At 39.5% G+C, this 144179-nt stretch overlaps 1 protein-coding gene across 4 annotated transcripts; it reads left to right on the forward strand.

Annotated features, from left to right (window-relative positions):
* Positions 1 to 47767: 47767 nt before the first annotated feature.
* Positions 47768 to 103605, forward strand: LOC140508905 (uncharacterized). Of its 4 annotated transcripts, none has more exons than XR_011968526.1 (4): positions 48806 to 48877; positions 59877 to 59982; positions 100115 to 100200; positions 101378 to 101474. XR_011968526.1 is itself a non-coding variant. In XM_072616805.1 (3 exons), the coding sequence occupies exons 1-3, from the start codon at positions 47956 to 47958 to the stop codon at positions 103379 to 103381; spliced, it is 696 nt and encodes a 231-aa protein (XP_072472906.1). In that variant the 5' UTR covers positions 47768 to 47955; the 3' UTR covers positions 103382 to 103605. The 4 variants fall into 4 exon arrangements, 1 of the variants encoding a protein (XP_072472906.1); XR_011968525.1 differs by lacking the exon at positions 101378 to 101474 and adding an exon at positions 102808 to 103605 and having other exon boundaries at positions 48838 to 48877; XM_072616805.1 differs by lacking the exons at positions 48806 to 48877; positions 100115 to 100200; positions 101378 to 101474 and adding exons at positions 47768 to 47971; positions 102808 to 103605.
* The last annotated feature ends 40574 nt before the right edge of the window (positions 103606 to 144179 follow it).

Consider the following 144179-nt stretch of genomic DNA (forward strand, 5'->3'; position numbering starts at 1 on the left):
AGGTTAATAGAGTCTTAAAATTGCCACCCTGAGAGTAGTATACTTGAGACCAATCCATGTCATGCACCTGCATCTTTCCTGAGAGATGCAGGCTTGTTGTTTTTTATTCTGGTAAGAAATTATAACCCTTGCAGGTGAAGAGGAGGAGCCCCCAGGTGGTCCTTTGGTCACATATTGATCTGACCAGCACAATGCCTCCGGAAGTGGACTTTCCAAATGCAGATCTTTTGTACAATTTACATCTATTTTTCCATCTTTGTCCTCTTCCTTTCTCACCTGATATCCCTCCCTCCTCTCCTCCTTTTCATACATAAATCTTCCCCTTTTCTAAGGCTCATTTTAATTCTTATCACTTCATTTCCTTAGCTGATCACACCAAGACACAGAGATCCCTGTTCTATAAACTTACGACACTAACTACATATACTACTATTGCTACTAATTACTATCGTTATAGTTATCATAAAAATAACAGCTAGCATTTATGGAGCACTTCAAGGTTTGTAAAGCCTTATATAAATTATCTGTTGATCTTGACAACAAAACTGAAAGATAGGTGCTAGTGTTATCCCCATTTGGCAGATGGGAAAACTGAAACTGCAAGGTGAAAAATGACCTTCCCAGAATCAAACAGCTAGTTAGTGTCTAAGAAGGAATTCAAAACCAATTTTTTCTGACTCCAAGTCTACTATACCAAGATACTATGCCACCAAGCTACCACTCAGTGGGCATTTAATCATATATTGTTTTATTCAATCTCTTATTTTATTACTTAAATTTTCATGTGCCAGTATCTTGTGGTTCTAGCTATAGTTTAAGGGGTCATGTTTTATTTGTTTTTTGATAACCTACAACGGTGAGTAGGTGTTCAGCAAATATTTATTGAATGAACAAAAGAATGAATGAATCTATAATGGGAGGTTATTGAAAAACTGGTGGTTGTTCTTCCATCTCCTGGATAATGGAGATTGGTTCTCTGGATAAATGGTCCTCAATTCTGTCACAGCAAGGTTGAAGAGATATGTACCAGTCCACAGTTTAGCAAAAAGTATACTCACTAGGGGGAAAATGATTGGGAGAAACTGTGTGATGTGGTGAAAAGAACACCGAAACTTGAGTCCACAGTCTTGGGTTCAAATTCTGACTCTCATATTTAGTGACTTTGTGTCCATGAACAAGTTACGCAAACTCTCTGAGGTTTAGCTTCTATCTGTAAAATGAAAGTGATTCTCCTAGCACACATCACAAGGTTGTTTTAAGGACAATGCTTCATAAAACTCAAATGGTTACATAAATGTAAGTTATTGGAATTAGCAATTAAAGTACTTGAAAATTCATAAGTAACAATAATAAAAAGGAGAAAGAGGCAGAAACAATATTACCAACAATAATAACAACTAACATTTCTGTGGGCAGCTAGGTGGTACAGTGCATTGATTGCCTTGCCTGGAGTCAGAAAGACCATAATTCAGATCTGGTCTTAGACACTTACTGGTTGTGTGATCCTGGGCAAATCACTAAACCCTGGTTGCCTCAGTTTCCTCATCTGTTAAATGACCTAGAGAAGGAAATAGCAAACCACTCCAGTATCTCTGCCAAGAAAACCTCCAAAGAGGTCACACACAGTCAGACATGATGAAATAATTGAACAAAAACAACATTTACATAGCATTTACTTTCTGCACACACTATGCTAAACACTTAAAATTACTATCCCATTTTATCCTCACAACCATGATAAGCATTTGCTCAATTATTCTAATATACAGAGTATGAGTAATAAAATGAGCTAGAGCTTTTTAGTTAAATAGAACCTTGTAGGAAGAGCTGAGTCTTCCTGGGATGCAACTTTTAACTCAAATAAAGATAAGAAAGATATGCTTTGTTTAAGAGGAACAGCTTAAGTAGGATGGGTGACAAGGTAGCATTTTACCTTAAAAATTATTTCCCTGGTTGGGAAATTGTGAAGGGAACAGGAAACCTAGTAGAGAGTATTTAGGTTAGGATAAAAAGGATGATACGGTGACGGAAGGATGCTAAGGTCATGAGGCAAACTGGTAGGATGGAATGGTGAGTTCTTGAGTGAAATCGCAAAGCTAGCATGGAAATAGGATATAATTGCAATAAAAGATTTCAACTCTTTACCAATATTCTGGAGGTCTTTTTCTGCTAAAAGCAGAGCAGCTGATAAATTCTTGACTTGTCTTCATTATAATTTCACTGTTCAGAATGTTGAAGAAGCAATGAGGGAAATTGCTATTCTGTACCTTATGCCGATAAAAAAGGAAGAACTTGGTGGTAGAGAAGAAATGATGGAGACTTTGGAAGGCAGTTTTTGATAGAGAAATGCCAGACCCAGTATGACTGGAATTCACAGAGTTTAATACAGTAGATTTCAAAGATTTTGGTGACATGACAAGTAAGGACCCCATCATCTAGGACTCTGAAAGGGAAGTCAACGCAAGACAAATAAGAGACTGAAAAATTTAATTCTGATGATATATTCACAATCAGTTCCAATGAGTAAGAAAAGAGGGAGGTGTCTAATAAGACTGATGTAGACAAACGGAGAACTGATCAACCAATTCAGATTTTTAAAGGACATTTATAAGAATAAACGATAGCAAGGTCAGGAAACCAAGAATAAACACAAAGGAGTGGAAAGGAACTGTAATAATGCTGTCAGAAATAAAGCCCAGCATGAGCTTGAGATAAATGCAAAAGGCAAGAAAAGAATTCTTTAAAAAAAACTGTGTTGGGGGCAAGAAAACTATCGAGGAAGGGACAAGACCACTGCTGGGAGTGTATGGGGAAGAGATAAAAGATAATAGACAGAAGGTGAAACTACTCAACTTCTATTTTTTTCTACTAAAAAAAAAAGTAGTCTTCAGACTGGGGATGATAGAAGAGAAATGGTTAAAAGGGAATTAAAAACTGAGATAAGTGTGGAGGTGGTAAAAGAATACCCGGTTGTCTTCAATAAGTTCAAGCCACCTGGCCTACATGAACTCCATCCAAAGGTCCTGTAAGAGTCTGTGTATGTGATTGTTGAGCCACTGCTGGTGATCTTTGAGGAATTATGGGGAATGGGATTAGAGGTGAGCAAATGTCCTAGTTTTTTTTTTTTTTTTTTTAAGTCAAGTAAGTAGATACTCCAAACTATTGGCCAACATGTTTGCTTGATACTATTTCTGGAAGGGATTATTTAAAGGATGGCTTGGGAGCACATATAAACTTCATTTTCTTATTGGTTACTAGACAAGGATGCACAAATTTGGAGTATCCACCTCAAATATTCACACAGACTATCTGTGCCCAACTTACCGTAGAGCATTCTCAGCTCGTATTGGTCTGATCAACCACAATCAGACACACTGAAACTTCACTTTATCATGGTGATGTCATTTTGGTCCTCTTTGAAAATAAAGGACAACAACCAACCAACCCACCAAGCAACCAATTAGATGAGTGGATTAGAAATGGTGGACACAGTGAATCTGGATTTCATCATGGCATCCGATAATATCTCTTATGTTATCCTTGGGATAGAGATATATGGGCTAGATCAGCACTTCTTAAACTATAGATCAAAACCCCATATGGGGTTGTGAAAAATTTGGCAACAGTTAAAAGTTTCTGAATGTGTGATGACCAAAAATTAATTAAAAATCAAATGCATGATGAATTCGAGGTGTTTCTGGCAGCACTTGCCCATTTTGCACTGCATAATTTTACCACAGCCTTGGCTCTCAACATAAAGCATGTGCACTTTGCACTGTTCATGACCCACACAATGCCAGTGAATGCTGCTGAAAAGGGGTCATGAGTGGAAAAAGTTTAAGAAGTCCTGGGCTAGATGATGGTATGTTACTTGGATTCAGAACTGGCTGACTGACAAATAATGCTGACTGATGGGTTGCTACTAACTTGGATCTATAGCAAAGTGTCCCAGGGCTTTGCCCTTGATCCTTTTATTGTCAGTCTTTGAATTGTTGGCTTATGTGAATGCCTGGTAACATGCTTATCAAGTTGCCATATGGCATGAGGTTGGGATGAAAGTGACTAAGGGTAAGAAGAAAAAGGTTCAGTAGCATTGAATATCAAGTTTAAGTTAACCAAATCAATTGTACAAGTGTAGGATAAGGGAGACATGGCTATTTAGGAGTTTATTTGAGGGAAAAAATAGGAGTTCCTGTAGACCACAAGTTCAGTAAGAGTCACTCATATGATGTAGGCAGCACAGTGTAGAGGATATAGTGTTAGGTTTGGTGTCAGGAAGACCTGCATTCAATTTCCTTCTATGACACTACCTACATGATCATATACCTCAGGTACCAGTTTATATCATTCTGCATAGGTAGAGGGAGTCTCCACACTGGGAATTCCTACACATTTGGACCCTTTCCTCTCTCCTCCCCCCAAAATACATATCTACTTTAAAGCTCATGTGGGATGACATACATAAAGAGTTAAACAAATTTTAGTGTTATAAAAATGTCAGTAATTATCTGATAGTCAAAATATTTTAATTAAAAAAAAAAAAAAACCTAATGTGATCTTTGGCTCCACTGCTAGAAATGTGGTCCAGAAAGAGAGATGATAGAACTCTGGACAAACTATATGTCAGTTTGCTCTCCAAGATTAGCTATATTGGCAGAAAATCATCATCAAGTTTGTCCTCAGGGGTTGATTTTCCTTTTTTTTCTCTTTTCTCTTTCTTTCTTTCCTTTTTTTCTTTCTTCCTTCCTTCCTTCCTTCTTTCCTTCCTTCCTTTCTTTTTTACCACAACCCCTTTATCTATTAAATCATAGAGCAGTTGCATCAATAGAAGTAGAAAGAATATATGAACTGCAGAAATCATGTGTTATTGAAGTTTTGAATTCAAAGTATCTATTTAACTCCATTGATCAGTGTATAGTGCTAATATGGTCAAAGCTATATAGGTTCATGTGCCAGCTAACTTTGTTCCTTCCCATGGTCACAGATTGCTCTCTGGTGCTAGCCAGCTGTTGTGAAGTTACCTTTTTATGGTCTCTTTCATCTCCAATTGATTGTCTACACACATGTCAAATTAAGATGCTTAAAATGTAGATTTAGTCGTGTCACTCCCCTGTTCAAAATATTATATAACTTCCAATTGCTTTTAGATAAAATACAGAATTGTCAGCCTGGAATGTAAAGGCCCTCTAAAATCTGGTTATGGCCTATCTAGACTTATACTATGACATTTCCCATTCACACACTCCATTCTAGTCAATGGAACTTAACATTCCATGTCCAGACTCTGCACCTTTGTATAGGTAGTATCAATGTCTGAAAAACACTCTTGCTTCAATATGTAGTTCACAGGCACCAACTCCTACAGGAAACTTTTCCTGATTTCCTGATTCCATTATTAGCATTCTCTCCCTTTTGAATATTTAAAAAAAAAAATTTTCAGAGGCAGAGCCAAGATGACTAAGTAGAAAGATGAATCTACTCTAGTTCTCCCCACCATAACCCATAAAATACCTGTAAAAATGACTCTAAACAAATTCTAAAGCAACAGAAGCCACAAAATGGCCGGGTGAAACAGATTTCCAGTTCAATACGCCTAGAAGACTAACAGGAAAGGTCTATTGTACTGGCTTGGAGCAGAGCACAGCCCAGTCTGGGCCATGCAGCAGGGACAGAAGGAGGCTTTAGAGAGCAGAATCATGGGTAGCAGCTGCATTTCCCATATTTCTCAACTCACAAATGCCAAAGACAACTTCAAAGGTCAGTAAGAAAATTCTTTCACATTGGTGAGAGGGGAGCGTGGTCTGGCCCCAGCGCCAGCCCCAGGGTGGTGGCAGCCGCTGCAACTGCAGCAGCAGCACCCACTTTTGGAGTCCTCAGTCTAAGGACCCTGGTGGAACTGAGTGACTGATGTGGATCTCAGCCCTGAGTGGCAGTCCTGGGATGAGGAATACCACTGGTGCTAGAGTGGTGGAGCTGGTGGTGGCTGTGGAGAGGGATCCCTACTCACAGTTCCAGGGCAGAAAAGAGTGCTTGTGGTTGCTCACGGACCAGAGTGCAGGCCAGGAGAGGAGTAAACTCCCCTACCTTGATTGTGTCACCATGGAGGAAATGAGAGAACAGCTGCACAATACCTCTGAAGCCTAAGGTAGTATATTCTCCACTTGACAAAGGACTCAAAAGTCAATGACTGGCTAGGAAAATGCCCCCAAAAGAGGAAAAAAATAAGACTATAGAAGATTACTTTCTTGGTGAAAAAGTATTTTCTTCCTTCCTTTTGGATGAGAAAGAACAAAGCATACCATCAGAGGAAGACTTCAAAGTCAAGGCTTCTACATCCAAAATCTCAAAAAAATATATGCAATTGTCTCAGGCCATGGAAGAGCTCAGAAAGGATTTTGAAAATAAAGTAAGGGTGGGGGTGGAGCCAAGATGGTGGAGTAACAGCACACATTTTCTAGAGCGCTGCCCCCAAGCCCAGTCAAATACCTGTAAAAATGGCTCTAAACAAATTCTGGAGTTACAAAATGCACAGAATGATGGAGTGAAGCAAATATCCAGCTCAAGACATCCTGGAAGGTAGCCAGGAAGTGTCTATCATACCACAAAGGGGGCAGGGCACAGTCCAGTGTGGGCCATGCTTGCACAGACATGATCTGAACAGACCTTGGGGAGACTGAATCTCTCATACCTGTGGTGATTTCCAGACTTCATGACCCCAAAACTCCAAGGACAAATTGAAAGATCAGTGGAAAAAGCCTGTGGGACTGTGTGGGAGAGTGAAGTGGTCTGGCCTCAGCCCCAGGGAAGTAGAGGGAGAACCCACAGCAGCCACAGCAGCAGCAGGGGGAGAGACAGCAACTGTTTCTGGAGCTCTAGGCCCACAGATTGTGGGGGAATCCAGCAGCTGGCATTACACCCCCCATCCCCACTGGAAGCAGAGATCTACCTTGACAAAGAGCTCAGAAGTCAAGTAAATGACTGGGCAAATAAGCAAAAACCAAAAAATGAATCAGACTATAGAATCTTACTTTGGTGACAAGGAAGACTAAAACATGCAAACAGAAGACAACAAAGTGAAAGCTCCTCCATCCAAAGCCTCCAAGAAAAACATGAATTGCTCTCAGTCCATGGAAGAGCTCAAAAAGGATTTTGAAAATCAAGTAAGAGAAGTAGAGCAAAAATTGGGAAGAGAAATGAGAGTGATGCAAGAAAATCATGAAAAACGAGTCAACTGCTTACTAAAAGAGACTCAAAAAATGCTGAAGAAAATAACGCTGTAAAAATAGATTAACCAAAATGACAAAAGAGATCCAAAAAGCCAATGAAGAGAAGAATGCCCTAAAAATCAGAATTGGCCAGATGGAAAAGGAGGTCCAAAATCTCACTGAAGAAAATAATTCATTAAAGATTATAATGGAGCAGATGGAAGCTAACGATTTTATGAAAAATCAAGAAATTATAAAACAAAACCAAAGGCATGAAAAAATAGCAGACAATATGAAATATCTCATTGAAAAAACAACTTACCTGGAAAATAGATCCAGGAGATACAACTTAAAAATTATAGGACTACCTGAAAATCAAGTAAGAGAAGTGGAGGAGAAATTGCAAAGAGAAATGAGAGTGATGCAAGAAAATCATGAAAAGCGAGTCAACAGCATGCTAAAAGGAGACCCAAAGAAATGCTGAAGAAAATAACACTTTTAAAAATAGACTAACCCAAATGTCAAAAGAGGTCCAAAAAGCCAATGAGGAGAAGAATGCTCTAAAAATCAGAATTGGCCAAATGGAAAAGGAAGTTCGAAAGCTCACTGAAGAAAATAGTTCTTTAAAAATTAGAATAGAGCAGATGGAAGCTAATGACTTTATGAGTAACCAAGAAATTATAAAACAAAACCAAAAGAATGAAAAAACAGAAGACAATATGAAATATCTCATTGGAAAGACAACTGACCCAGAAAATGGATCCAGGAGAGATAATTTAAAAATTATTGGTCTACTTGAAAACTATGATTTAAAAAAAGAGCCTAGATATCATCTTTCAAGAAATTATCAAGGAAAACTGCCCTGATATTCTAGAACCAGAGGGTAAAATAGAAATGGAAAGAGTTCTCTGATCACCTCCTGAAAGAGATCCTGAAAACTAGGAATATTGTAGCCAGATTCCAGAGTTCTCAGGTCAAGGAGAAAATATTACAAACAGCCAGAAAGAAACAATTCAAGAATTGTGGAAATACAATCAGGATAACACAGGATGTAGTAGCTTCTACACTAAGGGATCAAAGGGCCTGGAATATGATATTCCAGAGGTCAAAGGAGATAGGATTAAAACCCAGAATCACCTCATCAGCAAAACTGAGTATAATACTTCATGGGAAAAAATGGAATTTTAGTGAAATAGAGGACTTTCAAGAATACTTGATGAAAAAACCAGAGCTGAATAGAAAATTTGACTTTCAAATACAAGAATCAAGAGAAACATGAAAAGGTAAACAGGAAAGAGAAGCCTTAAGGAACTCACTAAAGTTGAAGGGTTTACATTCAAAGAAATTTTTTTTCTTTGTATCTGCAGACATGTATATTTTCCTCCTACTTGAATGTAAACACTCTGACTGCAGACACTGTTTCATTTTTGGTTTTGCATGCTCAGTACCCAGCATGATGTATTGCACATTGTGATGCATGTTTACTAAACTGACCTGTTGGTTTGAACCAAACAGACAGGATAAAGAAGTATGAATAAACTAGTGTAAATCTATCCCTGATGTTTGTTAAAAAAAAATAAATTCAAAATCAAGTCCTTTTGAGGTTGGGTCAGTACTACTGAAACACTTATTTTTGTGTAATCACTATCAACAATCAATTAGCAAACATTTATTAAACACCTATAATGTCCCAGCAGTGCCAGGCACTAAGGATACAGAGACTCAAACAAAAAAAAAGGATATACTGCCTACCTTCAAAAAGCTTAGATTTTTAAAGGCATAGAAACCATACACATATATAGGTATATGTAATATTTGAGCAGGGTAGTTTATGGAGGGATAACTCTGGACAAAGGAAAGTAAATCTGTTTGGATTTGAGAAATATTTCTCAAATATTTCCAATTCTGATCCTCCAGAACAAGACCCTAAAGAACTGTTTGCCAATCAGAAACCTTTAGGGGCAAAGGGATGTCTTCACATTGTCATTGTGTTGGAAGGCACTGTCCACAGACATGGCAAGTTTCTACTAGTATAGAGTTGGACATAGGGCTATCCAGGCATTGAACTTCCTTGCCCTTCTACCTGTATCAGATCTTCTCTATATTACCTACTATGCCTCTTATTAGTAGCTCTGTGCCAATTCTTTGCTGTGAACCCCCTCAGCCCTATCCTCAGATTGTTTTTATTATCTTAATTTTCCTAGAAATGTCTAGGCAAAATGCGGCTTTTGATTTTTGTCCTATCTGCTGTCATGTGGCCACAGGAGCCCTGGGTCTACTGGGATCTACCTGTCAGAGCTTGGTGGGCACTATTAGAACAGAGAGTAAGGCACTGGAGACCAGGAACCATCCAGTTGGAGCTTTGACCTAGCAGGTGGTATGAGCTGGGTACTGGGCAAGAGAAAAGAGGAAGAAACAGCCTAGTGTGCCCTAGCCACAGGACAAGGGGAAGGGGATTGTGACCCTCAGTTGATGTAATTTCTTGCAGTTCTTTTATGCTAACCTTGCTTGGCATTGATAGATTGTTGGCAGCCCTTACAGTGAGATAAATGCAGTGTGAAAGGGTAATTAGGATGAGTGATTTCTAAGTCAAGGGAAATCTCTCAGGCTCCAATTTCCCTGTGGCCTTTGCATCCAAATTGATTTGGGAATGGAAGTGATAGGAAACCTGGAGGCAGGGGAAGGGAAAAATATGCCAGTTTGGGTATTATCCAAGGGAAAGTTTGTCTTGGGTAACAGAAATGACTCTTTTGGATATATTTTGAACCTCAGTAGCCCAATTCGACACAGAACTATTATGGCTACTCTTCTCAATACTCTCCTGTAAGAGGATATTCCAGGACCAACTTGATTCTATGACTTCTCCAAAGAAATGGGCCATGCTTTCACCCATAGCAAGGGGGTAGAGAAAGCTGGCCCTGGCTATGCTCACTTTACTCTGCTATTGAGAATCTTTGCCCATCCCCAAATGCTTGGATATTATTGGATGCTTCTCACTTCTATGTCTTGTCTGCCTTCATCCACTCCAAGACATTTTATGTTTTAAACAGAGATGTTTACTTACATGGAAAAGAAACTGAAAATTGGCATAAGAAGTAGAAGAAGGCAAAAGTAATAGCCCAAACATCTGCCCAGTGCATAACTGGATGGCTTTAAAGCTTCACAGATTAAGCTATTAGAGGTAATTTTCTCATATCTAACATGTATCCTAGCCTGGTCCATCATGGACTTAAGTATAACATAATCTATAAGAAAAATAACATCTAACATACTGATTTAAGGTTTGCAAAACACTTTGCATACATTATTTAATTTGATCCTCACAACAGTTCTGTGAGGTAGGTGCTAATTGTTATCTTCATTTTATAGCTGAGGAAGAAGGAGTTGACTTTCCCAGAATTGTCCAGCAAAGTATCTCAAGTGAGTTTTGATTCCGGGTCTTTCTGACTCCAGGCTAAACATTCCAACCACTATACCAAGCTAGCTCTCTGTACCCGTGGTGATGCTCGGAAAAAAATGTCACTTCCTTGTGGCTTGACTCAACATATTCATTTCCCTTCCTAGAACCCCATGAGCTAGCTTTGGTTTTGTTTAGCTATGAATCTCCTGGATTTAGTTTATTGATAATTCAATTCAATAATTCAAGAAGTATTTGTTAACTACTTACTACATGCACATATATTTGACTTATATAAAACTCCTTCCCCTGTCTCCTCCTTGGCTCCTTTTTGCCTAGGAGGGAGAAGTGTTTGCTATATATATCTTGATCTCTTCAAGGTTTAGGGGGATATTCTTGGTCCTTCTGTAGGGAAACAGCTGGGAGTTTTCCACCAGTACAGTAGCTAAGTAGATTTTCTACTGGCTCTCTCCATGGTGAAATGGTCAGGGATGACAGTCTTTTTTTTATTGCCATGATTTAGAGGAGGAGTAGACATAGGGAGAGGAGAGAGAGATATATCACCCACTTACTATATCTATATCTATATCTATATATAGGAGAGAGAGATATCACCCACAGGAGCCAGCATGGCCAACAGCTATATAAAGAGAGACAGGTTGCCTACTGGCATAGAAATGCTCCAACACACACACACACACACACACATACACGCACACACGCACACATGCACACATACACACATGCACGCACGCACGCACGCACACACACAGCTTACGAGTAAGTCTTTGCCCTCTGCACCATTTTACAATACCCTCCAGATATAGAGAACGACCAGGTCCTAGCTTTCACTAGCAATATCTTGAATTTGGAAGAACTCATGTCCCAGATCATTCTGAGAAAGCTATGGAAAGATCCTATTCACTTTGGAATTTGGCTAACTGCTTTTTAAAAAATTAATTTATTTCTCATTTAAACGCCTACTGTTTCAATGCTCTTCCTTTTGAGGGTTTGTTAGCATGGTAATCTACTGAAAATCTGGGCTTGAGTTAATTTCAGAACTCTATAGTTTTTGTACAGGTTGAGGGACCTGTACAAAAAGGAGTCATAATTACCACTAGGAGTATCCATAATTTATATGCCAACCAAGGGCTCGCAGAATGACACTCAAGGGTCAGACAAAGTCACACAAATTTGAAAACTCTGTGGCCTGTCCTTTGCCAATGGGGGTTATCAAATGATAAAAAAGTAAGTAAAATACTTTGCAACCTTTAGACCACTAGATAAACACTAACGATTGTTGTTGTTTTGGGTTGTTACTATTGATATTAATGGTAAAGCCACCTTAAACTTTTGCTGGTCCTAGAATCAAGACCCAAGTTCAAGTCTGACTTCAAACACTTTCTAGCTGTGTGACCCTGAGCAAGTCCATTAACCTCTCTCTGACTCAGTTTCACCAACAGTAAAAATGAAGATAATAATAGTACCTGTCCCCCACCCCCAAGGTTGTTGTGAGAATCAAATGAGATGATATAATAGTAACTGCATGTCTCTCTGGGTCTCAGTTTTCTATCAAAAGATGAGCCTAGACTAATGGTTCCCAATATCTCTGAATATAAAGATCCTTTTTTTTTTGAAAATACCCTATTTTTATTATTATTAGCTAATTCTACATTATAGAAGCTGTACTACTAGGTTGAGAAAATACATGATAAGAAAAACCTACTGCAAATTCAATAATGGTTTGTATTTTGTTAGTCATACCACATCTGAATACCTTCAAAAATAATGGAGCATATATGTGTGAGACATTTATTTAGTCTACAGAGGGTACATTTGCTTATTTATTAGACTTATGGCCGGTGTGCCAATGCAAGATTGACCCTTCCAATTACTCTATCCCTCTACCTGCCCACTCCCAACTTTTACCTCAGGGTCTGAGGTTCCCAGACTAGGAACATTTAGACTATACCAATCAATCAATAAAAATTATTAAGCATCTACCATCTATATGATCTTGAAAGTTCCTTTAGGCTTTGAAAATCTGTGATTCTGAAAAGCAGCATGGTAAAGGGGAAAACTCGCTGACCCTATTGTTAGAGAGTCTGGGTTCAAGTCCTTCTGCTGAAATTTCATTGGTCATCTGATCTTGAGTAAGTTACAAAATGTCTGGGACTTAGTTTCCCTCACATATAAAACTAAAATTGAGGTCTCTTCTAGTTCCAAATCTATGATCCTATCAAGTGACCTAAAGGGTCATCATTGATCTAGGAAGGCAATTACTTAGCCTGTCTTTGACAATTATTATCCAAGCCCATGCCTTCCCCAATACCTTGACCCTCAAGTTCACAAAATCATTCCATTCTTTCCAAAGCTTTCATTAGGCACTCATCTTTATGTGACGTGGGTGGAAATGACCCTACTCTCCTCTCCACCCATCTCTCCCACCCCACACAGAAGGGTGCTTTGGTCTATGTCATTGAGCAATGTCTATAGGTTAAACAGAGAGCCAAAATGGTTCTAAATCTCAGAAAACATAAAAGAGGAACTGATTCAAAGAGTTGGGGAAAAAATGAACAACAGAAGAACCCTGTTTGGTATCAGACAGAAAAATTCAACCATGATATCATCCTAAAACATAAGCAAAAGCAAATTAGAATTGAACAGAACAGCCAGACTTAGAACATTGGATATAATAGCTGGAAGGAAAAGATGGCAAAAATCACTTAGTCCAGGCTCCTCAATTGACAGAAGAGGAAACCAAGGGCCAGAGAGATTAAATGATTTTTTTAAGGCCACAGAGAGATAATGGTTGTGCTCTATGGCATAGTGCCTCCTTGGGGACCCTGTAGAAGAACAAATTAGACTTAGGTAATAGGACAAAAATGTCCAGAATCAAACAATTTCATAAACTGGATCTCCTAAGCTGAGCAAAGTGGACTCCAGTCTTTGAACCTGTATTTGCTACCTGTCTCTATGTCTGTACCCTTCTATTAGGGCTAGGGTACATGAGATGGGAAGCTGGTAGCTCCTCAACCTTCAACTAATTTCACTACCATTTATGTGTATTTATCTTTCTCTCCATTCAGCAATTATGTGAAAATGACCAGGGGATTTTCTTGGATTGAAAGCTTATTATGAGTCAACAATGTGTTGTGGTAGGGAAAGAAAAGACAAAAAGAAACATGACAAAACAAAACCCTAACATGGTCTTGAGCTCTGTAAACAGAAGCACAAGGTACAGAACCCAACCAATTGTGCTTTCCCGATTCAGACATCACCATATGAAGATATGTTGAAGGGAGGCATTGTTATCAGAGAAAGAGAGCTTAATCTGGAATCAGAGGAACTGAGTTCAAAAGCCACCTCTGGTATGTAGTCTCTATGAGACCTGGGAGCATTGCTCCTTCCTTTGTAAAAGGAAAGGTTTGAACTGGATGGTCTCTAAGCTCCATTTGAACTCTATATTTATGATCTGACAAACTGGGTATGATTAACCTGGAGAAGAGAGGGCTTAGAGGGAACATGGACTCTTTCTTCACATTCTTAAATCTCAGCATTTACAGTTGGAAGGGACTTTTGTAGTCATCTTATCCAACCCTTTCCTTTTACAGATGAGGAAACAAAGGACCAGGGAAGTCAAATGACTTGACTAAAGTCACATAGGGAGTAAACATCAAAGGCAACATTTGAACCCAGGTCCTTGGATACTAGAGTTAGTTTTCTTTTCATTGCAAAAAGTTTGTCATTAGAAGAGGGAGGGAGAAGTAGAATGTGGAACTCAAAACTTAAAAAAAGCACAAATGCTAAAAAATTGTTTTAACATATAATTAGGGAAAAACAAAATATATAAAAAGTTTAAAAAAGAAGAGGGAACAGACTTGTCCTTTCTCTACTAAGAAGAACTAGAAGCAGGCCTTCCAGAAGAAGCTAGATTATCTCTTATGTAGAATGCAGTAGGAGAGCCATGCTTCAGGGAAGAGTTAGACTTCTCTCCTTGTTGTCAATGTTTAATTGTTTCAATTGTATCTGATTCTTTATGACTCCATTTTGGGGTTTTCTTGGCAGAGATACTCAAATGGTCTGCCATTTGCTTTTCCAGCATTTACTTTACAAATGAGGAAACTGGGGCAAATAGGGCTCACACAGCTTAGTAAGTGTCTGAGGACAGGCTTGAACTCAGAAATATGAGTTTTCCTGATTCCAAGCCCAATGACCTATTCACTGAACCACTTAGCTGTTCAGATTTACCCCTTAGGTCCCTTGCAACTTGCAGATCCTGTTTCAGAGGCTGTTAGGGAATATATTTTCTTTGTTTTCCTTTAAGTTCTGTATAGGTATGTCCACATCGGATTATCTGTTTTTGTAATTCTATGGAAGGCAAGGGCTTAGTTATAACTCTGTCTGCAGGTCTTTGCACATCACTGGGCACATTCAATAACAATAATGTTAGCAATAATGAGAATAATGACACGATGATGGTGATGATGATGATGATGATGACAATAAGCTCCTCAGGAAAAATAGAAAGGTTAGGAACACTAATTCTAACAAGGCAGCTAGTCTTTTCCTCTGACATCTAGATTAGAGGTCTTTCTTCCTCACACAGTAGCCCACTCCACTCACCTTCCATGCATGCACACTTTTTACTTTAGCTGTGAAGCAGCACAGAGGAGAATTCACAGTTTTAAATCGACTTGTTAGCATTTGCCTTCAGCGATTTTCATGCTTCCCAAGTCCAGGGAGTCTGGGCCCCAGAGCTGCTGCAGCTGTTGGGTGGTTGACAAATCTATTAAGAAGGTGAGATACAAAAGTATACATAGACTGGGATCTCAGAGGGAGTCGATGTTGATCATCTGTTTGGGAGAGAAGGGACTGGTAGATAAAGGGCATAAATTCTACCTGCCTCAAGAAAGGATATATTTGATCAGAACCCTTTAGTGGGAGTTTTTAAGCATTGAAGTTCTCAGCCTACACACAAGGGAACATTTCTAAACTGATAGGATTAATTAATTATTTTTTAGAATTCATTCAACATAAAAAAGACCACTGAAATTAGAATCAGAAGTTCAAGGTTCAAATCCTATCTTAGATATTCACTAGCTGTATGACATGGGCAAGTCATTTTTCCTTAGCTATAAAATGGAGATAATGATATTAGCATAGTGTATCTCACAAGATTGTTGTGAGAAAAGTGTTTTTCAAGTCTTAAAGCTAATTCAACCAATCAACCAGTTAATAAATTAACACTTATTAAGTACCTTTCTAAGAGCTAGGTGCTGGGAAACATGTGCAATAAAACCAAAATAGCTGGCATTTTCATTCTATTGAGGTAAACGACACATACCTAAATATATACAAGTCTGTGTGTATCTGTGTGTGTGTATGTGTTTAGTATAAAAAGAAGTATAAAATAATTGAGGCAACATTAGGCACTGGTGGGGTCATATAGAAAGTGGTTGTTGAGCTGATGAGTCTTGGGGAAAACAAAGGATTTTAAGAAATGAAGGTGAAGGATAAAGGGTATTTCAAATATGGGGAGAGTCAGTGTCAAAGTGTGGAGATAGGAGATGGACTATCGTATGTGAGGAACAGGTCTGTAAAATGCAGAAAGGGGAATGCTATATAACAAAGTTATTGCTTTTGAAAGACTTTAATGCCAAACAGAGTAGTTTATGCTTGATCCTAGAGGCTATAAGAACTGGGGGACTGACACGGCCCAACCCACATTTTAGGAATTAATATGGAACGTTTTGGTCAAGGAGAGACTTGCAGCAGGGAGACCAATGGATGCTTTTGCTAGTGCAAGTGAGAGGTGATAAGGGCTGGAGTTAGGGTTGTGGCTATATGAGTGGAGAAAAGGTGACAATACGAAAGATGTGAAGGTAAGAACAATGAGATTTGGAAACTTAATGGATTTATGGGAGGAAGGAGGGCTTAGTTGAAGAGTCGGGGAGGACACTGAGTTTGTGAATCTGTGTAGGTTTGTGCTACTCAAGACAGAAATGAGGAAGTTTAAAAGAGGAGGATATATAATAAATGTAAATTCTTACTATAATTTATATTGTTCTCATTTGTCTGATGTAGTTTAGATAGAAATGACCCCAGGAAAAGCCACTATGCTATTATTTTATATTTAATGTGTTTTCAGACTACTGGAGGATAAAATAACAGCTTTTTGTAATTGAATGAAAGTATTGGAATGGAAGCCCATCTTCCGAGGGCTCTCTGAAAACAACTCCCAGGAACTTCAGTAGCAGAAGAATGAAGGGGTTACTCTGCCTCTAGGTCTCTGTATTTTGAAAACTTTTCATTCCATTTAGCTTGAAGATTATGTGCACTTGGTATGGTGACATCTGTTAAAAAGTTGTTCTTAAATTTCTATGGTTCAATATTATGTCTGGAAAATTGTAGACATCCAGTTTGTCTATAATGATGATCCAGTTAGAGTAGAGTTTATTTGTTGAATTCTTAAGGATATTTTAAAGTCTGTATTTGTAGTAAAGGAATTTATCTTTAATTTATGAAAGAGGTAAACTTCTGAAAAATAATTATAGCCACCAGATTGTGTCTTGTTAGGTATTCGTTAGGCATAGATTTTTATAGCCTATATTGAGTAATGTGTTGCATAGTTTCTACCATTTCCTTACATAATCTTGATTATGCTTCAATTATAATTAACGCAATTACAAATGTAATCATTGATCGCTAAATCTCAGATCTTTAATCTATAACTTCTGGTGGTGATGAAATGATCATGAATGATCATTTTCTCTTCCCTGAAACAAATCTGCATAATTTAGCCATTTCTTTGATACTTCTTTGCCATCGCATTGTTGACTGAGTTCTTGTGAATATCCTGCAAGAAAGTCCCTTTAGGCTCTTGCCTGGTCTACAGAATCCATCCAGAAGTAGGCTACATTGAGTTACAATTGACAAATTCGGTTGTGTATCCATTGGCAGCCTATTTACTCTTTCTTAAGGGTATTTTTCTAGTTTTTAACCTGTTAATAATGTGTTCAGAAAACATCTATCAAATCTCTTCTTCCTTTTTTGATAAGGAACACATTCTGTATGTCTTGGATGATGTGTTCTGACTTTTGTTAATATTAAACAGGTTTTTCTCAACATACTTTCTAAATCTGTACTGTCCATTTTATAATTCCATACGTGTTTATTAAGACTGATATTACATAGTCATTAATTACTTTAAACCCATTCTTCCCATCAAATTTTGATTTCTGTAAGTCTTCTAGGTTCATAGAGTATAACTGAAAGAGACCTCAGAAGTCATCTGGACCATCTTCACTTGACAAATGAGAAAACAAATAGGCCGAATACCTTGCCTGAAGTTACACAGTTAGTAAGCGCCAGAGCCAGAATTTGAACTCAGATCCTTGGACTCCAAATTTGATTGTTTTGTCCCTCTCTTAACATACTGAGTCACATATTTCTTTCAGTAATTCAGTTCTCAATGTATCTTTCCTGGAATAATTTGAAGTATTTATAGGCATTGCCTTTGCCAGTTGGCTCAATTTGACCTCTGGATTGAAGCTTTCCTTAACCTACATTAAGAATTTTACATTGATTGAGCTCAAATGGCATTTGATATAATTGATGATGCTGATGATTAAGTATCACATACAATTACAAATATTACTGTAATCTCTGATCAATAAATGCACTATCTTTAAGAATAACCCATCTGTCATTTCTAGTTGTGATGATATGATCATGAATTATCACAAAGAGGAATCAAAAAACCTTTCTTGGGGGGGCATTTATATGAACTCAGCATTGCATCTTCTGTGCTCAGTTTTGTGGAGTATACAGAGACTAAGATATGGCCTCTGTTTGTGAGAAACAACTTAATTGGAGAGATAAGGCATGTGCATGCATACTAACAATACAGGATGTACCAGATATGTTAAGTGCCTTGAGAGAGATACAAACCAAATGCTGCTGTTGTGAGGGAGTGAGAGGGAGAACTCACACATCACTGGGAGATCAGGGAAATCTTCCAAGAGGTGGAAACATTTGAGATGGGCCTTGAAGGATGAGTAGGATTTTAAGATAGTACTTAGGAGGATATTCTAGGCAGACAGAGCAGTTTGAGTAAAGATAGAGAAGGAAGAAAAATACAGGTTATGTTCAGAAAGTGCATAGTCCAGTATGGATATTATGAAACAAGACCTAAAAATATCAGTTAGGGCCAAAGTCCCATGCTAAAGAGTATTTGACTATGACATTGTGTAATGACCAACTTTGATAGACTTAACCCTTCTAGCAATGCAATGATCTAAGACAATTCCAAAAGACTCATGATGAAAAATATTGTCCATATCCAGAGAAAGAACTATGGAATCTGAATGCAAAGCGAAGTGTGCTATTTTTCTCTTTCTTTTTTTTCTTCCTCATGATTTTTCCGTTTGGTTCTTATTCTTCTTTACAACATGACTAATGTGGAAATATGTTTAATATGATTGCACATGTATAGTTTATATCAGATTTCATGTCACCTTGGGGAGGGAGAGGGGAAATCTAGAACTCAAAATCTTATAAAATTGAATGTAGAAAACAAAAAATAAATATATTTTTTAAAAAGAGTATTGACTTTGACAGTTAATGCGGAACCATAGAGTTCTTTTTTAATTAGGAAAATGACATGATCAGTGCTATGTATATGTCCTACCTACGGCAGTACTTGAGGTACATAGAGGTTGAGTTTCCTAGAGTCATACAGCTTGTAAGTGTTGGAGACAGTATTTGCATCTAGATCTTCAAGATGACAACCCAGCCCTCCATCCACTGGGCCGAATACTTCTTTACTTTCTGGATACTGCTCTTTTATTAGTTGCTTAATTCCTTAATGTTTCTTAAATGAACCATTTTCTAGATAGGCTTCCCCCTTCCCCCTGTTATGGTTTTGTTCAGTTAACATTCTAAATGACCTTCTGGTCCAGAAATTTTAAGCCTGGGTGACTGAGAAAACAGCTATGCTATTAATAGGGATAGGGAAGTGAGAAAGGGGGGCTGGTTTTAGGCGGAGAACAATGAACCAAACAATGAACCAATCAACAAAAAGTTCAGAGAGATGATAAATTGTATCCTATGATCTCAAATTCTGCAGAGGAAGCTGACCCTAGTGAGAAAAAAAAAAATGGTGTGTCAGTTCATACTCAGCTTTCAACAACTGATTGTTAAATCTGAACATTTATGCCTCAGAAATCAGTAAATGCTACAAATTAGGGATTGATTTATTGCTTTGCTGATTTTTCTAGATTTAAGGTGGTGATTAAAATGTTAATAAGGAAGATTAACTTAAAAGTATGTTGTGCATCCTTTTTTTTTTTTTTTTTGAAAGCTGGTTGTTAAACATTTATTAGCACACTCCTGGATTGGAGGCTCTTAAGAAATAAATTCTGAAGAAAAAAAACACAAAGAATCCCATGAGGGAGAAAAATAGAGGCATTATCCAAAGTGTTTGATAAAAAAGCATAGCAAACTCAGGAACCAAATAAGAATTTTCCAAAAACATGTATAGAGGATAGAATCAAGAATAAATAACTGAGCATGTCATCATTCTCTAAGAATAATGCAAAAAGCAGAACTGAGAATAAGCTGAGCCTCATAATAAATGTTAAGAATAACAGAAAAGATATTTTTGGAGAAAGATAGAGATCAAAGAAACTATACAACTGCTGGGAGGAGGCGGTGTAAGTGGTATGATGATAATATATGAAAAAGAGAAAGTAGAATTACTGGGCTCTTATTTTTCTTTATTGATTCTCTTCCACAGAGAACAACTTTTGGATTGAAAAGAGAGCAAAAATGTAAACCATGAATTAAAGCTGAAGATAACTGAGGTGATGGACAGAAAGCATATCACTACCCTCAAGGTATTCAAATCACCAGGCATAGTTGACCTATAATCCCAGTGGAGTCAAAGAGTTGAATAATGTGATTGCTAAACCGCCATCAGCAATCACTGAAAAAATTGGGGCAATGGAAGAGATCCTATAAACGTGGAGAGGCATATATTGATCCTAAAATGAAGAGGGGAGACTTCAGATTATAACTCAATGAGTTTGACTTTAATTTTTGGCAAAGTTCTGGAATGAGTTTTTAAAATCAAATTAATTTTTTTATGTTTTAAGTCCAGACCTGTCTCCCTCCCTACCTACCTGACACTAGAAAGGGCCACAATTTGCCATAGATGTGTGTGTGTGTGTGTGTGTGTGTGTGTGTGTGTGTGTGTGCGTGTGTGTGTATGGAAAACCTTATTAAACGTATTTCTATTTATAAGTTCTTTCTCTGAAAATGGATAGCATCTTCTTTCATAGGTCCTTTGTAATTGATTTGAATATTTGTAATACTCATAATAGCTTAGCTGTTATCAGTTATTCTTTGAATAATATTTCTGCTTCTATATGCAACATTCTCTTGGTTCTGCTTATTTCGCTCTTTATTATTTCATGCAAGTTTTTCTATATTGGAATGTGTTGTTAAAGGGATGGCTTGTGAAAAGAAAAGCATTCCTTACGAAGAAGGGTTTCACAAAGAATGGCTAAGTAGACTACTTGGATTTTCTTTTTTTGACAGGATTAGTGACTGGTAGATAGATCAAGGGAATATTGTAGATAAGTATATCTGGATTTCAGCCAGACATTTGACAAAGTTTCTTATGATATCCTTGTTGGACAAGTCGGAGAGATGTGGGCTAGGTGATAGTACAGTTAGGTGGATTTGGCACTGGTTGAATGATTGGACTCAAGGAGTAGAAATTAATGGGTGTATGTCAACCTGGAGGTGGGTTTCTATTAGAATGCCTGAGGCATATGTCCTTGGCCCTGTGCAGTTCTACATTTTTTATCAATGATTTGGATGAAGGTATGGATGGCATGCTTATCAAATTTGCTGATGACAAGAGGCTGGGAGGGAGAGTTAACATGTGAGATGACAGAATCAGGATCCAAAAGTTCTCAAATAGCTAGAGTAAGGTGCCACCTCTAATGAGATGAAATTTGATAGAAATAAATTTAAATCCCTGCATATAGGTTCAAAAAATTAACTGCAGAATACAGGATGGGTTAGGTGTGGGCAGAAAATAGAATATGAGAGAAAAATCTAAGAGTTTCAGTAAACTGTATGCTCAATATGTGTTGATATATATGACAAGGCAGTCAAAAAAATCTAGTGCCATTTGAGGTTAAATTAATAGAGGTATGATGTCCAGACAAGAGGAGTCATGGTTTCACCACTCTGCCCTTGTCAGACTACCTCTGCAGTGTTGTGCTCAGTAGTAGGAGGAACATTGGCAAATTGGAACATTTCCAGATAGTAAGATGACTAGAAACTGTGCCATATAATGATGAGTTGAAGGGACTGAGAATATTTAGCCTAGAGAAGACAAGACTTATGGGGCAACGAAGGCATATAGTTGCCTGCAAGTGTTTGAAGGATTGTCACGTAGAAGAATTAGATTTGCTCAATATGGCCTCCGAGAGAAGAACTAGGAACAACTGGTGAAAATTGCTAAGTGGCAGGTTTTGGCTCAATGGAAAACTTTTTAACAATTAGGGCTGTCCAAAAGTGGAATGTCCTATCTTGTAAGATAATGCATTTTCTATCCCTGAAGGACTTTTAAGCAGTGCCTGAACAATTACTTATTGGGGATGTTGTAGAAGGTGTTTCTTTTTTTGGTGAAGTTTGGACCATATCACTTCTAAGGTCCCTTCCAACTCTGAAATTCCATGATTCATCTACATACTTAAAGCTTTGAAGCTGAAAAGGGAAAGCTAACATATTGGATGAGAGTCAAGATTAAAAAAAAAAAAGCCCTAACCCCTTGGCAGGTGAGAATGATGGGCCAAATCTAATAAAATGAAATTTAATAGAGATGAATGTAAAATCTTGCACTTTGGTTCAAAAAAATCAACTTAACAAGGACAAGATGTAGGAGGCATGGTTAGAGAATAGATTATGTGAAAAAGATTTTGGTTTTTTAAGTGACTTAAAATACAATATGAATCAGCAGTGCAATATGACAGCTAATGTGAAGATCAGTTGTATTATGAGAGACATACACTGGCATGGAGGGGGAGATGGAAGAGTCTTCCTGCTCAGAACACATCTGGAATATTATGTTCAGTTCTGGGAACCAGTTTTTAGGAAGAACGTTGGCAAATTGGAAAGCATTCAGACAATGATAATGGGAAGAGGATTGGAGACCATGCTATGGGAGGACTGGTTGAATAAACAGGGGATGTTGAGCTTGCAGAAAAGAAGGTGAAGTGGAAACTTAATAATTCTCTTCAAGATTTGAAGGACTGTCATACAGAAGATAAATTAGGTTGGTTTTCCTTTGTAACAGAAAGCTGAACTAGCAGTCACAGGAGGGGGTGAGCTGGGGAAGTTAGATGTCTCTCTTTTCTAAAGCTATTATCCTAAGTGGCAAAGAGGCAGATTTGACCTTGATGTAAGGAAACATTCTCTAGTAATTAGAAAGGGCCAAAAATAGAGCCTTGGAAGTTAGAGAGACCCCAATCGCTTGAGATTTTCTAATGGAGGCCAGATAACTGCTTGTTATAGATATGGTGGAGGGTAGTTGTGATCAGTAACAGGTTGAATTCCAAAGCACCTTCCATTTCTGAGATGCTGTCCTTGTCAAAGGACAGAATGCAGAGTATAGAAAAGAATGAAGGGCTGAGCCCTACAGAGCTTTATAGACTTTAAGATTGGAGATATTAGATCTTCAAGAAATACTTGAATGAATTTCTTCTCTTCTATAGCTATATTTCCTGCATTAGTAATCTCATATAGTCCCACAGGCTTAATTCTCATCTCTATATAGATGACTCTGGAATCTGTATAACTAGTCATAATTCCTGCCTTCCCCAATCCCAGCCTAATTCCACATCTTCAGCCACATGCCAGTCCCTTAATCTTAACATGGCACAAACTGACCTCATGTTCCCACAGATATAAATTGAATAAAGGTATGTACGGTTTGCTTATCAAATTTGCAGAGGACAAGAAGGTGAGAGGGATACTTAACAGGGTTAACAAGTTAAATGACAGAATCAGGATCTGAAAAGTTCCCAAAAAGATAGATAGAGGAAGATACTGCATTTAATGAGATGAAACTTAATGGGAATAAATTTAAATACGTACACGTGGGTTCAAAAAATCAAATAAGCTTCTCTATATTCTTTATTCTATACAGGATGGTGTTTGTGTGTGTATGTGTTTTTTTTTTCTTCTGCGTGTATGTGAGTGTGTGTGACATGAGACAATAGTTTGTATAAGAAAATCTGGAGGTTTCAGAAGACTTCATGTTCAATGTGTCAATAATGTAACACGGTCACTTCCTAATTTCTGTTGTTGGCACCATCCTCCCAGTCTCTATACTTCACTCATCTTTAATTCTTTCCTCTTTGATTCTCTAGTGTCTCTTACCTTACCAACCTATTGCCAAGTCCTGTTGATCCTGCTTCCAAAACATCTGTCTAATCTGTCCCATCCACTCTATTCAATGCCAGCAGCCTAGTTTGGGTGCTCATTATCCCTCACCTGGTCTACTGTAATAGGTTTTTAACTAGCCTCATTGCTTCCAGTATGCCCTATTTCTAATTCATAAATCCTAGATTTTAGGGCCTTAATGAGTCCTAAACTTAGATTTGTAAAACTTATGCACAGAAGATGGAAAGAAAGGAAAGTAATAGAGGATAAATGCAAAAGTGTGGCAAAGATAATTAAAGATTCACCTTAGGAGCACTAAAGCTAAGAACGAGCAGGGGTTGGTGAGGACAGCTCAGGATTACAGAAAAAAAGTTTTGTTTTCAAGTTATAGTTGAGAAAAGAGGAAAATAAAAGAAAGAACAAGCCCACTGTTCAGAGTGGATGAGGTGAGGATAGCTGACAACAGACAGAAGACAGAGATGGTTAATGTCTATTTTCCTCCTGTTTTCTCTGCCAAGCTGAATGACCTTTGGACTGGGAAGGACATATCGACAATAGATAGTAGAGAATACCTAAAACAAGTAAGAAAATAAGCAAGTCCTTAGCTTTTTGATGAATTCAAGCCCTATAGCCCAGCTGTAATACGTCATTGGGCACTTAGAGAATGGACAAATGGGAAAGATCTATAAAATTCTGACAGATCATGGAGATTAGAAGTGCCACAGGACTGAATTAGGACTGAATAAAAGAAAAAGGGAATCACACTTGTGAACTTGGGAGCTTGACTTGGATTTCTGAGAAGTTTGGTTAACAAGATGATTAGTGAACATCTAGAAACGGAAAGAGTGGGTAGAAGATGTTTTCATCAACATGAGGTGACTCCAGTCTAACAGAAGGGTATAGCAGGAGTGCTGACTTGAGACCCACATAACCTGGTTCAAATCTCCTCTCTGAGGTTTACTAACTCTGTGGCCTTGAGCAAATCACTTCACATACCTGAGTCTCTGTTTCTCCTCTGTGAAATGAAGGAATTGGTCCAGAGGGTCTCTGAGGACCCTTCCTTTATGATAATTTTGCTGACCAAGTAGAATATGGGAACAGATATTACTTATATTTTAGCAGACTCTTTCAAAAAGTATCTCTTTCTATTCTGTGGAAAAGATGTGGGCTGGATGACAGTAAAATGAGATGGATTGTAGCTTTGGAGCTGGAAGGGGTTTTAGAGCCTATTTAGTTCACTCCATCATTTTATAAATGAGGAAATTGAGGAAGCCCACAGAGATTAAGTGATTTGCCAATGTCTCCCAGCTAGTAGTACGCAACAGAAGCAGCATTGAGATGGAGACTCTGAATCTGACATACTTTGCATTGTACCACATTGCCTCTCCAGATCTGGGGGCATCATGGCACAATGGAAAAAATGTCAAATTTTCCCACCGACCTTAGAATCATGTGACCAGTTCTAATCCCCTTTCTGCCATTAACTCCATGTGCAAGCTTCTTTTCTGGGCCTCAGACTTTTCATCTGTAAATAAAAATAAATGGAGAGATGTGTATTAGATAACCTTGAAAGTGTCTTCTAGATTGAGATCTGTGGTTCTATGATTTGAAATTATTTGAATGGTATATTTGAAGGGTGGTCATTAATGGTTTGATGTCATTTTGGAAAGAAGTCTTCAGTGTGGTGTCCTAGGGATCTATGGTGAGACTTCTGATGTTTAACACTCAATGAATGACTTTTATAAAGGAATAGGCAGCCTCTTTATCAGCTTTGCAGATGATTAATAACTGAGAGGGATAGCTGATACACCAGATGACAAAGTAAGCCTCCAACAAGGTCTTGACAGGCTGAATCTAATAAGATGAAATTTAATAGGATATATGTAGTCATATGCAGTTTCAAGAAATTTGCTTAAGTATCAGAAGAAGAGTAATTAGCCAGGAGTTTGAAAAGGATGGTTTGTTTTTATTTTTAAATAGAATTGCAAACTTAATGTAAGTCAAGAGTATGATATGGCAAGCAAAAAAAAAAATCAAAAACAAAACTCTAATGTCATCTTGGCTTGCATTAAGAAAATGGTAGCTTCCAGGAACAAAGACGTGATGATCCCACTATATTCTGCCAGAGTCAAACCATACCTGGAATAATGTTCAATTCTGAGTATAACAGTTTAGGAATGACACTGAGAAACTGGAGAATGTCTTAAAGGGGAAAGTTAGTACTCTGAAGAGCCTTGAGCTCATGCCATTAGTGGAAATAACTGGAGATATTTAGCTGGAAGAAGAATGAAGATTTGGGGAAATAGGAAAAGTGTCTGAACGGTTATCTCATAGAAGAATGATTGGTCTTTTTCTATTTGACTCTAAAAGACAAAGCTAAATATAATGAGTAGACATTGCAAAGAGGCAAATTTTAGTTTTATGTTAAGGAAAAACTCCTAAAATTTAAAACATTCTAAAAGTGGGAAGGACCTCTTCTGGTGATAGTTGACACCTCTCTCTGGGGGTCTTCAAGTAAAGACTGGATGATCATTTTTCTGATGCGTTGGAAGGCAGATGCACTGTTCACATGACTCCACAAATAATCTTCCTAAGGAATAGGTCCAACCACATCTTCTCCCTCAGCGGCTTCCTATTGCCTTTAGGATAAAATGCAAACTCTTCAGAGTGATATTCAAGGCCTCCCATCATCTGGTTCTAATGTATTATTCTATTCCTATTTCAAACAATTAGCTTTCATGAATCATGCTCCAGCCAAATTGGACTTCTAGCAAAGCCACCTCACACTTTAATATGTTTATCCAACCTGCCCCATGCCTGAAATTCACACCTTTCTTACCTCTGCCTTTAAGAATCTCCATCTTCCTTCAAAGTTCATTTCAGCTATCAGCACTTTCATCAACCTTTTCCTGATGCCCCTCCCATTAAATGTATTCTCTCTTTTTTCAAAATTTCCCAATACATTTTGAAACTTATATTGCCTTTATCACACCCAACTTGAATCATACTCTTCTACATACATGCAACAGCCCTTCTTCATATCTTCCTGTAGAGTGTTCCTTGAGAGCTAGGTGGTGCAATGGATTGAGCATTGGCCCCACACTCAGAGAGAATTCAAGTCCATCCTCAGATACTTACTAGTGTTCTACAAAAAGTGGTGCTAAATCAGGTTGAGGGTAACTGACAGGCCTTAAACCCCTCTGTGAATGAGGGGGATGTCTACCCCAAACATGTGAAGACTTTCCCCTGGTGGAATGGATAAATGAAAACAATTTGTTCCAACTGCCATGAAGGTGACTGAAGCAGGGTCTGTGGAGTGCTTAAAGCTTGGTCAGACATGGAAGATGCTGAAATTATACAGTGCATCCCAGGCCATTGCCAGTTAACTTAAGTCTTGCCACTGATGGGCAAGACTTGCACTGATGACTCTGGAAGGCTGATGACTTTATGTAACTCTGCCTCACTTAAATCCACTTTAGGCACAGGTCAAGACATCACCCTCATGATGTCATTGGTCCTCTTTGAAAATGAAAGAAAAACAGCAGCAGTGCGACCCTGGGCAAGTCACTTAATTTGTGCCTGGCTTAGTTTCTCATTTGAACAACAGGGGAAATAATAAATAAGTAATTCCCAGGGTTGTTATAAGGATAAAAATAAGATACTATTTACAACAGTGTTTTGAAATATGCAAATGCTAGCTATTATTATTTGTCTTTTCATTGACTAAGTTCCTTGGATATAGCCAGTTATTTAATAAATATTTGTTCTTTTCTTTTATCCTCCACTTTCTTGTCTATAGTCTGTCCCTTCCTTTACTCCGCCAGCTCCTCCGGGGCTCTCAAAGCTTCCCTCATCCAGACGGGCCCTGGGCAGAGCACTGGGAGTTACTATTCTTAAATCTGAGTCCCTGTTCCATGCTTGATTTGCTGTAAGGCTTTGCTGAGGCCACTCGCTATTTCAGTGACTTAATATTTCCTTTCTGTGAAATAGAAGGAAAAATGCCCCATGTCCTCCTTTCCTTTCCATGCTCCTCTCCTCTCCTCTCCAGTCTAGCTTTCTCCTGGTGGTTATAAGAATGAGTTAACATCTGAAGGGCAATTCTTGGGCTCCTGGGAGAAAGCAGTGTTCTAAAGGATTGGTTTGTTCATTTGATTACTGTCATTTGTCCTTCCTTCTCGAAGAGGACCATGGCATGAGGAAGGTGATGCCATGACAGGCAAGTGAATTGGATTTAAGTGAGGGAGAACTGGCAAAGGAAAACCTGAGGCTCGGCATGAGAAGTGGAAAGTGACCGTCTAAGAGGAATGGGGCATGGGGGAGAGCGGGGAAAGAGACATTGGCTGGGATGGCCAGTCCCTTGGCGTTTTCTTTCCACTGGCCATCCCACTAAACTTATGCTGCTGCTTCCTCCTAGGGCTGCCCTGGCTCCAGGAGCTCTGCCAACGCCAGGTGGTCTCCCGCTCCTTCAGCCCGCCCCCTATTCTACCTTCCGCCCTAGTCTCCCCAAGGAATTGTTCAGGACTCCACGTCCCTCATCTCCAGAGCAGCCCAGTCCTGCCTGGCTGGCGAACAATCACGAATTCAGTTCCCGCGTACCTCATTCCGCTGCACCTTTAATCTAAAGTGTTATCCTAGGCTTCTGCTCAGGCCTCATTTAGATTTCTTGTTTGTAGCAATAATACCCTTTTAATATGCTAAATGAGCAAGCAAATGAGCCTTCCTCAACTAGCGAGGTTTTTAAAAACATCCCTTCTTTAGCGGATGAAGGTCATTCTTTTGGCAGATTAATACTTAACTAGGAGGCCTTGTTTATTGTCCAGGGTCAGCTCCGCGGCGGTCCCAGCATATTAAAGAGCATCCGCTAGCCTGCGCCAGAACAATGCTGCTGGGTGGGAGAGGCAGGGAGCGCGCCCCCGGGCACCGATTCACTTGCCCGGCTCTCATTGAAACTCCGCTGCCGTTATTAATACTTTAATTTGTAGTGCAGTAATGAATTCTAATCCCCATTATGCGCTGAGCAAATGGGGCTTCTGTAGGCTCGGGCCCACCATCCAGGCTGAGAATTAAGGCGCATCAGCTAATGTTATTAGCTGGAGTCTTGGGGGTTGGAGCAAACCCTCCTAAGGGGCCCCTGCTGCCTTGGAGCGGGGTGCTGGTGGCGGAAGGAAACATCATGCCCCTTATAGGAAGGCGTGCCAGAGCTTGGAACCAGAACTACTGATGAAGATGTGAGTGGGAGCCTAGAGAGGCCCTGCAAAATCTGGAGTGTGTGTGTGTGGGGGGGGCGGGGAGCCTCCACTTTCTTTCCAGTCTTCCCCCTCCCCTAGACTGTAGGTTAAGTGAGAGTTTTTTCCCTCCAGCTGAGCTGAGATGCTGTCTCACTGTATTCCAAACTCCTAACCTGCCCTCACCCCCTATCCCAACTCTCCAACCCTCCTGTTTGCCAAGGTTCTCAAGCCTGGTCTAAATCCTTCCCATCCCTCAAGGCCCAGATCAAATCACCCTTTCCTGTTCTGTGGAGCCTTCTCTGGCTCCAGCTCACAGGGGTCTCTCTGTCATTGGAAATTCTCTAGTATTTAGCGTCTTGTACCATCCGGTTCATCCTTGCCATGTTTTTCATCATATTATGTTGTCATGGATGCTTTTCTTTTATCTCCCCAGCTAGGGTAAAAAAAAAACTGTAAGGGAAGGGACCATGGAGTACTCTTCTTTGTATTCACTGGGGGTCTGTCACAGGGCCTGGCCAGACTGGACACTCAAGAAATACTTGCTGGTTTCATCCATGGAAACCATGACTGCATCCAGAGCCCTCTCCACAGTCTAGATCAGAGGCTCCAGGGAGGTAAGAACTGTGTTATGTATTTCTTTCGTATCTCTAAATAGTCTATGAGTTTTGTAGAATTTAGAAGTTCTTTTTACTTATATGGATATAAGGCAATCTCTCATGCTCTGTTCTGGGTGCTGTGGTTTAGGAAGGATATTGATTTGCTAGAGAATATCCATTGAAAGAAACTCAAAGAAACCAATCTATATAATGATCAGTTGAAGGTATTGAAATGTTCTGGAAAAGAAAAAGGCTTGGGGAAGGTACACATGGTAACTATTCACTAATGGGGGGAAAACAATGTGGTGCAGTAGAAAAAAATAATTGAATTTAGAGTCACAAGACCTGAGCTCAAAGTCCTACTCTGTCGTTGCCCATGTGACCAAGACCAAGTCACTTAACCACCTAGTAGGCCTCAGTTTGCTCATCTGTAAAATGAGGAAGTTGGGCTAGATAACCTGAAAGGTCCTTCTAGTTCTAAATTTATGATTACGCTGTCCTCTTTGAAGTGTTGTCATATGGAAGAGGGATTAGATTTGATTGAGCTGATTGGTTCTGAAGGGCAGAACCAAGCAGATGTTTCAAGGAGGTAAATTTACGTTTGATATAAGGAAAATTCCCTTAGTAAATAGAGCTATCCCCAAATCAAATGGCTTCACTGGGTTTCTCTTGACTGGAAGTCTTCAAACACAAGTGGATGTGTTGAGTGTCGCTATGAGTTTGACCAGTTAAGGTTCCGGTAAATTTGGAAATTCCATGGTTCTGATAGTACAAACTTTCTCATTTGATAGATGAGGAAGTGCCCCAGGTCACAGGCAGTGCCAGAGTTCCACACACCCATGTGCCAACAATCCAGGGGCCAGGGTAGGTATTTCAATTTTAAAAAAATGTTCAAATGAATTAGATTTTTGAGAAAAGAGAATCCTAATTCTAAGGGTATCTGTGAAGGAGAGTTACCTCCTGCAGGATTCCAGTATCCCACCTTGCAACTTCTCCTCTTTGGCTACCATGAGGAGCTTCCTGAAAGTGTTGGGGTGTGCAGTTGTCAAGAAAAGAAGAATTATTTGTTACCTTGGTGTTGTCATGGTTCCAGAGTCTTTCCATTGGGCTAAATGGATCTTGAATTTGATCTTGACATTAATCAGTATATACTAGACAGACTCTACCCATCCTGCTGCCATGGTTTAGCAAGAGATACAAGAGAACAAGCATCTCTTGCTAAACCATCTTATTTATTAAGTACCTACTATGTATTAAATGCACAAATAATAATCCTGGGAAATAAGCACTATTATTATTTCTGTTTTACAACTGAGGTAGCTAAGACAGAGAGATGTTCAACAACTTGCCCAGGTCACACAGCTAAAAATATGTCTGAGGCTGGATTTGATCTCTGATGTTCTTGACTCCAGGGCTAATGCCCCATCCACTGCACCACCCAGCTGCATATAGACTCAGTGCTATGAACTGCCTGGCCATGTGGCATGGATAACTTGTCTGTGGGACCCCGACGTCCTCAATTCAATTCAACAAGCATTTTGTAGATTGCAGTGATCAGAGCTGAAAGGACTCTTATAAATCCCCTAATCCAATCACTTTTTTTTACAGAAGGGGAAACAAACCAAGAGATAGGAAGTAATTTAGCCAAGTTACTTTCAGCACTAACATTTGAACCCTGCTCGTCTAACTCCAGATTCAATGTAATGTTCCCAACGTATACTGCTAGGTGCTGTGTTTGTGCCTAGCACAGTATCACTTGTCTCTGGTTGAGGCCATCTGGGTCAGCTTCGTCTCAGTGACCCAATGGCAAGGGCATTGGGACAATCCTCTGCTTCTTCCTAAAGGCAGTATCTCCCTCCCCCAACTTCTTTGCCTCTCTGCAGGAACCCCTACATGAATGTGCACTCCTTTCTTTCCCTTCGTGTCTCCTCAGGAGTCAGTCGGTGTCCTGGTGATCTATGAGTTATTTGGAAAAGGAGCAAACACTGCTTATGCATTATATACATGTCTTGTCTGTTCCACTTGATAATGCCATTCTTTAATATGCTCAGGGCTGGCTTTTTAGTTGCTGACTTCTCCCCCCTCCGTGCATGCCCAGTGAACAAGCAGGGCTCTTTATTTCCCATAATTGAGGGGATTTCATTATAGTCTGATTTTTTTTCCTCTTAGTGGCACCAGAAAAACAGCTCCCTCAATACTATCTCCCACCCAACCCCGTAGCCCAGAGTTTCTTATCTCCTCTCTATTGACAGAGATTTAACCCATCTAAGTTCACTGAATCAAAAATCAAAAGAGAAAAGACGAGACAATGATAGATTAGAACTCTAGAGAGGAAATGGGTTCCCAAGCCAAGCAGCTGTCACTGCCTTTGCCCAATGCATCAGTCCAAGGATCAGCCAGCCTCAGCCTGAAGCTTTGGATAATCACTAAGCCTGTGGACAGTTTTCTTTTTAAGGGTGAGGGTGTGACTTGCATGGTGTGTGTGTGTGTCTGCGTGTGTGTGATGCAGACAGAGACACTTGGGGGTAGGGAGACTGACAAAAAGGTATGACAGAAGTAGGTAGGTGGTGTGTACCCAAGTGGTTTCATGAATGCATTAATGGATCAATGTAAACAGAAGGTCAGTGACATTGTCTCCTTGTGTTATAATTGTGTAAGTATATGTCTAAGTGGGCAGCTAGGTGGTGTAGTAGTTAGATCACCAGGTCTATAGTCAGGAAGATCTGAGTTCAAATCTGGTCTCAGATACTTTCCTCAGTTCCTCATCTATAAATGGGGACACACTGGAGAAGGAAATGTCAAACCACTCCAGTATCTTTGCCAAGAAAATCCCATGGACAAAGTCCATGGGGACATGTGAAGCCAGACATGACTGAACAACAACCAATTTGTCTTAAGTAGATAAGGTAGCAAGGAGTAGTGAAAAGAAGGCTGAATTTGGAGGTGAGAGTTTTGGGTTTGAATTCCAAAATTATCCCTTAGATTCCTTGGACTTCAGTTTCCCCAGTTATAAAATGAAAGAGTTCATCTAGAGCAAGGCTTCTTAAACTTTTTCCAGCTGTGACCCCTTTTCCTGTTTAGGCACTGTTCACTGGTGTTGTGTGGCATGATGGCATGAACAGAGCAAAGTGCACATGCTTTGTTTTCAGAACCAAGTTTATAGTAAAGTTGCATGATACAACATGGACAAGCACTGCCAGAAACACCTGAGGTTCATTACATGTTTGATTTTTAATTAATTTTTGGTTGTTGAGCATTCAGAAAACTTTTACCGTTGCCAAATTTTTCACAACCCCATATGGGGTCACTACTGACAGTTTAAGAAGCACAGATCTAGAGGACCTCTAAGATCTCTTTCAGCTATAAATCTGTGGTTCTAGGAATGGAGGGTAGGTTTCTATGGACAAATAGATGCAACTCTACATGGGGTAAATGACATGTGTGTGAGTACTTGTGTATGGGTTATGAGTGGTTTCATGTGCCTAGGGGGTGTGGTGTGAACATGAGTGAGCATGGTAATAAGCAAGTTTATGAATGAAGTGAGTCTCTGTGTATGAGGTATAAATATGGGTCACAGATATTGAGTTGGAAGGGCCTTGGCAATTATCAAATCCCCTCCCTTCATTTTATAGATGAAGAAAGTATGGGTACAGAGAAATTAAATAACTTGCTCACAGTTTCATGGTTAGGAAGAAGCAGAGTCACCAAAGAGAGAACCCAAGACTTTTCATTTCAATTTCAGCCTTCTTTCTATTGTACCATGCTATCTTTTTTATGGAGTTGTGGAAGAATATATGAATTATGGGATTCTGTGCATGATGGGGCATGTGAAGAGTAGGCATGGGCATATGAGTAGTTATTTGCAAGGGGGAAGGACATTCATCTATACATAAATTAAAGATGTCTTGTATAAGGGTCTTAGTACAAATGATATTCTATTACAAGTGATATTCTTTATACAAATGATATATCTTTTACAGATGATATTCAGCATTGGACCACATCTTTACTATTTGATAATTGCTGGAAAAATATGGAAAATATAAGATGTTGGGCTTATTTTTGTTAATGATAAAGAAAAGCCAATTGACATTGTAGAACAAAATGCCATCTTACAGGTGTCTTACCACAGGATGTTTCACATCCATATATCAAAAAATCATTCAAGTTTTCTTAGAATATATAATGACAGAAATAACCCTGTTCAATGATTCTTTGATCAAAAACATCAGATCGGTCATAAAACAGGAAGATAAATGCTTGCCAAAGATGTTGTGAGTGTGATGGAGAAGGGTAGAGTCCAGGTCAAAGAGGATTTTCTGAGGATGGATAAGGCCCTCCAGATGCTCTTGTTTGCTGATAACATTGTGCTTATTATATCAAGTACACATACAGAAAAGGTATAGAATTTCATAATCACTCAAAGGAGTTTGGTCTTTTCATTTATAAAGTTAAGACCAAGTAGATGAAAACCATCTATTACCTAGATTTCAACATGCATTTGTGTGGATATGCCATAGACCTTGTCCATCAGTATGTACTTATGAGACAGACATACAGATGGATGATGGGTTTAATCCAGGGGTGGGAAACCTGTGTCCTTGAGGCCACATGTAGTCCTTTAGGTCCTCAAGTCTTTAGGTCCCTTTGACTGAATCTAAACTTCACAGAACAAATCCCCTTAATAAAAGGATTTTGTTCTGTAAGACTTGGACTCAGTCAAAAGGTCACACCCAATGACCTAAAGGCCACATGTGGCTTGGAGGCTACAGGTTTCTCACCCTTGATTTAGTCCAAAGTTAAATAAGAGTGTTGTCTTTGGGCAATTTTGAAGTTCCTCCACTGACTCCCATGCTTCCCATATGAGCAAATTCCCATCTTTGTAATACTTTCTACTCATGTAAGGTATATTGCAGTGGGATATGATATATAACATTTGCCAGAAAATTAAAATCGAGTATCGTAAAGAGGGCAATGGGGAGGCATATGATGGAGTCTGAGCAGGTTGCAACATATGACTAATGGGGACCTCCAAAGAAGAACAGAAGTCAGACCCCATCAAACAATTTTATGAGAGTCAAGATGGGCTGGTCATGTGGCAAGAATGAGGAATAAAAGATGGACAGTCCCAGTGTTCCACTGGTATCCCTGCAATGTCTGAAAGTGAGGGTGGTCCCCATCGCACTGGGTAGACCACTTGTGGTGAACATATGGGCAGATGTGGACAAGAGTGGAATAAGATGGGCAGACATGAAAGGGTGATGATCTGTATTATTACAGAGAAATTCTAAATCTATGGAGATCACAAATCATTAGAGGCAGTTAAATGGCACAGTGGATAGCATGCTAGGTTTGGAATTAGGAAGAAATGTTCAAAACCAACCTCAGACATTTATTAACTGTGTGACATTGGGCAAGTCATTAAAAAAAACCTCTCTCTGCCTCAGGTTCTTCTGTAAAATGGGGTAAATAATAGTAGCTACTTTCCAGGGTTGCTGTGAGGATCAAATGAGATAATATTTTTAAAGCATTTAGCACTGTGTGGACATAGGAGGCCCTTAATAAATGCTTATTTCCTTCCTTCCTTCCTTCCTTCCTTCCTTCCTTCCTTCCTTCCTTCCTTCCTTCCTTCCCTCTTTCCTTCCTTCCTTCCTTCCCTCTTTCCTTCCTTCCTTCCTTCCTTCCTTCCTTCCTTCCTTCCTTCCTTCCTTCCTTCCTTCCTTCCTTCCTTCCTTCCTTCCTTTCTTCCGTTCTTTCTTTCCTTCTTTTTATCCTTTCTTTCCTTCCTTTTTTTCCTTCTGCCCTTTCTTCTTTTTTTCAAGCCTCCCATTCTTTTTCTTGCTTCCTTCTATCCTTTCCTTTCTTCCTTCTTTCTTTGTATGTGAGAGAAAAGGAGTGGTAGGTGGGCTCATTTGGTGATTGTGAGTTATGGGACTGTGTGTGGTAGGTTGGCAATGTGTTTAGGATCAGGATAAGAACCTCCGTTAAGAGCAACAAAAACACAGTGGCCAAAGGAGCATGCCAGGCTCAGCTTGAGAGAATAGATTTAGGCTAGATCTTAAATCTTTCTGAGATGGACTCACTCACAAAGTTCCTTTTTTATTCTTATTTAAAGAAAAGAAATTTACTTTCTAAATCTGGGCTGCCAAACTGAGCGAAGATAGAATGACATTTCTCCCTGATTCATGAAAATCACCACTAGCCCCTGCATTGGTGGCTTCAGTTCTCTGTATCCACAGGAACCTTGGCCTCATCACTGACCTCCATTATTCTCTCCAGATACGCTAAAAACCACTCCTATGTACTGTACTTAACACTCTTCAGCTTAGCTAAATACACCTCTGCTATCCTGGCCTCTGGGTTCCATGTCTGCACCAGACCTTCCGCATTACGTCACCTCTGCTCATTGGCAACCCTACCCACCCCAACCTCCAACTTCAACTTCTCAGATGGAATGTGAGTGAACTTGGCTCAGTCTGAGGGTCTTGCCTCTGTGCTGGCTTTTCTGGCAAGAGGTAGAGAGTAGATGGGTTTGTAGGTCTTCTCCTGAGCTATCTTGTAGTTCAGTGGATCCAGCCAACGCTATTTCTATCATAGCTAGGGCTCTTTGCTGTCCTTGGGGAGAACAAATGAGATGAGTAGGCCTTACCTGCTACCTCCTTCCTTATATTAAACAGAAGGTGTCTATTTGATTAAGTTTTTTGCCCTGGTATTTAGCTGTTACTCTTAGTAACAGAGATGGCAAGTTCTTTCTTTTCTGTCCCTGGAGATGATCCTCTAGAAGGGGCTTCTAGGGGTCATTGAGTTCATCCTCTCCTTCTAGGCAGGACTTGTCCTCAAGAGACCTTTCCATCTCATTTGCTTTCTCTTTAAGTCTAGAGGAAAGATATCCTTAATTCTCCCTGGCAGCATGTTCTGAGATAAAATTTTTCCTTCTAGACATTAAGCCAATTATCTTTTGACCTTTTCTAGAAGAAAACAGAAATACTAAAGGACCAGGCTGGGCAGCAGCCATTATCTCTTGAATAGTGTGAACTCTATCCTCGTTGGGAGTTGTAGGATTGTCTAAGATGGTCTTTGGAAAACTTGAGAGTCTGAAGTTCTGAGAAATGTGAAGGAAACAACCCTCTGATTACCTGCTGGGAAGAAGCTGTTTATTGAATAATAAACAGTTCACACTTTTATAGCACATTATACCTGGCACTCTAGGTCCCACTGTGGGCACCTGAATGATGAGAGTTCTCCATATCCAGGTCAACCCAGATTGCTGTCTTCTGTTAACTTCATGCCATGTCATAGCCTCCTACTCATCCTCTTACTGCCCCTTTCTACCTTTTGATCTTAGAACATTAATCACCACCATCCCCGAAAATTACTTGACTTTTGTCTGCATTCATCATGTCTGTGTTTCTCAAATCAAAATAACTTCCCTGACCAGCACTTTATACTCTCTTATTATTAATTAATTAATAATGATAATGATAGCTAGCATTCCCACAGTGCTTTAAAGTTTGCAAAACACTTTAAAAATATCATCTCATTATCACCCCCATTTTACAGATGAGGAAACTGAGGCAGGCCAAGGTTAAATTACTTGCCCAGGGTCACTCAGCTTATAAGTATCTAAGGTCAAATTTGAGCTCAGGTCTCTCTGATTTTATGTCCAGAGTTCTATCCACTATACCACCTTACTTCCTTATAAGCTCCTTGATAGCAGAAACTGTCTTACTTTTTGCAGTTGCATCTCCTGTGCTTAGCTTAGTGACTAGCACATGGTTAAAAGCTTAATACATTTTTTAAAGTGCCTTTCTTACAATAATCCTGATAAGAGGTCTACTTCAGGAAGTGAAGAGGGTTGTGGCCTGCTCAGGTTCACGTGGGTAATTAGAATTGGAACTTGCACCCTGGTCTCCTAGGTCAGATTTCTTTCTATTCTATCATAATGGTTTTTTCCCCTAAATAATAACATATAGCTCATAGTCCCCTGAAACAATACCACCTTTGCCTATATATTCTCCTTGCTCATCTCTGTTTGAGACACAACTCTCCAGAGCCTTGGATGAAGGATTCCCATCGGAAATCCTGCTGAGAAGCACAGATATCTCTACGTAAACTATGTCTGAAAAAGGGCTAGGGAGGGGGATGGGAGGAACAAAACCGACTCCTCCATCTTTGCTTAATGCAAGATCCAAGTTTACCCTTTAGAGAAGATGGGAAATCCGGTTCTTTCTGTAATTTCAGTAGCAAGTGTGGGTGAGTGCTGGTGTGTCCGTGGCCAGCTCATCCTTCCTCTTTTTACTTCACCTCTGCCCTTTTGTGAGGATCAAGAGAGGGAAGCAGAAGGACTCACCTGTGGATATGTTCCCTTTTCCTTAGTGGTGAAGATTCAGGGCACATTCCCAAAAAGCATTGAGAGGAATTGCTGGGAGGACAAGCCATGAGGATAAGAGGCCCTTTCAGAAGAGAGTAACATTGAGAAAAGGCAGTCAAAGGTGGAAACAGTTGTGGCTATCCTGCTTTCCCTTTCATTTAATTTTTTCAATAAATATAAATTATTTTGTTTTTCTCCCACTTCCTTCCACTTACACTGAATAAAAAAGGGAAAACATTGTGATAAATATATGTAGTCAAGTAAAACAAATTCCCTCTTTGGTCCTGTCCAACACACACATGACTACATATATGTATATATGCATATATGACTACATATAAATGTGATCAGGTAAAACAAACAAAAACAAATTTTCTCATTGGCCCTGTCCTATATAAATACATATATGTAGGTATGTACATATACATATGTATATGTGTACATAGCTGAGTATGTATATATGTGTATGTGTATGTATGTATTGAACAAGGCCAATGCAGAAGTTTGTTTTACTTGACTACACACATGTGTGTGTATATACATGTATATGTAATATACATATCCCTGTGTATACATATGTATGTATATGTATATGTAATATAAGAATACACATTCATTCATTCATTCTGCACCTTAAGTCTGTCACCTCTCTGTCAAGATGACCGGTAACATGTTCATCAATGGTCCTCTGTAATTATGAGCGGTCACTATGTCAGTCAGAGTATTTGAGACTTTCAAAGTCGCCTTCTCAGTGTTGTTGTTACAATGTATATTGTTCTCCAGGTTCTGCTCACTTTTCTCTGTATCAGTTCATATGAATATTCTCATATTTCTCTGAAACTATGTCCATTATAGTAAAATAGTGTGCTATTATGTACATAAATCATAGTTTTTCAACTATTCTCCATTTGATGGGCTCCCCCAGTTTCCAGTTCTTTGCCATTACAGAAAGAGTTGCTAAAATATCTTTTGTACACATGGGGCCTAATAATGTCATTTCGGGTTCAAAGAGTATACACAATTTAGTAATGTTTTGGGCATAGCTCCAAATTGCTTTTTCAGAATGACTGCATTCTGAAATTCTCAATTCACAGCTCCACCAACAAGTACGTTAGTGTGCCTGATTTCCTGCAGTCCCTCCAAAATTTCTTATTTTCCTTTAAAAAAAAAATCAACTTGGCTAATCTGCTGGGTGTGAGATAGAACTTCTGATTCGCTCTAATTTGCATTTCTCTAATTGTTAGTGTCTGACACACAGTAGGCAGTTAATAAATGCTTTTGTTTTCTTTTTTTTGACATTGCAGAAAGGAGGCAAGTTGAGCGTTGCCTAATAGATGGCGACAGTGTGAGGAGCCAGGACTAAGGAAGCACACTTAATCTGGTCCTGGGATGCACAGTAGCAAGGCTTTCGGGCTAGCGGCCCCTCCCCTTTGGGTGTTTTTTGAGAGGCCTTGATCTGGACTAAGCGAAGGAGCTGGGGACTGGGAGATGGAGTTAAGCATATGGATACTACCTAAGATCATCTCTTTTCCTACCCCTTATTTCCACAGTGATAAGCAAGGTGTTTTAAACTCAAAATACTTTCTTATTCTTAAATGTATTATGGGAGAAAAGTAAACACCCCAGGGGAAATTTAAATTGATGCATTTCTACATGGGGGTGGGGGTGGGGTCAAAGGCCAAGGGATGTGATTATTGAGAAACCTTCAAGATATGAACTTCAGTCCATGTGAGTCTGCAGTTACTTTGCATCATAGGCTGAGTACTAATGAGATCTGCATTTGGGTGTCTGGAAGTAGCCCCATCACGGTTGGGAGTCTAGACTGGGCTGACTGGAAATCTAAAGAAATGGTAGCCCTGTCATAAGGGCACTAGTCATCCAGTGGAGTCCTTCTTCCTGAGTGAGGGGTCTGGTTTGCTCTTGGGGGTGGAATCATATTTTCTGTCTGTTCTCCTGACTCGTGAGTGAAAGTCAGACTTTGCCCCAAGGATGTTTGATTCCCCATATCCTCAATATACCCCTAACCTTCCCAGAATCACAGAATCTTAACAAGCCTGCTTAAGGCTAGATTCTAACCCTGTTGTTATGCATTCATCTAACCCAGAGCTGTGTGAGACCAGGGCTTAGTTGTAGGTAGACCCCACTTACAATATTCCTTTCTCTAAACCCTAATCCCCCTGATCTGGACCAGGATCCAATCAGCATCAGCAAAAAGAGGTACCCATGGAGAATGCATGGACAGAGAAGAGGCTGCCTTAGGTAACTGGGCAAAGGGTACGGTTTAATTACTTCTCATCACTCTCTCCTCCCTTTTTTCATTTAAAATGGAAACTTCTCTCTTTCCAGAATCTTAGTTTCTTAGATTTAATTTCCAGTCCATTACTTATCTTTGCTGTTCTCTTCTAGTATTCCTCTGTCATTTCCAAATACTTCTTCCCTTTTATGGGACAATGTAGAGTCACAAGGGGATAGGATAGTTGAGCATAATATTATAAGGATTACCATGACCAAGGTTATGGTTCAGGTTTAGAGAAAGAAGGCCTCACTCTGATGCTACTTTGTGCTCTATTATAAGACTGTATGAATGTGTGTGTATATGTGTGTGTGTATGTGTGTGTGTGTGTTTGTGTGTATGTTTGTGAGACAGAGACAGAGATAGAGACATGAGACGAGAAAAGAGAGGAAAAAGAAACAGGGAGAGAGACAAAGAAAGGGAGAGAGGAAAGAAAGGGGAAGGGGGGAGAGCGAGAAAGGGAGAGGAAGCAGGAGGGAGAAGAGACAGGAAGGAGAGGAGGGAAGAAAAAGAGGAAGGAGAGGGGAGAGAGAGACAGAGAGACAGAGAGAGAGCTATATGTTTTTGTTTTGCCTCTCACATTAGAACCTTGACTGTTTTTTAGTGCAGTGCATAGAGCCCCTAGAGTCAGAAAGACCTGAGTTCAAATCCATCCTCAGACATTGACTAGCTGTGTGACCCTGGGTGAATCAGTTAACCAGTATTTGCCTCAGTTTCCTCATCTGTAAAATGCTGATGATAACAATTACCTCCCCAGGTTGTTGTGAAGACCAAACAAGATAACATTTGAAAAAATAAAAGCACTTTGCTCATGTCTGGCATATAGCATGCACAATATAAATTCATTTTATCTTCCCTTTTCCCTCTCTGTCCTTTCCACACTGCAGAAAGGACAGAAAGCCCTGGCTCGCAAATATTCATTTCCCTTTCTGATTATTTGCTAGTGTGTGTGTGTGTGTGTGTGTGTGTGTGTGTGTGTGTGTGTGGCCTGCCATGTTGTGGAATAGACTTTTTCCATTTCTGCTACTCCTAAGGTAGAGTGGGTGGGGACGACTCAGGGACCTGTCCGGTCATCCTTAATGTTTGCTCCTGCCACTTGCTAAGCAACTTGACCTTGTGTGGAAAGAGATGTCAAACAAATCTTCTCTTGGTCACACATGATTTGATAGGGAATAAAAACCCTATGAATCAATCTTGCTCATTGGCCTAGCTGGCAACTCCCTTGTGCCACAAGAAAGCATGCCCTAATGGGAGTGAAGGTCTGAGGCTCCTTCCCCCACCCCCAGCTTCTCTACAAGTTGGGTATCTGAAGAAATATGCTATGGGAGTGAACAAGGAAGGAGACTCTGAGTATGACATTTTTCAACCATTAACAGAAATGAGATCTTAAAGGTTAAAAAAGGAAACAAAAAATTACCACAAATACAAGTCTTTGTTCCCAGTTTTGATACTACTTAAACAAGGGGGACCACCTGAAGCTTTGAGGAGACTAAATTTAAGAGGAAATTAGGAGAACTCCTATACAGAGTTGGCAGTTTTCTGGAACTCATTTGTATGGCCAACCTAACTGGCCACTGAGGGTCTCTCAGAATTCTCAAATTATGTGATTATATGACTTAGTCAAAGAGTTGGTACTAGTGGAAAATATAAACAAAATTCAAAGAACTTATGTAAATGTTTGACTGATAATAAGTTATTAAGGATACCTAAGGATATCTGGTAACAGTCCTTACAATTTTGGGGTTAACATCACAGAGAGGAGGCATGGCCTTCCATAAAATATGTCTTGAGAACACTGTCAGAGAAGATTACTGTCACAGAATTTGAGGCTAGATAGTCTGGGCTAAGGAGCAACTAGATGGTACAGTGAGTGGATAGAGCATTGGGCCTGAAGTCAGGAGGATCTGAATTCAAATTCAGCCTCAGACATACTTACTAGCTGTGTGACCCTGGGCAAGTCATTTAACCCTGTTTGCCCCAGTTCCTCATCTATAAAATGAGCTGGAGAAGGAAATAGCAAACCACTAGTATTTTTGCAAAGAAAACACCAAATGGGGTCACAAAAAGTCAGACATGACTGAACAACAGTTTCACTGTTATTATGTGCCTAGAGGTAGCCAATGAACCATTCATCAGGACTTGTAAGCTCTCAATTGAAGTCAAGAAAGCCCTGGATGGAGGAAGGGAAAGGAAAGGACACACATCTACTGTGTGCCAGACATTATGTTAAATATTTTATCTCATTTGATAATGATGATTGATGCAGCAGCATAATGGTCCACTTAGTAGCAGCACCACTAAATGACCCAGCACATATTAGCTTGTGTTTGATAACCTTGACATTTTGACAGTAGTGCCAATTGAACCCCTACTCCATGTTCTATGAAGTTGATTTTTTTTCTCTCATCACTCCCTCTTTAATAAAAAAATACTTGATCTCCTGGGACATTCTTGGGTTATGGATTATTACAGAGAGGAGAATCCATAGTCCCTCCTACAGGATTCTCTTTGGTTATATAGATTGGCTCTTTGATCTAATAGTCTGAGATATCTAGTTCATTTTTGAATTTTCCAGAAGTCTTTTCCCCTCACTCCTAAGGTAAATTCAAGACTCTTATGGGACCTGGAACTGGAAATGTAATTAGAATTTTTTGTGGCTAGGGTAAAATTCACAAAGATAAGTAGCATGAGATGCATCCTACAGCCTACTTTTAAAGACAAATTTAGTTGAGGGTCAAGGAAGCAAAGGTGGGAGCATATTGGCCCCCAAGGTTAGAAGCTTCAGTTTACCTAACATTCACTTTGCTGGGTAAGAGGTGTTTACTTGAGATGTGGCAGTCTGGGTAAGGAAACATGGTAGTTTCCTATTTGAATTAATTATTTTTCATAAGTAGATCTAAGCACAGCTGTTCCTAGGCTTATAAAGGAAATAAAGCATTGCTAATACTCTCCATACTTGTTGTTGTTATTCAGTTGTTTGCAGTTGTGTCCAACTCTTTGTGACCTATTTGGGATTTTCTTGGCAAAGATATTGGAATGGTTTGCCATTTCCTTCTCCTGCTCATTTTACAGACAAGAAAACTGAGGCAAACAGAGTGAAGTCTCTCAGAACTGGTAAATGTCTGAGGACAGATTTGAAGTCAGAGTAAAGAGTCCTCCTGACTTCAGACTTGGCATTGTATGAACTGTGCCACTTGGCTGCCCCATATTTAACACCCTGGTTAAAATACTGATGTCCTCATCCAGATTATATCTGTGCTAGAACCCAGACTCTACCTTTGCATCTCTCTCACCCTCTGGGTCTGAAGAGAGCCTTTTTAGTAGTTATGGGTCAAAATTTGACTCTGACTTTTCCTCATTTCTAGCGTCTACCTTAAGAAAACTCTGGAAATCCTAGCCTCCATCCCCAGGTCTCAAGGATAGAAGTGGAATAATGTTTAACAATGGTTCTTATAATCATAGGATCATAGATTTAGAGCTGGGAAGGACCTTGGGGTCCATTGAGTACAATCCCTTCATTTCACAAATGAGGAAACTGAGGCACACAGTGATTAGGTGACTTATATAGAGTCACACAGCTAGTATGGGAAATTCAGATATTCCTGACTGCTTCCAGTGCTTTCTTTACTACACCACCTACAGTTGGGACAAAACTGTACAATTGCCCAAGGACCTCTTTAATTTCTACATGAGCTTGGTCAAGGTACTGGATGTCCACATGAGCACTGTCTGTAGAACGCTTTAACTTCTATGAGGACAGGAGCCATAGTTCTTCTTTTTGTCCCAGAATAGACCTGACAGAGTCAAGTGTTTCTTACTCTTTCCTGGGGCTTAGAGAAAATATTGCAAACAGAATAAATGTAGATCTAAGCCAACTAGCACATAGTTTATTGCACTTTTGTATCAGAAATAACAAAGCATGTGATAAGCTCTACATAAAGGGTTATTATGACTTACTGATCCCAGAAAACTAACAAGACCTTCTCCAGGGGAAGATTATCATAGTTCAATTCTCAGTGTTAGTTTGCGTATCAAACTCAGGCATTAAGCCCTTTGTAAAACCTTGCACAGGGGGTACACAGGTGGGGGATTGTCTCTTTACAGAAGGTGCTAAGGTTCTCAGCAACACCATATGGAAAAATCTCTGTTTCTTTTTCAGGGTGCATTGACAGTAAACAGTGGCCAGAGTTACCAAGCAGCTCTAAGGAGTGAGCATCAACTGTGGACACTTTGTACATTCACAATATTAGAAATGCATAGGGAGGGGAGAGAAAGGAGTGTGTGTGCTATGTGAGAAAATGTGATCGCGTAAATGAAGGGTTTCACAGTAAATATTTTAGGGGTGATGATCATGAAGACACTACTTATGGGTGAATGAGAAAAAAAGTGTAAAAGACAGAGACCGTCTAATTCAGGTGGTAGATGTGGATGGTTTTCCCTGCACCCTTTTGGTAGGGAGAGCATGTAATGTGAGCAACCAGGGTCACCTCATCTTACCAGCATCTCCTTGTTCTATGTAATTCAACAAACTCCATGGCAACGCTGGGCCTTCTCTGCTTACCCGACCTTCTTGACCTTACTGTTAACATCTCTCTCACTTAGCTGAAGCTTTGCATGAGCATTTTTTTTTTTTTTTTGGCTTCCAGCAGGTGCCTTTGATTTCTGCATTGAAGTGCAAGGAAGGAAGTCTTCTAACTGGATGAGCAGAAGTTGGCAGGAGGAGGAAGGCAGGGCAAATAGGGGACCCTGAGGGGCCACCACTCTTCTCTCAGCCCCAGAAAAGAGGGGTATTATTTGCAGTATAACTATTTTTTTTGCAGTATAACTATTTTTTTTTAAGAAAATGACTAGCCTGTTGACTTCCCAGTTTAATAATCTTCATGAACAGTGGCATCCCTTTATAATGCTAGGGTTGAAGTCAGGAGTCTATTTATAGGAGGTATTCATGGATGGATGGGGATTAGCCCCCACATTTTGCTACATTCTCCTAGTCCAGTGGTGTCTAAGTGACATTTCCAAGGCATTGGAAATGCCCACTGTTTCTGGGAAGTGCTGATATGCTGACGTCAGTGACTTTCTGTACTTCCTGATAGGAAGGTAAGTGAGGACCACCCCTCATCAAATGCTATAATCTGTTAAGGGAAAGAGAGCTTAGATATCATCTAGCACCACCCCTGCATTTGGCTGATAAAGAAACTAAGGACAATGTTCTAAAGCCAGAATTTTAGATTTTGGAAGGAATCTTCGTATACGTTTTAGTTCAACTTATATCAGAAAGAATTTTCCACTCCACCATCCTCAACAAGTGGTCATCTGGCTTGCACTGTAAGACCTTGAAGAATTGAGAACTCACTTCTCAATGCAGGCCATACCACTGTCAATAGCTCTAATTGTTAAGAAGGGTTTGTATGTTTTCTTCCATTGCTGTTTTCCTAACATCAAAACCCGGCTTCCACTCATCACTCCTGGTTCTGTCCTCTGGGGTCAGCAGAATAAATCCAGTCCTTCCACATGATGGCTCTTCAGATAATTGAAGATAGCTATTATGTACCCCTTTGATCTTTTTCTGACTAAAAAAAACACATTTTTTTCATTCATACTATCTACATATAATATAAACTCAAGGCTCTTCACCTTCCTGGTGGCCTACTCTGGACATTCTCCAGTTTTTTAATCTGCTTCTTTACCTTTGGCACCCAGAATTAAAAGTCATGCTCTAGATGTGATGTGATAAGGGGTGGAGGGGGGAGTGGATAGTGAGGAACTGGGAAAGGCTTCTTTCAGAAAGTGAGATTTCAGATGAAATTTGAAGCAGCATAGGGATTCCAGGACAGAGATAAGAAGGGAGAGAATTCTAGGCATGGGAGACAGCCAGTGGAAATGCATGAGGTCAAAAGATGGAATATCTTGTTTAAGAAAAATGTAAGAGGAGAGTGTCATGGAATCCTAGAGTTCATGGAGGAGAGGAAGGTAGAAGAAGACTGGAAAGGTAGGAAGGGTTCAAGTTATGCAGGGTTTTAAAAACTGGAGTACTTTTTATTTGATAGAAGGCAACGAGGAGCCACTGGAGATTTGGGGATAAGGTAATTACAGCATGCCAGCCATCCATCTTGGCTCTGTGTCATCTGAAAACTTGATGAGGCCATATATGCTTTTATCTAAGACATGGAAAAAATGTTAAACAGTAGAAGACCAAGACAGTTCCATGGGGCCCACCACTGGAGCACTCCTGTCAAGCTGACATTAAACTATTAATGCCTGCTCTTTGAATCAGGCCATTCAACTGGCTCCAAATCTATTTAATTGTATTATTCTCTAGTTCACATCTCTTCCTCTTTTCTCCATGAATAGCATGACATTATAAAATGCTTGGCTAAAATCTCAGTAAACTTTATCTGTAGCATTCCCTTGATATGCCAGTTTAGTAACTGTGCAACAAGGAAATAAGGTCACTCCACTTTGCATCTACAGCCCTGTTTGGTCTCAGTGCATGGAACAAGACGACTTAGGATAGTGTGATCAACAGAAATATCTTCATCTTGCTATTTAACTCCACCCAAAGCCTTCCTTTTTAAAAGTGCAGAATCTGGACTCTGCTGCTTATTATGTTTTGCATGTGCAACTCTGTGTGGTCTCAATTTCACAGAAAAAGAGGCTCTTTGGCATCCCCCTCCCTTTTTCAGCTTCCTCTTCTGTATTGTTTTCCTCTGTTAGATTAGAAGCCCCTCGAGGGTAGGTACTATTCCCCCCCCTCCTTTTTTTTGTATCCCTAGTGATTAGCACAGTTCCTGATCCATAAGTGGTAGGTGCTTAATAAATTTGCATTGAATTGAATTTGGCAGGACTCATCCATGACTAAGCCATGCTGATTCTTTGTAATTACCCCTTTATTTTCTAGACTTTCATGAGGGATTTTTTTGATGATTCATTCTAGAATTTCTCATGGAATCTAAGTTCAGCTTGCTGGCCTGTAGTTTTCACTATTCAATTCATTCTTTAGAGAAATGGAATATTTGCTTTTCTGTAGTCCCACAGTTCCACTCCCATTCTCCAAGTTCTTTTAAACATCATCAACAATGATTCAGTGTTAATGTCCAGTGGTTCTTTTGGTACCTGAGGATGTAGTTCATTTGAGCCAGGTGACTTGAATTCATCAAGGGAAGTTAAGGTCTCTCTTTCTCTTTCCCCCACTCACCTTGAGTATCAACTGAGCCATAATCAATGATGTTTGAAAGACCATGGAGATCATTACAGACATTCCTCATGACTTCTAGAAAAGAAAGGGATAATTATAAAGAATCAATATGGCTTAGCCATGGATAGGTTGTGCCAGAGAAGGCAGAGCTGAACAATTTTTATTTTGGTTCTCTTTTCTCTGCCAAGGAGGATGACCTGTGCACTGGAATGTCCTTACCACAAGGTAAGGTATTATCATCCCATCTACCAAAGCAAATGTCCCATCCCTTCTTTGATCCTTCTCTTTCCCCCAATATAGCTCAACCCCCTAAAACCCCCAATCACTCCAAATTCTTTTTTCTTCATTAGGTTCTTTCTGAGTTTTAGCACTCCTGACACTATTTTTAAAGGGTAGTGTCACTCTTTTGTATTTATCCTCAGTTATATGCCCTTGCTTTCATCTCCTGTAAATATATATTTTTTAAAAACCTAAGTTGGTTGGTGAGTTCTTCACATGGGAGTACATCCTCATTCAGAGAAATCTCATTTTTCCTTCTTGTTAGAATGGTTTCCCTCTGTCTTCATTCTTTAGAGTTTCACATACTTCATGGGTTAACCTCCCCTGCAGATTTTTAATTCATAGGACCCCTCCTATCCTTTTTATGAGCCCTTTGAAGAAATCTACTTGTCCAAAATCTTAGACGAATGTCAAAGTATACCTGGTTTTCTCTCTTGATGTCTCATGAATTTTAGGAATGAGTGATGTCTCCTCTTCATCCTTCCACCTCCAATGTTCCCATCATTTCTACCCTAAAAATCTGCTCCTTCCATGCTGGTGAAAATCATAGCTAATATAAAATTTCCCCTTGCTGTTTCTTCTGCCTTCATGAAAGATAGAATTATCATTAAAACAAGTCAGTAAGTTATTAACTGTTTTGTGTTTTTAAGAGAATTCCAACAAGAGCTGGAATAGCGGGTATCCCCCTGTAATGGGAGTTAAAATCTTCCCCATCCATTGATAAGCCTCAGGTGGGGCTATTGAGGGAGGCTTGATTAGGGGAGGCTTCTTTCCTGTGAAGATCCACACCTTTTGTTGATTGCTAATGACTGTTGTACCCTCTGACTCTGAAATGAATGTATATACTCTGAGGTGAGATTTTGCTTTGGGGCTTAGTTTTGGAAGAAGGTTTGTGTGCCAGATGAGACTCTGGGAAACTGCTAAGCAGCCCCCTGGCTTTAGAAAGCCCAGATGTTGATGCTTCCCTCTCTGGTAGCTATGTATATGTGTGTATGTAATGGTCAGACAATTGGAAGCCTATCTGTTGGTTCCCATATGTTGAATATAATTAAAGTGATTGTTGACTTCTCAGAAGTTACCTTTCCTTTTATAAATGCAAATCTGAGAATCTGTGATAGCAGGCCCCTGCTGTGAATGTCGGGAGGGGGGTGGTGCTTACTGATATAACCACATCTCTACTATATGATGTCTCTTTGCCATACTTATGGTCTGTTTATTCACTACTGATCTATTTCTTTTGTCCATCCAGTTTTTACTAGTAAACTACTACTGTATAATAATATAAACTGGTATACACTAGCTCACTGGTAGCAGAGCTCAGACTGTAACCTAGATCTGACTCATGGTCCAATTCTATACCATGTCACTCCCCTATCTTACCCTTTTTTTTTGAACTGACTTTTTGATTTGGGTCTTTAAGTCTCTGGATCCAGTTTTAGGTTGCCAAGGATGTGAATCTTAATGAGGAGTTCTGGTGCCTAGATGTAGAATTGGGAGAATAAGATATGAAAATACAGAGGAAAGTCTTCTCAGATCTTTTAGGCACTTGTAACAAGTAGATGGGGAAAGGCAGAAGCAAAGAAGAGAGTTTGCTCCATGAGTATGCAGTTTACCCCATGTCACCCCCATGGTTAAAGTGATAATAGTTCAGTAAGTCAATAAACATTTATTAAGTGTACCCGATATTGTATGTAGGAGGAAAGTATGCCCCTTTTAGGAGGATAATGCACTGGGACAAAGCCTTTCTTGCCCCGCATTAGTTAGGGCTCTACACTTGTTGTTTTAAACTCAGAATGTCCAAAACTGTGCTTCTCTTCCCCAAATCTGCTCTTCCTCCTAGATTCCCCAATTTGTAACCGATAATGTCATCATCTTCCCAATCAACCAGACTTGAAATCTCAGATTCATCTTTGATTCTTTATTTCCCATTATTCCATTGCTTCTCCTGCTATATTATCACTTGTACCTCTTCTCTCCTCTCCACTCATACTATCACTTCTCTAGCTTATCCCCTCATTGCTTGCGGCCTGGATCACTGTTCTGGTCCCTACCTTATTTCCCTACTTAAAATGTAAGTCCTCCTCTCCAATGCATTCTTCACACCACTGCCAGGATCTTTAAAAAAATAATTCCCAAGTTTATTTTTTATATTAACATGAACACAAACAATATATCATTTCAAGGATAGAAGTGAAAGTACCTCCTTTCTCTCCCCATCCTAGATTCTGCCCTAGAGTCAGTCCACTTGACAGCCAAAAGCAAAGCATCATTTTCCTCTTCAAGTATTTTTTCCAATTCTGAAATTTATTTATACTTTTTTATTATTAATTGCTTTATTTTTAGTTTTCAACATTCACTTCTGCAAGATTTTGAGTTCCAATTTTCTCCACATCTCACCCCATCCCAAGTCAGCATGCATTCTGATTACCTCTTTCCCCACACTGCCCTCTCTTCCATCACCCCCTCCCTTCTCTTATCACCTTTTCTTCTATTTTCCTGTAGGGTAAGACAGATTTCTATGAGCCATTGCCTGTATGACTTATTACCCAGCAACATGCAAAAACAATTTTTAACATTTGCTTTTAAAACTTTGAGTTCCACATTCTCTCCCTCCCTTTCCACCTACTCTCATTGAGAAGGTAAGCAAATATATATATGTATGTGTGTGTATGTATGTATGTACATATGTATTCCCTCCAACTACCCTAATATTGAGAAAGATCTCATGAATTACAAATATCTTCTTTCCATGTAGGAATGTAAATGGTACAACTTCAATAAATCCCTTATACTTTTTTTCCTGTTGTTTATCTTTTCAGCTTCTCTTGAGTCTTGTATTTGAAAGTCAAATTTTCTATTCAACTCTGATCTTTTCATCAAGAATGCTTGAAATTCCTGTATTTCATTGAATGTCCATTTTCCCTGCTGAAGGATTATACTCAGTTTTGCTGGGTAGGTGATTCTTGCTTTCAATCCTACCTCCTATGACCTCCAGAATATATATATATATGTATGTATATATATATATATATATATGTATATATATATGTATATATGTATATGTATATATATGTATATGTATATATATATATGTATGTATGTATGTATATGTGTGTATATATATATATATATATATATATATATATGTATATATATATATAATTCCAAGCCCTCCAGACCCTTAATGTGGAAGCTGATAAATCTAGTGTTATCCTGATTGTGTCTCCATGATATTGAATTGTTTCTTTCTAGCTGCTTGCTATATAATATATTCTCCTTGACCTGGGTACTCTGGAATTTGGCTACAATATTCCTAGGAGTTTTCCTTTTGTGATCTCTTTCAGGAGGTGATTGGTGGATTCTTTCCATTTCTATTTTACCCTCTGGTTCTAGAATATCAGGGCAGTTTTCATTGATAATTCCTTGAAAGATGATGTCTAGGTTCTTTTTTTGAATATGGCTTTCAGGTAGTCCAATAATTTTAAAAGTATTTCTCCTGGATCTGTTTTCCAGGTCAGTTATTTCTCCAGCGAGATATTTCACATTGTCTTTTATGTTTTTCATTCTTTTGGTTTTGTTTTATAGTTTCTTGATTTCTCATAGAGTCCTTAGCTTCCATTTGTTCCATTCCAATTTTTAAGGAATTATTTTCTTCAGTGAGCTTTTCTACCTTCTTTTCCATTTGACCAATTCTGCTATTTAAGGCAGTCTTCTCCTCATTGGCTTTTTGCGTTAGTCTGTTTTTTAAGGTGTTATTTTTTTTTTTTTTTTAGCATTTTGAGGCATTTTTTTTTTTTTAGCAAACTGTTGATTAATTTTTCATGATTTTCTTGTATCACTCTCATTTCTCTTCTCAATTTTTCCTCCACTCTTACTTGATTTGCAAAATACTTTTTGAGCTCTTCCATGGCCTAAGACTAATTCATATTTTTTCTTGGCAGCTTTGGATGGAGGAGCTTTGACTTTGTCATCTTCCTCTAATAGCGTGTTTTGATCTTCTTTCTCAGCAAAGTAAGATCCTATAGTCTGAGGCTTCTTTTTTTTTTGCTCTTTGCTATTTAAGACCCCATGTTATCTGAATCCAATCTCCCTTTAAACTTTATTTCATTTTCCCTTCCATCATGTAATTTTTTTTACAACAAAACTGGCCTACTAGGTATTCCTTAATTTCTTCTTGTACTCCCCTGCTTTTGTGTATTCATGCATGTTGTCCCTCATTCCTGGAAGGGTTTCCATCCACTTTTCCATCAGTTTAAATTGACTCAGGTGCCACTTCCTCTATGAAGCTGTCCCTGATAATACCCAGCTGAAATTAATTTCTCCCTATGCTTTTATTGCTTTTGTCACTTTCAGTTTTATTGCTGTGTTTTGTTTTTACATCATGTGCATTTACAGGATATTCCCACTTTGTTAGAGATTTCTTATAACAAAATATAACAGTTAGATAAAACTAATTATATAGTAACCTCATCTGAAACTGCATGAAACATTTCATATCTATAACATTCCCCATCTCTCTATTTAAAAAAATCAACAAAATTCTCTTTACTTTTCATCCCACCACCAACTTATTTTTTTTTAAAAAGCAAAAAAAGCCACAAATTTATTTTAGCAGATATGCAATCACGCAAAACAAATTCCCCAATATATACACATACATATATGTGTATATATGGATGTATATATATGTGTGTATAACATATGTGTATACATATAAATAGACATATAATATGTAATTGCATATAACTCTGCATATATTATATAATCTAATATTATATACATTAATATTATATAGAGTATATATAAAATTCTCCCTCCCAAAGACATCACCTCTTCGTAATGGATAACATTTTTCATCATTGGTTCTCTAAAGTCATGAACAGTCACTGTATCAATTATAATTCTTAGAGTTTTCAAAGTTATTTGTTTTTATAGTGTTGTCATTGTATAAAGGTTGAGAGAAATGATCATTTTTCTCTTATGTTAATAGCCAATTATTAATTGAGATGAAGGTTTTCCCTTTCTATTTCCTCATTCAGAAATAAACCTCTATATGGTACAAGCCAATCTCTGAAGGATATTGCTGAAAGATGAGACCACCCAAATCCTCAGGGTATATGCTTTTGGATTTTGGGTGGAAATCCACTCAACTGAAAAACCTTACAAATAGAATCCTGTCTAAGTGAGATCTTGCCCTTAAGAAATAAGCCCTTTTCTGTCCTTGGAACCTTTCATTAGCATTTAGGCTAACCCATTTTATAATGGGGAAAACCAACCAATGAAGTCTGGAGAGAGATGGATTCCTTTGCTCAGAGTGCTGGAGGAGCTGAGTCTCATGATTAGGTCACCCTCTCTGCAGGAGGAAATGAAGAGATTTTGCCAGCCTCCTCATTGATTATTAACCAATCAGAGTTGATTTCCATCTTTAGGGACATGCCCTTTTCCAAAGACTTTTTAAACATTCAGTATTTTCCAGAAAGGGTCTTTGATGTACCAGAGAAAGTCAAAGCCCTTTTATTAATTATTCACTAGTCATAATTAATAAATTGATTGTTAATTACTCAGAAATTGTCTCTCAGACTTTTCGGATATGACACAAGGTGCCATGTACAGCTGAGAAAAAGTACTGTATATAGCTTTCAATTCCCATTCCAGAGCTCTATCACATCTATTTTTTCTAAAGTTCTATTTAAGGCATTATTTTATTTCTCGGTTAGATTATTTAGTAGATTTATCTAGGGTTGAAAGGGGAAAATTAGGGTCCCCAATCTTAGTTTTGTCCCCAATCTTTGGTATTCCTTATAATACCAAAGAATTGATTTCAGTACTTAACTTATATGTCTCCAATGACATAGCTTCTAATTATTTCCAGTAGCTGTTCTTTTTATATATCATTTTGGTATTTCAAAAGGAGTTTATCTGGATCTGTCTAATAATAGGATCATAGGAATAGAGCTACAATGGAGCTAGTTCAACCCCATCATTTCACAGATGAGGAAACTGAGGTCGAGAGAAGTTAAAGGACTCACCCAGGGTCATCTAATTGCTAAAAGTGTCAGAGACCAGATTTGAAGCTGGCTGTCTCCTGTCTCCATGCCACAGGGTTATCAAATTAAACATGCGGATGTTCTCCAACTCTTGTAGCTTTCCCAGGACTACTCCTCAGCTGCTGCTAGGTGAAATTGAATTGGATTAGATTGGAAAAATGATTGCTTGGGCTTGTTCTGGGAGAACTCAGCTTTGAAAGGAGCCCTGTGCCACCAGGTTCCTATAAAGCTTTCTAGTAGCTTCTGTAAATCCCTCCTGTGAATCAGGAGGTATAATCATCAAGTATGTCGTGAGCAGATATGGAAAGAAGTCTGGGCCATCCTGGACACCCCTCCTCCTGCTGAAAAGAATGCCAGTCATTGCCTCAAATCTCTATTGAGCTTCTACTAAAATGACTAACCTGCAGTTAGGAAGTGAGAAAATGTCAGAGACAGCCTTGGAACCCAGGTCTTCCTGACTCCAAATACAGCACTTCAGCAGCTACACCATGTTGCCTCTCTGATGCTGGAAATACAAAGATAAGAAGATGACCAAATCCCTGCCCTTAATGAACTTATTAACAGCTCACACTTCTCTCAGGTTTTACACTTTACAATGTACTATGTCCACTTTACAGATGAGGTCAGACTGAGGCATTCAGCCTTTACCCTGCAGGCTTTAGTGAACAACAAGAAACTTTTGAGAAGGAATTTTTGAGCTTGTATGTTTGTCTCGTTTGTCCTGAATTTATCTGAGAGGGTTTCTCAGTATTTCCTTACAAGGGTAGGGAACCTATAGCCTCAAGGCTACATGTGACCCTCTAGGTCCTCAAGTGAGGCTTTGGAGCCACATGTGACCCTCTAGGTCTTCATGTGTGCCTTTAGTGCCACAGGTGACTTGAGTCCACAGGTTCCACACCCATTCTGTCATTTTCAGGTACTACAGAGATGGTTATAATTATAGAAGGGTGGTAGTCACAAGCAGGTACATTCGAATGACAACTGGGGCCTGAGAGGGACTTTGGCTGTGAGGTATCAGCTCTGCAGTTTGCCTGGGCCTACCAGAGAGGTCAATGTTATTGCATTATTTGGTAGCAAGCTGCTCCTGGGAAGGCCAGGGAGATGGCAGACAACTTTCTTGGCCCCAGGAGAATCATACCTTCCCCTCCCCTCCACAACATCCCTGCTGGAGAACTAAGCCAGGCCGGGGAGTTGGTGTTTTTTTTTTTTTTTAGTTTTCCATTTTCCCTTGTCCTTAGCCCAGGTTGGTTGTGGGTTGGGGTGGGGGTGGTGGGGAGGTTTGCAGCTGTTGCTGCGGCACTAAGGTCTCAGGGCTTTTTGTTGCTGAAATCCCCACCCCTTTGACCACCTGGCTAGGGGCTTTTGAGAGCTGCTTTCTTCTCCCTACACATCTCCTTTTGCAGAAGTGAAAAGTAAATCAGCATTGGAAAGTAGATGAAGTTTGTCTAGGTGGACACCTCCCCTTCATACCTCAGAGTCAGTCAGATGTTTCGCTCTGGCTGCTGGCATTTGAAGACACATCGCTAATTTATACATGCCTACCCTTCAAAGCCCCTAGGTGGAACAATGGATATAATGCTGGACCTGGAATCAGGAGGACCTGAGTTCAAATTCAGCGTCAGACAATTACTAGCTGTGTGACACTGGGCAAGTCACTTAACCCTGTTTGCCTCAGTTTCCTCATCTGAAAAATGAGCTGGAGAAGGAAATGGCAAACCAGTATCTTTGCCAAGAAAACCCCAAATGGAGTCACAAATGAACAACAACCCTTCAAAACATCAACCAACCTTTCTTGCTCTATCAAAATTTATCTCCAAACTGTCCCTTCCTTTTGGGTCCTTGGGTGGTACTTAGCTAACTGAATAATCTAATCTCTCTAAAAATTGAAGAAGGCTGGTATCCTTCATTTCTCACCCACAGCCTCATGCATATGTCTTGTCCTCAGGTAACAGGAATAGTTTAGCAAAATCCTTTAGCGATCAGGATTCTGAAGAACTGAGTGGCCAACAGTGAGTGAGAATAGTCATTCATTCATTCTGTAGGCATTTATTAAGTTCCTACTCTGTTCTGGATAAGGTTCTACTAAAATTAGGACTCGAGTTCCCCTTCTCCCCCAGCCACCATTTCCCTATTCCAAACCAATCCAGAGGGGAAGTGACTCTTCACATGATATTGGAAAAAGACAATGTCTCCTTCTTCCCCCACCCCATATGTGGGAGGCCAGGTTTCATGGAATCGGTGACTCAGTCTTTCAGAAAGGTTTAGGAAAGTTAACCTGCAGATATTCTTGCTATCACCCAAAATGTCTCTTACTTAGGCTCTCCTACCCTCCCTGACGCTGTGAAGAGGATGGTCGGTTTGAATTGAAATTTTTCCTCATACCAAGGCTAAAAGATGCCTTTTAGGGACTGAGTTAATGAGACTAGCCTAACCAGAATGGTCTTCCAACTATTAGAGTGAGTCATTATAAAGAAAGACAATTGTAATAACAGGGGCACGACCTGTGATTTCATCCAATATAGGGCATTTCCCAATTAGGAAACTCCCTCTACTGATGCAAATTGCAACCTTTTCTGAAACTCTGGGTCTCAAAGAGTTGCCCAAGTTAAAGGGATCTCTTGGACTTGTCTCTTTGAGTTGCCATAGTTTACAGAAATGCTGGATTCAGAGTCAGCTAGAGGCCTAAACATGTTAAGGACAAAACCTCTCCCCCCATCCCACCATGAATTGACATAATGTGTTGTTTGCATCCCGAACTGAACTCCCTGTGTGTCCTTGAGAGTCAAGACAGGTGCCAGTCAGTCTGCACTAGACTGAGAAACTGCTTGTGCACCTGGGACTCTTGTAGATAAGCAGACCCTCCTATCTTCATGGTCCAGTAGTTCCCAAGGGAAAAGAGTGTGGCTTTTGCCAGCTTAATTATTCATGATTTCTCCTCTCCTGCCACTCCCATTTAGGAGGAGATTTCTGTTTTTTCTCTTCTCCTTTTCACAGTTCCATAAATATGCAGGCTTCTGTTTAGATTGTCTGGCTTAGAGGTCCACATGCATGTTCATTTCTCTTGTAGTAACCACGCACAATGTCTCACGGACTTGTATTAATACCCAAAGCAATGAGGGTTCCAGTGACATGGGTAGGGTCCCATAGACAGAGACTTGAGCTTTGTGTTTTGTTTTCCCTCCGAGGCCAGCTCTCTCTTCTCTATGCTGTGCTAATGATAACAATAATAACAATTTTCATATATGTTTGAAAAGTACTTTACATCTATTATCTCATTTAACCCTTATAATAACTCTGATAGATGCTATTATTATCCCTATTCTATAGAGATTGTATTTTATATCATATATCATATCATATCATATCATATCATATCATATCATATCATCTATATTATAGACTGGGCCACCTCGGTTAATGAGATCAAGACCCATAAAGTACTTTGACTAATCATGCCAGCACCTCGTGGTGCTGCTGTCTCTTTTTTAGATCCTGGTCATTCTCTCCAACTCAATGAACCCCTCGCCTTGCTAATTTGGAAAGTCCACTTTAGGATTGCTTACCTGTGCTCAGGAAATGTCACAGAGCAGCACAGAAAGCAACAGAGCAGCAACCTTGTCATCAGAAAATTAAATGGAGTGCAGTTGGCATCAAAATCTTCAATTCTAGAAGGGCCTCTGAGCTCCAGGAGAGAATTAAGCATTGGTTCTTTTAAGAGGTTTCCCAAATTGTTTGGACCAAAGAAGTCACAATAAAGTCCACATGACATAATTCTGTTGGGCATCTCAAAAGCCAAATTAAAAAACAAACCAAACTCACACAGTACATTTAGCACAAGTTGTTAAAAAAATCTAACATTTGAAAGATCTACCTTGGTTTCTGTTCTTTCACTGTTAGAGTCCCTAATGTCTATCCTTAACTGCCTGGTTTTATTCATAAACAGTTACAGATCTGAGTATCGTTTGCTCAGTTATATTGTCATTTCTAAGGAACCATTCAATACCCAGTAGTGCTTTTTCTGTCTTTTCTCCACATGCATAAAATTGAATGGCCAGAGGATGCCCAGTCAACTTGGGGTTTACTGGCTAGATCTTTCCTTCTCTCCCCTCCCCTCTCCCTCTTCCCTCACCTTTCCCTCTCTCTCTCTCCCCTCTCCTTTCCTCTCTTCCCTTCCCTTCTGAATAGGTCTTGGCCTAAAAGGGCCATCTCTAGTCATCCTGATGAATATCTGGTCAATGGATCCAGATGGCTCTGGAGGAGAAGTGAGGCCTGTGACCTTGCACAGTCCTCCCTTACTCAAAACAAAATCAAGTGCAAGTCATGTCATCATTTCTCTGATGGCATGGTCTTCTTCGGCAAGGAAGGATGAATTAAGTGACTTATCCAGAGTCATCCTAATAATAAGTATCTGCAGTCAGATTAAACTCCATCCATTGAGACACCTGGCTGCATAATAAAAGCTGACCTATCACAGTCTCAGAATTTCCAAGTTGGAAGGGGCTTAAAAAGTCATCTAGTCCAACCTTAGTCTAACCTTGAAGATTAATCATCTAGCCTAAGCTTGATGACTCTCTTGTGAGTGGGAGGCCAGCCCCTTTCCAGGCAGCCTGATCTAGCTTAGGCAGCTCTATTAGCAATCTTTTTTCCTCTCTTATATTAAGTTGATCTCTGCCTTTCCACAATTTCCACCAATTGTTTTGATATTGCCCTTTTGAAAAAAAATCCTCCCAGAGGTCATAACAGGACAACCTCTAGTATCTTGTTTTCTGGTACCCCTGTACCTCTTCTCTCTTTCTTTGGTGTCTGAGGGAAATGGTAAGGAGGAAAAACAACAGGTACCTGAGGCCTCATTAGGAGACTACAGCAAGTGCTGTACCAGGACAGGTGATGATTCTGACAAGCTGCGTGCTAATCACATCCATTGGCTATGCTGGCAAATCCCTTTTCTCCTGTTGTTAGTATAATCACACGGTGTCATTAACTGCTTGTAACTTGATCACCCCTCTTCTCATTTCTTTTGGGAGGTTGCCCCTTCAATCATCTCCCCTACTCCTTTCTTCTGCCCTCTCCCCAATCTCTCCTGATCCATTGGCTGCTTCTTTGCTGCATTCAAACATACTCAGTTCCTTTCCTCCAAAAAAGTTAAGTTATTGCCTTATGGTCATATAAGTTTTAGTAACTTTAAAACTGGATTAAGACTTCTCAGATGTGCTCTTTTTCACTTCTAAATTCCTAGAAAAAAAGCAGTCTATATCTATTTCTTCCAAATTCTTCCCCTTCTACTAATTTCTCAACTGCTTAAGTTCTGGTTTCCTACCTCAGAGCTTTTCTCTCTGCAATTACCAGTGTCTGTTCATTGTTTAATCCCACAATCTTTTTCAAGCTAAATTCTTCTTGACCCCTTTGCTGCTTTTGACACAGTTGATGACCTCCTCCTCCTCCTCGATATCTTTTCCTCCTTTGGATTTTTTTTTTGAGGGGAGGTAATTGGGTTTAAATGAATTGCCAAAGGTCACACATCTAATAAGTGTCTGAGGCAAATTTTGAACTCAGGTCCTCCTAACTCTAGGGTCTATGCCCTATCCACTGTACCACCTACCTGGCTGCTACTCTCTTTCAGATTTCATAATATCCTCTCCTCTGGTTCTCCTATGTGTCTCATCACTCTTTAGTCTCATGTGCTAGATCATCATCTGTGTTTCCATCTCCTACACATGGGGCTTATCCCATGGACTCTGTCCTAGGTCTTCTTCTCTTCTCTCTTTAAATCTTGTCAGCTTCATAGTCCAATTACTATTCTCTAGGTGCTGATGACTCCCAAATTGACATGTCCAGTCCACGTCTTTCTTCTGAGCTGCAATTCTGCATCAACAATTTCATGTTGCCCATCTGCATCTGGATGTCTCAAAGGTATTTCAAACTCAAGCTGTCTAAAACAGAACTCATTATCTACTTCTTAAATGTATTTTTTAATTGGACCTATGATTTCATTCATTTGGAGAAGGAAATGGCAAACCACTCCAGTATCTTTGCCAAGAAAACCACAAATGGTGTCATAAAGAGTCCGGTTTGACTGGAAAATGATCCAACAGCAGCAACAACTGATTTCATTGGTGTAGGGAACTCTCAGTGGGAAACTCATCCCTTTGTCAATGCAGTTTCAACATCTACTCTGTAACTTAGAGCATTGCCTGGGAAACTGAGGGGTTAGGTAACTTACACAGGGTCACATACACTCATTTCCTGATCACAGCAACAGGCTTCTAATTGGCCTCACTGCTTCCAGTCTTTCCCTTATGTAATCTGTCCTGCACACAACTGAAAAAATAATCTTCCCAGAACAGAGTTTTAGACCATGTCACATTCATGTTTAAAAAACTTCATCAGATTCTTGCTGCCTGTTGGATAAAACACAGATTCTCAGCTTGCTATTTAGGATCCTTCACAATTCGGCTCCAGTCTATTTTTCCAGACTCATTTCATATAACCCTCTCCACCCTTGAGCATTCTCTATCTTAGCAGCTGGACTACTTGCCACTTACTGAACTTCATATTCCAGTTATTGTGGCTATGTCTTTGTATAAACTACTTTGATTCCAGAAAGTATTTTCTCAACTTTTGCCTCTTAGGGTGTCTGATTACTTCAATGTTTGAATCAAGTGTCACCTCCTACTTGAGGCGTTGCATGTATCCTCCAAATTCTTGGTGGGGGTGGAACAGGGGCAGACTTCTGAAATTACCACATATTTGCTTTGTACAGACTCTTTTTACTCATGTGTGTATATATTACTCTCCCTACTTACCCTAGGAGAATGTAAGCGTCTTGGAGGCAAGTGTTATTTAATTCTTTTTTTTTACTTTGTATCCTTAGCACAGGATACAAAGTATCTTATACATTATAAGATACATTGTGTCTTATACAATATAGTGGATGCTTAATACATGCTTGTTGAATTAATTTTAATAAGCTTATTCCTGCCAGAGTCCCAAAACAAATAGTGCCTGTCCAAAGCTGCTATCTGTGGGAGAGTCTCAGGAGGAAAATAATTATTAGTCACTCCTTAACTCTTTATACCTTCTTTATTTTCCTGCTTTTCCCACCTTGTGAGGGCAGCTAGGTGGTGCAGTGGATAGAGCACCAGTGCAGGACTCAGGAGGACCTGAATTCAAATCTCACCTCAGATACTTGGCACTCACTAGCTGTGTGACCTTGGGCAAGTCACTTAACCCCAATTGCCTCATCCTGGGTCATCTCCAGTTATCGTGATGAATATCTGGTCACTGGATCCAGATGGTTCTGGAGGAGAAGTGAGGCTGGTGACCTGCACAGCCCTCCCTCACTCAAAACAAAGTCAAGTGCAAGTCATGTCATCATTTCTCTGATGGCATGGTCTTCTTTGGCAACGAAGGACGAGCACACATTCCCACCTTGTGGCTTTTCTTTAAAAAAAAAAATATTTTAAAGTTTACAAAATGTTTGCTTTACAACAGCCCTACAAGGTAGCTACTATAAGCACCAACCCTTAGAGATAAGGAAAATGAGGGGCAGAGAGGTTATATATAAGTCTTGCTTGTGGTCTTACAGTTGTAAAAGAATTGCCTTGCTGTAGCGAGTGTCCAGTAGAGATTATGCAATACAAACTTGCAGTTGACCCAGTGGGCAATTTTTCATGATTTTCTGCATCTTTGTTCAGTAGTGTGTGAACTACATTGGTAAATGTCAGAGCTTAGATTTGAACTAAAGTCATTTGACACAAAGTCCACCATGCTTCCTATATAACATACTATGCCTGTGTTGATGGAAAACAATACTACAGGACCAGATCTTTGAAGAAACATGACTAGATCTTTAAAGTCCATGACCTTTAGGAGGTCATAAATATATATAAATATATAAATAAATAAAGAATATTAAGAATTAATATTCTTTCAGTTTTATTGGGATCAGAAGGAATACAGGGTTATCTATTAAGCATATGAAATAATGGATCCCCAGAGTACAAAAAATGCTACACCTACCTGCAGGGATCTCAGGAAACATTCTTAGTCTAGCAACAACAAAAATCTCAAAACAAAATATACATAAAATAAAAATTTATGTTCTTTGAATTCATAATTCTATATTTGTCTACGTTATATGGCATTTTGGGAGTGCAGTATTGTTGAAACCTAATAACAAGGCTGAATCCCTTTCCCCCACAATTGGCAATCTTACCCGGAGTGGAAAAGGCAATCTCTCTGGAGTTGTAGGACCTTGATTTAAATCTTATCTCTAACACTTACTACTTTGTGATGCTGGGCAAATACTGCAACTTAAAGGAAGGAGATTGGGGAGATGGCATCTGAGGTCCCTTCCAGGTGTAGACCTGTGATCCTCTGAGCCTACTACCAAGTGGAAGCTTACTCACCAGCAGGATCTGGAAAGAGCCCACAAGTTCTGGCTTTTTGCTATCTTCTCAAATTGCTACACAGGGGAGCTTTCTAATAGAGTTTAAAAGGGAGGGGAGCTTTTGAAAAAGTCTGATTTGGTTGTGAGGAATACTGTATATTTGTGTAAAAAAAAAAGTACTCTGTTGTATTTTAAAATGTGGGGAAGAAAAAAAAAATAGCCAAACCCCATTATGAAGTTTGGAAACTGTTGGCAGTGACTAGGGTGGTTTAATGAGCATTTCTTGCATTGCAAAGAAACTTTTACAACAGCCCTGAGCTCCAGAGTTAGACTTGAGAGATGCAGACACCTAGTTTTCAGAGAAGGCTGATTGGAAAGAGACCAACCCAGGGGAATCCTTTACGTCTCCCTTCCAGGCAGATGAGAAACAAGACTAAAGAGTGAGAAGCTTGGTGGAAGGAAGATTTCCCAGTAGGGAAGAAGCTGGGATTTAGGGGTCTGAGGGAGTAGCAATCCAGAAACAGAGATAAAGTCCACAATTCAGAGACTCATTAACTGGAGTCATGAAGGTGAGCACAAATTAAAGGCTTTTGACACAGAAACAACCTCCTAGAGAAACTGTGTTAAAAAAAAAAAAAGATGGTGGACTCTGAAAGGGTGTTAGATTTTGTATTCATCAAGATAGTTAGGAAGATGGCTAGAATGTTGGTCCTAGAGTCAGGAAAATCTCAGTTCAAATCCTGCCTTAGATATTGATTAGCTGTGTGATCGTCCCAAATTACTTAACCTCTCTCAGCCTCATTTTTTTTTCTTATCTATGAAGTGGGTATAGTAATAGAACCTATTTCACAGCATCGTTGAAAAGATCAGATGAGGTAATATATGTATAGCACTATGTCTGCCTTAAAGTTCTACAGAACTACTAGCTATTATCATTATAGTATACAAGATAGAACCTTAACATTGAAGTCAAGAAAGATCTCGGTTCAATTCTCATTAGCTGTAACCTTGGTTAAGTCCCTTACCCTCTCTGAGCCTCTGTTTCCTCATCTGGAAAATGAGGTGGTGGGACCACATTGCCTTTTATGTCCTAAGTGGATTTAAATATAGGATCCTATAATTCTAATGGGGTAAAACTCCAGCTGAGACCTAGACTTCTTAGAGTCCTTAGTTTCTTTAAAGGCCTAATTCAGTTGTCATTTTCTGTGGAATCAGTCAGGCAACAAGCACTTGTTAAGGGCTTAATAATTGCCCAGCACTGTGCTAGGTACCAGGGATACAAAGAAAGGCAAAAACACAGTCCTTGCCCTCAAGGAACTCACAGTCCAATGGGGAGATGCACATGCAAACCATACAAACAATTGCTGTGTACAAACAATACATATATATATGTATGTGTGTGTGCATATGTACACATACATACGTACACATATAATATATATATGTATACAATAACTGATTGTACAAAATATACAGTAAATGAAGAACGGTGTCAGAGGGGAGGCACTGGTATTAAGGAGGACTGGGAAAGACTTCTTGCAGAAGCAGCAAAAGGCATTTTAGCTGAGACTTGAAGGAAACCATTGAAGCTGAGAGGCAGAGATGAGGGGAGAGAGAGAATTCTAGGCATGGTAAAAACAAACAAAAAACAAAACCCCAAACCATTAAAAATGCCTGCAGCTGAGTGAGAAAGTATTGTGTGTGAGAAACAGCAAGGAGGACAGTGTCATTGAATCACAGAGTGTGTTGTAGAGAGTAAGACGTAAGAAGACGGGAAAGATGAGGGAAGGAAAGGTTATAAAAGGCTTTGAAAAGCCAAACAAAAGATTTTGTATTTGTTCCTGGAGGTAATAAGAAGCCAATTTAGTTTATTGAACAGAGGGAGTGGAGAAGGGGTGTGGAGGGGAGGGATGAGATGGTCAGACTTGTGTTTTAGATCAATTTAAGAGCTGAGTGTAGAATGGACAAGAGTGGGGAGAGACTAAATGCAGGAAGGCTGGTCAGCAATCTATTGCAATAATCCAGGTTTGAAGTGATGAGAACCTGTGCCAGAATGATTACAGTGTCAGAGGAAAGAAAGTGGGCATAGAAGAGAGATCTAAAGAAAGTGGAAACAACAGGGCTTGATTGGATATGGGCAGCGAGAGAAAGTAAAGAGTTAAGGAAGACTCCTGATTGACAAGCCTGGGTGACTGGGAGGATGGTGATACCCTTAACAGTAATAGGGAAGTAAGGAAGAGGGGAAGATTTTAGGAAGAAGACAATGAGTTCAATTTTGGACACATTGAACTTAAGATATCTATAGGAAATTCAGTCTGATATTCCTGAAAGGCAATTGGAGATATGAAACTGGAGATTAGAATAGAGGTTTGTGTAGAGAAGTAGATCTGAGAGTATCTACATGGAGAAGATAATTTAAAAATGTAGGAGCAGATTTCATAAACTGAAATGGTATGGAGGGAAAAGATAAGAGGGTCTAGGGGACCCCCATTTTGACAGGTGTGATGTGAATGAAGATCCAGTAAAGGAGACAGAGGAGCAGTCAGAGAGGTAGGAGGAGAACCAGGAGAGAGCGGTGTTGTGAAAACCTAGAGAGGACATAATCAGGAAGAAGAGGTTAATCAGCAGTGTCTACTGGCTACAGTGGCTACAAAGAGGTCAAGAAGGATGAGGATTGAGGAAAGACTGTTGGATTTGGCAATTAAGGGATCATTAGTGACTTTGGAGAGATTAGTTTTAGTTAAGTGGTGAGGTCAGAAACTAAACTGCATAGAGTTAAGAAGAGAGTGAGAAGAAAACAAGAGTTTAACCACAGAAGAGAAGACAGGAATGGGATAATAGTGGGGACATACAAATCAAATGAGGGGTTTTTGATGATGTGGGAGAGACAGGTATGTTTGTAAACAGGAAGCAGCCAGTAGACAGTGAGTGACTGAAGATTAATGAGAGAGTAGGGAATGGGGATTCACTTGTACTAGATGCGTTTACCTTGATAAGGCCACCTTTTCATGTGAAAAAGGGGTGAAGGAAAATATGGTAGCAGAAGGCATGTGAGTTGCATGAGAAGAGGATCAGGTGAGAAGCAGAAGCTGTCAGTGAATGACCTCTGTTTTTTTAGTGAAATATGAGACATGAGTCTAAGTTGAGAATATGAGGAAAATGTTGTAAGATTTGAGGAGAGAATAAAAAAGGTTTTGGAGAAGCTATTATTGTAAATGAGGCAGTGAATCTTTTACGGATGTGTAAAAAGATTGCCCTGTTGCAGTGAGGGTCCAGTTGAGATTATGTAATATAGACTTGTGGTAGATCCATTGGACAATTTTTTTTTATTTAACTTTTAACATTTATTTTCACAAAATTTTGGGTTACAAATTTTCTCCCCTTTTATCCCCTCTCCCCGCCCAAACCCAGGCATTCTAATTGCCCCTGTGACCAATCTGCTCTCCCCTCTATCCTCCCTCCCTGCCCTTGTCTCCGTCTTCTCTTTTGTCCTGTAGGGCCAGATAGCTTTCTTGACCCCTTAACCGGTATTTCTTATTTCCCAGTGGTAAGAACATTACATTTGATCCTAACACTTTGAGTTCCAACATCTTTAGCTCCCTCCCTCTCCACCCCTTCCCCTTGGAAGACAAGCAATTCAATATGGGCCAAATCTGTGTAGTTTTGCAAATGATTTCCATACTAGTTGTGTTGTATAGGACTAACTATATTTCCCTCCATCCTATCCTGTCCCCCATTACTTCTATTCTCTTATGATCCTTTCCCTCCCCATGAGTGTCGACCTCGGTTTGCATTCTCCTCCCCATGCCCTCCCCTCCATCCTCCCCCCACCCTACTTGTGTCCCTGTCCCCCACTCTCCTGTATTATGAGATAGGTTTTCCTATCAAAATGAGTGTGCATTTTATTCTTTCCTTTGGTGAAATGTGATGAGAGTAGACCTCATGTTTTTCTCTTGCCTCCCCTCTTTATCCCTCCACTAATAAGTCTTTTGCTTGTCTCTTTTATGAGAGATAATTTGCCCCATTCAGCTTCTCCCTTTCTCCTCCCAATATTTCTCTCTCACTGCTTGATTTCATTTTTTTTTTTGAGATATGATCCCATCCTCTTCAGTTCCATCTGTGCACTCTGTCTCTATGTATGTGTGCGTGTGTGCATGTGTATGTGTGTGTACTCCCACCCAGTACCCAGATACTGAAATGTTTCAAGAGTTACAAATATTGTCTTTCCATGTAGGAATGTAAACAGTTCAACTTTAGTAAGTCCCTTATGACTTCTCTTTGCTGTTTACCTTTTCATGGTTCTCTTCATTCTTGTGTTAGAAAGTCAAATTTTCTTTTCAGCTCTGGTCTTTTCATCAAGAAAATTTGAAAATCCTCTATTTCATTGAAAGACCATTTTTTCTCCTGAAGTATTATACTCAGTTTTGCTGGGTAGGTGATTCTTGGTTTTAGTCCTAGTTCCTTTGACTTCTGGAATATCCTATTCCATTCCCTTCGATCCCTTAATGTAGAGGGTGCTAGATCTTGTGTTATCCTGATTGTATTTTCACAATACTTGAATTGTTTCTTTCTAGCTGCTTGCAATATTTTCTCTTTCACCTGGGAATTCTGGAATTTGGCCACAATACTCCTAGGAGTTTCTCTTTTTGGATCTCTTTCATGCGGTGTTCTGTGGATTCCTTGAATATTTATTTTGCCCTCTGGTTCTAGAATCTCAGGGCAGTTTTCCTTGATAATTTCATGGAAGATGATATCTAGGCTCTTCTTTTGATCATGGTTTTCAGGTAGTCCCAGAATTTTTACATTGTCTCTCCTGATTCTATTTTCCAGGTCAGTTGTTTTTCCAATAAGATATTTCACATTATCTTCCATTTTTCGAATCTTCACGCTATGTTCTGTGATATCTGTCTTTCTCATAAAGTCCTTAGCGTCCATCTGTGCCATTCCAGTTTTGAAAGATCTATTTTCTTCAGTGAGCTTTTGAATCTCCTTTTCCATTTGGCTAATTCTGCTTTTGAAAGCATTCTTCTCCTCATTGGCCTTTTGAACCTCTTTTGCCAGTTGAGTTAGGCTAGTTTTCAAGGTGTTAATTTCTTCAAGATTTTTTTGGTTCTCCTTTAGCAGGGAGCTGATCTGCTTTTCATGCTTCTCTTTCATCCCTCTCATTTCTCTTCCTAGTTTTTCCTCCACCTCTCTAACTTGATTTTCAAAATTCTTTTTGAGCTCTTCCATGGCCTGAGCCCATTGGGTGGGCTGGGACACAGAATCCTTGATTTCTGTGTCTTTGCCTGATGGTAAGCATTGTTCTTCCTCATCAGAAAGGAAGGGAGGAAGTGTCTTTTCTCCGAGAAAGTACCCTTCAATAGTTTTATTTCTTTTCACTTTTCTGGGCATTCTCCCCAGCCAGTGGTTTGACCTCTGAATATTCTCCTCATACCCACCTCGCTTCCTGGTCCTCCCAGCCAGCGTTTGGGGACTGAGATTCAAATGCTGCTTCCCGCCTTAGGGCTTTTGGCGGGGGCAGGGCTGCTATTCAGTGTGAGAATTAAGTTCAGATGGCAGGGCCGCCTCTCAGGCTCTGTTCCCTCAGGGAGTTTATGCACAGACCTTCCACAATGGATCCAGGCTCCCGCCCGCTTGGGGAGCCCCTGTCTGCAGCCACCTCTCAGCTTCTATCTCCCGGGAGGGGGGCCCGAGCCATGGGGGCACCCCACTCCTCTCTCGACCCACCAAAGAGACTCTCTCACCAACCCTCGTCACCTGTGGGTGGAGGGACCCGCGTGGCTGCTGGACATCCCGTCCCCGAAGCCTGCTGGGATCTTTTCCTCACAGTGTCGCGGCCGCTGCAGGGCTGCACTCAGCTCCCAGTCCCGGTGCCCAGTCCGCAGCACGAAGGACCCCCTGCGAGAGGTTTGCAGGTCTCTCCGGAACAGAAATCTCCCTCGCTCCAATGTTCCGTGGCTTCTGGGTGCAGAATTCACCGTGAGTTGGTCCCCTCTAGCCGCTCTGTGAGTTGTGAGTTCGGAGCTATGTGTATGTGCGTCTTTCTACTCCGCCATCTTGGCTCCCCCATTCGACAATTTTTCATGATTTTCTCCAATTTTGTTCAGCATCGTATGAGTAATTCAAGACTGGGGTTTAGAAGGACAAGATCTTTAGTAAAGTAATGGGGCAAGAAACTCATTAGGAAAAGACAATGTAGAGGTAAACCCATTCACTGTGGAGCAAGATGACAGAAAAAGCAAAAAATAGCCATAAATGTCTCTCAGGGCTCTGTCCTGGGCCATCTTCTCTTCTCCCTACAAACTACTTCACTTGGTCATCTCATCAGCTCCCATGGATTTAATTGCTATCTCAAATGTACTGTCTTATCCCAAACCTCTCTTCTGACCTCCAGTCTTACATCTCCAACTGCCTTTCAGACATCTCAAACTGGATGTCCAACAAATATCTTAAACTCAATATGTCCAAAGTAAGACTTGTTATCTTTCCCCTTAACCCTTCCCCTCCCTCCTAGCTTCCCTATTACTGTAGATGATAATACCATCCTCCTAGTCTCTCAGGCTTGCCACCCAGGAGTCATTCTCAACTCTTCACTATCCCTCAGCTCCCTATCCAAGTTGTTGCCAAGCCCTGTCAATTCCACCTTTGCAACATCCTTCATATAGACTCCCTTCTCTCCTCTGATACTGCTGCCATTCTGGTGCAGGCCTTCATCATTTTATGCTTGGATTGTTGCAGTAGTCTGCTGGTGGGTCTGCCTGCCTTAAACTGTCTTCCCACTTCAATCCATCCTCCATTCAGCTACTAAAATAATTTACCTAAAGTGCAGGTCACCCCCTCCAACCCCACTCAGTAAACTCCATTGGTTCCCTATTGCCTCCAGGATGAAATATAAAATGTTTTGTTTGGCATTCCAAGCCCTTCATTACCAAGCCCCCTTCTGTTTTCCAGTCTTCTTATACCTTACTACCCAACATGTATTCTTTGATCCAGTGACACTGACTTTCTGACTGTTTTGCAAACAAGATATTCCATCTCTTGGTTCTGGGCACTCTCCCTGTCCTTCTGGGAACCCTCAGCTGTCCCCTATACTTGAAACACTCTCCCTCCTTAACTCTGCCTATTGATCTCTCCTACTTCCTTTAAGTGTCAGCTAAAATCTTGTTTGTTTGTTTGTTTGTTTGTTTTTTACTGAAAGCCTTCCCCAACTCCTCTAAATTCCAGTGTTTTCCCTCTGTTAATTATTTCCTAATCAGCTTGCTTTGTATATATTTATCTGCATGTTGTCTTCTCATTTGATTCTAAGTTCCTTGATGACAGGGACTTTTTTTGCCTCTTTTTATATTCCTAGTATTTAACACAGTGCCTGGCACATAGTATACACTCAATAAATGTTTATTGATTGATTGACAGCCAGATAAGAAGGAAGAGTATGTTATAGAAAATTAGTAAGCTGAGGAATTATGAGTTGAGGGTATTTGAAGGAGTATCAGTAAGAGTGTAGAATGAAGACTGGAGTTAGGGAGGAGATCATAAGTGAAGCACTGAACTCATTGAAGAAGGAAGGAGAGTGTCCAGGAAGTCTATAAACTATTAATTATAAACTATAAACTACCAGAGTCTTGATTGGGTTATAAATATGGTTTGGATAAACTTCTAAAGAGACATGATTTAGTGATGGTGGTGGAGGGAAAGCCTAGATATGACAACAGAGGTCAAAGAGTAATCCAACTATCTCACTATAATCACTGAGTTTAAGGATTTTGGGCTACCAGTATCAGAAAGGGTAGCCAGAGAATCTATGCCATCATGAGAGCCAAGTCTCTGTGAGAGCAAGAAGATGGAGGGAATAAGAAAAGAAAAAAGGTTTAAGATTAAATTCACTTTGTTACCCAAGGAGCAGAAATTCTAGAGAGAAGAATGGAAGGGTTAGACAGATTTAGAATAAAACACTGGGGTAGGGTTAAGTTGAAGAGGATGGGGATAAGGGAGAGGTCTGTGGAGGATGGAGAATGGGTTTGATTTTTTTTGACCACCACCTCCCACAGTCTTCCCTTTCTTCTTTCAGCTCCCCTCCCTTTAACTCCCCTTTACCCTTACTACTTATTCTCTCCCTTTTAGCTTTCCCTCCCCTTTCTTTTCCCCTTCCTCTCCTACTTCCTATAGAGCTAGTTAGGTTTATATACTTAATTAAGTTTGTTGTTCCCTCCTTGAACCAAATCAGATGAGAGTACCTCTCAAACAATGCTCATCTCCCTCTCCTCTTTCCTCTACTATAATATAGTTCTATGCCACTTCCTGCAATGTAATTTACCATTTTCTGCCTCCTCCTTTTCTCATCTCCTGTTACAATCCCTTTGCACCCTTAAATCACATTTTTATCATCACATCATTTACTTTATATCCACTCCCTCTATCTATGTATATCCCTTTTATATTTCACAATAAATATGCAATTCTCAAGACTAACAAGTATCATCTTCCCTTATAGGGATGTAAACAGTTTGTCCATTGAGTAACAAGTTTTTTTTTTCTCCCATTTACCTTTCTATGCCTCTCTTGAGACCTGTGTTTGAAGATCAGATTTTTTACTGAGTTCTGACCTTTTTATCAGGAAGGTCTGGAAATCCCTAATTTCATTGAATGTCCATCTCCTTGCCTGAAATGTTATGCTCAACTTTGCTGGGTAATTAATCCTTGGTTGTAGTCCCAGCTCCTTTGCCTTATGGAATATCGTATTCCAGTTCCTCTGATCTTTTAATGTAGAAGTTGCAAGGTCCTGACTATGTGATCCTAACTGTAGTTTCTCAATATTTGAATGGTTTCTTTCTGGCTGCCTGCAGTATTTGTTTCTTCACTTGATTGTTCTGGAATTTGGCAATGATATTCCTTGTTTTTTTTTTTTAGTTTGGGATCCCTTTCAGGAGGTGAACAGTGAATTCTTTCTATAACTATTTTGCCCTCTGGATCTAGGACTTCTGGGCAGTTTTCCTTGATGATTTCTTGGAAGATATTGTCCAGACTCTTTTTTCATCATGGCTTTCTGGTAGGCCAATAATTCTTAGATTTTCTCTCCTGAATCTATTTTCCAGGTCAGTTATTTTTCCAGTTAGATATTTTACATTTTCTTCTTTCCTTTCATTCTTTAGATTTTATTTGACTCATTCTTGATGTTTCATAGATTCATTAGCTTCTACTTGCCCAATTCTAATTTTCATCAAATTGTTTTCTTCAGTTAACTTTTGCATCTCCTTTCCCATCTGTCCAATTTTTCCTTTTAAGGAATTATTTTCTCCAGTTAGTTTTTGTACTTCCTTTTCCATTTGTCCAATTTTCTCAGTTAGGTTTTGTGCTTCCTTTTCTATTTGCCCAATTTTCCTTTTCAAGGAGCTGTTCTCTTCAGTGAATTCTTTTTTCATACTTTTAAAATCATTGGCCAGTTTTTCTTCTATTTCTCTAATTTGGCTTTTAATATCCTTTTTCAGCTCTTCTAAGAGTGCTCTTTGTGCTTGTGATCAATTCATAGTCCCTTCTGAAGTTTCAGATGGGAGTACAGTCTCAATGCTGACCTCTTTGGTATCCATATTGGGGTCCTTGTCCCTATACAAAGATTCTATGCTCTTTTCTTTCCTGTTTTGCTTCTTACTCATGATGATGAGGTATTGTGTGTTGTGACCTCTGTTTTTTTCAGCTAGAAGCTAAAGAACCTGGTGCTGAGCTGGCTGGTGTGAGAAAGCAGAGGCCAGGTGAAGTATTTTTGTGTTTCCCTGGATTAGCCCTGGAGCTAGCTTGTTAAGTGTCGGGGAGGGGTGGTCTGGCCATGGTAGGTCTCCTCAGCTGAGCTAGAGCAAAGGTAAGCTCAGTGGTTGGTGATCCCGGCTGCCCTAGTGTCTTCCCATTTCCCTTGGGGTACTGAGGTATGCCTGGAATCCTGTTGCTGGTGGTTGCAAGGCTCCATCCCCCTAGGGCTCTGGATCTCTTCCTGGTTCACTGAGGTGGGGCTGTCTGGGACAGCTCCAGTCCTGCACTGCTCCTCTTCTGCCACAGCAAGAGAGATCCTCCTTACCAGTTTTCCTAGCCTCACATGCTATGAGACTGTTTGCCCCTTCTGCTGATCCCATTGATCCAGGATTTTTCTGGGGAAATATTTTTTGGTTCTTTCAAGGTCAACACACAGAGGGGAAGAGAGCATTTACTGATCACTCCACCATTTTGGCTCCTGGAAGTTCTGAGAATGGGTTTCAACAATGGCACCTAGGGGTTCAGAATCACTGGGATGGTGTGGATGTATTAGGATGAAGTACGTTAATCATTGAGGAATGAGTTCGGGAAGGTTGTCAATGTCCATAGTGGTTTGTCTTTGGGTGAGAGTTAGCCCAGATCATCAGCCCAATTCTAATTTTCATCAAATTGTGTAGTGTGTATTTGGAAAGTGGAAGACATAAGAATGCCTTGGAGGGGTCTTGGGTAGGGACAAGACAAGCCTTGTGGAACTGTAGATGTCCACAGAAGTTGCCTTTCTTTATCCCTGACCTGGCTCAAATTATATTGTTGTTGAATTGTATGCTTATTTTGTCCCTCAATAGAATCTTTGAGGTTGGTTTTTGTTGTTGCCGATGCTGCTATTGTTGTCAGTGTTCCCAGCTCCTAGGATAGTGTCTTACCTATAATATATACTTAATACATGTTCAGTTGAATCTGGTAATTGTTAACAATGGACTATATGACCTTCAAGGACATTTCCAATTCAGAGATTCTCTAAGTCAATGCTAAGCACTTGGCACAGTGCCTGGCACGTAGTAGGTAGGCACTTGTAAATGCTTATTCCCTTCCTTTTCCTTACCTTCCCAGTTCTTTCTCTCTCTGTCTCTGTCTCTGTCTCTGTCTCTGTCTCTCTCTCTCTCTCTCCACCTCTGTCTTTCCATTTCTCTGTCTCTCTGTCTCTGTCTCTCTGTCTCTGTGTCTCTGTCTTTTTCTCTCTCTCTCTTCCCCCTGCTCCTTGTTCTATCTATATTGTCCTATTCCCATCCTAACCTTTGTAGCAAAACACATTACTTTAACCTTAACTTTTCACCACTTATTCCAGTAGAAGAGGTAGGAAGAATTCCTACTGATTTTGAGAGTCCAAGCCAGAGCTGCTGGCAGCATTTTTATGGGTATCTTTGTCCAGTAAGGTCGTGGGGTTTGGGATCCTTAATTGGTTTAAAAAATACTCTTGAATAGAGCTGGTCTGGGAAATCAGTTGATAGTGCTATTTTTCTTGTTGCCAATACTTTTTTTATTGGATATGAGACAGCTTTTTATTTCCTCCACCACAGAAAATGCACAAGACACCAAGAACTTATGGATGTTCCTGAACAAATATAGGAAACATAAAACACTTAAATAGCCTATTAGACTCATTAGACATCCACCTTTGAAAGTAAAGACCCTTTATGAGTCTGTTGAACAAATAATTCCCAATCACTTTGGACTTGTTCCATTTGAACAACTTAAATCATGTAGGGTTGGCAAAACCCAGCTCTTCTGGCTCCTTATTGCGTGGCTTTAGTACTCCAGCTGCAGTTTCTTTCTATTGATGTACCTAGTCACCTCCCCAAAGCATGCTGTTTAGGAAATCATCTTCTCCTGAAAGGTCCCAACCCTTGAACTTAGGAACTTCTGAACTCAGAAATACTCATTAGTTAGCTCCTATGGTGGAAGCATCCACTCTTAGGAATGATAATCTCTGACTTGTGCCCAGAAAAGAAAACATAAAGGGAAGAGAAAGAAGTCAGGTAATGGAAGTTCAGAAATTCTAGTCTCAGGCAGTCTGCCTTCCATGCGCTTATGCACCACTTTTATCTGTCTATCTATCTGTCTATCTGTCTATCTATCTATCTGTCTATCTATCTACCTATCTATCTATCTATCATCTACCTATCTATCTATTTGTCTATCTGTCTGTCTGTCTATATGGCTATAGTTTTGTTTAAACATGAGAGTCATTTCCATAACTCTCCCCAACAAAAAACCCCAAAACGAAAACAAAAAAACCAAAAGCTTTGCAAAAGAATATCCTCTCAAAAAACAGCTAATTTATTGATTATGAGCAGAAAGGAAGAAGTTATTCCTTAACTTGAACAATAGTGTACTACCATTGATGGTTATATTAAGTGACAATTTTGCTTCTTCTCCACATTGGTTCTAATTTACATAATTGTAGCTGTGTGTTTTTTCCTCTTAGTTTTTGCTTTCTTCCTTTTGTGTTACTTTATATAAATCTTCCTATGTTCCTATGAATTCTTCATAAGAATCATTACTCAGGGCATAGTGATATCCCATTGAATTCACATATGATAATTTGTCCAACTATTTCCCAATTGTTGGGTGTGTAGTTTGTCTCTATTTTTTTTGTTATTACAAATAATATTGCTATAACTATTTTTGTACACACAAGTCTTTTCTTCTTGTCAGTAACAATATTGGAATATAGCCCCGGTAGTGAAATTTCTGAGCCAGAGTATGAACAATTTAGTAACTTTCTCAAATAATTTCAAATTGTTTTCCAGAGTGATTGAATTTGCATGCCTGTCTTCCCATATACTGTCCATCAGCAAATTCCTTCCACCTTTTGACATTTATGATAGCTTGATGGGTATGAGGTGAAACAGCTCAAGGTGGTTTTAGTTTACATTCTTCTGATTATTAGTGATTTTGAATATTTTGGATGATTATTGGTGGTTTTTGTGTTTCTTTTGCAAAATGTTTGTGATAGGAACATAAATTTGGAGATAGAGGATGAATGGAATCAGCCTGGGAGATTGTCTAATATATAACCTTTATTCTACAAATGAGGAAAACTGAGGCCCAGTGAGGTTAAGTGATAGACCAAGGTCACACTGGGAGTATTAGATTCAGTATTTGTACACAGATCCTCTGATGCAAAACTGGTGTTCTTTCTACCATCCTTAACACTTGACCATTTATCTATGGGGAATCAGCTTTTAATTTGAGTGTTTGTTTAAATTCCCAATGGATATCAGACTTGTTTGAAGATACTTAATGCAAAGATTTTTCTTTAATTTTTATTCTTCTGATTCTAGCTTTTAAAAATGTAATTTGTATTTAAGTTTTAAATTTTGTATAATTGAGGCTATCTATTTTGCTTTTATATCTTCTGTCCTCTGTTTAATTACAATTTTCCCCCAATATCCATAATTGTTAAAGATAGGCCATCCTATTCTCCTTTATTTTTATGGAAGTGATTTCTTATTTTTATATTGTTTATCCATTAGGAATTCATTTTGTTGTAAAATGAAAGTTGATCTGAAACTATTCTTCACCCATCTGTTTTCCCATTTTTGCAGTAATTTCAAGAAAAAAATTGGAATTTATTCTATGTATGTCTCTGCTTGGAAGCTACAAAGAGTAATTTTTCAGGAGCAAGAGTAGAAACATCAGCTTTAGAGTAGGAAAGGCTTTACAGATAATCTTGTCCAACCTGCTTATTTTATTTTTTAATTTTCTTTTTTTATGTTCTTGATGATCACCAACAAATATAAATATTTTGGTATACAAAGAACAAGACTGAAAAATGGAACTTTTATTATTTTACGCACATATGTAATATACATATATATGTATATATAATTTAGCAAGGTAATAACAAAATTACTCAATTTATTGGTGTTCCCTTATGCCCTTAAAATATTTCTTCTGTATGTTTAAAAATGATTTTAGTGTACTTTTCACGTTTATCAACAGCTGTTCAGTTGTGTTCAACTCTTTGGGATTCCATTTTGGGATTTTCTTGGCAAGGATATTGGAGTGATTTGTCATTTTTTCTCCAGCTCATTTTACAGATGAGGAAACTGAGGCAAACAGGGTTAAGGGGTTTGCCTAGGATTATACAACCAGTAAGTGTCTGAAGGCAGATTTTAACTCAGTTAGATGAGCCTCTGATTCCAAGGTCAGTGCTCTATCCATAGTGCTATCAGTACTCATTAACTAAGCTCTCTGCTTCCCAAGTAGTTTTCCTTATAACAAAAATAGATGGTCAAATGAAAGAAATCAACACATTGACCATGTCTGAGAATGAATGCCTCCTTCAGTACCTCTTGTCAACTATTTTTCTGCCAAGAGTGAGGAGGCATGCCTCATCATCAGTCATTGAGGCCATGATTGGTAAATTTACTTCTTTGGTAGAAGTTCTGAGGCTTTTCAAAAAAATTTTCCCCTTCATAGTCTAAAGTATTCTGTAGGTTCTGCTCATTATACTTTGCATCAGTTCATAAACGTCTCCCATATCTCTCTAAATCTGACATATTCATCCTTTCTCATGGAGCAAAGATATACTTTTACTCGTGCCTTGCCCCTGTAACACATTGAATTAGTGACAAAACTAGAATTGGTACTAAATTTCTCTAACTCAAATTAGGTTGGGAATAGCTGGGAAATACTTTGCTTATCTTACTTTGCTAAAATGAGTTTATTCCTGTTTAAATGTGCATTATTTCTTAATGCTAATTTGCTATTAGCTTTGATTTGTAAATGGAAAGGAATACTGCCCTTTGGTAAGAAGGTGATCTATGTTAGAAATATAGTGTAAAAAGAACCGCTTGTTTGGAGTCAATTAGTAAAGTGGTTGAGGAAAAAAAGAGATTATAGAATTTCACTTAGACAGTAGTTTTGGGCTAATGTTGGGCTGTTTTTCTCACTCTTTTGGTTTCTACTATGAATGCTCAAAACAAGACTAGAGAAAGTTCTGTCTTTCTCTTTCTCTTCTCCCACTCCCAGCAGTTTTCCTTTCAGGCTGCCTGTTAGATCGCTAGTATACTGTATGCCACTCACTCTGAAATCCCATGGCTAGCTAAGGACATGTTTCCTGGGAGCAATAAAGCTGTTGACATCAGACAAAAGACTACAGGGACTTTGACACCTGGCAAAGCTCCTGAAGTATCAGGATCATGATAAGCTCCAGGAAAGAATTCTGACCTGAAGAAATTCAGGAAGAGATGAAAGAACAGTTCTATTCAAGTTCTGGGATGAAAACAGGGTTAGATTTTTGTTTTTTTGTTCTGTAATTTGTTGCGTCTAACTCCTCCTGATCCCATTTGAGGTTTTCTTGACAAAGATACTGGAGTGGTTTGCTACTTCCTTTTCCAGTCTCAGGAAACTGAGGCAAACAGGGTTAAGTGACTTGCCCAGGAGCACACATTTAGTAAGTGTCTGAGATCAGATTTGAACTCAGGACGATGAGTCTTTCTGACTTCAGGCATGGCACTCTATCCACTGTGTCACCTAGTGGCCAAAGGATTAGATTAAGTGGTGATTAATAACAGTTTAGGATTAATGACAGAGGTACCAAAAATTGTACCTAGGTGTTTTTTTTGAAAAACATATTATTTTGAAAGATCTACTTTGTTCTTTAATCTATAGGCTGAACTGTTATTTTAATGAAGAGTTATATTTTTATTTTTAAAATATACAGGTAGAAAGTGTGTGCAAAAAGTGATATAACTTATGTAGTCAACCTTGTGTAAGAGCATGGTCATGTGGTAGGGAGAGAGAGGGATGAGAGATGGATAAATCACATGCTTAACTTGGATCTTTATAATGTTAAAAGACCCAGAGGGGTCCTGAAATTTGGGATGGCTCCCCCAAATTCTGAAATTTAGAAATTCTGAAAGATCATGGATAAGAGTTGCCCAAGATGAAGTGTAGATAGGTTATGACCTATATGCCTTGTTGCAGAGTGAAAGAAAGTTTAATAGCAGCCCAACACTACTGGTCAACATGAAAAGCCATGATCTCTTTGTTTTTTCTTGTTACATACAGAAGGGAATTGTTGTTGTATCATTTCAGTTGTGTCCAACTCTCCATGACCTCATTTGGGGTTTTCTTGGCAGAGATATTGGAGTAGTTTTCCATGTCCTTCTTCAACTCATTTTTTGAATGAGGAAACTAAGGCAAACATGGTTAAGTAACTTGCCCAGAGTCATACAACTAGTAAGTGTCTGAGGATGGATTTGAACTCAGGTACTTCTGAATCCAGGACCAGTGCTCTATCCATTGAACCACCTAGCTGCTCACAGAAGAGAAAGCTTACATCAATGAGGAGTCAGTGTGCCATGGTGAAGGAGGCAGCATAGTATAGTGGGAGGAGAATTTCTTCTGGAGTTGGAGATCTGGATTCAAATCCCATCTCTGCTGTTAGATCTTAGACAGGTATTTAAGTCTCCCTAGACCTCAGTTTTCTCACTTGTAAAATAAAGGGATCTGACTGGTTGACCTCTAAGATTCCATCTATCTCTAGATCAATAAATTCTATGAAATCACAGATATACTGAAATTTCAAAGTATTGATGGAGGAATAAACAAAGAAACAAACATGCTAATAGCTTTCTCAATTAACCATGTCTGCTGGAAGCTTTTGTGTTTCAATCAGATCTATTTAAAATAAACTAGCATTCCCTTTCTTGATGGCAATATATCTGAATTGTAAACAGAAGTATCTAAGAAGAAAAAAAAACCAGTCCAAATGACCTGATAGACCCAGTCTGTCAGTCAACAATATTTATAAAACTTTTACTCTGTGCCAGACACTGTACTAAGCCCTGGGGATGTGAAGAAAGGCAAACAGTCCCTGCCTTCAAGCAGCTCACAGCCCAGTGGGGGAGATGACATGTAAACAACTATGTACAAACAAGATATATTCAGGATAGACTGGAAATCATCTCAGGGGGAAGGCACTAGTATTAAGGGAAATCATGAAAATCTTGTTGGAAGTGGAACTTTAGCTGGTACATGAAGTAAACCAAGAATGACAATAGGAGAAGAAGGAACTTGAGAGAATATCTAAGGTAGTTCCCTCAAACCCATCAGTGAGTTAGGGGGATGTCTACCCCTAGCATGTGAAGTCATCCACTGCATCCTGGACCATCCTGACTTTTGTCTTGCCACCAGATTTCAGGGACTCTGGAAAAACGAGTGAGCTTGATGACTCTGTGTAACTCTGCCTCACTTAAATCCAATTCACCCATGAGTCAAGATGTCACCCTCAGGACATCATTGGTCTTCTTTGAAAGAAGGACAAACAACCACAGTGCAATTCCTCATTTCACAAATTAAGGACCTAAATCCCAGACTAGAGAAGTGACTCACTTGAGGCTCCACAGCTAGTTGGTGGAAGGGCTTAGTCTTGAACTCCTAGGCCAGTCTTGTTTCCATCTCACCATCTGGCAATTATGAAAGAAGACAACAGCAACTTATTTGTTCCCAAAGCAATCAACATGACTCTTCAGAGGAATGTTTTGCAAACTGAAGAACATCGAGGCATGTGGCATCCAAGTGAAATATAGGATCGTACTGGGCATGAAGAGAATTTCATGTAGGTTCAGTGACTGGCTCCATGATTGGGAGCACTTTCCTGCTTGGGTGTCCATTCAGCGCCACAATTTCCAGACATTTACTAAATTATTGGTGAATGTGTCTGTCAATTACTAAGGCCAGCTTGACTTATTGAATTGAGCACCTTACTGAGCAGCTACTATCAACTAATCTCAAGTAGTTATTGAGCAGTTCCAATGCCTCAGCTACTCTAGGGGATACGGTAGAAGATGAACTCACCCATGTCTTATGGAATGACTTGGAGCTGAACAAAACTGAAGGATGGGGAGAACTTAGATAGATGGAGAGGAAAAGGTAGCAACTTTTAGCCCATGGTAAAAGGAATGGAGAGGAGCTTAGAAAAAAGAACAGGGAGGTAGAAGTGAAATCAATTAAAAGAAAAGAAGCAAATGGTAATTAGCACAGTGGATATAGTGCTGGGTCTAGAGACTACAAGAACTGGGTTCAAATATAGCCTCAGATACTCACTACCTGTGTGACCCTGGGTAAGTCACTTAACTTCTTTTTATCTTGGTTTCCTCATCTGTAAAATGGGGATGATAATAATAATGCCTATTTCCCAGGGTTGTTGTGAGAATCAATTGAGATAATAACAGTAAGATACTTAGCATACTGTATCACACATAGTAGGTGTTAAATAAATATTAGCTATTATTTTCTGTTGAGCATTTGAAGATGTCCAAACTGTGTCCTTTACAACGATGATGAGAAGTAAGTAGTATAAGGATCAAATGAGAAATGGAAGGTGCTTTGGAAAGCTCAAAGTCCTATCTCAATGTCGGCCATTTTCAGGGTGTCTGGTCCTGTGACTTAATAAGCATAGAAAACTTCTAGTGAGGAAACTCTTCACCAGTGTAAATCTGCAACTGATCTGCAGCTCTTAGAGAACAGTTTGGGGCAGGAGAAGTTGTGATTTGTCTAGAGTCATACAGCTAGTATGTGCCAGAGTTAGATCTCAGTCCAGTTCCTCCTTGTCTCCAAGACTGGATCTCCAACCATGGTGATACCCTACCCCTCCTATAATTTTCAAAATAGATTCAGTCTCTGATTGAATGCCAAATATGCCAAATCTATATGTCAATAGAGACAGACCACTGATTTCCACTTTTGGTGGTGAAATCAATGAATAATGCCCATCTTGCTTAGCACAAGATCTAATATATAATAAATGCTTAACAAATACTTGTTTCCTTGGGAAGAAGGACAGTGAATGGAAGACTGTAGAACCAACTTAAATGGGGTGTTATGGCACTAAGTTAAACCTAGATTATTCATTCAACAAATATTGATTTAGCACTTACTATATCTCTAACCCTTTGGTGAATGTTGAAGAACATATGAGGAAAAATAAGATTTGGTCTGTACCCTCAAGGGGCTTTTGGTCTAGAAGGGGAGATTAGATTTGGATGTAATTAAGTACAAAAGAGTTTAGCTCTCAGATAAAGTATAATATGAGGTTGATTGTGATAAAAGCTGTTAAAGAGGTAGGAGAAAAATGTTGTGGACATGAGAGAAAAATCACAGACTTCATAGAGATATTGGCATTTTAAGTTGGGCCTTAGAGAGTGGGAAGGATTTCAGTAGGTGGAAGAGAGGGAAGTGGGTTATTATAATTAGTTTCCCTTCCTAAATTTTTAGAAACTATCTTTACAGGGGAGTAAACATTTCACTTTTCTAGGCTCTGCTTTCATCATCTATAAAGTCAAAGTTGTGTTATTGTACAGGTCTTTCCAAGTCTAATATTCTGATTCTATAATAATACAGTTTCAAAATTTGAGAGGCAGTGCTATTGTAATTCCTAAGTAATTATATATTATATTTATATTATTATAATTCTATAACATATAATCATGTTATATGTTATGTAAATATATAATTCTAGAAATATAGGATTATCTTATATATAATTACATAAAAATATATATTAATGGAGCCGTGGATAGAGTACTGGGCCTGAAATCAGGAAGACTCATCTTCATGAGTTCAAATCTGGTCTCAGACACTTACTAGCTATGTGACTCTGGGCAAATCACTTAACCCTGTTTCCTTCAGTTACCACAACTGTGAAATGAGCTGGAGAAAGAAATGCCAAACTCTCCAGTATCTTTACCAAGAAAACCCCAAATAGGGTGATGAAGAGTCAGATATGACTGAAAAACAACTGAACAACAACAGCAAAAATATTGCTAATATATATGATTGCTAATATATTATTTATATTATGTTATAATTAATTTATATTATATTTATATAATTACATAATTATAGTAATTCCTAAGTTCAGGTGCTGTCTCTGACATTTACTACTGGCTGTGTAAATCTCAGCAAGTCACTTAATCTTTCACTGCTTTAGGCAACTCTCTAAAATTAAAAGTTGTAAGATAATGACCTGTTGTGGTAAGGATAGAATTTCCCTCCTTGGGGGTTCTGTATACCAATGAAGTCACAGGTGTAGTTGGTATACCAAAGACAATAAATGACACAAGCAAACACATGGCGGTAGGAAAGCATAAAGTATGTTTCCAAAATAGTGAATAGCTCTATATGACATATAGGGGGTATACCTACATATATGTGTGTGTATGTATTTATAAATGGGTGTGTATGTGTGTGTATGTATTTGTGTATATACATATGTAAGGATTATATACATTATACATATATAAGGGTTAAGGTGTATATATATATGTGTGTGTATATATATACATACATACATACATACACACACACATACATACATACACACACATACATACATACACACACACATACATACATACATATATATATATATATATATATATATATATATGAGGGATAGCTAAATGGTGCAATGGACCATTAGTGTGCTGGGTATTAAGTAGAAGCAATCATCTTCCTAAATTCAAATCTAGCCTCAGATGTTTACAAGCTACATGGCAGCGAACAAGTCATTTAACCCTGTTTGCCTCAGTTTCCTCACGTGTAAAATGAACTGGAGAAGGAAATGACAAATCACTCCATTATTTTTCCCAAAGAAAACCCCAAAAGAGGTCATGAAGAGTTGGACATGACTGAACATGACTAAACATATACATAAATGTATATGTACATATATATAAGTACACACACATATATAATGTACATATACATATATGTGAAAGTATTAGCCCCGCAGAATTTCAGAGCTGGAAGCCATCTAGTACTTGCATGAGAATAACCTTGACAAGATCCCTGACAAACATCCATTCAGCTTTTGCTTGAAGTACTTAAATGATGAAGGAACCAGCTTTCACGGCAGCCCATTCCACTTGAGAAGAGCCCTAACTGTTAGGAAATTTTCCTTCTTTGTCCCTCTGCAACCTTTATCCATTGCTTTTAGTTCTACCACAGGATTGGATACTGGCAAATGTCCTGATTTTCAAAAGGGAGCTGAAGTATATTTCAAATTATAGGTCAACGAGTTTGACTTCAATTTTTGGTAAATTTCAAAAGCTATGGATTAAGACTACACCTGTGATTTCATTGCTCTATGTCAGAGACAGGGCTTGAATTTAGGAATTACTGGCTTCATGGCCAACTTCCTATTCAGTCTTCTCTATTCGAGACCAGCTTTCTATTCACTACCTCTCAAATTCTGAAATTGCATTATTATGGACTCAGGGAATGCTAGACTTGGAAAGAACTGTGCAATAATACAACTTTTTATTTTATAGATAATGAAAGTGAAGCCCAGAAAAGTAAAGTGTTGTGCCTGCTGTATAGATAGTTTCTAAAATTTTAGAAAGTGAAGCAATGATTATAATAAGTCAGTATGGATTCATAAAAAGGACACACTAGATTAATTTGATATTTTAAACAGGGTAACTAGAGTGGTGGATTAGGGGAATGGTATAGATTATCTGTATTTCAGAAAGGTATTTGACAAAGTCCAAAGCCTCTCACAATAAACGAGATGGAGAGATATGGATTAGATGGTAAATGGAATGGGAGCCATTTGGCTCACCAGATACAAAGAGTTCTGATTAATGAGTTGCTATCAATGTAGTGGGATGTCCCCAGCGGAGCACTTCAGGATTTTGCCTTTGACTCTTTTCTGTTTAGCATTTTTACAATAACTTCGATGAAGACATACATGCTTAACAGATTTGAAGATGACATAAAACTAGGAGGGAAAGCTAATATAACAGCAGTATATAACAGAGTCATAATCCCCAAAGAACTTGACAGACTGGAACAGTGGACCAAATCAAATTGTGTGTGCTTTAATAGAGACACATTTAAAGTTCTGCATTTGAATTAAAAAAATAATTGCACAAATATAGGATGGAGGTGTTATATCTAGACAGTGAAACATATAAAAAAGACATAAAAGAGATATTGAACTGCAAACTCAACATAAATAAACTGTGAAATGGCAGCCAAATTAAAATTTAGACTGATTAACTTTTTAAAAAAATCATAGTAATATGGAAACAAGATAAGCCATAGTCCCACTCAGTACTCTGCCTTGATCAAACTACATTTAGAATTTTATAGTGTCCATTTGAATTACTATATTTTAGGTAACATTAATAAGCTGTGGATCTCCTAGTGCATCAACAGATACATTAAGTAGTAAGTTCATGCACTGGAGGTATTTAAGCAAAGGATGGATGATTATTCTCAGTGATATAACAAGACAAGATCCTTTCAAGTAAGATTCAGTGATGTCTAAGATCTCAAATAACTTAGAGATTTTATGGTTCTAAAATATCTGTGTTTGAGTCCAATGCTGACACTTCTTTGTTATGTTTGTTTTTGTTGTTGTTGTTTGGTCAATTCAGTTGTGTCTCCATTTGGGGTTTTATTGGCAAAGATACTGGAGTAGTTTAGCATTTCCTTCTCCAGCTCATTTTACTCATGAGAAAACTGAGGCAAACAGGATTAACTGACTTTCCAAGGGTCACACAGTTAATGTATGTGAGGCCAGATCTGAACTCAGGAAGATGAGTTTTTCTGACTCCAGGTCCACCATTCTGTCCTTTGTGCCATCTAGTTGTTACATAATTGTAGGAAATTTAAGTAATTCAGTTAAACTCTCTGTGGTTCAAAGATGAATAATAATCTTTATGCCACCAAACTCCTCTGAGTTATTATGACTTTGATTTTTAGGGGATGACAAGAAACCACTAGAAAAGTAGAAGTGAGAAGATACAGTGTATTTCAGTGGGGAATAAGTGACTCGAGAGTATTAAGTGGAGCAGAAGAGGATGAGAAAAGGACATTGGACTTAGTGACATGGAAATCAGTGGTAACTTATGAGAGGGCAATGTTAGAGCAAAATGGTTGGGCCAGAAATGAGATTGCAGTAAGGAAGCTAAGTCATTATAAGTGTTTGTATTCAGTGTAAGTTTCTTTTTCAAGAAATCTGGCATGGCAAGAACATTGTTACTTTCCTGATTGGCAGGGAGGAAAGCATAGGTGTGCTGGAGCCAGCTCTAACCCACTGGAGAGCGTGATTATTAACTTTTCAGTATGGGTATTTACACCTCAGAAATTAGCAAACACTACCAATTACAGCTTGACTTATTGTTTTATTGATTATCTAGACCTAAGAAAGGGATGGAGAAATGTTGATACTATAGATTTTTAAAGTATGCTGTGAATATTTTCTTTTCTTTTTTTTTTTGCTGACCAATTGTTAAAAATTTACCAGCATACCCCTGGTGGAAGGTAAGTTTTTCCAGGATGAGGAAACTTGAGAATATTTGTAGGCAGAAAGAAAGGAAGCAATGGAGAAGAAAAGATTAAAGATGGAAGAAAAAGTAGGGGAAATCAATGGAGAAAAATCCCAAAAGAAGGACAGAGGAGAATCAGAAACACAAGGAAAAGGGTTAAGCAGTAGAGAGTACATTGGCCTCTGTGGAGTGCTGTAAGAAAGGAGCAGTGATTATTGAAGACAGTGAAGAAATTCTGAAGGACGTGGAAACTCAGAAGGGCCTTAATCTTTTCAGTAAAATGGGAAATGAATTGATATACTGAGAATAAGGAAAGCAGGGGTGGAGCTGGTTGAAAAAATTTGGAACAGTCACTGTGGGAATCAACTCAAATATCCCTTATCTTATGTTATGATAGCATACTTGGTCAACAGGATCTGTTCTGTTACAAAGAAAGTGTGTACTTGACTCATGAACCATTAAACAATGAATTATGATCATTATCCCTATAATAATAGCAATTATCTTTCACAATAATAATGACAACAATAGCAACCCACAGTGTGCTGAGGGGAAAGGGGGTGCTTTGTGATAAGTTCTGAAGTCTGTTTGCTAGACCTCAGAAACTTCATTCTGGGGCCATTTCTTTGTGCTGTTCTTTGGAGCTTGGACCTGCTGAGATTCCCTTATGAAGGACTGATGTTCAACTAAGAGCCCAGCTGTTTCTTAGCAATTGGGGTTCTCTTCCCTTCAGGAAGGGGTTTCAGAACTGTTCCCTGTGCTCCACAGCTGAAGGAACCCTACAAATGAGTTGTTAATTCATCTCCTTTCTCAGTGGCTCTGTCAGAGTTGTGGCAGGTTGTGTGAGGGCTTTGGTGAGAGGCAGGAACTGGGATGAGTCTCTGCATCCCACTTGGCTGGCTTCCAGAAAGGGCAGCTCATTGGAATGGAGCCCCATGTCTCTGCATTTCCGTAGTGGGTATGCTCACTGAAGCACCTAATCTAGCCAGTCTGCTCTGATCAATGTGCTTCTAGCAATAATCATGCTGGGTTAGCATTCACCTAGTGCCTTTGCATTTTTCAGGTACCTTACGTTAGGCAACCAGATACCCTACGTTAGGGTATACTATATTAGGTATAGTCCTCCTGGAATTCAACTTTCTGACCTGTCTCATAGTCCACTCAATTTCCTATTTCAAAAAACAAAAAACAAACCAACAACAGCAAAAAAAAAAAGTAAAGCAAAAACCAACAATCCTTACCAAAGTCCTCACTCTTTCTTTTCTCTTTCTTTATCTCATTAGTCCTTCCCTTCTTTCCAGGGCTTCTTAGACAAGCCTTCATCATTGTGGGAACTAGAGTCCTGTGAATTCTGAAGGCTGAGGTCCGGAAGTAGGGTGGTGTGTTTTGAGGTGCTAATGGCAGCTTCACTGATGGACTTAATAGATGTTGACCTGCTAGAATCAAGAGAAGAGGACACAAAAAAGATACATCTACTTCTTAGTGTCATACTTAGATATGTAATCCTTATGCATTTCATTGAGATTGAGTATCTGTCTCCAAATAGGTATCTATTACATATCTGTTATGTGCTTACCAGAGTGCTAGGCACTAGGAAGACAAATTATAAGAAGTTCCTTGCTGTCAGTTTATAATCTACTTCAGGAAAGCAAACTAGCACACACGAGGCAGAGAATAATCAATAAAATTTGTGACAATGATTACATCACCAACTTTCTTTCAGACAATTTGAACTGGATGCCCAGTGAACATTTTAAATTCAATATGTCCAAAAGAGAACTCATTATCTTTCTGCAAGACTTTCCGCCACCACCCCACCACCCTTGATATCTTCCCTATTGCTGCAGAGAAAAATATCATCCCCCAGTTCCCTCAGGCTCACAAATTAGGAGACATCCTGGATTCCTCACTGTCTTCTCACCTCCCATATCCAAGATATTATCAAAAACCTATTGATTTCACTTTGAAAAACATCTCTTTAATATGCCGCCTTCTCTCTTCTGACACTGCCACCACTCTAGTACAGGTCTATATCCCCTTATGCGTGGATTATTGCAATCGTCTGCTAGTGAATCTGCCTACCTTAGGTCACTTCCCACTCTCCATCGCATCCTCCATTTATCCACTAAAGTGATTTTCCTAAAACATAGGTCTCATCATGTCACCCTACTACTCAGTTATCTCCAGTGGCTCCCTCTTCCTTCCAGAAGCAAATACAAAATACTCTGCTTGACCTTCAAAGCCCTTTAAACCTAGACCCATCCTACCTTTCCAGTTTTCTTATACTTTTTTCCCTACCACATACTCTTCAATCCAGTGACATTGGACTGGCTGTTCCATGAACATGACATTCCACCTCTTGGCTCTGGGCATTCTTTATGGCTCTCCCCTAAGCCTGGAATGCTTTCCCTCCTCCATTCCAACTATCGACCTCCCTGGCTTCCTTTAAGTCCCACCTAAAACTTCACTTTCATCTTTCCCAGCCCCACTCAATTCCAGGTTCTTCCTCCTGTTAATTATTTCCTATTTATCCTGCATATAACTTGGTTTGTATATGTTTGCTTGCAGTCTCCCTCATTAGATTGTGAGCTCCTTGTGGGCAGGGACTGTCATTTTGTCTCTTTTTGTATCCTCAGTGCTTAGCACAGTGCCTGGCACATAGTAGATACTAAATAAATGTTTATTGATTGATTATATAGTCTGAGTCTCTCCTTTAAATGTAAGTTTATGGAAAGCTACTGAAGTTTCAAGGCATGCTTTAGATTAGCATCTATTAAAACAAACAAATGCAGCATATAAGCCCTGACCATGTTCCTTTTATCAGACCAATAGAGGATATATTAAGAAAAAATCAAGACATTTAATTAAACCAAGAAGTCAAATAAATCACAGGGAAAATCTTTACATATGCATGAGTATACTTTTCCCTATATTATTGCACCACTTTTGGTAGTTAGAACAATCTTAAGGAACACATATGGTCAAGGGACATTCATGGAAGACAGCATATGTTTAGAGAACATGCATAGTCAGTATTACTCATTCCTACAGCTGCATTCCAACTGGAACCTCACCCTGCATTCAGTATTGTCAATAACCTTGCACAGCCCTCCCTCACTCAAAACAAAGTCAAGTGCACATCATGTCATAATTTTTCTGATGGCATGATCTTCTTCAGCAATGAAGGATGAACACAATGCTGATGTCAGCCACTGATGTCATCTAATTGGTGATACCATTGAACTGTGAGTTGTACTGCAAGTAGTTGGTATCCTCTGTTTTTCTATTCCCTCTGTGGCCATATGCTTATTCTCTCTTTTGAGCAACTCTTGCTTATTTCTCTTTTGTCTTCAGTTGGTACTCCAGTGAATTTCAGTCTTCCCTGAAATTCTTCCCTGTAAAGGAGGAGACTCAGGTATTTTTTAGCCCATGGCCTCAAGGGCTATTTCATCTCTTTTTCAGAGTCAGAGACATAGACTTATCCAATGAGTCAGCAGATGTCCTTGGGCTAAGGTTACATCTGTCTTTTGAAATCCTTTTCTTCTGTCACCTGCTCTCTAAATAGTCTATTTCATTTAGGATGAGCATATTCTTTTATGGGACATCCTGTCTATGGTCACCATCCTGGATTGATGTAAATCACCCCAGGAACCTCACCTAGCAAGACTGGAGGAGCTAAGTAGAGCTAGTGATCTTTGTCTTACCCTCCCACAAAGAGTGAATTTGCTGCTCTCTCTAAAAATATGTTTTGTTAAAGTTCAGTGAGGAAATGTATCCATCAGTATGTATTTGAATCATGAGAGCTGATATACTCAAGAAGGATTCATGAAGGAAATGCAATTTAGTTTGCATCATGAAGTCGAATTAGACAGCTGAAGGGGTGGAAGGAAAGTATTGCATATGAGAATTATGGATTGAGAATATTCTTCAACCTCAGCAACCACCTTAATGCTCTCCAATCCCATCCCTAACTTAACTCTACTCACTATTCTTTACGTAAAACTTTAAGTGTTACATCACTGGGAGTTATGATTCTCTATAGCAGTTTGAGGCTTTAAAATGCCACCCTCACAACAATTCTGTAAGGTTAGTAATACAAGAATTATCATTAATTAGAGAGATGCAAGTTGAAACAACTCTTGAGGTGCCACATCATACCTATCAGATAGGCTAACATGACAAGACAGGAATATGATAAATGTTGAAGAAGATGAGGGAGAGTTGAAATACTAATTCATTGTTGGTGGAGTTGTGAGCTGATGCAACCATTTGGGAGAACAATTTGCAACTATGCCCAAAGTGCTACAAAAATGTGCATACCCTTTGACTCAGTAATATCGCTTCTAGGACTGTATCCCAAAGAGATAAAAAAAATGGGAAAAGGTCCCACATGTACAAAAATATTTATAGTATCTCTGTTTGTGGTGGCCAAGAGCTGGAAATTGAAGGGATGCCCATTATTTCAGGAATGGTTGAATAAGTTGTGGTATATGAATGTAATTGAATACTATTGTGCTATAAGAAATGATGAACAGTTGGACTTCAAAGAAGCCTGGAAGAACTTACATGAACTGATGATGAGTGAAATGAACAGAACCAGGAGTACATTGTATATAGTAACAGCCACAGTGTGCAAGGACTGTTTCTGATAGACTTAGCCCTTCACAGCAATGCAAGTACCTAAAACATTCCCAAAGGACTCGAGGCAAAATTCCATCCACATCCAGAGGAAGAACTATGGAATTGGAATGCAAAATGAAGCAGATTATTTTCTCTTGTGTTATGTTTTGTTTTTTCTCACGGTTTCTCCCATTCATTTTAATTTTTCTATGCAACATGACTAATGTGAAAATGTGTTTAATAAGAATGTATATATAGAATCCATATAAGATTGCAAGCCATCTCAAGGAAGGAGCAGGGAGAGAGGGGGAGAAAATTTAATACTTATAGAAGTGACTGTTGAAAACTGAAAACAAATAAATTAATTTTTTAAAAAGAGAGTTATCCCCATTTTACATATGAAAATGAGGAGACTAAAGCTCAGAGAGGCTAGAGTTCCACACAGCTAGTCAGCATCTGAAACAGGTTTAGAACCCAGGTCTCTTAACTCCAAGTCTAGCTCTCCATCCATTTCCTGCATGAGGCATTATTGTCATTATTTTTAAGTGTGATGACCAGTCTGTGTACCCTGGGTTTACAGATGAGTAATTTTACCTTTCAGTGTAACAAGTTGTACTTTCTTTGAATTGTTGTTCAGAATTTCTAACTCCAAGTCATTTAATTCACTTCCTCCTCTCCATTTATCTTGTTTACAATCATCTTTCAAGGTTCATCTCAAGTCTCTGCTGTACTCTCCCTTCCCTGAGCATCAGGGGCGTTTAAATGTCTGACAATAATAAGCTACTTTGTGCTGTCCCTCAGAGTTCAAGTATTAGTATTCCCATTTTACAGATGAGTAAACTGGGGTCCAGAGAATTTAAGTGACTTACCCAAGGTCATCACATAACTAGTAAGTACTGGCAATAGGATTCCAACTTGTGACTTTTAACTCCAAATCCAGTGATATTCCCACTATCCTCTGCTGCCTGTCAAAAAAATAACAATTTCCATGCTAACTCTTTTCCTCAGCATGCTGAAAGTACTTTACATATACTATCTCATTATGTTCAAAGCTCCATTAGAAAGAAACACATTTGGCAGGACCTTAGAAGGCTAACAATTCCCATTTATCATTATTATCATTATTATGGGTAATGTTATATAATAATAACAATAATAATATTTCACATTTATATAGCCCTTTGTGGTTACAATATGGTTTACATATATTATCTTACCTGATTTTCAGAACTGCTCTATGAGGAAGGTAGTGCAATATCTCTTTTACAGATGAGTGAATTGAGCCCTAGAGAGGTTCAATAACTTGTTCAAGGTTGGTAGAAGTGGAACTCAATGTCACCTCTTCTGATCACATCAATTAATCAATTAATAAAGATTTGTTAAGCACCTACTGTATGCTGTATACTGGGACAAAAGTGAACAGTGACCTTAAGGAACTCACATTCTATTATGGGAAATAAAATGTATGTGTCTATATATGTATATGTACATACATATATAAATATGTGTGTGTATAACTCACAGTGAAATAACACTTGAAATTTGTGGTAAAAAAAGAGAATAGGGTTATGCTAAAGGTAGGGTTTGAGGGGATTAGTGTCGTATCGAAGCTAGAAGATATTCGTGATCCATAATCCCCACAGGAGATCCCTTCCTTCCTCCTCTTTGCCTATCCAATTCTGCTTCATGGTTCAAAATAAACTGCATTTCCCTCATGAACTCTTTCCTGAGTATATTCAGCCTTCATGATTCAAATGCATTTTGAAGGAATCTCTTCTTCTCTCTCCAAAGCTGGCTGTTGCTCCTCTCACCTCCCTGATGTGCAAGAGGAGTTGGCATACTCCTTGCTTCCTACTTTAACTGAGGCCCTTTTTCTATCACCATCTCTCATCAACTGCCTGTCTTACAAAATGGATTCCATTCTGTCCATCTCTATTGTTGTCATTTGTCTTTGTCTCCAAGTCATTTTTCTTTCTGTTCTTCTCATGATCAGTCTCCTTTTCCTTCCTTACCTTTTGCTCACTTTGAAAATGCTGGTTTCTTAGATCTTCCCCATCTTCCACTCTCATGACTTCTGTCTCCAGCAATCTACCTCAACCAAACACAGGACTGCTTATGCATTAGATTAGACTATCATTCTCTCCTCCCCTTCTGAACCCTGGATCAACTACATTTGCCCAAGGTACCAGAATTTCTCTTTCTGGTTCTGTGTGTTAGCTGTTCTGAAACAAACTAGCTGTATAAGGTCTATTCCCATTGGTATAGGAGAGGATTTAGAAAGACAGACATACTAATATAATGTTGGTAGAGATATGGATTACCATTCTGGAAAACAATAAAGAAATATGCAAATAAAGTAGCTAAAGTGTCCATACGCTTTGACCTAGAGATTCCATTTCTAGGAAAATACCACAAGGATACTGTTGATAAAAAGAAAATCTCCACTTAATACCAAAATATTTGTAGTAGTTTTTTTTTTTTTTGTAGTAGCAAGAAACTGGACAAAAGAAAAAGTAGATCTCCATTGATTATTGGGGAATGTTTAAACAAATTGTGGTAAGTGAATCTAATAGATTATTATTGTGCAATAAAAATGATTAATATCATAGAGAGAAGCATGGAAAAATTTATATGAACTGATGCAAGGTAATGTAAGCAGAGCCAGGAAAATAATATACAGGATGATTACAGCAATGTGAATGTAAGGAAGAATAATAACAAAACAATTAAAACTAAATGTTTCAAAGTTACAAAGAATGAATCTGGTCCCATAGAGGACATGAAAACACATCTCCCTCTGCTCCTTTTCAGAGACAGAGTTTCATGACTGTGAAATGTTGCAAATAGGTCAGTTTTTTTTTCTTGAGGTATTGATTGGAACTTTTTAATGATTTTTTTCCTCTTTTTCTTCTTATAAAAACAACTTTGTTATAGGAGATGACTCTCTGGGAGGGGAAAGAGACTGAGACATAAGGAGAGACATCTAGGTGAAGTAAAAATAGATATACACTAAAATTTATATTTTTAAAGAATCTATTCTTTACCTCTGGAGAGTTTGTGATCTGTTGGGGAGACAAGATGTATATACTGGAAAATTCTGATATTGGATAAAAGAAGCAGTTACTAAGTGCTATAGGAGTTCAGAAGAGGGAAAGGTCACTTTAAACTGGGGTGACTATGTCCTACAGATAGTGAGGTCACTAGTAACATCATCCCATATCAAGGACAGCAGGTGGAGAAATAACAGAGGCCTTTCCCACCAAGAGATGTTCAACTTTCTTTTTGTTATTGTTGTTTTAATTCATTCCTAATAGTAATAATAATAACTCCCTCAAAGCCCAACCCGTTGTTCAGGGAATAGAGGGATAGACAAAGTAGGAGACTGCCAACCAGGGACATCATATATACAACATGTACAACAGGGACATGATGTGCCCTGAGACAATTACAGTAATGGTGAGGCCCTGGCAGGAATCTTAAAACACTGGCAAATTGGACACTGATGACATCACTGATTAGCTTCGCAGTGTGGCCAGAGTGATTTAACTGCTTCTAAGAATCAGTCACAGAGTCCCAAACCTGCTGGCTGATGCTCCTTGCCACCATCTTGATGATTAGTTTGACAAAAAAGAGAATGGAGCAAATGGAACCCTTTAGTGCCCTGCTTCTTACAGAAGTCTAGATACATTAATAAATAATAATAATAACTGATATTCATAGTCTCATACATTCTAAGCTAGAAAGGCCAGCCCTAGAGGTCTTCTAGTCCAATCCCCCTCCCATTTCTTTTTTCAGTGATGAACTGGAGCCAAAAGAAATGGTGAGATAGACTTGACCAGACCCACAAAGCTCGTTAATGTCTGAACTGAGATTTTAACAAAGATTCAGAATTTTCTGGTTCCAAGTCTATAATGGATACTATCCACTGTACCCTTCGTCTTTATGTAATGCTCAAAAGTTTGTAAGAACCCTGATATATATTATCTCATCTGAGGATCATGAAAGCCCTGTACATTGTAGGTATTATCCCCATTTTGCAAATGAAACAATGGAGATTCATGTGCTTAAGAGTGAGAGAAAACAAGTTCAGATCTCTGCATCACTTACTTATCTTACTTTGCCCAGGGCCTCAGTTGGAGGATGAAGAGATTGAACTCATTGACCTTTAGGGTCCTTTCCAGCTCTAATCACACAGTGAGTTTCAGAGATGGGAAATGAACCCAGGTCTTTCCTGATCCCAGCTCCATCATTTGAGTGCCTATAGTGTCTAGGTATTTGAGGAATATGAAGGTGAACACTCATAATAACCCCTTGCCCTATTTCCCACAAAGGAAATAAAGCAAACTCACAATGAGTCTTCATACAAGGCAAAGTGCAGCAAATGCCACATGAAAATTATCAACAGAATACTAAGAAGGTTCAATTCCATTATTATGAACCAAAGGTTAAAAAAGAATTTTCCTCTTCCTACCTTTACGACCACAGTTCTCACCTCTTAATTCTCCCTTCTTCCTTCATCAGCTGCCTTACACAGTACAGGAGTGACACATAGCAGTTAATGCCTTAATATGTGTTTATTAATTGATCAGTAATACCACGTTCATCTATTAAGAATTCAAGAAACTGTTTTATAATAGTGTAAGGACTCTCTAGGCACAAACCACATAGTAATGGACAGTGAGGAATTACAGAACCCAATGTTGTCCTAGTTAGGAAAAATTGTTATTTGACAACATCAGTTCTAGGTTTTCTCTACTTAGTCCCATTCTCATCCATGTTGAACCTTCTCAGTTCCTCTGTACACCAAGGACACAAAGTCTTTTGTCCAGGCACAGCCTTCCTTTTGAGGTTTACAGTGTAGGCAGTAATCAGCCTCCCTAACATGCCAAGATCCTTGCTCTTTTTGCCCTGTGGTCCTCATTGACAGAAACCTCCCTCTTTTCTGCCCAACTTCTCCTCTCAGTTCTTTCTTAAATTGATAGTTCTTTCTAGTCCCATCTCTTTGTTTCCATTTTTGTTCCTCAAACTTAGACTTCACCAGTTTTTTCCTCATTGCTACATTTTTGTTTAGATCTGGAAGGAATGTTACAGATTCAGTACAAATTTCTTTGGGGCAGCTAGGTAGTGCAGTAGATAGAATGCCAACACTGGAGTCAGAAGGACCTAAGTTCAAATCTGGCCTCAAACACGTATTGGCTTTGTGATGCTAGGCAAGTCACAACGCTGTTTACGTCAATTTCCTCATCTGTAAAATAAACTGGAAAAGGAAATGGCAAATTACTTCAGCATTTTTGGCAAGAATGTCCCAAATGGGATCATGAATAGTTGGACATGAGTAAAATGACAGAAACAACAATAGAAATCTCTAAGGTTATAGATTAGAAAAATTCCAATTAATATTAGGAATATTATAGAGACAGAAACAACAAAAATCTCTAAGGTTATAGATTAGAAAAATTCCAATTAATATTAGAAATATTATAGATTAGAAACAATAGAGGTAAATTGCTTGTCCAAAGTCATACAGCTAGAAAATAGTAGTGCTAGGATTTGAACTCAGTACTTTTGACTGCAAATCTTGGACTTCTCCTGAATTATGGGTATCTGTGAGGAAGCTAATGTACAACTTCATTTTCTAAATTGATAGAATTCCCACATTGGGAACAGACTGATGAAATCACAGATTCTCTCTATAGACTGTTCAAAATATTTTGAAAATGTTCAGCAAAAAAATGTAAAGCCAATTATGAAGCAAGGTAGTTTTGCTAAAGGCATGAACTGATGTAAAATTCTGAGGCACAGTTATGAGGAAACCAAAGAATTCAATGTAGACAACCCATTAATCATAAAAGAATGTAGAATAGATATTAATGGGGTTGCTGAGACCAACTAAAGCAAACTTTGATCCTAATTGGAAAGTAATGGGTGAAGTGGTGGATACATGAGCACCATGTTTATCCTTTAGGGAAACTTGAACCATGTGACAGAGAAGAAATCATAGAGTAGAAAGAGAGAAAAAAGATGAAAGAGATCTTTTTACCTTCTTTTAAAGAGGTGAGAGACTAATTGTATGCAACACATCAGACTTTTTTCAATAGGTTGGTTAGGTTGGCTGAATGGGTTTTCTTTTCCTTTTCTGAAATTCTTTGTGATAAAGAACTATTTTCTGGGAAAGGGAGGGAGCATATTAGGGAGTGTAGAAAATATAAAAATTAAAATTTTAATAAAATTATTAAGAAAAAAGAAAAGGGAGGGGGGAGGTGCCAAGATGGTGGAGTAGAAAGACACACACATGCTAGCTCCTAACCCACAGCCCATAAAATATCTGTAAAGAAGAACTCCCAACAAATTCTGGAGCAGCAGAAGCCACAGAACAATGGAGCTGACGAGATTTCTGTTCCAGAGAGACCTGAAAACCTGACCCGAAAGGTCCACCATGCTCTGGAGCAGAGTCTAGCCCTGCTTTGGCCACGCAGCACCGAGAGAAGCAGATCCAAGCAGGCTTCAGGGACAGAATCTCCAGCTGCCACACAGGTCCCTCCACCCACAGGTGACAAGGGTTGGTGAGAGGGTCTCTTTGGCTCGTTGAGAGGGGAGTGGGGTGTCCTCATAACTCAGGCTCCCTTGGGAGGCAGCAGTGGGGGCAGCAGTGGACAGGGGCTCCCCAAGCAGGCAGGAGCCAGGATTCATTGTTGAAGGTCTCTGCATAACCCCCTGAAGGAACTGAGCCCCGTGAGGCGGCCCTGCCCCCACCTGAGCACCTGAACTTAATCTCACACTGAATAGCAGCCCTGCCCCCACCCAAAGCCCTGAGTCTGGGAAGTGGCATTTGAATCTCAGACCCCAGGCACTGGCTGGGTGGATCTGGAGGCATGGTGGGTGTAGAAAGAAAACTCAGAAGTCAAGTCACTGGCTGGGAAAATGCCCAGAAAAGGGGAAAAAAATAAGACTATAGAAGGTTACTTTCTTGGTGAACAGATAATTCCTCCCTTCCTTTCTGATGAGGAAGAACAATGCTTACCATCAGGGAAAGACACAGAAGCCAAGGCTTCTGTATCCCACACATCCAAAATAAATATATCATGGGCTCAGGCCATGGAAGAGCTCAAAAAGGATTTTGAAAATCAAGTAAGAGAGGTGAAGGAAAAACTGGGAAGAGAAATGAGAGAGATGAAAGAAAAGCATAAAAAGCAGGTCAACACCTTGCTAAAGGAGACCCAAAAAAATGCTGAAGAAAATAACACCTTGAAAAATAGGCTAACTCAATTGGCAAAAGAGGTTCAAAAAGCCAAGGAGGAGAAGAATGCTTTAAAACACAGAATTAACCAAATGGAAAAGGAGGTTCAAAAGCTTACTGAAGAAAATAGTTCTTTCAAAATTAGAATGGAACAGATGGAGGCTAATGACTTTATGAGAAACTAAGAAATCACAAAACAAAACCAAAAGAATGAAAAAATGGAAGATAATGTGAAATATCTCATTGGAAAAACAACTGACCTGGAAAATAGATCCAGGAGAGACAATTTAAAAATTATGGGACTACATGAAAGCCATGATCAAAAAAAAAGCCTAGACATCATCTTTCATGAAATTATCAAGGAAAACTGCCCTGAGATTCTAGAACCAGAGGGAAAAATAAGTATTCAAGGAATCCACAGAGCAGCGCCTGAAAGAGATCCAAAAAGAGAAACTCCTAGGAACATTGTGGCCAGATTCCAGAGTTCCCTGGTCAAGGAGAAAATATTGCAAGCAGCTAGAAAGAAACAATTCAAGTATTGTGGAAATACAATCAGGATAACACAAGATCTAGCAGCTTCTACATTAAGGGATCAAAGGGCGTGGAATAGGATATTCCAGAAGTCAAAGGAACTAGGACTTAAACCAAGAATCACCTACCCAGCAAAACTGAGTATAATACTTCAGGGGAAAAATTGGTCTTTCAATGAAATAGAGGACTTTCAAGCATTCTTGATGAAAAGACCAGAGCTGAAAAGAAAATTTGACTTTCAAACACAAGAATGAAAAGAAGCATGAAAAGGTAAACAGCAAAGAGAAGTCATAAGGGACTTACAAAAGTTGAACTGTTTACATTCCTACATGGAAAGACAATATTTGTAACTCTTGAAACTTTTTAGTATCTGGGTAGTGGGTGGGATTACACACACACACACACACACACACACACACACACACACACACACATACACGCACACACACACACAGACAGAGAGCACAGAGTGAATTGAATAGGATGGGATCATATCTTAAAAAAATGAAATTAAGTGGTGAGAGAGAAATGTATTGGGAGGAGAAAGGGAGAAATGGAATGGGGCAAATAATCTCTCATAAAAGAGGCAAGCAAAGACTTTTTTAGTGGAGGGAAAAAGAAGGAAGATGAGAGAAAAACATGGTTTACTCTCATCACATTCCACTAAAGGAAGGAATAAAATGCACACTCATTTTGGTATGAAAACCTATCATACAATACAGGAAAGTGGGGGAGAAGGGGATAAGCAGGGTCGGGGGGAGGATAGAAGGGAGGGTAATGGGAGGAGGGAGCAATCTGAAGTCAGCACTCTTGGGGAGGGACAGGATCAAAAGAGAGAATAGAAGCAATGGGGGGCAGGATAGGATGGAGGGAAATATAGTTAGTCTTACACAACACGACTATCATGGAAGTCATTTGCAAAACTACACAGATATGGCCTATATTGAATTGCTTGCCTTCCAAAGGGAATGGGTGGGGAGGGAGGGATGAAGAGAAGTTGGAACTCAAAGTTTTAGGAACAACTGCCGAGTACTGTTCTTGCTACTAGGAAATAAGAAATACAGGTAAAGGGGTATAGAAAGCTATCTGGCCCTACAGGACAGAAGAGAAGATGGGGACAAGGGAAGGGAGGGATGATAGAAGAGAGGGCAGATTGGTGATAGGGGCAATTAGAATGCTCAGTGTTTTGGGGTGGGGGGAGGGGACAAATGGGGAGAAAATTTTGAACCCAAAATTTTGTTAAAATGAATGTTAAAAGTTAAATAAATTAATTTTAAAAAATAAATAAATAAAAGAAAAAAGAAAAGGACAATCAGAGAGTTGCAGCAGAAGCTTTGCCATTCTGCTCCTGAAAGGCCTAGTGCCTAGGGAATCTAGATTCTAAGGCTCATTGGTAGAAATCAAGAGTTTTAAATAACTATTGAGGGAGTCTTGACACAAAACCATGCTAAGGATTAAAAGAAGAGTGAGCCAAGTGCTGCATAGGAATCATGAAAAAAAAAAAAAAGACCTAGACCAAAGTCTCTAGCATGTTAGATAGATCCTACACAGAATTATGGGAAGACATGGTCAAGAATTCCAAAGAATTAGGAAGACAGGAGAGGTTGCGACCTGCATCAGTGGAGGGAGCTTGCCACAACAATGGTGGATTGATAGAATTGGATTTAGAGTGCATAACCCTAAATGATGGATTGAATAGTTCAAAGTATTGAAATATCTCCATTACTTTTGTTGGAAATAGTCCCCAGCCCCTTTAGTTATAAAACTATGAACTATAAAACTGTAAAACACAAGACAATGTCAGGGGTCTATAGAAACATTTCAACCAATCACTAGCAGCACCAACACTATGTATGACGCATGCAGAGAGACTTGAGCCAAAACTATTGATCTGTATCATGGGGTTAAGGGGTTGAAAACATTATGGGCATAAGAATGGGAGGAGGATGTTGGAATCTAGATATTTTTTTAAAAATCTGTTAATCTCTACCATTTGCATTTTTCAGTCATCTGCAACCTATTCATATTATTACTGTAGAGTTTACTGCCTTGTTTCATCGAGTTATTTTATACGGAAACAATAGCATTTCTGAGACATTTTGATGGTTTGTGGGACCAAATGGGCAGAATAATTTTTGTTCGGTTCTTTTGTTTGTTTGTTTTTTTCTATAGTGAATAGAGCACTTCATTTGGAATGAAAGGAGCTGGATTTGAATTCTAATTCTGCCACCAATTGGTTGAACTTGGATCAGTAGAAGGTATTTTTGAGGGCAAAAACTGTTTTGGTTTTATTTGTGTCTCAGTGCCCACCACAGTGCCTGGAGTATAATAGGCACTTAACAAATCCTTGAACTTAATTAACCAGGATGGACCTCAGCTTCCTTATGTGTGAAGTAACAGGTTTTGGATTGGTTGGTTATCGCCCTTCTTTCTTCAAAGAGGACCAAAATGACATCACTATACTACAGCTGAATTTCAATGTGTCCGACTGTGGCTGATCAGACCAATTTGAGCTCAGAATGCTCTACCACAGGTAGACACAAATAATCCAAATGAACATTTGGGGTGAATTTTCTAAATTTGCAAATCCTGCATTCCCTTTGAGCTGTTTCAGTTTTGCTTTTCTCATAGAGCACAACACCTTCCTTGACGTGGCATGCCATATTGAGTAGTCTTGTGCCAGTGTCTCCCATGTCACACAATTCATTTCAAAGTTCTTACGAAAGACCCTAAGAGCATCCCTGTATCACTTCTTTTGACCCCTGTGGGAATGCTTGCCCTGTGTGAGTTCTCCATAAAATAGTCTTTTTGGCAAGTGTATGTTGAACAATGTGGCTAGTTTCTAAGGGCCTTTCCAGACCAAATTCCAAAGATTTAGGTTTGAAATTGGCACTATTCCTACAAATCTGGAGCATATGTATGATTCTTCACATTGCCTACAAACCTTAACACAACACTGGGTACACAGGCACCCAATAGCTGTTTATTGGCCATCTGATGAAGCTGAAGCTGAAAGGAAACACAAATCTGGTTTCAACCAGTTCCCAGTTGGGTGGGGCTTGCAGTTTTGCTCTGGAAACTCTGCCAGGGGAACAAGGGGATTTGTTACCCGCGTCTTAAGGGGCCACCTCAGCTTTCTGCACTCACACCATTTGGATGGGACTGGGGTTATCATTTTACATGAGTGTGAAGGGATAATTGCATATCGCTGATTAATCTTCAGACTGAGTCAAGCATTCCCCCACAAATCCTTGAAACAAACAAGTCTATTTATATTTTAATTATTTTTTCTGGGATTCAGGTTGATTTGTCTTTCTTCTGCATATTTATGGAGCTGATGATCATGTCTGTAACCTCACCATTACCTCTTGTGGAGAGAAAAGGAGGGAGGGATGGAGAGAGGGAGAGACTGACTTCCAACCTTTCTTTCTGCAGGATACTGTGGCAGCGTCTGAAGCAGTAGAGGACAGTGGGGACAGCACAAGCACAAGGAAACTTTTCTTTTAATTAAAATCTAATTAATTCATTAGTACCCCCTGCCCATGGCTGTCATTCTTATTTAAGGTGACCCTCAGTTGTCTTTCTAGGTACAGTCTGAGTCACTGTTTCTCATGTCTCTCTAAAGACTGTCTTGCCTCTTCTACAAACTTGTTCATATCTATATTACCCACAGGATTTCTTAAAGAATACAGTTTATTTGATATAGTCTTCTATCAACCTGTGTTATTGCAGAAACAGTTAAATTGGGTCTTGCTTTCACTTTCCTTAAAAGACTTTCTAGAAGTTCCTGTTGAAGGGAATTTTTCAAGCTATCTCTACACCTTGAAAGACTTGCATTAGTATCTATCCATCCATCCAGGTGTAAAATTGTTATTTATTTATTGATCTGGACCCAACAGCATAGTGGTATAGAGGCTGCCATTCTGATGGTTTGGGGACCATGCCCTAGTTTGAATGACCTGGATAGATGAAGTTTTACTGAATATACATATAAGACATATGGATTAGTGGTTACCATGTGGTGTGCTGGGTCCAGATACCTAGGGTTCTTAGATTGATAATTTGCCCTTCCACAGATTCTAGAGTTTTTGGTTTAGCTGTGCCCAACCCAGCCATTTCCATTGTAGTAACCACTACACTTAACATAGATCTTTCTTTACCATCACTCTCTGAGATTGATAGTGCTAACTATTGCTATTTTTACTTTACATATGAAAAGGATAAGATTGCAAGTTTAAGAGATGTGCCTAGTTATGAAGCTGGCAAATCTTAACTGAATTCTCAACCAGGTCTCCAGAGCTCTTTCTACTATGCCATTTAGCCTTACATTTATGTTTTAATTGTTGGTATTCAGTCATTTTTCAGTTGTGTCTGACTCTCTATGACCATTTGGAGTTTTCTTGACAGAGATAATGGAGTCGTTTGCCATTTCCTTCTCCAGCTCATTTTATGGTGGAGGAAACTGAGGCAAACAGGGTTCAGTGACCTGCCCAGGGTCACACAGCTGGTGAGTGTCTGAGGCTGGATTTGAACTCAGGAAGATGAGTCTTTCTGCCTCCAGGCCAGGCACTCTATCCACTTCACCACCTAACTACCCTCATTTATGGAGCTTTCCACAGATCTTTTGTCTCCAAGATCAATGCTTTTCTCACAATCTTGCTTTGTAAATTATATATTTTATTTCCAAATTTTTATTTAAAAATAAAAATTTGAAGCACTTTCCTCACAACAACTTCATGTTGCCTATCTATGGCTCCTAGCTGGCAAGTTTAAGAGCAGAAAAGAGTATCTATAAATGATAATTATCAGAAGAAAAATGTATGATTATGTGTCCTTTTAAGCTTATACACTGGTTATCTCAACAGACAATCACAACTTCATGGAACTTATGTGAAAACAAGGTTTGTTACAAGAGAAATGAACATGCATGTGGAACCCAAAGAGTTCATCATCCATATAGAAGTTTGCATTATTGAGAGTACAACAAAGAGAGGAGGAAACACCAATCTCTACATAAAGGAGCATAGCATGGGAGGCAGAAAGGTGCAGTACTGGAAAAGGAAAAAAAATCCTCAGGAAGGGAACGCGCATGGTGATGGTGAAAGCAGCATTCTTTTCCCATGGGAACTGCTAGACGATGAAGATAAGAGGGTCTGCTTATCTACAAGGGTTCCAATTGCTGAAGCAGTCTCTCAGCTTTGCATAAATAGACTGGCACCTGTTTTGACTTCCAAGGACACACAAGGAGTCCAGTTTGGGATGCAAACAACACACTATGTCATCTTGGGCGGAGGTCACTTCATCCTTGTTACCTTCAAGGCCTCCTGCAATGCTCTGGGTCCACTGCTTCTGGAAAATATGGCAACTCAAAAAGACAAGTTCAGGGGACTCAATATTTCCCATACATTATTTCATTTTAGCTTCACAATAACCCCATGAGATAGAGCGAATAAGTATGATTATCATTTGCCAATTTTCAAGATGTGAGTGCTTACACTGAAAATTTAACAACTGACCCTTATGAACTGGGTTCAAGCTGACATTAGTGCACCCCTGACCAGAACTTAGATCCTTGTAATCCAAGTGTAATGTTTTTCACTATACCATACTGATTACATATTTTATTTATAAATTTTTAAAAAATAAAATTGGAGGACAATTATGACTGAATGGTTTTTTTTCTTTTTCTTGGTGTCTTCCTATCTCTCTTTCTCCATGATCAAACCCATGCTTCCTTGGGTGCTTATCTTAATTTTTTCAGGGCCTTACTCTTGGTGAGGGACCATGATTACCCTGAAGTATTACCTATCATAACGATATACATCATTTTTCATTGAAATGTATACCCAGAGAATTTTTTTAAGGTGAATATATACTGAATGTTCAATCATAATTATTTTCATTGATTAAGCAGACCTAAAGAAACTAAAACTTAATTTATGTTTTAATTGACAAACTTTATTTTCGAAAATGATACACAAATACACACACTCATTTTTTTGGAGACATTAAAGTATGCCTGGAAATAATACTGCAAACATTACCATGGAACTAATGAAAATTACAGGTCAGTCAATGAACCTTTATTAAGTGCTTACTATATGCTAGGCACTGTACTAAGGACTGGAGTCACAAAGAAACTCCCTGCTTTCAAGGAACTCACATTCTAATGGGGAGGAAACATGCAAATAGCCAGGCACATACAAGATAATGTTTTTCATCCCTCATTTTAAAAGAGGACCAATGACATCATCACGTGATATCTTAACTCATGAGTGAAATGGATTTAAGTGAGGCACAGTTGCATGAAGTCATCAGCTTCACTTTGTCTTCCAGAGTCATCTAAATCCAGTTGCTGGACAGAAGTCAAAACAACCAACACTGGCCCTGGATGCAGTGGATGATGACCTTAGCATCTTTAATGTCTGACTAAACTCTTAGTATTCCACAGTGCCTGTGTCAGCCGCCTTCATGGCTATTGGAAGAAGTCATTCTCATCTGCCTGTTCCACCAGGGAATATTTTCACATGCTTGGGGGTAGACATCCCCCTAACTTACAGACACGTTTGAGGCCTGTTAACCATCATCATGGCTTAACTTGCTGCCCAGATGATTCTATCAGGGTTTGGCTATAGCTTCTTGGAGCCACAGGTGAAAGTTAAGTCGCAGGTAGACAGTAAAGGTGGAAGAGCAGTCCTGAAAAGGACTTGAGAAGCTCTCACACCAGAGGTGCTAGTCTTCCATAGACACCCCATGCGCTCCACACAGATAGGTAGCTCAATGGATAGAGCACTGGGCCTGGAGTCAAGTAGACTGGAGTTCAAATCTGACCTCAGACACTTGTTAGCTCTGTGACCTTGGTCAAGTCACTTAACAAGATAGCATACCTTGTACATGGAAGGTAATCTCAATGGGATTTAGTGAGACTCAGTGAGTCTTAAAGGAAGCTAAGGGAGCAAAGAGGCAAAGATGAGGTGAGAAATTGTTCCAAGTGTGGGTGGTAGCCAGTGAAAAATCAGAGAACTGGAGACAGAATATCATGTGGAAAGGTTTGCAAAGGAGGCCAGAGTGGCTGGATCCTAGTTCAATCCCTTTCAGTTTTTACAGAAGAGGAAACTGAGACTAATAAAGGGTAAATGACTTGCTCAGGTTTACACAGCTAAAAGGTGACTGAGACAAAACTCGAACTGGAGTTTTCCTGACTCAAGCCTATTACATAGTTCCACCGATACGCGAAATCCTTTTAAAATTTCTAAAGCACTATAAAGGTGTAAATGATGAGGAAGAGAAGGAGGATGTGGGTTTGAGTCTTCTTTTAAGTCCATAAGGGAAACTGAGGCAGGGATACGCCTGGAGATTTAGCAAATCCTAGTCATTGTTTCTCATCTGTGTGCCTCTGTCTCTGTTCTGCAACTGGGACAGTTTCTTCCCCACAATCTCTGAAGGATCAAGTGAAACTAGGCTGGGGCCAGGGTGGGAGGGAGGGGTCTGGTTAACACAGAAGGGTAGGTAAGTCAGGCTGCAAAAGAGCAGCTACCATGTCAGTTCCCCCCTTGGCATGAGGTGCAGGATATTTGCTCCCCGAGTCTCCATTTCAGTCCTCCTTTCATCTGGAGTGTAGCTCTTTAATTTGTAAACATTAATAACCATTATTATTATTAAAAAGGAAAGAAAGTGAGTAGCCCTGTAACTAATTACTTTAAGTGTTTTCAACAAGGCACAGTTCAACTCCTTTATAAAATCTCCTGCTGTGAAGACCAGATTGTCATTATGATCAGATCCTTCCTTAGACCTATTAATTTTACCCAGAATAACAGCAGAACAGATGCAAGAAGAAGGCTAGTCTGATTAACATAATTCTTTTCAAAGACCATTTCCTCCCTAAGGGCCACCGTACTGAGTCTTCTATCTTGTCTCAGATCTAATTACATTCAGGAGAATTCAGACACTGATGGGCGATCTCAGCAGATGTCACTTTTCAGATTTGAAGCACACTTCAGGATATGAAACCTTATCAGAAAATCAATTGAAATTAACAATCCTCTCTCTCTCTCTCTCTCTCTCTCTCTCTCTCTCTCTCTCTCTCTCTCTCTCTCTCTCTCTCTCTCTCTCTCTCTCTCCTGTCTATGTCTCTGTCTCCTCTCTTTCTCTCTTTCCTTTAGCTTTGCACCTCCTCCCCCAACACTTTCTTTCTCCCTTTTCTCCTTCTTTATCTTTCTTTGGTCAGATTAAAGCTGTTTCCAAACACTAACCTTTTTCAGAAGGAGAGGCAGTATTTTCGGGAATTCAATAAACCTGAAGCTTGAGCCTACGCTCTGCCTTTTGAAGTATTTCTCTGCTTCTCCTCATCTCAGCATAATGAGATGTGTGTATGTGTATGTGTCTGTGTGTGTGTCTGTGTGTCTCTCTGTGTGTGTATAAGTGTGTGTATTATAAGCCGAGCAGTTCTTGAGGCTCTCCAAAGGGTATAAAGATAAGGTAACAACAGAAGAAACAGAGGTGCTTTCTATTTCTGTGGCTGCGATCACTAAAGCGCCAGATCTCCTATTGAAACCAGAACTGGTTTGGATCCCAGTGTCTGGTCTTTGATGGGCCAGAGTGGTGGGTTCACATCATCATTCCGTGCTGATTTTAATGAAATATTTGACATTTCCCCTGCTGCTTGTAATACAGGCCTAGAAGCTTTGGCCAGTAATTTCTTTGGGGGATAGTTAGATGATGTCAACTTAGTGGAGAAAAGCAGCCTAGGTCAGGAAATCCAAGGGGAAGGGTTTTTATCATCACCTTTGCCTAGTTACACCATGAATTCTGGGATCCCTTATAGGATTTCAACACCCACATATATAGCACCATAGAGAACCCAATGGCCCAGAATGGGCACCAATAACATTACTTTGGGAAGCCTAGCTCATACTCCTGTTGCATTGTGAACTGCAACATACATAAAATTTGCTTGCTCCATTGATACACATTTGAAGGCAAGTATGGGGCAGTTAGGTGGCACAATGGATAGAGTCAGGAAGGCCTGAGGTCAAATCCAGCCTCAGACACTTACTAGCTATGTGACACTGAGCAAGTCACTTAACTCTGTTTACCTCAGTCTCCCTATCTGTAAAATGAGTTGGGGAAGGAAATGGCAAACCACTCTACTATCTTTGCCAAGAAACCCCCAAATGGCATCATGATTGAGTTGGACACAACTTAAATGACTGAACAACAACAATCTATTCAGGGGCTACCTATTTTGTACATCCTGGGAGAACAATAAAAATGAATGAGGACTCAGAACTCTATGTTATGCATTGGCTTTCCACTTGTTTGCAGGTGCAATTCTGAACATTGCTGGCTTGCTTTCCCCAATGTCCAATTGAAGCAGCTGCACTAATGGGTCTTGGCCTTGCTCCACCTCAGTGGTGGAATTCCTTGGGGTGGACAGCTGGGAAACCTTCTAAAGGAAGCCCCAAACCTTGGCATACCACCAGTGCCCTGGAGGACAGGGCATTGGAGCTGGGCAAGGCACTTTTCATCTCTCTTTCTGCAGAGGCCCTGGAGTAATTTTGTGCACCCTATGCTACTGAGGTTAAGATTACAAGGGGACTGCAAAAGCAGGCCAAGAGTGAGTAGAGAGAATTATGGGAACCAAGGCCCATGTGAGCCCTTCAAAATTTGTCATTCTCAGCTCAGTCATCCTACAATCTGCTCATTACTCCAGAGAGATCAGGGGAATTTGCCTTTTAAATGCCTGTTGGTCTATGGTATATGGCCCTTCCAAAGTCTGGCCCTGAGAATGACACCATCATTTGCATAAGTGACAACTTTGGGTCTTTACTGCTCCTGAGTAATTTCACTGTCCCAGGATTCACACTCTCTGTAATTTCTAAGGAGGCTGAGACCTTGTTTACTGTGTGGTAGGTTAAAAATAATGATAGTAATGCCCTACCACAACCCTCACTGAGTGTTTACTGAGTGTAATGTCATTATCACATGACAGTTCTCATGGGAGAGAAAAGGAGGTTCATTCTCATAGATGCCAACAGAGAGGCCTGGCTGAGAGTCTAGAATATTGGGCAATTTTTCATACCATATGTACAACCATAAAGTCTGGTTGCCAAAGAATAGGTTCAGATTGGCATCAATAGGCCCCCAGAATGTGTAGCGATACTATCTAGCTAGCCTGCTGCTGTGATGGTGGATGGGGTAAGAGAGGTAAGAAAGGTCCAAGAGGCTACTCCATGACTCAGATATCTGGGAGAATCTTAAGTTCCTGGCTTTATTAAGAATAAATTGATCTGAGGAAGGTTCTGACGGAATAGACGTAGGTTCTATATTACTGCCTTCTCCCTCGCCTGCTCCCAGCCAGACGTGAGAAAAATGATTTCTTGTAAAGTATTAGGTACCTGGGAGACTAGTACTAGAGGAATATAATTGTGACAGAACAGTGACTTAGGTGGCTTGTGGCTTCAGTCAGAGTCATAGTCATCCCCCCAGAGCCAGAAAAAATGGCTGAAGTAGATAAAGTTTGTCTTCAGCACCTTTATCCTATTCCTCTCCCCCTATCAATTAGCATACACGAATTTAGAGTCCACTCCCTTTTGGTGCTCTAGAACTCTCCCTGATGATGCTCCACCAGAGCCTTCCCATCTCTAGAAACAATCTGAAGCCCTCAGCTAGTGTTCCATAGCCTATTTCCTAAAGTCCTTATTCTTGGCTAGAGAATTGATAAAGGAATCTGAGGGATGGAGATAATAATGCCCTTGAGATATAGTATCTCAAGATCCAGCTCAAATCCCATCTTTTGCAAGAGGCTTTTCCTGGTTCCCCCCCCCCCCCCCCCCCGCCCAGCCCCTGCCCCAGCCCTCAGCTGCTAGAGCTTTCCTATCTGAGATTACCTACCATCGATTTAGTATTCATATCTTGTAATCTTTCCTCTGCTTATTGATTTGTATATTGTTTCTCCCATTAAAATGTACGTTCCCTGAGGGCAGAGACTGATTTGGCTGGTCTTTGCAAGCCACTTACCTCCTAGACCTCTCATGAAGCAGATATCTCAGTTTTCATCAACCTGATTTTGACAAATAAGGAAACAGAAATGAAGAGAGATTAAGAAATTTGTCATTGATCTCACTGATTGTAAGTGTCAGAGGTGAAATCTGAGCCTGGGTCTACCCTGACTCCAACTTCAGTGCTTTTCCCACTATGTCCTCTGCCTTTTCTCACAAGAGATACATCTATGTAGCTGTTTTTTTAAAAATTAGTTTATTTGTTTTCAGTGTTCTATAATCACTTCCATATATCTTAGATTTTTTTCCCTCCCCATCCTTTCCTCCTCGCTCTCTACTACCTCCCTGAGACAGCGTGCAATCTTATATAAGTTCTACACAGGGTTGGTTGGTTGTTGTCCTTCATCTTCAAAGAGGAATAAAATGACATCACCATTGTAAAGTGAAATTTCAGTGTATCCAACTATGGCTGATCAAACCAATATGAGTTCAGAATGCTCTACCACAGTTTGGGCACAGATAGTCCGTATGAATATTTGGGGTGGATATCCCAAGTTTGTGCATCCTGTGTTTTCTTTGTGCTGTCTCAATTCTGCTTTGCTCAAAGATCACAGCACCTTTCCTTATGTGGGCACTCCATGCTGAGTGGTCCTATGCCAGTGTCTCCCATGTTGCACAGTCAAATCCTTGCATGGGGCAGGTGATCACATGGTGGCCAGAAGAAACAATACAAGGACACTCTCAAGGTCTCTCTCAAGAACTTTGGGAGTTGGGAGAAAAGAGAACAGGAGTTTTATCATATAACTTTTTGCCATTGTCAGTTATCATCTTATGCATTCTTATTAAATACATTTTCACCTTAGTCCTGTTGCATAGAAGAATTAAAATGAATGGGAGAAACCATAAAACAGAACAAGACATTATACGAAAGAAAATGGTCTGCTTCATTCTGTGATCCAATTCCATAGTTCTTTCTCTGGATGTGGAAGACATTTTGCCTCGAGAGTCCATTGGGAATTCTTTTTAGGTCCTTGCATTGCTGTGAAGGACTATCTACCAGAAAAATTCCTCACACACTGTGGTTGTTGCTGTGTACAAAGTTCTCCTGGTTCTGCTCCTTTCACTCAGAATCAGTTCATATAAGTCTTTCCAGGCCTCTCTGAAGTCTTCCTGTTCTATGTAGATTTTAATGTGTACAAAATATTTTAAATGCATTATTTCAATTGATATTCACAACTAAGTAGATATTGATTAATATGTTACCTAGATGGAAAAGGAAGGAAGGAAGGAAGGGGGGGGGTGAGAATTATGTCCATTAATAGAGAAAAGAGAACAGGAGCTGAATCATTTAACTTTTCGTCATTGTCAGTTATCATCTTATCATTCAACTAGCAGTCCTATCTTATTCTTTATTTTTCTCTTGTATTAAATATTTTTTAAACAATTTTGTTTCTTGTCCTTAATATTTATCACCAACTTCAGCTCATTCTTCAGATTAGCTTTCCTAACATTATTCTTACTGGCTCTGGCTTCCATCATACACACACACACACACACACACACACACACACACACACACACACACACACGTACGTGTGTTGTGTGGGTATTTATGTGTATATGATTTTTAAACTGATGAGAGATTTTATTTATCTTTTCTCTCATATTTTGCTGTCTTCTTGCCCCAAATCTGGGAGTATATGTCAGTTTACCTATGTGTTGACTTCCTTTTTTTTAAATCTACCACGAATAATATAATGTTGTGACTTCATCCTAAGATTTCTGTCACTTATTGAATCTGGTAAGGATCTAGGACTGTAAGGAAACTTACAGATAATTATTCTAAATCCTTTATCTTATAAATGAGGAAAATGAAGCCTAGAGATGTTAAATGACTTACCCAATAGTACACAAGAAATATATTATAAAACAAGCTGAGATCATAGGATCATTTTGAATAATCAAAACATCACAGTCTACCCATAAACCTTGGTTTCATTATTTTACCATGGTAGTCCATGGTAGGGGAGGAGGAAAAGAAAGTGGGCACACACTTATAGAAATCTGACAGGAAGGCACATATGTTGAGGAACTCGTGCCTGGAACAATTCATGACTCTAGGCTATAAACCTTCATATTTTTGGTTCTTTTTGGAGGCTTCTCTGCTAAATGATTCCTTTCTGATCCTCCTTATTCTCTTGTTAGGCAACATCACTCCTGTCAAGTAGATGAAGTAGTGCCAAATTCTTTTCACTCATAGCCACCTCTAATAGGGCACTTAGCAAAGTGCCCTTTTAGAGATACAGAGTATTCTTATTAAAGAAACACCAAAGGCCTCAAATAAGTATGCAAATAGCAAGTAATTCTTTTTGTTCCATCAGCAGCCTTTTCTCACAGTAAAGCATTTTTGTTGTTGTTCATATATTGAGTTGTATCTCACTCGTCATGACCCTATATACATTATCACACCAGGTCCCTCTATCCATCACTATTTCCAGAAGTCTGTCCAAATTCATATCTGTTGCTTCCATGATACTATCCATTTCATCCTCTGCTGTCACTTTCAATTTTTCCTAACATCAAGGGCTTTTCCAATGAGTCCTGTCATCTTATTAAACAGCCAAAGTATTTAAGATTCAGCTTCAATATTTGACCTTCTGGGGAATAATTTGAAACAGTAAAGCCTAGCTTTAACCATATAGAGCAGTAGTGGGCAACAAGACATCCCTGAGATGTTTTCCCTCTCTCATGCTTTAGATGATGCCAGAGCAATAAAACGCAAACAGCTCTGAATGCAGAAATAGCTCTCTCTCTATTGATTCAGTCCTTCTCTAGCAAAGTAATGTTTCTCTTCCAATCAGCAAGCTTCCAGTCAGCAGAGCTCTAGGCAGGTTCAGTATTCTGTCATCTTTAAGCATCTTCTCTTCTGTCTATGTTTTCTACCCTTAGTTTCTTGTCACCACTACTAAGCTCAACTTACTCTTCTAGTTCTTCTGTTATTTCTTTATATCTTTTCCTGTTGGCATTTTAATAGCTTCCAAAATCACAAATCAGAGCCACCAGGTAGTATTGACTCATACCTTGTGAGGTCAAACTCAAGAAATTCTCCCTTCTGTCATCTGTGAATCCAACACTACTCATTCAGTCTTCCCACAATCTCTAGATGATCATTTGATTTACAGTTTCTCAATAACAAACTTCAAAGACCTAAAAATAGTCACATACAAATCATCTGAGAGATGATAATGCCCTATAGTTATTGTTATATTGGCTGTTGCTCTGGCTTCAGACAGATCCTTTCAGTCTATTCATCAAGGGCCAGTTCTCTATCCTATCTTCTGAAAAGTCTGGTGACTTTCCTTAGTATTTTTACTGAGAAATTGTGTTTCTTCAAAAGTTGGTTCTCTTTGTTTTTTTCTTAATGTTTTTTATTATTGTGCAACAAGAAATGGTAAAATGGACAGTTCCAGAAGAAACTGGGAAGACCTCTGTAAACTGATGCAGAGCAAAGTTAGCAGAAATAGGAAAGCAATTTTTGCAATATCAACACTATAGAGAAAAACTTCAAAACACTTTCTTCATGAGTTTCTGTGGCTGAAGAATTCATCACCTATCATCCATTCTCCTAGTGGTTAATTTCTCTGTTCTTAGACCTTGTACTTGAATATTCAGTCTATTGCTAGGTCTACACTAGAGCCCCTTCCCTCTTGTATTCTACTAGCATTGCCTTCAGAAGCCCAAGGTCACTTTTTTGATATAATGAGGATGAGACATGGGCATGTTCATAGGAAATAGGTAAGCAGCCAGTAAAAGAGGGAGAGTTTGGAGAGAAGTGAGAGAGTGGGGGTAAGAAAGAAGATCTCTTGGAAAAGAAGGGATAGAATGGAATCACTTGTACACATGAAGAGTTAGCCTTGAAAAAGAGAAGGGCTATCTCTTCATGTACCACAGGATTGAAGGGGGAGATTGTGGCAGGAGGCATCCAGGTGATGTAAGACAAATAGAAAGGGAGAAGAGAGGGCTCTTGTTTGAATGACCTCAATTTTTTTGAGTAAAATATAATTCGGAGTTCTCAGTTGGAAAAGTGGGAGCCATGGAAATTTGAGGAAAGATGGAAAAGTTTGGAAGAACCATTGTGGCAAGTGGGAAAATAAATTGATTACAGAGTTTTAAAAGGATTGTCTTGTGGTAGTGAAGACTCAGCTGCGGTTACATGATATAAATTTGTGATAGAGCAAGTTATCATAATTTGGGGATTTTCTCTACCTTTGTTCAGTAGCATGTGCTTAGGAGTGAAGGCAGTGAATATTGGGAGTGATACAAGGCTGAGGGTTGTCAGGGTGAGGTTAGCAATATGATAAGGGGGGCAAAGGGCTCAAGAGAAAAGGACAGTGCAGAGTCAAAGTGGTTCATCAAGGGATCAAGATGAATAAAAGAGGAGAGTATAATTAGTGCAGGGGGAATGGCCAGGGAGAGAATTGAGAGGTCAAGGGTTTAAAGGTCATGCAGTGGAAAAAGAACAGGGCCTAGTTTTGTAAGGCAGAGGAAAAAAGTGGAATGACAACAGATTTTTATCAAATGAGAGAATTTCACAATTCAAAAACATGTAAGTGGTACATGTGTGGGGGATGGCAAAATCAAGGATATGATTCCCTTTGAGTGTAACTGAAGTGGGGTAGAGGGAGAGGTTGAGAAACTGTGAGGTTATGGGAGGGAATATAAATACATGTGTTGAAGTTCCCTAGTATGACAGCAGAAGTTGAGGAAGAAATAAGATTACCAAGTCATTGAGGAAAGAGTATTCTGGAGGTTGGGGGACAACAGTTAGTAGAATTTTGATTGTGTGGCAGATATGGACTGAGTGAATTTCAAAGCAGGAGAGGGTTTGGAGTGATGGTGGTAAGGGCAGAAGCTGGAAGTGGGAGTATTCCAACTCCTTCACATTGACCAGTGACTTAGGGGGATGTATGGAGAGTGTAGCTAGCTAGAAAGGGCAGTCCAGAAGGATATGTGATCCGGAAGGAGCCAGGTCTTAGTGAAAGTCAGAAGACAGAAGGAGTGAGAAAGGAAAAGCTTTACTTATGAAAACAAGCTTGTTGTCTATGGAGCAGGCATTCAAGACAGCACAATAGAAGGTGTTGGTAGCTTCAGAGTGAGAAGTGATTTGAAGGGAATGATAATAAGGGATGGAATCGTGTGGGGATGGACAGTAAGGTTTGAATCACTGAGATAGGGAAGACATAATCATGGCAGGGTCAGGGGGGAAATGAGGGCAAGTTTGTTAATTATTAATGTATTAACTAAAGGAATTACATGGTGTAATTACATACGTATAGGGAGAGAAATGGGGACAATTTTGTGGTGTAACATAGTGGATAGAGTTCTGGAATTAGAATCCTGGAATCTATATTTAGAGTGTAAAAATTTATACATTTACATTTGTATAATGTAATATATAATATATATACATTTATAAAACATATATGTATATATTTACATACATATATCTATATAGAGAGTATAAATCTGTATTTAGAGGCAAAATAGGATTTAGAGATAATCTAATCCAGGTGTGGGGAACCTGAAGCCTCAAGAGCACATGTGGCCCTCTAGTTCCTCAAGTGCCGCCCTTTGACTGAATCCAAATTTCATAGAACAAATCCTCTTAACAAAAGGATTTATTTTGTAAAACTTGAATTCAGTTCTATGAAGTTTAGATTCAAAGGACCACACTTGAGGACCTACAGGGTCACAAGTGTCCTCCAGGCCACAGGTTCCCCACCCCTGAGCTAATCCAAACCACTCCCACTCACCCCTGCCTCCATTGATATTACAGATATGGAAACTAGACCCAGAGAGATTAAGTGACTTACCTAAGGTCACAAATCAGCAAGAAACAAAGCTCAGATTCAAACTCAAGTCTAGTGACTCCAAATTCAGCACTTCAAACTCAAAGGTTTTTATATGTCACCAGGCTGCCTTCTCAAATGGCTAGTAACTGATTGACCAACTGACTTACTGACTAAATGAATGAATGAATACATCATTTGTTTAGTACTATGTTTGTGTCAGACACTGTGCTAAGCACTTGGATTCCCCAAAAAAAAAAAAAAAAGAGTGGGAAAGATAGATTGTGCCCTCCAGGTTCTTACATTCTAACAGGAGGAGACAAGATACATGAGGGAGTTATGGCCAAGGAAGGGTAGTTTGGTCTGGAAAGTCTCAGGGATAGTAAGTAAAATATTAGTCAATGTTACAACCCTTCCAAATGTCATTGATGTGATTTCAGTTCTCAGTGCAAGAGGTGGAAAGGTAGAGTGTTTTTGTATGTGTGTTGGGGGGGTAGAGATATGAGCAAAAGGTTAGATAAGAATATTGCTAGGTAGAAAATGGTGGGGTCTTTGGACAAATTGCTGTCATCTCACCAGGACAGGAGTTTTATAGCCCTTCTGGGGCAGGATCTATGGAGATCTGATAGGAGTGGCAGCAGCAGCAGGTTAGTGAATGGCTGGGGTAAAGAAACATGAATCTAGGCTCAAGGTTAGCCTCATAAATTAGGATAGTGAACAACAATGTCCTGGTGCCTCAGGAAACTTAGTCTTTACCTATTAAACTATAGTCCGTGATCTTGGTGATGGAGGCTAGAAGTTCTCCACGCTGATAAAGTGTAATTCACCTGTGTAAATTACCCCTTATATTTATGTAATGTTTTTAATTGTTCTTGTAATGCTTTTTTAACTCTTAATCTCATGGCAACCTTCTAAGGATTTTTTTTTCCTCACATTTAACAGATGAGCAAACTGAGGGCCAGAGAGGTAAATGACTCAGTCTACATCACATAGGTCATTAGGAACAGAGCCACGACTAAAACATGAGTCTCCTGGGTCTCAACATGTCCCCTTCCTCCTGCATCCTGGGGCCTCTTTCCATAAGACTGTCTGCTGATGAGGGCATTCCTTTCCCAAGCACCATCACATCACATGGATGCATTAGAAGTCTCCCTGGGCAGACAGATCCTGGGGCCACCAGGTAGTTTGCTATTAATAAAGTAAAAATACAAATTAAGCTGATCTTCTGGTAGCTGAAGCAGGAGCCGCATCCCCCTCCCCTCAGGAATCTACAAACACGTTTTTAAATAACAAAAGAAAATTGAGTACCTGGTGCAGTCAGCATTGGTCCCTGGAGGTGGGGAGCCTTGCAAAAGAGTCTATTATTTTGCACCTGTCCGGCCCAATAGCTCATTGTGCAGCAGTATTTACTTAAAAAGTCAAGGAGGAAATCATTATTTGCTCTTAGGTTTGAGATTCCTGCAGCTACTCTTTGGAGGGAAGTGTTTTATTTCCCTTTTCTCCTTTATTTCCCTGTCTCTCCTTTATTTCCCAGTTTCTCCTTTCTCTCAGTTGTAAGAGGTAGAAGTGGAAATGCTTAGTGCATAAGAGATGGAGAATTAACTCCCAGACCAGGATAGTGGCTTAACATAGAATCAATCTTCTGTCCTTTCATTTCTGGACGGTAGGACTGAAATATGTTATGAGGGAAGATATGTATATGAGCGTGTGTGTTTGTGTGTGTAAGGATTGCACATATGATTTCATTGATATAAAGAACTCCTTCTACCACTGTAGGTCCCCTTGTTTTCTGCAGCTTATATGTAGTCTTGGAGAGTTACTTAGCACACTGAGAAGTTAAATGATTTGCCTAGGGTCACAAGGATGTTTCAGAGGCAGGAATGGAACCCAAATAGTCCTAATTTCAAGGTCAGTTCTATATCAGCTACACCATGTTGTAATTTCCCCATCTCCCTATATGCGTACATATATATGTATATACGTTTACATATATACACATACATATATGTGTACACACACATCTATGTATACATTCATCCAAATGTGTGTGCATTTCTTTTTTTTTTCTCCCTAGAATAAGTGACAGTGAAACACTGAGAAATTTACAGCCTGAAGTGTAAGAGAGAAAAACAAAGTTCCCATTTTAAATGTTATGAGTATCTTTTTGTTGCTAATGTCTCCCCCTCCAAATGGCTATGTTTCTCCAGCTGGAAATTGGCAGCAATCAGCTTTACAAGTGTTGGGGAAAGATTTACTTGGACAGATGAAAGAAAATCATTTCCTTCTAAATGCCGGCACCCACTGCCAGATAATGTGGCTCTCCCCAGTTCTGCATAGGGGTGGCATGTTTGAAGGGGCTTGTTTTCTTGGAAAATATAGTCATTGGACAAGGGAGGCAAAAATATGGCCAGGCTTGTAAAAATGCTATTGTTAGAGGTAATAAGGTGTTAAGGGCAGTGCTTTAAAAATAGAGAGCATTTTCTAAAAGCTCCAGGAACAGGATGGGTGGACAGATAAATGACATTGGGGAAAGAGGAGTTAGAAAGGGAGGGAAAAGGGTGTGAGGTGTGTGTGTGTGTGTTTGTGTGTGTGTGAGAGAGAGAAAGAAATGAGAGACAAGACAGAGGGAAAAGAGATGAACATGGCTTTCCAATTTTCATTGTCTAAAGAAAGGCAGCATAATATTGTGGTAATAGAGCATTGGCCTTGGAATGAAAATGACCTGGATTCATATTCAGATTTTGATACGTACAACTTATATGACCACGAGTTAGTATAACTTCTTATTACCTCAGGCAATTCTACCTAGAAGTTATACAGAGTTCTACAAGTGGTGGTAATAACAATAAGACAAGAAAGAAATTAAAGACATAAACAGCAAAAAGGAGAAAAAATTATCCCTATCTACCAATTATGGTTTACTTAGTAAACCCCAGTGAATCAACAAAGAACTAATCAAGATAATAGTTTCAATAAAGTAGTGGAATCTAGGGCTGCGAGGTAGCACCATAGTGCATAGGATACCAGGCCTGGAGTAAGGAAGACTCATCTTTCTGAGTTCAAATTTAGCCTCAGACAATTAGTAGCTGTGTAACCCTGTTTGCCTCAGTTTCCTCCTCTGTAAAATGAGTTGGAGAAGGAAGTGGCAAACCACTCCAGTATCTTTGCCAAGAAAACCCGAAATGGGGTCATGACTTAAAATGACTGAACAACAAAGCAGTCAAATACAAATCAGTCACACACATACACACCCATACCCACAAAGACTAGGAAAAAAGGAAGGAACAAAGAAATAAGGAAACTTGTTTTCATTTACAGTTATAAAACTCTCACATATTACCTATTCTATAAGATCATTAGTGTGAATGGTATTATCTCCTTTCATAATAAGGAAACAGGTCTGGAAACTTTGATGACTTATCCAAGGTCCCACAGTCAATCATTAGAAAACTTGGGCTTTAAACTCAAGTCCAGGTTGCACTGCCTTTTCTGAGAAGAAAGGAAGTGATAAGACAGAAAGAGAAAGCGAAGAGGAAGGTATGAGAGTAGGAAAGAGATAAAGAGGGAAAAAAGAAGGAAAGAAAAAAATACAAAAAGAGGCATCCAAGAGGGGTGCTAATGTGATATTGACATTGATGATACCAACAAAATAGCTAGTCTATCCCTGCCCTGGCTGTTGAAGAAAATGGGTAAGAAATCTATGACAGATTAATCAATTAGTCAATCATGATCTTATATATTTATTTGGTTGATTTTCCAACTAACTCTTGTCACACTCTCTTCTCTCAGGCTCAGTGACTCCTCCAGGGGAGGGGAATTTTACTAGCGGCCACTCCTACCCCACCTCAGGTCTTTAGCTATTCTTATTATTCCCCTCCCCCTTACTCTGTAGACCACAAGACTTTGGGGAAATAAAAGTCTTAGTTTACCGCCCTGTTCATTATGGCTCTTTGACTGGGCAAGCTGCCTTCTTTGCCACCTAACCTCATCAAGTTGGGAGGAGCATGATTTATGAACCTTCATGTCTTACATTAAAGGAAGTTGTTATTTTTCTTAAATATCATCCAGTGGATAGAGAGCTAGTCTCAGTATCAGGAAGGTCTGAATTCAAGTACTACCTCTGACAAAGACTAAGGTGACTCCAGGTAAATCACTTAATCTCTCAGGGTTTCAGGCAATTTTCAAAGGCTCTACATAGTAGAACTGTTACTTTGCTGATCTTCAACAATGTAGCTTCCTCAATCAGAGTTCCCTATAGGAATGAGTCCAGAAAAAGACTGAGAAAGGCTGGGTTTGCATTCCCTAACTTTGCCCTGCCTCTCTCACAGAGCTATTAATACTTATTCTGATCTTAAATTGGAAGCACTAAGACAGCTTGAGTGAGAAACAGGAGGCAACATGTGCCAGGCAAGTCAAACTACCACCATTACCTTGACCACCATCTCCCCTCAGATGCTGATGGAGACAGCCTAGGACTGAGAGCCCAAGAGTCCTGAAAGTAGCATTGCCTATAGCAGCCATCATCCTAGGAGACAATAGCCTGGCAACTTCCTGCAGGTTCTACAGCCCCGGCTCCTGAAGACCCAGAACAGAATGTTTTTGTCTCCAAAGTTCTTGGCATTGTCAAATGATTCAACACCAGAAACTGAAATGATTTTATTGGTGGAAATGGCATTAATGAAAAGGTATTGCCAACTGCTTGACACTGCACCATAAGGACTATTGGACCCTTTCTGTCAGAATTGTAGCTGAAACCTTCCTTAGGTGTTGATTGTATCTTCCATTAGAATATGAGCATCTTGAGAACTGGGACTATCTTGCAATTTTCTATTTGTGTCTCTGTCACAGAGCTTAGTGGGGGCAGCTAGGTGGTGCAGTGGATAGAGCACCAGTGCAGGAGTCAGGAGGATTTGAGTTAAAATCTCACCTCAGACACTTGACACTCACTAGCTATGTGACCTTGGCCAAGTCACTTAACCCCAACTGCCTCATCCTGGGTCATCTCCAGTCATCCTGATGAATATCTGGTCACTGGATTCAGATGGCTCTGGAGGAGAAGTGAGGCTGGTGACCTGCACAGCCCTCCCTCACTCAAAACAAAGTCAAGTGCAAGTCATGTCATCATTTCTCTGATGGCATGGTCTTCTTTGGCAACGAAGGATGAACACACACACAGAGTTTTGTGGTAAATAAAACTTTGTTAATTCATTCATTCCAGTTCCCTGACATCTACTCTACATGTAACTGTAACCTGTGACCTACTCGTACTCTTATCTCTTTGAATTATTGTTTTCCCTTGAGCTGATGGTGGTGGTGTGTGTGTGTGTATGTGTATGTGTGTGTGTGTGTGTGTGTGTGTGTGTGTGTGTGTGTGTGTGTGTGTTTGAGAGAGTGAGAGAGATAGCTCAGGATAGGAGTGACCAGGACTATGGTTGCAATGACCATGGCTGCCAGAGACACAAGAGACTGGTGATTGGGATTACATGGGAAAAAATGGAGGCTCTGACCAGTGTTGCCTTTGATACTAGGAGAATGAAGTGACCAGAGGCCACCACTGTGGAAAAGGTTTTGATTCCAGAAGCAGAAAAGAGTACTGGAAGTAATGAGGAAGAATGATTCAGAGTTGCTGAGACTGCCTGGTTTAGTATCTATTAAGCATCTCAATGAGCTGGTGAATTGGGAAACAGATTTCCTTCCTTGTCCTCCTTACTTTCCCTTTCTAGTTTATTTCCTTCTTTACTCCTTTCCCTGGAGTCATGGCTACACATAGCCAGGAGTCCCCCAGTTCTTAAGAAAACAGCACTCCAGTTGTAAGACGCAGGGGCCCTAAAAGGAGGGTCCAAGTTCTCAAACATGACATAAAATAATACTTCCACTACTTATTTTACTCCGTGTTTGTGAGGAAAGCACTTTTTTGGAACCTTTAAATATTATCTAAATTCAATTTAATAATAATAGTATTTTAATAAAAATAGGGGCCTACCATTGAAAGGTTTGGGGACTTGTTTCCTTGGGTATAAAAATGGCCCATTTGGCTGAAGGCTTTTTCATATCTCTCACACATGACCCTTCTGAAATGATCCCTAGAGCCTACCAAAAATTAGTCCTTTAGTTTAGAATCCCATAACTTGGGAGCCTCAGGAAGTAGAAGCAAGGAGGAAAAGAAGAAGGTGTTAAAGGTGAGGGTGAACTGGAGTTTTCAAAAACACAACAAGGTCCACATATAGCTAAAGAAATGCAGGGACCAAGCCATTTGAGTACAATTTTTTAGGGAGAAGGGGAGAGGGGGAAATTCCACCTAGGAATAGAAAGACTATGTAAAGTCTCCTCCCAATGCTAGCTATAGAATTAATTCCCTATCCACATGGAAAAGATGATGGCAGAGCCATGCTTTATCAAAACAGCATTCTAGGAAAGCTTGTGGTTGGTTTCATCCTCCACTGTCTATTTCCCTCTGTGTTATAAATCTGAGTTAGTGCCTTGGGTTCTGGTTGAAGAGAGATGTATCTGGTCCTCTGCTTTACTGAAAGTGAGTCTAGTAACTCATAATTGGGTCCTTAGGTGGCCAATCAACCAAGATTTGGCAGCTTCTGATGAGAGCTGACCTCTGGTGAGTCCATGTGCTCATATGTTCTGAGATTTCCCCCTCTTCCCTATCCCTTCTTGCCCAGCAACAGAGGGAATAATTGGAAAAGACAAAGTACTTTCACAAAATCAGTGCCTAGGGATTGTTGGGGACCCAGGGGCACCTTCCATGTTAGTTCTATCCAAAGTTGATCTTGGGCTGTCTGGGCAAAGGGTGGGAGGGGGGAAGGATATCTGAGGAAACCACTTCCATTTTCTCTCATCAGTTTTGTCACATTAATAATCCACATTATTACTCTCTTACTTCTTTGTTATTACTCAGATCAATCTGGTCTTAGCACCATGGACCACAATGGGCTCTTTGTTAAGGCTGATAATAATGAGGAATCTGGGAATTATCATTATTTAGCTTCATCTTGTTTATCGCCCCAAGTCACTGTCTGGAGCTGGTTTCCTGAAGTTAAAATTTTCCACCTTTTATTCACTTCTCACTTTGACTCATTTATTTTTCCAATTTCCCCCAAGACCTTTTGACACTTTGAAAAGTGTTTTACTTAGACACGAACCTGTTCCTTTACCTTGTGTTTCTTCCTGTCCTCCCTTCTCACTCTTTATTAATAAGTCATAAAGAACCCATTTCCAGACAAACATTACTCACAGACTAGTACACCCTGGGGGTGGAGCAAGCGAGTAGCAATATAGAGGACAGGTCAGGGACAAAAGGCTGTTTCCCTGAATCTTCTGAGTAATTGTGATTCCTTTACTTATATCACCTGAAATGGTGAAGAATTTGAGGAAACAATAAAAGGACAAGACAAAACATGGATTTTTTATCCATGCCATTGGGACTTACCTAATGCTGCTCATCCTAGTGGATAGAACAGAGATTTCTAGAAGAGATGGATGGGAAACAAGGAGACATGGCTCCAGATCCAGCTTTATCCTTGACTGTCTATGGCACTTTGGTTCATATATTTGGTCTATCTCTCTTGAGGTACCAATGTAGGGATGTTTGAAGTCTTCCCCAGTGTTTTCTAAGACTAGTGTTGGTTTTATCTATAGATATAGTGGGCTTTTCTCCCCCACTGACTGAATCACATATCCTTAAAATTCTTATAGAAGAAAATAGAACCTTTAAGTGATCTTGGAGGCATTATTTAACTCCTCAACTTCAGTTTCTTCATCTATAAAGTGGAGATTATAATGAATTATGTTTATGTATCACCTAAAATGTATGTATACAAGATTGATTAGAATAGGGAGAAAATAGAAGGGACATCAATTAGGAGGCTATTGTAATTGTCTGGGCATAAAATCATAAAGGATTCAACTGGGGAAGTAGTAGGGGAATGGAAAGAAAATGACAAATTAAAGAAAAATTACATTGGAAAAATTGGTAGGACTTAATGACTGCTTAGATACGAACAGCCAGATGAAGGATTCTGTGGGTTCAACTATATGATATCTAAAGTGTAATCCAGCTCTTGGATTCTGTAACTTACATGTGTTTTCTCATTTTATCCTCAACCAACTCTTATCATCCATGTTTTGTAGACAAAGAAACAGTACCAATGATGTTAAGTAACTTGCCCAAGGTCACACAGATAGTAAGTGACATATGTAAGATTCAGACTTAGATATTCTTATCACAAACTCAGTGCTCTTTTACACCATGCTTCCTTTATAACCTCATAGTTCTGTTATAAAGATAAAAATAAGATAATGTATGTATTGTGAGACACTTGTGCTTTTTATTGATTTCTTTTGTTTTTATATCACATTCATTTCTGAATAAACCCTTCCTTTATCCATAAAAGTACCCCTTATAACACAGATTTTAAAAGAGAGAAACAAACAGTTCAGGAAAACTCATCTATACATCAACTATATCTAAAAGTATATATGATATTCCATGCCTATAATCCCCTAATCTGTAATTGATGGAAGGAGTGCATATTCATATGCACATACATACACACATATAAAACACATGTGCATGTATGTGCATATTTGTGATGGAAGTGATGCATGTTCATATAACTATAATTATATATTTATTCATATACACTCATATATATGTATATACATGCATATATGTAGTGTATACATAATTTCGTTCTGGAAGGAAAATGATACACATGAGGCTCCAGAGAAGGCAAGTAGGATTGTTAAAGAGTGTAAGATCCTACCATATGTAGATCAGCCAAAAGAGCTGGAGGTGTTTCACTTAGGGAAATGAAGATATGGGATGACTATCTTTAAGCAAATGGAGGGCTATTAGTTGGAAGAGGCATTCAACATATTCTGCTTGATCCCAGAGGGCAAAAATAGCAGCCGTGGGTAGAAGTGAAGAGAAGCAGATTTAGGATTCACATAAGGAAAAATTTCCTCACGATTAAAGTTGTTCAAAAGAAGAGTAAACTGCCTTGGGAGGCAGTGAATTCCCCCTCATTGGAAGTGTTCTAGCAAAGTCCAAATGGTCATTTGGTGGATATGTTGTAGAGGGGATTCTTTTTCAGGTATAGTTTGGACTAGGGGCCCTGTAAGGTCCTTTCCAACTCTGAAATTCTGTCATCCTGTGATCCTATGTACCTACAAGGGCCATCTTAGCTCTAAAATTCTATGATCTGTATTTCAAAGTCCCAGGAGCTCTAGATCTCTGAATCCTGAAAGGGCATCCATTATAAACTGCAGCTGTCCATTGTTGAGTGGTGCTGATCTGATCCTTTCCCTTGATTTATTAAGCCTGGGCAAAGGTGTGACTTTCACACACTAAAAGAGAGAGAAATATCAGGACTGAATCTTTTTCCTTTGTTCATTGAACCACATTGCACACAAATTTTGATGTCAAACTTAGTTGGTTCCACTTTTTCTTGTTAAGTATCAAGTGGCGATGGGGAGGAAGGATTATAATTAAGGAGACAATTATACTTATCCCCAAGATGTGCTCCCTATCACACTCAAAGAGCTCAGCAGTCACAAATCAGGTCAAAGCCTGAGACTTGGGTGCTGTTTAAGATCTAACTTGTTTTCCACGTAGTTATATTCAAAGAGACTTAAGCTATTAGCTCACAGGCTCAGAAAATACCTACATTTTTTAGCTTGGTGCCCTGGGGCTCCTCCAGCTACCCTCCATGGAGAAAAAAAACAAATCAGAAACATTTCATAAGCACAGATTAAAAAAATTTTAAAGCCTATTCTTATTTATGTCAGCTCTAACCTTCTCATATCTACCCTCCTCTTCTGTTGTGCCCTCTGCAATTCTTTTTCTATTTTTAACAAACTGACCTTTGTATTACAACTCTTCCTCTTATATGCCTTCCATTTCCCAACAGATATGAAAGCCTAGATCCAACCAACATGCACTGTATCCATGCCATTTTTCTCTGATACCTTTCCTCACTTCCTCTAAGACATTAAGCAGTGTTCATGTTCCTTTCTCATCACTACCATCACTACCTGATGACACTATCATTCAATTAGATATATCAGACCACCTAAAGTTCTGCTCTTCATTGACTGAGTGAATGAATGAATAGGCCTCTAGGTCCTACCCCTTTTCTTCTCAAGAAGCACAGTAATTGACTCACAGTCATTCTTTCAATCTTTCTATCTGTCCTCCTATTTGGGTACTCTAATAGCCATACTGATATCCTCCTCAAATACCCTAGTTTCCTGGATAATTGATCTCATCTCCCATGACCTGAACCTTCATTCTACTTTCCCCGCACACAGATATAATCTGATCTTTTATTTCATCTTTACCCACAAACGTTCCACCTCTATACTGTGTGTGTGTTCGTCCTTCATTGCTGAAGAAGACCATGCCATCAGAGAAATAATGACATGACTTGCACTTGACTTTGTTTTGAGTGAGGGAGGGCTGTGCAGGTTACCAGCCTCACTTCTCCTCCAGAGCCATCTGAATCCAGTGACCAGATATTCATCAGGATGACTGGAGATGACCCAGGATGAGGCAGTTGGGGTTAAGTGACTTGGCCAAGGTCACATAGCTAGTGAGTGTCAAGTGTCTGAGGTGAGATTTGAACTTATATCCTCCTGACTCCTGCACTGGTGCTCTATCCACTGAACCACCTAGTTGCCCCTCCACCTCTATACTACAAAACTATGAAATGCCTCTATCTCATCATAATTTGTTAATCTTTAGTCTGTTCCCAGTGTCTCCTATTCTCTGTCTTTATCACAATTTCCAGTGACTCTACCTCTCCCAGAATTGCTACTCTGTAACCCTTGTTCAAGACTCACTTTCCTCCTTTCAAAAGTTCTGATGATATTGGTAACCAGTTCACCTTTTTATTAATTTTTGGACTTGACTCTCTTGTTCCCCTTGTCCTATTAATGCTCTTATATTTCTGCATGAAGTCCATATCTTTCCTATTAATGTTTACATCTTTCCACATCAAATGAGATAACATAGAATGTTTTGTATAACATGCAATATTTTGTGAACCATAAAGGGCTTGACAAATATGAACTATTATTATTATTAATTACACATATTCCTAACTTTTCATCCACTCTACTCCTGCTCACTTACTGCTGAACAGTAGGATAGAGAAAGTCACAACCAGGTATTCATAGTCCTTTACATTTTTGTAATCTAATATCAGTTTTGTCCTCCCTATTTCACTTTTCTATCATTTTTCTCAAGCCATCTACAACCTTCCCCCACTTTTCTCTCAACAGAAGAACTTTTTTCACGTTTATGGAGAAAATTGAGTTCATCGGCTGTAAGCTTCTTCTCCCCAAATATCTGACATCTCAGCATTAACTATTACTCTCTTTTTCTTTTTCTTTAATGAAAGAGGTAGTCCTTCTCCTTCTCCTTGACAAGGCTGTTTTTTGTTTAACTCTACTATCCCTCAGGATATTGTCCTATAGCGCTCCTCTCTTTCACAACAAAACTCCTTGAAAAAACACCAATGATCTCACTACCTTTGCTTCTTCACATTCCATTCTCTACTGAGCCTCTTGTAATCTGGCTTTAGACCCTACCAATTGAAGTGACTCTCCAATAGCTTTTTCTCAGGTTTCATCCTAGTTGATCTTACCCTGTGTGACCTCTGTAGCATTTGGCACTGTTAATCACTCTTGTCTCCTGAATATGCTCTCTTCCCTTATTTCTGTCATCCTATTCTCATCTAGTTCTTCTTCTAACAGTCAGACTGCTTTCAGACTACTGTGCTAGATCTTCATCCACCTGCCACCATCCATAGGTGAATACATGCCAGGATTCTATCCTACCTTTTACTCTCTTCTCTACAATATCTCTTGGTGATCTGATCACTAAGTTCTATTATCATCTCCAGGCAAATGCCACTTTTCAGTCTCAATCTATGATCCTATGACCTCTCTCTTCATTATCCTGCTTAATTAAATAACAGTTATACATCCTCTACCTGGATGTTCCATAAGTATCTCAAACTAACCATACCCAACATGGAACTCATTTTTCTACTTCAACTGACCCCTCTTTCTAAGTCCTCTCTTTCTATTGAGGTAAACTCTATCTTAACAGTCACCCAGTTTAACAGCTTCAGGGTCATCCTTGACTCTTTACTCTCTCTCATGCCTCCCATAATCTAATAATTGTCAAGTCTTATTGATTCTGCCCCCATGATATCTCTATCATCCAGCTCGTGTTCTCTAATCATACTATACCCATCTTAGTTCAGGCCCTTATCCTCTTTGGCCTGGACTATTGCAATAGAATCTTAATTTTTTCCCTTGTCTCAGATTGTTCCCATTTATAATTCCTCCTCTATACAACCACCAAATTAAAGTTCCTAATGGAACAGGTTTGAGAATATCACTTCCCTGCTCAAGAAGCTCCAGTGGATCCATATTGCCTCTAAAATAAAATATCAGCTCTTATTTGGCTTTTAAAATCTTTCATAATTTGACTCTAGCACCTCTCTCTGAACTGACTTCTCTCACATTTTTTACATTCCAAACACATTGGGCTATTTGATTTTCCTTCTATATGATATTCCATCTACCACTCTTGGGAGGCATCCCATGCCTTTGCACAATCTGAGTTCCCATGACTAGAAGGCTATCTTTCCTTACTTGTCTTGAAATTCCTAATTCTCTTTAAGCTCAACTTAAGTTACCTGTCCCTTGAAGTCCTTTCTGATGTCTCCAGCTGTTAGTATCCCTTGTTGTTACTTGATATTTATCTATGTACACATTATATCTCTCGATAGAAAGTAAGCTTCTTGAGGGAAAGGACTGTTTGGTTTTGGTCTTTGAATAGTTAATACTTGGCATGGGGGGCAGTTTTGTTCAATATGCTGTGCATAGAGTCTGGGCCTGGAGTCAGGAAGACATGAGCTCAAATTTAGCCTCAGACACTTATTTAACTGTATGACGCTGGACAAATCATTTAACTTTTGTTTGACTCAGTTTCTTCCTCTGCAAAACAGGGATGATAATAGCACTTGCCTCCCAGGGTTAGTGTGAGCTTCAAATGAGATAACTGTGAAGGGCTTAACACAAGGCTGGCACATAGTAATTATTATATAACATATTAGCTATTAATAGAGAGCTGAGCTCAATCAGAAAGACTCAGGTTCCAACCAAGTCCCTAGCATGTTCGTGCTGTATGACCCTGAGCAAGTTATTTAGCTTCTCACTGCCCCCCTCTTTGACAGCTCTTTGAGGCAACTTATGTTGCAAAGTAGGTACTTATCTCTATTAGCAGTCTCCCCATTGGGGGTTCTTGACACCAAAATGAATTCACAGATCCACTTAAAAACAGAAAAAATGTCCAATCAATTATTAAGCAACAACTATATACATATATATATGCATTGAGCTTTAAACTAAACGCTTGATAAACACATGTTGCATTACATTGAAATTAGTTTTCTTGTTTTCCATTTGTTGATGGTAGGACTGACTCATGAAGGGTAGAACCAAAATGAAGGCTAGAGTGTGGGCCAGAGTTAGGATTGGGACCCATAGTAGAGCTAGGGGTGAGGTTAGAGCCTGGGTCAAAATGAGGTTGAAACTGCCATTTCTGCTCTTGAGACTTCAGTAATATGCAAATGGTTAATGGCCAGTCCTAGTGACCTGGAGCCTAAAAGCAATGGGCATTTGGAATATCTACTTCACTGGTAGTCTAGAAGGATGGAGATTGTGAACTGGAGCTGGAAGACCCAAATAAGAATCAACAAGAATTGATCCTGAAACAAAACCTGTCGAAGTAGAGTAAGTGAGCGCATAAGAACAGCAACCAGAAAAGGAGGATAACCAGGTCAGGCGGCACCACCTAGAACTGGAGAATCCATAAGATATCTATGCCAAGTGCCTGGACTTATTAGGAAGAAGTAGATTTGGAGTACCTAGGTGCTGCTGATGATAGAGTGTCAGGCCTAGAGGCAAAGAAGACCTCAGTTTAAACTTGCCCTTGGACACTTACTTGCTGTGTAACCCTGGGTAAATCACTTAACTTTTGTTTGCCTCAGTTTCCTTATCTGTAAAAAAAATTGGGATAATAATAGCACCTACCTCCTAAGGTTGTTATGAGGATCAAATGAGATAATAATTGTAAAGTGCTTAGCACAATGCCTGGCGCATAGTAGGTGCAATATAAATGTTTGTTATTATTTTTATTATTAATTGTGTAGTCTAGCAGATGAGTCTGTGAGATCCTCCTTTATATGGTAAATTGGAATATCCTTCCCTCCCTTTCTTCCCCACTTCTTTATCTTATCTTACTTAGGTACTGAGATCATGTGATGGAGTCAACTCCATCCACATGACCCTTAATCTTAACCTCCTAGACGCCACATGTGTCCTGTTTCAGGAAAATGTGCTGATTTCCAGAGATAGAGACAGAGACATAGAGAGAGACAGAGGTAGAGTCAGACAGAGAGAAAGAGAGAGAACACCATAAACCTAGTTTCTTCTCCTTTGGGGCTTACAATCCAAAGCAGTACTAGTAAAGTAGAACTGTTGCTCTATGTGAAGTCAGAAGATTTGAATTAAAATCTCTCCTTACTAAATCTCGAACTTTGAGTGAGTCACTTAATTGCTCTGCGTTCCAATGAGAAGATAGTATTAGATGATCTTTAAATTTCCTTCTAATTCTAATATTCCTTGATCCTAAAAGGATAAGATGTGTACATGGAAAATTCATATATATGTGTATGTACGCATATGCACACCTATACATATATGCATAAACATATATACATATACAAGCACACATATAAGCATAATTATATATGCATGTATATACCATACATATGCATGTATGTTTATAAATATATACTATATATAAATATATGCAAATATACATACATATACCTGCATTATCTATCTGTGTTTGTCTCCCACACACACTGGCAGGTCAGTTCTCCAGAGTGCAGCTTTATTTTTCCTTTTCAGGGTTTCTAGGGAATAACCCTGAGGAGCTGGGGGATTTCTAATACTATTAAGCTGGAGCCTCCATCTGTATATTTCCCCCAAAATCAATCTCTCTCTAATACTAACTTACATTTAACATCAATTAGATTTTTTAAAAAGATGTTTGCGGAGAAGGTGTCTCAGTCTATTTACTTCTGGACCAGGTCAAGCAGGTCCCTCCTTCCCTTCCCCAGTTTCTATTGCAATGGCTACTGGCAAAGCTGCTATGGACTCTAGCTGCTAGACTTCTGGTGGTTCTTCTGACCTTTCAAAGCTTACAAAGCCATAGCCTGATCTGTTCTATCTCTGATACCCATTCACCTAAGATCAATAATTAATTAATACAAGGTCAGAAGAAATAGTAGCACCATGAGTTTACCCCTACATGGCGGCCTGAGTGGAGAGTTAAGGCAACTTCAGTCATGTCTCCTGCTGCTACCTTTCCTTCTACCTTTTACCACAACATTCCTTCTTCTTTGCTAAAAAACACAAAAATAAGAAACAGAGAGGCAGAGGCAGAGACAGAGAGAGGGAGGGACACACACACAGAGGCAGAGACTCAGAAAGAAAGACAGAGACAGAGAGGCTGGGGAGACAGAGAGGAGGTAAGGAAGGAGGGAGGGAGAGAAACTCAGAAAGAGAGACCGAGACAGAGAGAAAGAAATAGACAGAGACAGAGTTAGAAAGGGAGAAAAAAGGAAACACACAGAGAGACAGAGACAGAGACAGAAAGACAGGGACCAAAAAAGACTCAGAGAGGGAACCAGAGAGAAGGAGAGACAGAAAGACAGAGAGTTCGAAAACAAGACAGAGAGAGGGAGACAGAGACAAACAGAGAGAGAGGTAGAGAAAGACAAAGACAGAGGCAGAGATTCAAAGATAGAGACAGCCTGTGTGAGCTTTTTATAAGCACTCTGTTCCAGCTCACCAGCCAATTGAAAGGCCTTTTATCACCATGTAGGAAACTAGAAGGCATCCACAGTAGACTATTTGCATATGCACTGAATCAAAGAGAATAGACTGTACATTACAGATTGAGAAGCTTCCCCCTGGGTTGCTTCCAGGTAAGAGCACACAGCACTTGCTATAAGGACTGAGTCCTCACTGGCCATTCTTTCCTCCCATTACACTTACTTATATACATGTACATATATATAAGTATGTTACATGTAACTTGGCATGTGTTTGTGAAACTGAAGTTGATTTCTCTAGCATCACATAGATCATGTGTCAGAAGCAGGAATTGAACTGAGATTCCCTCCATCTCCCCAGGCTGACACTCTATTCACTCTGCCATGTTGCCTCTCAAAACTGCTTCTCTGTTTATGAAAAGATTATACCTAGCAACATTTTCTAACCACTCTTTAGTGATGCATCCCTGTTGTGATAATCTGAACAGAGAAGTTCTCCATCCTGCTGAGCTTCCATGACCCTTCCAGCGGCTCAGCAGTCATTCACAGGTCACATAAACTTCAAGGTTAAAATTCTTCTTCTCTAGAGGCATGGTGATTTCAATAGCAAAGTTGGTCTAGTCCAGGCTGGATGACATGGGTCTATCCTGCTTCCCTGAGCCAACCTCTAGGTAACCAAGACTAGCCAACCAAATTAGAATAGAAACTAAGAGTTTTTAGCTTGAGGAGGAGAAGATTTGGTTGTCTTCACATTGCTCAAGGACTCTTGTGTGGATGAGAGATTATGCAAATTCTGCTTGGCCCCAGTGGAGAGAACCAAAGCACAATGGATTCAGAGAGGTAGATTTTGATAAACTTCCCCAAAATGAGAGCTCTCCAGAAGCAGAAAGGGCTTCCTTGGGAGATGGTAAGTTCCTCAACATGGCAGATATGCAAATAAAGACTGGATGACTGAATGTGAGGGATATTGTAGAGAAGAGTCCTGTTTAGGTGTAAGATGGGTTAGAACCATCTCCCATCCTGCCCTGAGATTCTGCATAATTCTATTTATGACTTGAAAGGTCCTCAAGAGAATTTGTCTCTTAGACCCCCAATATAGCCACACTGGGGTTTTGTAGGCTCCTCTCCCAACTCTGGGTTTTGCTTCTCTTAGAGACTAATACTGAATCTGGAAATTTTAGGGACGATATATCAGGCAGAAAAGGACAAATTCCTAGTGGTGGGTACCATGAAAGGGAAGAGAGAGAAGAATGGTGGACCCCACTTCCTTAGGGAATGTACCTTTGCCCCTGTGCATTCTTGAGCTGTGCAGAAAGCTGGGTGAGAGACTGTGCCTACTGTCACTAAGCAATTCTCCACAATGATCCCTGAGTTGGGCCGACTATTCCAGAAGGCAAAACTTCAGTGTATTCCAAATTTCCAAAATAGAAATAATAAAACAAATCAGAGCAGATGTTCCAACATGTAATTATCAACTAATCAGTTTGGACTTTTTTAAAAAAAAATTCAAAATAGCTCCCAGATTTCATCAACGGTAGGCCTGATGGAGGGTTGGCTGAGCTCTACTCAGCATGGAGCAGTGCTGCTGTAGAGGGTTGCAGGTGCTTGTGGTAGGGGGGTGGCCCTCTGGGCAGGAGGAGGGCATGGCAGGGTGGGCAGATGCCACTGCTTCTGCTGTTCTTGGGTACAGCACGTGGGGAGCAGGAGTTGACTGCAGGTGCCAATCCTGGGCAGCTGAGCCTCATGGCACATACAGGAACCTGTATATGAGGTCAAGAAGTGTACAGTGGAGATACAGTGTGACCATGGTGTATGCTTTGTAGATGCAGTGTGATCATGCTGTGTGTGCAGTGAAGATGCAATATGACAGTGCTGTGTGGGTTCCACTCATCTAGATCCTCACACTTGAGTTACATTCATGATCCCAGTAGCTTTGAACCTTCTAACATGGAAAGGTCTAGTGGCATAGTGAACAGAATGCTAGACAAAATTAAGAAAATCCAAGTTCCTAATCCTACCTCAGACTTTAATTAGCTTATGTGACTAGATAGGTCACTTATTCTCTCTAAGGCTTAGTTTTTCATTTGTGTAATGGGGAGGATGCTAATAGCACCCACCTCACTAGGTATATGAAAGTCAAATAGAATCGTGCATGTAAAAGGATTTGCAAATCTTAAAGCTTTATATACATTCTGATTGTAATTATTATTAAGGTCAGATTTGAGGGTAAGGAACACACTCCAAACATCGTAATTTTCCCAATTCAAATAGAAAGATGAAAAGGGAAACCAGTCAGGCCTCTGTACTATGGAAATATCTAAGTCTTCAAAAGAAATTGAGGCATGCACACACACACACACACACACACACACACACACACACACACACCTAAAGGAGCCCTTGGAAAGATAAGGTTAGGTTGGAAATTTATGTATGAAAGTTTCTAATTACATCCCCAAAGCACACTTTGACCCAGCAGTATTACTAGTAAGTCTATGCCTTGAAGAGATAAAAGAAAGAGGGAAAGGGCGCATATATAGCAAAATATTTATAGCAGTTCCTTTTTATGACAGCAAAGAATTAGAAACTGAGAAGATGCCTATCAATTGGGGAATGGCTGAACAAGATATGGTAAATGAACATGATAGAATATTCTTGTGCTGTAAGAAATGATGAAGGGAATGGTTTCAGAAAAACTTTGGAAGAGTTGTATGAGCTGATGCAAAATAAAGTGAGCAGAACTAGGAAAAAATGTATACAGTAAGAGAAATGTTGTAAAGGTAATCAACTTTGAAAAATTTAGCAACTCTGTTCAACACAGTGACCAAGCACAATTCCTAAAGACTTGTGATGAAACATACAATCTCTCTCTTTGGAGAGGGTGGATGGACTCAGAGTACAGATTGAAGCAGAGGTCTCCTTTTTCTTTCTTTTTCTTTCCTTTTTTTGACATGGCTAATGTGGAAATTTATTTTATATAACTATATAGATGCAATGGATTTGGTTTTTCATGCCTTTTACTGATAGAGAAGGGAGGAGGGAGATAATTCAAAACAGAAAATTAAACTGAATTAAATTTTTAAAAAGTTCCTAAGAGGAAATGGTCCATCTACTTAAGTTAGTATTATGATATTATAGCAATAATTTTTTCACATTTATATAGAGCTTTAAGGCTGGTGCTTTCCACACTACGTCATGAGTACAGGTAGCACAAGTTTTATCATTCTCATTTTACAGATAAGGAAACTGAGTCTCAGAGAGGTAAATAATTGACCCATAATCACACAGCTAAGTAAATATTGAAGTCAGGATTCCAACTCCCATATTCAGTCTCTAAGTCAAGTTCACCTTTCAGTTATAATACACTTGATAATGTTTATACTTAGAAGATGATCATTGCTCTTTCTCTATTTTCCTGATGGGCTGCATTCCAGTGAGAGAAACAGTGTTACAAGGAAAAAGACCTTAGACTCTCCCCATCTAAAACCAACATGTGGCCAGTGAACGGGCCAGTGTTCTTTTCCTCTTTGTGTCTCTTCTCTCCTGTATAAACCGGAGGAGATTGGAGATGGCTATGGCATTGTGAATTTTGAAACTGAGTCACAAATGTCCAGGGATTTGAAGTCCATGCTGGGATATGTCTGGAGCCAGATAGTGAGGGACCAAATCCCAAACAACCTCCTGTTTGTACTATCAGAAGTGCAGATTTATCCATCCATTATCCATGATACATTTGGAAGTGAACCTGGTAGGGTTGAGTCTGGACCCACTCTCCCCAGGGACTGAAGTGGTATAGCAGAGAACACACCAAGGTGCCAGGGAAGAAATAGTTTCACTTTTATTCTTACCATATTGGTTGTTGTCCTTCATCTTCAAAGAGGACCAAAGTGACATCACCATTATAAAGTGAAGTTTCATTGTGTCTGACTGTGGCTGGTCAGACCAATACGAACTTGAAATGTTCTACCACAGGTTGGGCACAGATAGTCTGTGTCAATATTTGGGGTGGATACTCCAAATTTGCACATCCTACATTTACTTTGTGCTGTCTCAATTCAACTTTGCTCATAGAGCACAGAACCCCTTCTGATGTGGACACGCCATGCTGACTGGTCCTGTGCCAGTGTTGCACAGACAAATCCAAAGCTCTTGAGAGAGACCTTCAGAGTGTCCTTGTATCACTTCTTCTGACCACAACGTGATCACCTGCCCCATGTGAGTTCTCCATAAAATAATCCTTTTGGCAAGCATACATTTTGCATTCGAACAATGTGGCCAACCCATCAGAACTGAACTCTCTGAAGCATAGTTTGAATTTTTGTCAGTTCAGCTCTAGCAAGGACCTCAGTGTCTGGCATCTTACCATATTTGGGCAGCTAGATGGCACAGTGGATAGAGCACTGGGCCAGGAGTCAGGAAGACTCATCTTCCTGCGTTAAAATCTAGCCTTAGACACTTACTAATTGTCTGACCCTGGGCAAGCCACTTAACCCTATTTGCCTCACTTTCCTCATCTGCAAAATGAACTGGAGAAGGAAATGCTAAACCACTCTACTGTCTTTGCTAAGAAAACCCCAAATGGGGTCATGAGGAACAACTGAAAAACAACAAATTCTCTCTCTCTCTCTCTCTCTCTCTCTCTCTCTCTCTCTCTCTCTCTCTCTCTCTCTCTCTCTCTCTCACACACACACACACACACACACACACACACACACACACATACATAACCCTTTGTGAAAGCTGGAAAAAAAGATTTAATTTTTTCTTTAGAAAATAGCTAAAGTTTTTGATGTGGCTTTTTCCCATTTAGATCATAAGTTCTCTGAAGACATTGACTGTGACTTTTATCTTACTTGAAATCCCTCCCCATCTGAGCTAGATAATGGTACTCTTTTAGTGACACATATATTGCTGGTCCCTCTATTCTTTATCTGCACATGTAATCCTGGGATTATAGCTCCAAAGCTGAAAGGGACTTTAGAGGTTACCTAGTCCTACCCCTTCATTTTATGTATGAGGAAGCTGAAGCTCAGGGAGGTTGAAAGACTTTCTCAGAGTCATACAGAAGTGGCGAGTTTTGAACTCAGATTTGAACTCAGGGAAAAAATTGATAATCAAAATGCATTGCTCTTTCCACCCACTATATTATCTTTTCCCTTCCCTTCCCCTCTGTTTCCCCACTCTAATTTGTATACTTTGTCCCTATGGTGTGACTGGGTAGATCTTGGTCCCTCTCCCACTGCAGAAAAGGTGCTGGTCTGTGTCTCCAAGAGAGGCCTAGATCTATAGTAAACTCCGATAGTGACCCTTATAACTGGAGATGAAAATTCCATAATCAATATACTGCCCTGGGATTGAGTATGGAGCTGAGAGAGAGAAATCAGAAAGAGAGAGGGAGGGAGAGAGAGAGACAGAGACAGAGACAGAGGGAACAATAGAACAAGAGAGGAAAAGAGGCGAGGGAGAAAAACAGAGAGAGCAAGAGTAAAAGAGAGGGAGAGATCAAAAAAGAGAAAGTTCTAGAATGAGAAAAAGAGACAGAGAATCAGAGAAAGAGCAAGAGAAAGAGGGAGAAAGCAAGAAAGAAAGTTTTAGAACAAGAAAGATAGCAAGAGGGACAGACACAGATAACAGAGGGAAAAAGAAAAGAAAAAGAGAGATAGGGAGAGTGAAAGAGAGAGCACAGAGAAGAGGAAAAGAGAGAAAAGGACAAGTGAAAAGAGAAGAGAAGACCTGACAAGGCTGTTAGTCTTTAAAACAGAGTTATAATTGTATGCCATTGTTTAGAAATTGTTGCCATATTTTTTGTTCGATTCAGGATATGCATTTATTAAAAACTTACTTTATGCATTCAGGTGCTGGGTTAAGTACTGGGTCACAGGTGAAAAGTGACAGAATCCCTGTCCTCAAGAGACTTACAAAACAATAGGAGAATGAGACAGTCAATAAACTTTTATGAAGCGCCTACTCTGTGCCAGGCAATATGCCAAGCACTGGGGATATACACACAAATTTTAAAAGAGAAAATGCCTGACCTCAAGGAACTTACAATCTAATGACGGAAGACAACACAGAAAAGGAAGCCAAAAAGTGGGAGAAGAGAGAAGAAAACTGAACGGGTAGCATGATAGAGAAATCTACAAAAAGCTTAAAAGAGTGCAACGAGATACACAAGTAAGAGATGGCTGTCCTGGGTTCCTTCCTTATTAAACAGATACTTTGGAATTGGTTATTCTACCTTCCAAATCAGTGAAGCAGAGAGCACTGATAAGGTATGAATGGATTTTGCAGGATGATGAGATTTCCCAATGATGAGATTCCTGGGCCAAGATAGAGATATCAAAAGAATTTTTTTTAAATGCAGTCATGCAGAAAATGGAGAGGTAGCTGTCCTGTAGCCATATGTACAAGAAACACATTTACAAATCATAGCATTTACCATATGATTTAGCACATAGGAGTGGCCACACAGAGTGGAACAAGAAGTATAAAGAACAGAGGGATCACTTCCAGCTGAGGTTATTAGCTGACCCCAAAAGGAAGAGCACAATTTCACTAAGTAGAGATGTGGAGAAACTCCATTCAAAGTACAAGGGACAGAGTGTGTAACCTGTGGCCAGGACCAAAGCTCCAGGTTTGTACCAATTGGGTTCAGTAATGAGTGCTTCTCAGAAATACTTTCTTTAGCTCATGAATCCATCCAGGGTTTTCCTGGAAATATCATAGGATGATAGACTAAAAGTTGGAAGGTACCTTAGAAATCATCTAGTCCATCAACTAGAGATCATTTGACAACTGAGGAAACTGACGCCCTGGAGGGTCAAGTGCTTTGGTCATGGTCAGTTAATCAATAAACATTTCTTAAGTCCCTACTAATGTTCACTGTGCTGGGTGCTGAGGATACAGAAAGATACAAAAGACAGCCTGCCCTCAAAGAGCTTATGATCTAATGGAGGAGACAACATGAAGACAAATATATATAAAGCAAGGTCTCTTTCTCTCTGCATATATGTATACATATATACATACAGTACACACACACACACACATATATACACATACATGTATACTCGTATATACACGTATAATCTATGTATATGTATATATGTGTGTATATATTTAAAAGTGTGTGTATATATATTTACATATATATGCATGATAAATAGGAAATAATTAACAGAAGGAAGGAACTAGACTTAAGGGGGTTAGGAAAGGCTTACTGCAGAAGATAAACTTTTAGTTGGAACTTAAAGGAAGCTACGGAAGTCAGTAGGTAGATATGAGGAGGGAGAGCAGTTGGAGATATTTTCAGAGCAGAGAGATGGAATGTCCTGCTCTTGAAACAGCAAGGAGGTCAATGTCAATGGATCAGAGTACATGGTAGGGGATAATATGTAAGAAGACTGGAAAGGGTAGGTTATGAATGCCAAACAGATGGTTTTGTATTTGATAGAAGCAATAAAGAGATACTGAAGTTTATTGAGTTGGGGGGCTACATGGTTGGATTGGGTTTTAGAAAAAATCACTTTGGTGGCTGAATGGATTATGGATTGGAGTGGGAAGAATTGAGACAGGGAGACCTACCAGTAGGCTATTGCAAGTGGTTCAGGTCTGAGGTAATGAGTCTGTATTAGTGTAGTGGCAGTATCAGAGGAGAGAAAGGGTCTTATAAGAAAGATATTACAAAGGTGAAATTGACAGGTTTTGGCAACAAATAGGATACATGGCATGAGAGGCAGGAATTAGGGATGACACATAGGTTGCAAACCTGGGGGAGTAGGTTATGGGGTGGGGAACCTGTGGTCTCAAAGCCACATGTGGCCCTTTAGATCCTCAAATGTTGCTCTTTGACTGAATTCAAACTTCACAGAACAAATCCCTGTAATAAAGGAATTTGTTCTATAAAACTTGGACTCAGTCAAAAGGTTGCACCCAAGGACCTAGAAGGCCACATGTGGTTTTGAGGCTGCAGGTTCCCCACCAAAAGGTAGAAAGAAGGTGGTAAGGGTTTGAGGGAAAATAATGAGTTCTATTTTGGCCATATTTAGTTTAAAATGTCTACTGGGCATCCAGTTCAAGATGTCTGAAAGGTAGTGGAAGAGGTGAGATTGTAGATCAGCAGAAAAGTTGGAATAGGAAATGTAGATTTGAGAATTATCAACACAGATATGGTAATTAAATCCATGGGAGCTGAAGAGATCACCAAGTGAAATGGTATACAGGGAGGAATAAAAGAGAAAGTAGGACAGAACCTTGTGGGACACTTATGTTTAGAGGATATGACCTGGATATGGCGCAGGAGACTGAGGAATGGTCAGTTAGGTAAGAAGGAGAACCAGGAGAGAGTGGTCACCTGAGAACCTAGAGTAAAGAGAAGGAATAGGGCAGTTAGAAATTGTCAGATGTTTAATTTGAGCCAGGTCCTTTTACTCTGAATCTTTCCACTGTACTATTTGTCTTCAGAATACATTTTGTGACTAGGTATTTACAAGATATTTTTAGATGCCTCAGTTTCCTATGCAAGCATTCAAGCTAAACATTAAATTTGGGCAGGTTTTATTTAGCATGATTAAAAATACAAAACAGAAAGTACTAGCACCTGAGCCCATGAATAGTCAAAATCAATCAATCAATCAATCAGTAAACATTTATTAAGCACCTACTATGTGCCAAGCATTGTGCTAAGTGCTGGAGATACAAAAAGAGATAAAAGAAAGTCTCTAGCCTCAAGGATCTTACAGTCTAGGTCATTCCTTCCCAATTGACTTCTACCTTCCTCTAACAGTCCTCCACAGTTTTAGTGTTTCTTTATGACTGAAGTTGCCAGATATTCCTTGAGGTAAACTTTTCCCTCTTGAGTCTGTGCAGTACACATATACACATTATATGTATACACAGGTATACATTAAGTGAGTGGTAAGCAAGACCAAGGCTTGTTCCTCCACATTGTAGCTCTGAAACTCATCGTTCCTTAGATTCTCTGCTTGACTTAGGACCTTGAAACAGTTCATGAACTCTTCCTTTTCTCTCGAAGATGGGAATTCTTAACCTTTCTCGTGTCATGAGTCTGTTTGGTCTCCTGGTGAGGCCTTTGGACATCTTTTTAGGATAATTTTTAAATACATGAAATAAAATATATAAGGTTAAAAAGTTATATTGAGATAATTATCAAATTTTTGCAAATGATCCCCTTGAGGGTCCATGGACCCAGGTTAAGAGCCTCAGCTCTAAGAGACCTGGTTCAGGAATCCAAGTGTTATTCTGGATTTTCTCTGTCTCCTTCCCTTAGCATCTAGGAGGCTTGGTCCCAGAATTCTTTGATCATCTAGGGATTACTTTCTACTCCACTACTGTCTCTTTCTAATGCCATTTCTGGGACCACATGATCACCTCCTTTCCTGGGGCCATATAATTTCCTACAGTTACCCCAAATATTCACAGACTTCTGCCCAAAGGAGTAAAGTATAAATATCAGTGTGTAGCTCCTCTACTCTTTGGGTGTCTCTGTTTTAGCTCTCTTCTCTGTCTTTGTATATTCTCTTAAGGGCCAAGTCTAAGGGCATGTTTCTGGTGTGACTGTCTAATGATTCCCTAAATCATCTTCACTGCCAGGACAAAGGCCTTATCAATGTGTCTCAATAAGAACCCAAGGCAACAAATTTCAGAAGGGAAATCATCAGAACCTGGTAAAATGCCCACTGTGTGACCAGTTCTACATTAGACACTGACTTGGGGATATGTCTTGATGCTTGCCCTGAAGAAATTTGCAATCTACTTGGGGATACAACATGCGTGGAAACAAGAAACAATTCAAGATAATACTCAATGACATATTTAATTGTCCTTTTAGCTCTTTCATCCTCTTTGCCTCTTCTTTATTACTTTCATTTCTCTCTCTTCCTTTGTCTTCTTTATCAATCCTCTTCATCCTAGATCATTCCCCCAGTAGTTTCTTCCTTCTAAAGATTCCCCCCTCCTCCCCACCACTTCCACCAACTCTAGTTGTGAAGACAGAGAGAATTAGACAGTACTAGGGTAAAGGGCATGGGACTGGGTTGGAGAAGTAGCACCAACTGAACCCATTGCTGTGATGTATGGATGATGGACGATTAGTCTTTATTAAATATATATGCCCTGGGTTTACATTTGCTGAGTTAGCCTCCAGAATTATTGGTGAATTTCTTAGTATGAAGTCTGGGCATCAGAAAAAAATAATTTTTAAAATTTAATTTTACTTTTTCATAAATGGCAAAGCAAGAAGAGGAGAAATATTAGCCAGGATTGCTCCACTTCCCTAGTCTTTTTTGGGGGCCCTGTTAGTGACCATCAGAGGACTGCACCTACAAAATCAGGTGGAGAAGACAGAAACTCTCCCCACCCTCAATTTCAACCAGTCTCTGCTTTGTCAAAGATCCTTTGATTACAGAATTTTATCTCCTAAAACCCCTCAAACTCTTTCTCTCTCTTTGCAGGTTTCTCACTTTCCTCTCTCTACACCCTATCCCACCTTCACTTTCTTTTCTTTCTGTCTGTCTTTACCCTTTTGCTCTCTTCCTGACTCCCTATCTTTAGAAATGTCTATTCTTCTTCTTTATTCTCTCTCCTTCCCTTTTCTTTTCTTTTCTTTTCTCTGTCCTCTCCTCTTTCCTTTCTAATCTCTCTTTCTGTATCCCTCTCCCTAACTGTTTCCATCTCCTTTTCTCTTTCACTTTCTCTCTCCCTCTCTTTTTCTTGTTCCCCTCTCTTCCTCAGTATTGTTTTCTCTTATTCTCCTCCTTTCTCCTCCTTACTCACTCTCGCTCTCCTTTCTCCCTCCCTCTCTCTTCTCCTCTTTTATTCTTTCTTTCTCCCTCTTTCCTTAAATTACTCTCCTTTTCTTTCTCCTCTCTTTTTTTCTAATTTCTCATTTTGTCTTTTCTTCTTCTTCTTCTTCTTCATCATCATCGACTTCTCTCTCCTTTCTCTGTATCTCTCTCTCTTTCTCCCTTTCACTGTGTCCTTCTCTCTTTTTATCACTCTCTCTTCCTACCTTCCTCTATTCTTCCCTGTCCCTTTTGCCCCTACCTCTCTCCCCATGTTTTGTCTCCTTTTGTCCCTGTACCTCTCCTCCTCCCTCTCTAGCTCTCTCCTTCCTTTTCTCCTTGCATCCTTCCCTCTTTCTCACCCTCTCCCTTTCTCTCCTCTTCACAGAGAGACACCAATTAAAGCAGAAATGGCAGTTTGGCTCCTGAGTTGACATCTCTGGAGCTGCAGCAGAGCTCACTGTTGACAGAAATCCTTGGCTCCTTTACCTCCTGTGTGCTGTGTGAAAAAAAGTAGAAAAAAAAAAAGCTGCAACCCACTAACCCTCCCTGAGCTCCCTGCCCCATCCCCCTCCTCTGCTCTAAGAGCCCTGCTTACCCATTTGCCCTGCTTCTTCCTGGGTACATGAAGAGAAATGGTATTTGTACAGGAGGGTATTTACATGGTTATTTTGAACTAATGTGAGCTTCCTGTGCTGTCTTTGCTCCATGATGGGTGGAGGTGCCTTCCAAGTTGAATTTCAATTAGGGATTTGAGAGCAACCATATCCGAGCAGAACCTGGTCTCAGGGTACTCCCTTTTGCCTGCTTGCTGTTCAGAAATAGCAGGTTTTGTAGTATTGTGTTTTTTTCATACTGTTCACTAATGATTACATTCCGAGAACATTACCCTGCAAAGCAGGAATTGGAAATCCTTTGTTTTCCCTGTCTTTCTGTTCAGCCCCACTATCTCTCATGGCATATTGCTTCCATCTCACCCTGACCCCAGTATACCAAGGTGTCCTAAGCACAGTGAGTTGAGTTATTCCATCCTGTTAGGCTACTCTGTCTATATATTGTCTATATACCACCTTCTAGATCCTACTGCCTCCCTCCTCAGTAACTCCAGCACCAAAAATATTTGCTCTTTCCATTTTATCTCCTGCCATCTTCTCTACAGTTTCAGAATCTATGCTGATGGCCAGCTGAAACCCCGATCACATCATTCTTCTCCTTTCTTGTCTCCTTTGACCTTTATCTCCAGTTAGTAAACATGTTGGTCAACAAGCATTTATTAGGCACTTACAAAATACCAGGCATTGTGGTAAGTGCTAGAAATTTAGAGGAAAGCAAAAACAGTCTTTGCCTTCAAGGAACTCAGAGTCTAATGGGAGAGACAGCATGCAAAAAGCTATGTTCATAAAAGGAAGGAAACAAGTCTATTAATAAGCACAATTATGAATCGGGCACTGTGCTAAGTGCTGTATAAGTGTGATCTCATTTGATCCTCTCACCAGGCTGGGAAGTAGGTGCTGTTATTGTTCCTATGTTACACTTGAGGAAACTGAGGCAGACAGGTTAAGTGGTTTGTCCAAAGTCACAGTAATCATCTAGTAATCATCTGAGATTAAATTTGAACTCAGGTCTTCTTGACCCCAGGCCCAGTGCTCTATCCATTGTACCACCTCGCTGCCTAGATAGATAGATATACATATACATATGTATGTATACACATATGTATTTCTCTATATACATATATACACACACCTTCTGCAGGAAGCCTTTCCTACCTCCTTCCCCTCTGAAATTCTCTCTCTCTTTCCATATATACACATATATGTATATGTATATTTATGTATATGTATACAGATATACATATAAACACACATATACATGTGTATGTATACACACATACATACACATTCTGAAATCATGTGTGTATGCACATACCACACATTCATACACATATATGTGGTATACATATATACACACATACATGCACACCCTCAAATCATGTGTGTGTATGTATGTATGTTATTTCAAAGAGAAAAGTACTAGAGGGAAGAATGTGGGAAAGGCTTCCTGCAGAAGGTCAGATTAGGGCTGAATCATGAAGAAAGGCAGGCAATCTAGGGGTCTGAGATGAGGAGGGAGAGCATTCCAGGAATGGAAGATGGTCAATGCAAATGGATTGGGTAAGGAGATGGATAGTTGTGGGTGAGTAAGCTAGTGTAACTGGATTGTAGATTTCATGGAAAGGAATAAATTATAAGAAGAATAGAAAGGTAGACAGGGGGAAGGTTATAAAGGGCTTTAAATGCTAAGCAAAAGAGTTTATATTTGACCCTAGAGGTAACAGGAATCCCTCTGAGTTTATTGGAGAAAAAGAAGGTGAGAGTGTAGAGGTAAGTAACATTGTCAGAACTGCGCTTTAAAAAAAAAATCACTTTGACCACTTCAGTCTATCAATATTTTCCAGACCCTGGTCTTTGTCTGTGTAATGGCACCCAAAAGACCTCAAATTCCATTGTTCCTTTCTCTAATGACAATACTCTCACTAGTTTCTCTTTCTTCCTTACCTATGTAAGGATCTTACATCATCCCTCAGGAATTGTTCCTGAGGGAAGCAGAGTTTTTTGTAGCCAGTTTTCCCCAGTAGCTAACCATCCCTAGTTATC

Source organism: Notamacropus eugenii, chromosome 5 (assembly GCF_028372415.1).
Source record: "Notamacropus eugenii isolate mMacEug1 chromosome 5, mMacEug1.pri_v2, whole genome shotgun sequence".
Lineage (NCBI taxonomy): Eukaryota > Metazoa > Chordata > Mammalia > Diprotodontia > Macropodidae > Notamacropus > Notamacropus eugenii.

What these genes read in the sequence shown, in the direction of transcription:
- LOC140508905 (XM_072616805.1), top strand. An exon ending in TGCATCTGGATGTCTCAAAG is followed by an intron (nt 59,983 to 102,807) that starts GTATTTCAAACT and finishes TTATCTCAACAG; the next exon opens with ACAATCACAACTTCATGGAA.